This window comes from Nelumbo nucifera, chromosome 5 (assembly GCF_055504915.1).
Source record: "Nelumbo nucifera cultivar China Antique chromosome 5, China Antique-T2T, whole genome shotgun sequence".
NCBI lineage: Eukaryota > Viridiplantae > Streptophyta > Magnoliopsida > Proteales > Nelumbonaceae > Nelumbo > Nelumbo nucifera.
Window position 1 is genome coordinate 63737491 of NC_142653.1, and position 144179 is coordinate 63881669.

The window sequence follows — 144179 nt, forward strand, 5'->3', positions numbered from 1 at the left end:
TGAAACACCGTTAAGTTGAGGTGTTGCAGGAGGAGCCAACTGTGAGATAATCCCATTGGCCTTCAAGTTGTCCCTGAATTCGTCAGAGAGATACTCGCCACCTCGATCTGATCGAAGGACCTTAATTTCTCTCCCTAACTGTTTCTCGATCTCGTGTCTGAACTCTTTGAACTTTTCAAAGGATTCAGATTTATGTCTCATTAGGTACACGTAACCATATCATTAAAAATCATCGGGAATTAAAACCATTTGGAAATATTTTGAAACCATACTTAGATATATATCATATATATATAAATTTTGCAAAACAAAATTCCAACGATTGAAATCAACTGCCGACAGTTTGGTTTCCATCAGAGAGAGTGCATCCCCGATCATTACCTTTGTCCGACAAAGGGGCTGATCCCATCACTATGATCACCCACTCAGATGAATTCTCAGACTGTTCCACCATACTCAGGTTTTGACCCCCGCTAAGGATCTCACTAATTGGCATATCAAAGACAACTCAATCCAACACCTTGTGCAGTACCATAATCGGGTCTAGGGGTCAGGTGTAACTTTCCAGTTTTGCCCATCAATCTCCAAGGTCCAGGGCAATACTGGAAATCTGGCCCTGTTCAAGGGTTCAAGCAATCCTACACTGCATGTGCCTTGGGTCTCACCCTAGCGGCTGAGACAAGCCACCCCAACAATTGGCAGCACACCAGTGTCAGCATTGGCAGGATAAATCTCCCCAGACTTATCCAATGACTGTGAACATTTAAAACCAACACAAGTCTCATTAAGTGTCCAATTTTAGGGTCTTACACAGAAGTATACCACACAACATGAATCAAACATATACTTTATTTATTTACATTAAATGTCAAAAGTACATTAGAATTGATTGAAGTTAAGGGCATACAAAAACTGTCCAATAGAAACATCAAATATTCGTGCTAATCTCCATTTCATCATATTTACTAGCAATATAAGTTATACTTAAATGCTTCATGGTATACAAGAGCAACACCATCAAGGGGAATTACATTCCATTGACACTTAGTTCATTTTAACTATTAATATGAGGATTTGGTTGAACCAACATAAGCAAGTTGTTTACGAATTGCACAAAAATGATCCCCTGAGAACATTACCTAATTACATTCCCACATGACATTACACCGTTTAAACAAATGATAATTTCATGCTTAGAATACATGAATGCGATTGCCCAATCAAATTCCATCACAAATAGAATGGAAGTGTGAATATAAAAATTTGATTACGTAGTGAAACTTTGTTACAAAATTTAAATTTATCACAAGAAGAAGAAAAGAAAACAACAAGAAGATAATTCCATTGCCATTCTTTGGGTATAGCTGTGATCTCTTGCAAAAATTCCCAACACTTGTTCAACATCTCCAATTGTGCATAGAAGCTTTCTCAATCTTGGGAGTTCTTTTTGATACAACCCTCAAACTTTGATATTTGCAGTTGTAGTGCAGAAATACTACTCTTGAGCTCAAAAACTTCAGTCTATGTCACTGATTGCAAGCTTGATCTTAGATCTATCTACACAGTCGGCAAGGGAACTCCCAAATATTTGATGCTTCCAAAGGCAATGCATAATTTGATAAATCTATCCTTAATAATCCCCACCTTGAAACCCATGTTGTCTAATACATCACATGTCTTCATCCAACATGCACACTCAATCTATCTAATATGCTAAATGGGTATAAACTCGATAAACTCCACCAACTGCCGTAGCGTATTTAGCACCAATGCCATCATACCTGTTGAGAGTTCTATCTTAGGAGTCCATTTTCGGTAACTCCTTGTGCACAAACACGACTGAGGCAAGTCCATGATCATCACACTAAATATCAGCGCACAAGCAATAGTGGCACCAAAGGAACCATTTTTTGTTGCCAGGTGGGAGCCTACACATAAGAAGCAAAAGAGTTAGTTAACCACTTAGAAATACAAAATACCACTCATACAATTTAACCTAAAACATACATTCACTCACCTCAGAAAAAGGGCACCAAAACTAGGCTCTATCTCCACCACGCCGATGTGCAAAACTAAAACACGATGAGTAGAGTGATGCAAAGATATAGAAATAGTTGATTAGTAGGGACATAGGGAATAAGACAACATAAATCAAATACTAAAGAAACAATCTCTCAATAGTGGGGGAGGAAGCATCAACATCCCGCTTTGCCGCAACCCCTTCATCTATGACATCACCATATGCTAACATTGCACTGTACAGAAAGAAGACACAATTAGTAAGCCATTAAGCATGATAATCATGCTTAGAAAACTTACAACATACCTTTGGGAGTTGCAGCCATGAAGCCATCATCTTCATCCTACTGCTCTAAACCACAAGGGCCTTGCAAGGGTTGGTTTGTTTCTGCATAGTCTCCCTAGGTGGGAGGATAACAATATCCACTTGTTAGACAGTTATTCCCTTTAGCTCCAATCAGATTGATGTACATTTCCGACATTTATTGTAAATGAATGAAAGTACATAAATGATTCATGTCATTGTTGTGTGTTTCTGTATAATACCCTTAAACTGGACATTTAATGATACTCGTGTTAGTTTAGAATCTTCACAGCCGTTGGATAGATCTGGGGAGATTTATTCTGCCAAGGCTGACACTGATGTGCTGCCAAGTTGGTTGGGGTGGCTTGTCTCAACTACCAGGGTGAGACTTGAGGTATATGCCATGTGGGTTTTCTTGAAACCCTGAACCAGACCAAAATTCCAGTATTGCCCTAGACCTTGGAGATAGATGGGCAAAACTGGAATGTTACAACCTGACCCCTAGACTCGATTATGATACTGCACTAGGTGTCGGATTGGGCTATCTTTGATGTGCCAATCAGTGAGATCCTTAGAGGGGGTCAAAACCTGGGTATGTTGGGACAGTCCGAGAATTCATCTGAGTGGGTGATCATAGTGACATGATCAGCCCCTTTGTCAGACAAAGTGAATGATCGAGGATGCACTCTCTCTGATGGAAACATAAACTGCCGGTAGTTGATTTCAACCGTTAAAATTTGTTTTCCAAAATATATTTATATAAAGATATGCATATATATTATGGTTTCAAAATGTTTGCAAAAGGTTTTAATTCTTGGGATCCATGTGAGTAGAGAGTGCAACACTGTACCTTGTAGCCGAGGGAGAGGTGCTCTCTTATCGGGCAGTGTTTGGTCATTATGGGTTGAGAGGTTAAGTGTAAGACCATTGAGGATAATACCTGATGGGCTAATCTTGCATCTGCCCACAGTCCTTGGGTTTTCATAAGGTGGTTGGACCCAAGGACCATTTAGTGTAAATGTTGGGCCTGTTAAGAGCCCATGGTGATGGACTCAGGGGTTCACTGTCTTCTGCAGTGAATTCGGCCAGGCCTTGTAACAAAGGATAGGCTGAACCCATGTGGCTGATGTGTAGATCAATGTTTGGGTCCCACGCCATACAAGGATAGCCAATTGGGCAGCAGGTTAAGAGGTTAAGTGAGCACATAGACTTAATGGGCCTAAAGCCCATTCGAACTGGCTTAATAAGATTAAATAAATAAGGGGTGATTCTGGGATTTGGATCAACTGATAGGACAAGGGATTATCCCTATCCACTCAAAGAGTCCAGATCCAAATAAATATTTGGATCAGGAAACTCCTAATTTGATTAGGAAGACTGATCTTTATCTGTAGATAAGATAAGGGATTATCCTTATTTCTTAAAGAGAGTCCAGATCTAAATATAAGATTTGGATTAGGAAATTCCTAGTGAGATTAGGAGAACATCTCTTTAAAGATAAATAGGAGAGCAGGGCGGACCTCCAAACATACTTACAGTTTGCTGAATTAAGAGAGAAGACAACACACAGTTTGGCTGCTCCTGTCTTCTGTTTTTTTCTTCCTGTTCTTTTTGCTCCTACCCAGTTCGATATCCACCAGTGGGAGTGATCAAGAACCGTTCTTGATATTGCTTCTTGCTAGAAGAGGCAATATGAAGTTGTGCTCACCAGCCCTTTACTACATTCTTACTGAAGAATTTGGTTCTTGTTGAAGAGCCGTCCTACTGATTCTGCTTCACATCACATTGTGTCCATCTTTAGTGGGAGCAGATTTTGGTTTTCTCTTTAGGTGTGAACACCTTCGTTGGGAGTTACTGTTACTCCGTATCAGGTATATCCCTCTCTTCCCTTTTGGCTTTAGATCTGGTCTGGTTTGTTTTCAAGATTGATCCTTGAAAATGCAGTTTTCTAAAATAGAGAATGTGATTCTCAGATGAGAGAGAAATTTTTGAAATTTCGCCCAACCTTCCTGCAGGGTTCGGCCATCCATATGATGGATCTCTCATCTCTTCAGTGGTATCAGAGCCAGGATCAAATCTTGAACCAAATTAAGCCAGATCTGGATCTGCGCAAATGGGCAGAAGGCGTTCTACCCGATTTGCGCACTTAATGTTTTTCTAGGAAATTGGTTCCCAGTTTTTGGGCGATTGATATGAAATTAAATCTTTATAAATCTGATTTATATTTAGAATTGTTCTATATATTTTTCTTGATTATTGGGCTGTTCGTATGGTGGAGATCAAATTCTTTAATGGCGCAAGAAATCTGCGCACCTGCTGTTCTATTCATTCTTGGTCTGTAATTATTATTTTTTTTTATTTTTAGACAGAATGTATAGAAATTTAAATCTGATGAAATATTAATAGAAAAATAGGTTTTCTATTTTATTTCATTCGATGATGAAGCAGATTGTGCAGAGGAGAAATTTTCGCCGATTTGGGTTCAGCCATCTGCGATTTGCAGTTTTAGAAACTGCATACTGCGGTCTAATCTTTATTTTGCAGGATAGCAGTCTTACGAACAACCCTCCTTCTGATTCTTGATTGTCTTGTATCAATTATTTAATTTTAGATCATCATTCTTGAATTTAATATTGAATTAGACATCAAACCCTAGACCCATTCGAAACATATTGGACCAAACTGGTTGGACCGAATCTATGGTTCGATTGGGGCTGTTCTCAGCCCTAAAATTTCATATATGGGTCAAGGAGTTGATGATTAATTGTAAGATGCAATTCAACCCACATCTGTAAAACCCAGTTTTAATTTGTTAAAACTGCTTTAGCCCAATTCAGCATAAATGCTATATGGGCCGAACTGCTCTTTGTAGTTCAGCCCATATACCTAGATAATATTATTTGATAGTGTTATATGGGCTTTATATATGAGTTTTACAGTTATTTAATTGATTGGATCAATTATGGTTTTCATGCATGTGATGTATGGATGTGTGATGTGCTACGTTCGTGGGCCATAAGTACTTGGCCCATGCTGATTCGGTAGTGGCTCTTACACACACCATGGATGAATGCACATCATTGCCATGGTATCCTTAAGATCATTGGATGATCTCCTTTCATGGTGGGCCCCACACCAGCTTCCTCCCCAAGAGGAACCATATAACCCTATCCGTTTAGGGCCCATCTAAATCTGGCTTTATGAAAGCCAATGGGAGCCACTTTGGTTTGACCTAAATTAAACTAGGGCGTAATTATTCGTTCCCTCTTGAAAATATAAGTGCATGTGATAGGGAGATTCATATGATAAACTCTCTAAAGGCCTTGCATCATTAGTATGAAGGCTGACTACATTGGTGGATGGGGAGGCACCATAAAATTGGGCTATCCATCTGCTAATGCAGTTGGCTGGATTGCTTGATGAGATGATAGGGGCGTCATAGACCGATGTGGGAGGGGCCTATCCTAAAATGGAAGACTCTGTCATTGTACCTTGGTGTTCACGAACATGATGGGTGAGCACTTACTGGATATAAAGGTTTAACCTAAAATGGCTATGAACCTTGTCTGACAAAGGCGAAAGGGAAAACTCATAAGATGAGTGGATAAGATCCTTCACAGAAGGTGGTGGGGTTATGCAGCTGAAACAGTTGGCTCCATGCACCCTATGTGATTTCCCACATTTCCAGAGACACAACTGTCTCCGTCACTGAGATTAGAGGGAATCTTGGAGATGCCCAAAATGGAAATTGAACATAGATCAAAAGCCATATCTATGTGATGACATGAATCAATTAGGTTGTGGACTTACAAATATGCCTTGCCTTTTATCAGAAATGGAAAATGGACAATTTGCCAAACTATTGGATGATAACAAACTCAAGGGCCCAAATTATGCTGACTAGTTCCGAAACCTTATGCTGGTCTTTACATCCGAGAAATTAGACAAAATTGCTAAAAACCCTGCTTCGAATCGTCCAGGTGACAAGGCTTCTGAGACCAGACGAAGAGTGTATCAAGAATGGGAGGAGAAAAGTTCTCTTGCCCAATGTTATATTATAGCCTCTTTGGATAATCCGATACATCGACAATTCGATAAGATCGAAGTGTCCAAGGATATATTGGATAGTCTAAATACTATGTATGAGGAGCAGAACTGTTCTACTCGTCAGAAGGTCTTAAAATTGTTTATGACCGCACAGATGACCGGGAACCAACAGGTTCATGACCATTGTCTAAAGATGATGGGTTATATTAATGAACCGGAGGCTCTCGGGTCAGGACTAAACCATGACACCAAAATTGATGCTGTCCTCAATTCCCTGCCTCCCTCCTTCAATCAGTTTATCATGAACTATAACATGAATAAGCTAAACGTTAGCCTTTAGGGACTCAACAATATGTTGTAGAGGGCTGAAGAATTGATCAAGAAGGATAAGCCGATAACAATGCTTGTTGAAGGTGGCAAATCAGGCAAAAGAAAGCGAAAGGCTAAGGGGAAGGCTCAAAAGAAATGTAGCAAAGCTAAGAAGCAGAAGAAGGATAAGGCATCAGGTGCCTGTCACTTCTGCAAACAAGCTAACCACTAGAAGAGGAACTGTCCTCAATTTATAGAGACTACAAGGAGAGCCAACTGGGTAGCAGGTTAGGAGGTTAAGTGAGCACATAAATTTAATGGGCCTAAAGCCCAATTCGAACTGGGTTAATTAGATTAATTAAATAGGGGCGGATCGGGGTTTGGATCAGCAGATAAGGATAAGAGGTTAAGTCTTATCCACTTAAAGAGTCCATATCCAAATAAAGATTTGGATCAGGAAACTTCTAATTTGATTAGGATTAAGCTAATCTTAAACTATAGATAAGATAAGGGATTATCCTTATCACTTAAAGAGTTCATATCCAAATAATGATTTGAATCAGGAAACTCCTAATCAGATTAGGAGGTTGTCTCTTTAAGGCTACAAATAAGAGAGCAGGGCGGATATGCAAAACATACCAGACAAGACACAACAAACTACAGAGTTCTTCCCTGTTCTTGCCGCCCCTACCAGTTTGATCTCCACTTGTGGGAGTGATCAAGAATTGTTCTTGATATTGCTTCTTAGTAGAAGTAGCAATATGAAATTGTGCTAAACTGCCCTCTACTTCACAATTCGGTTCTTGCTGAAGAGTCGTCCTGCTAATCCTGCTTCACCACACATTATGTCATCTTCAGTGGAAAAAGGTTTTGGTTATCTCCTTGATCATGAACACCTTCATTAGAAGTTATTGCTACTTCATATCAGGTATATCCCTCTCCTCCCTTTTGGTTTCAGATCTAGTGCGATTTGGTTCAAGATTGATCCTTGAAAATGCATTTTTCTAAAATAGGGAATGCGATTCCTAGATGGGAGAGAGAGAAATTTTTGAAATTTTGCCCAACCTTCCTGCAGGGTTTGGCCATCCATATGATGGATCTCTCATCCCTTCAGTGGTATCAGAGCCAGGTTCAAATCTTGAACCGAATTAAACCAGATCTGGATTTGCGCAAATGGGCAGAAGGCGTTCTACCCGATTTGCGCAGTTAATGTTTTCCTAGGAAATCGGTTCCCAGTTTTTGGGCGAATGATCTGAAATTAAATCTTTATTAATATGTTTTATATTTAAAACTGTTCTATATATTTTTCTTCGATTTTGGGTTGTCCGTATGGTGGAGATCGAATTCTTTAAATGGCGCAAGAAATCTGCGCACCTGCTGATTTGTTCTATTCATTCTTGGTCTGTAATTAATTTTATTTTTTAATTTTTGGACGGAATGTATAGGGATTTGAATCTAATGTAATAATAATAGAAAATTAGGTTTTCTATTTTATTTCATTCGAAGTCGAAGTAGAAAGCGCAAAGGAGAGAATTTCGCAGATTCGGGTTCAATGATCTACGATTTGCAGTTTTGGAAACTACATACTGCGAACTGATCTTTGTTTTGCTGGGTGGCAATCATACGAACAACCCTCTATCTGATTCTTGATTTTCATGCATTAGTTATTTAATTTCAGATCATCTTCTTGAAATGAATCTTGAATTAAACATCAAAACCTAGACCTATTCGAACCAGATTGGACCAAACTAGTTGAACCGAATCTGTGGTTTGATAGGGGGCTGTTCTCAGCCCTAAAATTTTCTATATGGGCCGAGGGATTGATGCTTAATTGCAAGATGCAATTTGGCTCACATCTGTAAAACCCGGTTTTAATCTGTTAAAACTTCTTTAGCCCAATTCAGCATAAATGCTATAGGGATGATCTGCTCTTTGCAGTTTGGCCCATATACCTAGATAATATTAGTTGGTAATATTATAAAATTAAATGGGCTTTATATATGGGTTTTACAGTTATTTAATTGATTGAATCAATTATGGATGTGTGATGTGCTATGTTCATGGGCCATAAGCACTTGGCCCATGCTGATTCGATAGTGGCTCTTATGCACACCATGACTGAATGCACATAATTGCCATGGTGTCCTTAAGATCATTGGATGGTCTCCCTACGTGGTGGGCCCCACACTAGCTTCCTCCCCAAGAGGTACCGTGTGGAACCCTAGCCGTTTAGGGCCCATCTAAATCTGGCTTTATGAAAGCTAGTGGGAGCCACTTTGGTTTGATCTAAATCAGATCTAGGGAGTTTTTCGATCCCTTCATTAAACATAAGTGTATGTGATAGGGAATTTCATATGATGAATTCTCTAAAGGCTTTCCATCATTAGTATAAAGGTTTACTGTATTGGTGGGTGGGGATGCACCATAAAATTGGGCTATCCATCTGCTAATGCTATTGGCTGGATTGCTTCATGAGATGATAGGGGCGTCATAGACCAACGTTGGAGGGCCTATCCTAAAATGGAAGACTCTCTCACGGTACCTTGGTATTCACGAACATGATGGGTGAGCACTTACTGGACAGAAATGTTTAACCTAAAATGGCTATGAACCTTGTTTGACAGAGGCCAAAGGGAAAACTCATAAGATGATTGGATGAGATCCTTCACAGAAGGTGGTGGGGTTTTGCAGCTGAAACAGTTGGCTCCATGCACCCTATGTGGTTTTCCACATTTCCAGAGACACAACTGTCTCTGTTACTGAGATTGGAGGGAATCTCAGAGATGCCCAAAATGGAAATGAAACATAGATTAAAAGACTTTCTATGTGATGACATGAATCAATAAGGTTGTGGACTTACAAATCTGCCTTGCCTTTACCAGAAATGGCAAACGAAAACTTCACCAAATTGTTGGATGATAACAAACTCAAAGGCCCTAATTATGCTGACTGGTTCCGAAACCTTATGCTGGTTCTGACATCCGGGAAATTGGACAAAATTGTTAAGAACCCTACGGATCGTCCGGGTGACAGGGCTTCTGAGGCTCGAAGAAGATAGTATCAAGAATGGGAAGAGAAAAACTCTTTTGCTCGGCGTTATACTATACCCTCTTTAGACAATTTGATACAACGACAATTCGCTAAGATCGAAGTGTCCAAGGATATATTGGATAGTCTAAAGACTATGTATGAAGAGCAGAACCGTTCTACTCGACAAAGGGTCTTAAAATTTTTTATGACCGCACAGATGACCGAGAACCAACAAGTTCATGACCATTGTCTAAAGATGATGGATTACATCAATGAACTGAAGGCTCTCGGGTCAGGGCTAGATCATGACACTAAAATCGATGTTGTCCTCAATTCCTTACCTCCGTCCTTCAATCAGTTTAACATGAATTACAATATGAATAAACTAAACGTTAGCCTTCAGGAACTCAACAATATGTTGTAGAGGGCTGAAGAACTAATTAAGAAGGATAAGCCGATAGCCATGCTTGTTGAAGGTGGCAAATCGAGCAAGAAAAAGCGAAAGGATAAAAGGAGGGCTCAGAAGAAGTGTAGCAAAACTAAAAAGCAGAAGAAAGATAAGGCATCAGATGCCTGTCACTTCTGTAAACAGACTGGCCACTGGAAGAGGAACTGTCCTCAATTTCTGGAGACTAAGAAGCAAGGTAATTTCAAATCTTTTATCATAGAGACCAATTTGTTGGTCACTTCTGCTTCCTAGTGTATTGACTCTGGGGTTCAACTCATGCATGTAACTCACTGCAGGGGTTCAAGATAAGTAGAAGACTGAGTGACGGAGAAGTGACGCTCTACTTGGGGACTTCTGGAACAGTTGCAGCTATAACCATAGGAATTGTAGAACTAGTTTTCAGAGAATGAACAATTGTACTCAGAATATGGTTACGCGTACGTAATGAGACACAAGTTTGAATCATTTGAAAAGTTCAAAGAGTTCAAGCAAGAGGTCGAGAAACAGTTGGGGAGACACATTAAAGCCCTTCGATTAGATCGAGGAGGCGAATATCTCTTCGGTGAATTCAGGGACTACTTAAAAGAAAATGGGATAGTATCACAACTAGCTCCTCCTACTACACCACAGTTAAACGGTGTGTCAGAAAGGAGGAACCAGACTTTATTGGATATGGTCCAATCACTTCTCGTACACTCGGAACTACCCACATCCTTTAGGCGTTACACATTAGAGACTACGATATACGTGCTGAATCGGGTTCCAACCAAATCTATTCCGAAAACTCCCTATGAGCTTTGGACTGGTAAGAAACCAAGTATGAGACACTTGAAAATTTGGGGTTGTCCGACACATGTTATAAGAACTAGTGCTGACAAATTGGAATTCAAGACCAACCGCTGCCTATTTATAGGCTAACCCAAAGGCTTTGTGAGTTACTTATTCTATGACCCAAAAGAGCAAAAGGTGTTTTGCAGCCGAAATGTCCACTTCTTATTCTTGGTAGAAGTAGCAATCTGAAGTCGTGCTCACCAACCCTCTACTCCATTCTTGCTGAAGTCTTACTGATCCTGCTTCACCACACACTGTCATCTTCAGTGGAAGCGGGTTTTGGTTATCTCCTTGGGTGTGAACACCTTCATTAGGAGTTACTACTACTTCGTATCAGGTATATCCCTCTCCTCCCTTTTGGTTTTAGATCTGGCCCAGTTTGGTTCAAGATTGATCATTAAAAATGCAGTTTTCTAAAATAGGGAATGTGATTCCCTGATGGGAGAGAAAAAAATTTTTGAAATTTCGCCCAACCATCCTACAGGGTTCCGCCATCCATATGATGGATATCTCATCCCTTCATGAATTAGTGCCTAGGGTTGCCAAAGATTTTATAGTAACGATTGGGGTTGCCAGAGACTTGTGAAGTAGCACTTGGGGTTGCTAGGTATTTGTACTAATTTTTGAGATTGCCAGGGACTTATGAAGTAGTGCCTGGGGTTTCTAGGGCTTTGTAGTAATGCCTAAGGTTTGCAAGGACTTATGAAGTAGTGCCTGGGCTTGCTAGGTCTTTGTAGTAACACTTGGGGTTGCCAGGGATTTATGAAGTAGTGCCTGGGGTTGTTAGGGCTTTGCAGTAATGCCTGGGGTTGCCAGGGCATTATAGTAATGCCTAGAGTTGCCAGAAACTTATGAAGTAGCGCCTAGGGTTGCTAGGGATCCATGTAGATTACATCTGGGGTTGCTAGGGCTTTGTAGCAACACCCGGGGCTGCCAGGACATTATGCGATGAATGTAATACTCACGAACAACATGCAAATTAGAACAAACTTATATGAGCAACAGATGATAGAGATAATAGTGTAGAGGAAAGGATCTATTTATTGAATAGTGTACTCATGCGATGCATTCATGCAAAAAATATGTAAACAATAGACAAAAGAATGTTCAAAGAAAAGAGACACATGACAATACATGTAAAAGTTTTTTTTTTTCAATTGTCATTCATTGTACAAATTTAACCAATGCCCATTCATTGTTTCATCCCTTTCATTCACTTGGGGTCCCATAATACATAATATCCAATTGAGTGGGATTCCTTCACAATGTAGGGTCCAACCCAAATGGGTGCAAACTTCCTGGCAGATTTCCCTTGTTTGACATACATAGGATGTGAATAAAAATTATCATATTCTTATCTATGAATATTCAGTCTTTCTACACTTAATTAACGTTTAATTGGACTCATTACTCTAATATTTCGATTCAGGGCAAGCAAGAAGGTCGCAAGAAGGAAAACATGGCTAATCGGATGGTTTTTTCACAGTTTCGGCACCATTCAGTAATCTGGGCCTAACTCTCATATCCGGGCTCCAATTGGGCTGATTCAAGATGCACTGAAAAGATAAGAGCGAGATCTACAACTTTTATGTTTTGGGTTTTGACAAATTCGGCCTGCACCGAAGTTATAATCGGGCCCAAAGTCGAAGCGGATCCATAGTAAAGCCCAACTCACAGCTGAAGCCCAATTCGCAGAAAAGCTTTGTAGCAGCCCAACTTATTAAAGCAGCCCACTCGAATTCAAGAATCCAAAGTCCTCTTAGATTTGAATTCTAAATGTAATTCTAGAAAGTTAAAGAAGATTGAGATCATTAGATAAGAGATAAGATATGATTAGGGTAAAACTAACCTGGATTATCCATTCTTGAGATAACTCCAAGTAGTAGTAACAGCCCCTCCCCAAAAACTATGTAAAGGGTGAGCGTACCAGCACCTGCAAATCAATCAATTACTGAAGTTCCCTCTGAAGTAATCAAGAAGACCATCAAGAAAGCTTCAAGGAAGAGATGGCAGCAAGAAGAAGAGAGGATCTCAGCTCCAAGGGCGACATCATGAGTTTTTTCTTTCCTCTTGTTTATTTTATTTCCTTTATCATGAATTGATTTCTTCATAGCTAGGGCTGTGGAAAGCCTAACCATGACAATGAATATATTTTTATTCTAATTTATCCAAGATTGTGATTTCCATATAGTTTGAGTTATTATGCTTAATGCGATTAGGAGTGGCCATCTCTTAATTGATCGGGTTTATGTGAATGAATCGGGAGAGGAATTCATATAATGGACCGAATAATTCATGGTGTGAATTGAATGGTATATGGGGATATATACACATGATTCATTTGAATGTATAAGTTTTTCTTTGAACTTAATGAATTTCTATCTTGAGAATTCTAGTCAAGGGATCGAAGGGTTACTTGATAGAAGTAGCATTTGATAGATCTTGGGAAAGAATATTAAATAAAATTGGAAAAACTTCAGCTTATGGAAATGACAATTTATCTTAGTTAATCTCATCTACTAATATTCATTGGAATGGTTAGGCGGACCAATGGTCCTAGCGATTTCAATCAATCATTGCATATTCAGTTATTGATTACCCTTGCTTTTATTTCCTTTTCCTATTTTGAATTTTCAGTAATTCTTATTGTTGGATCTGAATTTCGGTTTTCCAAATAACAAAGGAAGGTTGTAGTTCTAATACTTATTTTGTTAAATCTTCCTGGGAACGATATTTTTAATACTACTTGATAACTAGTGCACTTGCTAGGGTTATATAATTATAGCTATCACATAGCTGTCTTGATCACCTTATCACCCTCTTTGAACTTCCTTGGCTTTACCATTTTATTGAAATTGGAGGACATGAGCCGCTTGTACTTGACCTATTTTTCCAAACACTTTTCTCGTACCCCATCTATTACCTCCAACCTATCATAAATCATTTGATCCATTTCATCCACTTGAACTATTTTCCCATCACATAGGCTACCCTGGCAAACACTGTTTTTATTTTCACTGGTAGAACGACTTCTTGTCCATATACTAATGAGTAAGGGGTCGCTTGAGTTCCTTTTCTAATTGACGTTCAGTACGCCTAGAGTGTACTAGACATTTTCGGCCCAATCCTTTTGGTTTTTGGTTACCATTTTGCTCAACATCTTTAGTAAAGTCTTGGTTGTTGACTTTACCTGCTTGTTTCCTTGTGGGTAGTAGGTTGTGGAGGTTCCTAGTCATTCTCCATATTGGCCTAACAAATCGCGGACCTCCTGGTTCTTAATGGATAGTCCATTATCTATTAGGATCCTCATAGGGATGCTGAAGCGGTGAACGATGTGCTGCTTGAGGAAGTTTGCCACATTCTCATCGACTACCCTCTGAAGGGGGATCATCTCAACCCACTTGGTGAAATAGTCTGTGGCTACTATGATGAAGTAGTATCCCCTGGATGGGGGATTTATTTTCTCAATGAAATCTACCTCCCATGTGTGGAATGGCCAAGGTGCTATCACTAGGTGGAGTTCATTAGTTGGTTGGTGACTTTGGTGACCATGTATTTGGCAAGTGTGGCACCTACATACATGTTTTTGTGTATCTTCTAGCATGGTCAACTAGTAAAAGCCTAGGTGCAGGATATGATTGTATTGGGCCATCTACCCCTGGTGAATGGTGGGTTCCGAACTATGAGATGCACCTAGGACTTCCTCTATTTCATCCCCTGCGATGCATCGCAGAGGTATGTGACATATGCTTCTTTCTCAATATGGATTTTGTGGACACTATGCCATCTCTTAGGCATGTGACATATGTTTCCCTCCAATCTGCCTCACCTACTACGAGACGCTCTTTCTTGTCCAACTCTGGGGTGTATCTCTCGCAGTCATGTTGTAACTTAGCTGCATCACTTTTCATCTTGAGCCAGTTGTAACCTATGCGCTCCAACCTTCTATAAAGAGAGGTGGTGATGTCTCCATAGTAAGTCTCGTGGGTTTCTCTTAACACTATCACCACTTAGGCCCTAAACATAATGCCCTTACTCCGTCTGCCATCTTCGGTTAGTCCATAATTCGGAGCCCATGAGAACCATGCCCATCGTGGTCAGAAACAGGAAGCAGCCCATGAAACCACTTGTTCAGTTTGTTTACACCAGGAAGAATATTTCCTTTCTTCCCAATCCCCTTATCTTTCTCTTCTTAGGAGGATAAGCTCCCTCAGCTCCACCTTAATGAACTGAAGCTTGTCAACTGGTATTAGAGCATTGGTCCAGGATGCTTAGCACAAGAGCTAGTTCAATGGAAGATTGAGTGGATCAAATGGAAACTCAAAGGTAGAACGTAGAAGTTCAATGGTGACATGAAGGAAATCAAGGAAGCACTCTCCATGCTGGCTTCTCAGAGGGATCGAACGTCGGCAGTAACAGGTGGTGATGGATATTTAGAGGGATCCAGTGGCAGGAACGAGGGAACCACAAGGTTCATTGCAGGATGGATGATGAAGATCAACTTCCCAATGTGTTTATGTAAGGATCCGATTCCTTGGGTAAATTGAACAAAACAATACTTCGAGTTCCATGGGGTACCAACTTCCCAACACTTCCCATCGCTTCCATTCATTTGGATGGGGAGATGAATCCTTGGTATCAATGGTTCCAAAGAACACACCCTCAACTTACATGGTTAGACTTCACTGAGGCACTGAACATCAGCTTTGTTCCCTTGGGGTATGAGAATTTCAACAAAACCTTGACTCAACTTAAATAGACCTCTACTGTGCGAGAGTACCAAAGATTGTTTCAAGTCTTGGCCTCTAAAGTCAAAGGATGGCCAGAATTAGCCTTAGCAGTATGTTTCATGGGAGGACTCTATGAGGACATTCAGTTCGAAGTAAAGGCTATGCAGCCTACTATGGTTATGGTTGCAGTGGGGTTAGCCCGATTGTATGAGGAGAAAATTGAATAGACCAGGAGACTACCCCAACCTCTGGGACCTATTTTGAAAGCACCTTGAGTCCTGTTCCTCGACCCAAATCACACTTGGCCTCAAGGCCACTCCCCACTAAGACCGAGCTGGTTAGCCTTAAGGGAATCGGTCAAACCACCCCTTCAATAAGGAAGTTGTCTTGGAAGGAGATGCAAGCCTGTAGAGACAAGGGTCTTTGTTGCAATTGTAGACCAAGGAAGATGATGGGGAAGTTGGGTCTAAGGAAGTTGATGCAACGACTTCTGGTCATGTATCAATTTTTTTTTTGGATAAGTACCTCGTCATTTGGTCTGCTTCCAAGTGGCCTGTGACTCAGAAGTTGAAGTGGAGCTCTCTGGTGGCGAGCTACCTAGTGGTGAACTGCCTGGTGGTGAACTACCTTGATGAGCTGCTTGGTGGTGAGCTACCTGGTGGCGAACTGCCTGGTGGTGAGCTACCTTGATGAGCTGCCTGGTGGTGAGCTACCTTGATGAGCTGCTTGGTGGTGAGCTACCTTGATGAGCTTCGTTGCTCTTTAGAGGCCTGCAAGGAACTAAATGTCAGAGGACCTGGGGTGGCTAACCCGGCGAGGTCACTCTGATGCTTAAGTCAGTACTCTCATAGTAGGCTGCGAGCTAAAAATCACAAAGTATGAGAGCTAGAATTTTCTTACTTGCTTGCCTCCCCCTCTACTTCTGGGGTTGCTGCCTTTATATACGCATTGTTTGGCGTGGGCTTCACGCACCATATCCAAGATTTCTGCGAGGTCGTCTAAGTGGTTCGAGATTCCTGGAGGTAACTGCCATGCACGTTGACCACCCTCCAGATCATTCGGCACGTGGGCCAACTTCCAAGGATCGTGGGAGTGTTTGGATATGCATGCCGAATTCGTTGGCGAGCACATCTTGTAAGTCGCCAGGCCGCACCTAGGCCAGGCTGCCAGGTCGGTGCCTGTGCTAGGCCGCCAGGCCGCGCCTGTGCCAGGCTGCCAGGTCGCGCCTGGGCCAGGCCGCTCCTGTGCTAGGCCGCACCTGTACTAGGTCACGCCTGGGCTGCCAGGTGGGATACCATCAACTTGGCTAAGGCAATTTGTTGCCAAAGTGGTTCTGGGTGTCACCTATTTGTTCCGAGGTGCCATGTGTCACAATATCATTGGAGGGCCAAATCCGCCCTCATCATTTGCCCCCCACTCTCGAGCTGAAAGTAACTCGGCGAAGGGAGTAGATTTCTCCTTTTGGCCCAGAATGAATAATTTGTTGAGCTCGTAAGTGTTGATTCAATTCCTTAGGCTTTGGGAGTGACTCGTAGTCCGCTCCTTGATTTTGCCCATGCCAAAGAGGCGACTGGGTCTTATATGGTGAGGAGGTCTTCGCTAGTTCGGTATTTTGGCCCTTAGGCTCTAGGAGCGACTCGTAGTCCCTCTCCTTGATCTTGCCCATGCCGAAGAGGTGACTGGGTCTTATGTGGTATTTTAGCCCTTAGGGTGTGGGAGCGACTTGTAGTGCACTCTCCTTGATCTTTGATTTTGCCCATGTCGAAGAGGCGACTGGGTCTTATGTGGAGCCGAAGTCTTTTATCAGCTCGTCAGCTCGCGCCTAGGCCAGGCCGCCAAGTTGTTGCCTGGGCCAGGCCGCCAGGTCGTCGCCTCAGCCCGGCCGTCAGGTCGCGCCAGGGCCAGGCCGCCAAGTCGCGCCAGGGCTAGGGCCAGGGCCAGGCCGCCAAGACGCGCCTGTGCCAGGGCCAAGGCCAGGCCGCCAGGTCACGCCTGGGCCACGGCTGCGTTGCATCAACCTCGTTAGTGACGTTAGTTACCCACTCCTACAAGAAGCTACTAGGAGCTCGACCTACGAGGGCAACATTACTGACTTTTGGTCACCAGCTCGCACGGGAGCACTGGAAGGCTCGACCGACAGGGGCGTCCATGCAGTCTATTGGCCGCTAACTCCCGTAGAAGCCACGGAGAGCTCATCTTTGTAGAGTGGACCTCGCGAAGAGAACTGATGAGGTTTTATCTGAATTGAAAGTAAAATTGGTAGAGTTGCTTAGTATGTTAGTTATCAACTTCCTACATAGTCTTTGAGTTCATAAAAAATGGAAACTATAAAGCGAGAGCTTTAGTTTCTAAAAAGTGAGGACTAAGAAAAGGACTTAGCCTTTTAGAGGATGAGAACTTAGCTTTTTGTAGCATTTCCCACGACGGCGCCAAATGATGCAACGACTTCTAGTCATGTATCAATTTTTTTTTGCTAAGTACCTCATCATTTGGTCTGCTCCCAAGTGGCCTGTGACTCAGCGGTTGAAGTGGAGATCCCTGGTGGCGAGCTACCTGGTGGCGAGCTACCTAGTGGTAAATTGCCTAGTGGTGAACTACCTTGATGAGCTGCTTGGTGGTGAGCTACCTGGTGGCAAACTGCCTGGTGGTGAGCTACCTTGATGAGCTGCTTGGTGGTGAGCTACCTTGATGAGCTTCATTTCTCTTTAGAGGCCTGCAAGGAACTAAATGTCAGAGGACCCGGGGTGGCTAACCCGGCGAGGTCACTTCGATGCTTAAGTCAGTACTCTCATAGTAGGCTACGAGATAAAAATCACAAAGTATGAGAGCTAGAATTTGCTTACTTGCTTGCCTCCCCTTTGCTTCTGGGGTTGGTGCCTTTATATACGCATTGTTTGGCGTGGGCTTCACGCACCATATCCGAGATTTCTATGAGGTCGTCTAAGTGGTTCGAGATTCCTAGAGGTAACCACCATGCACATTGACCACCCTTCAGATCGTTTGGCACGTGGGCCAACTTCCAAGGATCGTGGGAGTGTTTGGATATGCATGCCGAATTCATCGGCGATCACGTCTTGTAAGTCACCAGGCCGTGCCTGGGCCAGGCTTCCAGGTCGGTGCCTGTGCCAGGCCGCCAGGCCACGCCTGTGCCAAGCTACGCTAGGGCCAGGCCGCGCCAGGGCCAGGTGGCCAGGCCGCACCTGTGCCAGGCTGTGCCTGTACCAGGCCACGCCTAGGCCGCCAGGTGGGACACCATCAACTTGGCTAAGGCAAGTTGTTGCCAAAGTGGTTCTGGGTGTCACCTATTTGTTTTGAGGTTCCATGTGTCACAATATCATTGGAGGGCCAAATCCGCCCTCATCAAAAGTTATCGTAGATGAGTCGAAAGAATCCCCGCCCCAAGAATATTGTGAAATTTCGTTGCAAGCTCTGACCGGGGTGAGGTCGAACCACACCATGCAGGTAGATGGGCTTCTAGCCGGACGACCAGTATTAGTGTTGGTGGACAGTGGAAGTTCCTTCAATTTTGTTACCCAAGATCTATCCAAGAAGTTGGGCTTACCGATTCGACCCGTCTATATGTTCTCTATACATGTGGCGAATGGGAGCCAACTTTGTTGTGATGGGATTTGCAAATCTGCAAGCCTGAGGCTACAAGGCCATTCCTTCACCGTAGATTTGTACGTGTTTGAACAACTTGGTTGGTGATGTGTGATTCGGATGCTTGAACCATGGATTTCACTGTGAATGGACAACCATGTAGGTTATAGGGAAGAGGGTTCCAAACCCCTTCCCTAGGGCCCACCAAATCTATCCTCAAATTATTTCAGCACACCAGAACTCCAGTGCTCATGAACATGGACCCTCTCTATTGGGCCAACCCTGTCAGGCCCGAAGGGACTGGATGGCTTAGGCTCACATGCTGATAGCCTCCAACAGTTGTTAGTCGAGTTCAGAGATGTTTTCTTCGAGCCCATTGAACTATCCCCAGCTTGTTCTCAAGACCATCATATTCCCATCAGACCCGAGGCCCTTCCAATAGCATAGGACTATCTCATCCTTATACAACAACATAAGTAGCCCAATCCTATGTTCAGAAGGTGGCCAAGCTCCATGACACACTAGTCTTGATTATCACTGACCGGGATCCTACATTCATGAGCCTCTTTTGGGAAGAGTATTTTAAGGCACAAGGGGTGAACGTGTGTCCACTAGCTACCACCCACAGTCGGATGGCCAGACGGAGGTTGTTAATCGATGCCTTGAAACCTTTCTCTGATATTATGTCAGTGACAAGCCAACACAATGGATGAAGTGGCTAGCGTGGGGTGAGTACTTGTACAACACCTCTTATCACATGTCAATAGGAAGGACCCCTTTCAAAGTGTTGTACAGGCGCGACCCTTCACCCCTTATTCCCTATGAAAAAGGTTCCACTTTAGTAGCCGAGGTAGAAGCCCAATTCACAGAGAGATATGAGATCCTCAGGGCTCTAAAAGTTTGCCTACAAAAAGTTCAACAACAAATGAAGTAAAACAATGATAAGTACCATAGGGAGACAATCTATTAGGTTGGAGATTGGGTGTTCTTAAAGCTGCAGCCCTATCGATAAACCTCCATTGAAGAAAGGGGCTGGCCTAAGCTCTCCCCATGGTATTTTGGACCCTTCTAGAGGTGGGAGCAGTTGCATACAAATTGGGCTTGCCCTTGTGGGAAACTAAATCACAGCAGATACCAGATTTTAGATGGGTCAGAAAAGGCTGCAAGGTGGTGAAGCAAGCTCTTGTTTAGTAGAAGGGTCTCCCGACTGAAGATGCCACTTGGGAAAACTACTCCAAGTTACAACTGCAATATAAACACTTGAACCTTGAGAACAAGGTTCATCTTCAAAGGGGAGGAGCTGATAGGACTTCGGTTAGCCCACAATCCGGAGCCCATGAAAACCAGGCCCATGGTGGTCATAGACAGGAAGCATTTTAGGAGAATGGTATCAAGGAGCAGCCCACAAAATACCTTGTTTGGTTTTTCTACACCATGAAGCCACACGAGTGTTGTTAGAGATAGTGAGGTTTCTACGTGAAGGAGAATTGTCATGTGTCATGGGGCAAATTTGGGTTTGGATATGGGTATGGAGCACCTAATCTTATAAGAAGATAAAGTATATCTTTAATTATTAGAGTCCAAATTTTATTTAGATCTGGATTATCTCATAATTATATTAGGATATAGCTCCATAAGAGATTATAAAAGAGGAGGGGGCAGACCAGTCCAAGACAGCTTCATATTTTGCAACTTCTGGTTCTCTCTACACCCTTTTGTCTCCTAATTTTTTCTCAGTTCGACATCAACTATCTGGGACTGAATTAGATCAGTTTTCCTCTGATTTTTGCAAGAAAAATTCAGGGAATATCAGGCTCATCATCCTTATTTCGATCCAAATAGTTGGATCTCAGTTTTGTTGAAAATTATGTTATTGAATCAACTTCACCTATACACTATGCCATCTTCAATGGAGGCTGGTTTTAGGACTGATTTGGATATGAACCTCCACATTTGGATATGCATTTTTGGTATCTGTATCAAGTACAAATCTCCTTCTTTGTTTGATTTTAAACCTGATCCGGTTCAATGCAAGACCGATCATGAAAATTGCAATTTTTCAAAACATAGGGAATTTGATTCCTAAAAGGATTAGGAAATTTTTGAAATTTTGCCCAGCCATCTAACATAGTTCGGCCATTCATATGATGGATCCTAAACCTTACAACATAGACCATCCTCATCCCATTGGTTTACAACATAATTATGCATTACCTTGGCTATTAGTTGCTTTTATTACTTTTATTATAACATGCCATATAGAATTACATTTAGGCATGTAGCTTGGGACTTGGTCTTTTTTAGGAACCAATGAGGAACCCTTTTTAGTGGGTTTTGAGCAAAGGCTAAGGCATCCCTACTTTATTTCATAAGTTTATAGTTTATTTGCATAATGACTATTTGAAAGCATGGGAAAATGAAATAGTGGTTGGGTTTGGCGGCGCCAGCTTTCTATTATATAGTATGGCAACACACTAAACAAATAACAAAATGTAAAAAAACCACAATACCCTTATGGCCCATAACACATTAAATATTAACAATTTTAACATTCCCCCCTCAAGTTGGGACATAGATGTCAATCATGCCCAATTTGTCATATAAGTCATTGTGTCGCAGATGAATTTCTCCCTGATGAAATGCTTGTCTAATTCAATATGTTTAGTTTTGTCATAAAGAACCAGGTTGGCTGCAATGTTGATAGCAGCCTTGTTGTTACAATAAAGTGATATGGGACTATCAACAACAAATCCCAATTCACCTAACAAGCTCTTTATCCACATAATCTCAACAACTCCATGGGACATAGCTCTATACTCTGCTTCTGCATTGGACCTAGCCACCACACTTTGTATTTTGCTTTTCCATGTGATTGAGTTTCCTCCTATAAAACTATAGTATCCACTAGTAGACTTTCTGTCATCTATTACCCCTGCCAAGTTAGCATCTGTGTACATTTTAACTTTCAAATGCCCATGTTTCTGGAACAACAAACTAGCACCCAGGAACTTTTATTAGGTATTTAAGAATTCTCTCAGTAGCCTCAAGATGTATAGTCTTGGGATTATGCCTAAATTGATTGATGACACTCATTGCATAAACAATGTCGGCTTTGGTCATGGACAAATATAAGTGCCTGCCTACAAGTCTCAAAAATTGTTTCGAATTTTCTATAGGTTCTCCTCACTATCACCCAACCTAGCCATAATTGTCTTAATATTGAATTGTCATTGGAAAAATCCCAAGTGATTGGACCTAGAGTTCGGAGGCATTAAGTACCAAGCACAACATCAATAATAATAATGCTCAGCATCTTAATTTGAACTCTTAAACACTTACTATAATTAGAAAGCCTTTAACCATTAGCCACCATCACATTGAAGTAAGCTTCATGATTAGGTGAGGGGCCACATCTTTTAGTAGTCCTTAGGTCTAGAAAATTTTGAGTGGACCCCAAGTGTATTAACATTAGTATAGGTTGGCCAGCAATTGCAACTCAAAATCTCAAGTGAGCAATCTTCTATTCATGCTACAGTTCAAGTTGAGATAATGATCATCTTCATCATCATTTGACCCATCATTCCAAAACATCTTCTGGTTTTTACATGTATATCTTGAGACATACTATTCATCGCAAACTCGCAGTTCTTCTTCTTCTTCTTCTTAAGACTACCCAACAAAACACTTGAGCAAGAATTGTAGGCTCAAACTTTTCAGCTCCCACTCAGACTCTGGTTTGAGGCCAAAAACAAAACAACCAACAAGATAAGGTTTAGATAGACTTACCGCTTGGCTCGAAAGTCGTTGAAACTCCTCCTAGTAGTCGATGACAATGGTGGTATATGTTAACTTAAAGAGGCATTCAGCATGGTTCATGCTCAACAGCCCATTGAACCTTTCATCCATCACAATAATTAGCATCTCCCAAGAAGGTTGCGGGTGATACTCACAACGCCACTAGTACCATTCAACGACCCATCCTTCAAACTCCATGGAGGAAATTGTAAGCCATGTTAGGAATTGGGTTCACGGAAACTTGGAGGAGAATCTCTCTAAGGCATGTCTAAAGACATTGTATTTAGAACGTTATTTTCCCCCACTCAGTTTTATTGAGTTTGTTGTTGGATTACAGGTAAATTCATTCCGAAGATACAACAGAGCCTTAGATGAGAATCTGCAACCAACAAAGTTGAAGAATCTCCGAAAAAACCTTCTATAAAATAGTAGCAGATCGAACTGAGAGCGACAAGAGTGATTTTTGAAAACATGTGTTCAATTGCTTGATTTACATTCCTTAGGTAGTTTCTGAAGAGTCATGGAGAAGAGGAAGGCGTTGGTTAAAAATATGCTCTCTAAATAGTCACAATTTCAAACATTGTGACTGTTAAAAGGTGGTTAACAGTTAATGACTGTTAACTTTGAATAGTGCCTCTTGATCACACCTGATCGGATCATGCCTTGTACCAAAAGTCAAAGTTGACTTATGCGAACAAAGTACGTCTCATTGTGACAATAGCAAGCCTCTATACTCTACTCTTATATTTCTAATGAGTGTAAATAACTTCCTATTTAAAAACTTAAAACAAGTTTAGTAATTTTCCAATATGGGACATGTTGAAAACTGGTTTTAGTAAGAGAAAAAACTATTTTTCAAGACATGTGTGTAGGTGTGCTTTTCATATAATTGATCAATCAAACCCATTGGTTTTAATCTCTAATGATATTAAAATCCAACAAGCCACTGTTTTTCTACAATGTTGTGAAGCTAAAAATACTGACACATGAGAAGTAGCCAACCATCAAAGTGAGTTCCTGTTGAACCTTAACAGATCAATCTTAATAGTCCGCCAAAAGGTCCCCTATCCTGAGCTCTCTGTAGCCCTTGGTCCAACACCTAGAAGAGAATTTTGCCTGCTTCCTTCATCTGCACAAGTATTGGCTGGAAAACCCTGGCTCAAGGTTTGAAATTTTGATACGTATTGGACGATATCGGCCGATACATATCGTATTGGGGGCTTCTTGATACACCCTTCCAGGGGATGTTTCAGGATTTTAACCAATTCAGGGGATGGACAGACCTAAACCGACCCCTCTGAACTGAATTTGAAAAAAAAAAACTAAAAAACGAATTAAAAAAAAAAAACCTATCAATACACCTTTACCAACCTATCGGACGTATCGATATTTTGAAACTTGCCCTGACTCATATATATGGTCGAGTATCTCTATCAACTTGGCATTAAGTTCCTCTATATTCTTCTTGTTGCTGCTCAAACATTCCTCTAACGCTGATGTCACGAACCACACCCCCGTTGCCAGGCTGAGAGTGGTGCTTCACCCTGAGCTATAGTGACTTAATTACTGCTCAAAAGGGAAGGAAGAATAACAGGGAGAAACTGATGGTCATTACCAAATATTAAGTTAGTCATTTGACCGTTACAGGTAATAATTGATAATGATTGGCTGTATTATTGCGAAAAGGACAAAAAACATTATAACAGTAATTTGGGGAACTAGGTGCGTGTTTGACATGGTATAACTGTCATCGACAGTAAGGCTATTCTGGTCATGGTCATGTGATAGGGGCTTTGTTGATAGTTTGTGTATGGGGACCCAAAACGTCTCTAGAGAGATTTAGGGTCTGTTTGGTCTGTAGTCAGAATTGAAATCAGAATCGAAATCTTTCATAATCGGAATTGAAATGGTCTATTCCCATAATCTATTTGATTTTGATGGGAATTGGAATGGGATTGAAACCAGTTGAAATAAGATTTTATTCACATGGAAATGGGAGGGAATGGCCATCCCTTCAAATAGGGGAATGCCATTCCACTAGGAATGGAAATGAGAGGGAATGGCCATCCCTTCAAATAGGGGAATGCCATTCCACTAAGAATGGAAATGGGATTCCCATTCTGTCCAACCAAACTGATTCCGGTTCAATTCCAGACCCCTATTCCTGCAAACCAAACAAGACCTTAGCGTGACAACAACTCATTGATTTACATTCCACCTCAATTCTAGAAAAGGTAGGTTGTCCTCAAGTCCTTATCCTCGTTTTGAAACATGTTCAATATAACAAGTTTAATGGACCTTGGTCCAATCGTAGGTTTTGTCAATGTTTGATTCGAGAAAGATTGGATAGAATACTAGCTCTCCCAACTTGGTGGCTTATGTTTCCTAAGGCTATGTTTGGTTTGAAGGAAAAGGTAGTGAAACCTTTACAAGCCTTGTATAGGTTTTCCTGTCTTTCCCTACTTTTTCCTTCAAATCAAACATAGCCTAAAGGTCATGTTAATCATCTTCCCTCCATTGAGAGTAACCATTATCCAATATTTCTAACTCACACTAAGAGAAGTAGACACGGGTACATTGATAAGGTTGCTCGCTCTTGTAACAACTCTACTAAGGGTCCGTTTGGTTTATAGCCAGAATCGAAATTGGAATCAAAATCCTTCGGAATCAGAATTGGAATGGTCTATTTCTATAATCGGTTTGGTTCAGACAGGAATAGGAATAGAAATTGGAATAATCAGGAATGGGATTGAGAATAACCATTCCCTTAAATGGGGGAATGCTATTCCAGCAAGAATGAGAATGGAATTCCAATTACGCTCTAGCAAACAGTTAGAATCGGAATAGCCCATTCTGATTTCGATTCCAAACCCCTATTTCAACAAGCCAAACGAGGCCTAAGAGTTACTTCTGGGCAAAATGTAACGAATGCAAGTTCAATTTTTGAGATTCGAGTAAATCCATATGACAACTTTAAGGCCAAGCTCGATGAGGTGTGAAAGAAAATTCTTGGGGTCCAAGCCTAACCTATGTCTCATGACAATTTCTTGTTGGGACAACAACTCCTCAAAAGATTATGAAGCTTTATCAGAAAAAAAAGGAAGAATTGTTCTGGCGCCAAAGAGAAAAAATGGAATTGCTTAAGAGTGGTGACAGAAACAGAAATTTCATCTTTCAATGCCTAAGCAAAGAAAGAGAAATGACATGACATTGAGGCTCTAAGCAATGAGAATGGTGATTGGACATCCGAGGCATGTGAAACCCAAAATATAATTATGCAATACTTCAAGAAGATCTTTATAAATGAACCCATTTCTGATTTTGATGAGGATTTATTTGCTAATACTAAAATTTCTATTGAGGGAAATGGAGAGCTTTGCAGGATTCCCATTTCAGAAGAAATTAAGGATTTGAATAGGGGTGGCAATTTTTAATTCAACCCGCTGAATCCACTCAACCCACCTAATATCTAATTCACCTAATCCACCTATTTATTTGGTGGGTTGTGTAATCAAACCATCACCCAATCCATCCATCATTTAAATGGGTTGGGTTGTGGATAACCGTTGGGTTAGTCATTATAGACATAACTATTAATTTCTTAGCCTCTTTTTTATTTTCTTCACTTGAATTAAATAATTTATAATTAATGTATTAATTTTCTATTAATAATTGACTAAATTTAGTTTTGTCTTGAATCAATACACTTCACCCAACATAAATCCAAATCAATTTAATCCGAGTCTGGACCATTTCAACGCGATCTGACCCGATCCAGCATATACTGGTCCGGCTCGACCCAAATCCGAAATAAACCTCGGGCGGGATGGTTCGATGCTGCTTGCTCTGTCCGATTTGGGCCGTCCGATCCAACCAATATTCACACACTCCAACCCGACTCGGTACAAGTCGATTCGGGTCGACCCGAATCCGAAATAGACCTCGGGTAGGATGGTTTGGTGCCGCTTGCTCTGTTCGATTTGAGCCATCCGGCCCAACCAATATTTACACACTCCGACCCGACCCAACACAAGTCGATCCGGGTCGACCTGAATACGAAACGGTTTTTAGGCAGGATGATTCGGCCTTCGCGTGCTTTGCCTGATCTGGACCGTCCATCCGACAAATATCCACACGACCCGACTCGAATCCGAACTGACCCGATTTAGCTACATTGACCCAGTTCGGGTCAACCGGTCTGGTCCCATACTCGTGCACAAACCTGATATGGTCCGATCCAAGTCAATCCACCATTGACTGAACCAGTCCAGTCCGGTCTGGTTCAACTGGATTGATCTAGATCTAAACAGTTCGATCACCCTTGAGCCTAAGTTGTTTAAGTTGGTCTGACCGGTTTAAACCTAAGTTGCTCGGTCAAACCCAAAATCCAAACATAGCCAAATGACTTTGCCACTTGTGTGAAAATAACATGCATATAATGTGATTTGAACCTTCACCACTTATGTAAACAATAACTACAATAACCACCAAGTTACAACCAACTTGTTTGTTAAGAGAGAGAGAGTTTGTTTTTTAAGTCCATAAATATAAGATTAATGGGTTTGGGCGGGTTGGATTGGGTTAAAGCGGGTTTGGATTAAACCCAACCCATTTAATTTTATGTAACTGGATCATTAATGGGTTAGCGGGTTAGATGAATTAGGTTGAAACTCAACCCAAACCAAACCCAACTCAACCCGCCCAATTGCCACCCCTAGATTTGAAATGGACCCACTTAAAGCTCCTAGGCCCAATAGACTCCCTCCCTTTATTCTTTCAACCTATCTAGAGTGTCACTTGCCCAAAACTGATTGCATTCATTCAAAATATCTTCTTAGAGACCTCGTTTCACTACTTTACAATATTATATCCCCAAATCATAATGCCTTTGTTTATAATTCTATCATCAAATAGGAGATTTTGCACTACATGAAGCAAGATAAAGGCAAAGTATTACCTCATCTATCTCCTGTTTTTCTTTTTCTCCATCACATCTTCCTTTTGCAAACAGTATTAATATTTGATAAGGCCGGCACCATAGAGCTACTTGAGAGTAAAATAATTTTGGCACACCTATAATTGGACTAGACAAGGAGTTAATTTCTCCAAGTCAGCTATCTACTTCAACCCAAATATTCATCGTTGTTGGTTGATTTAGATTGTATTTGGTACCATTGTCACTTCTACTTTGGTATTGGCATTTATAATAGAAACATCAATTTTGGTGTTTCGTGAAGAAACAACAATGGTACCCAATGTTGTATTGTAACTCAAAGCATTTGTGGTAGAAAAAAAATATATATTCTCATAAAATTTGTATTGATCAACCTAAAATGTCACAAGTAGAAATGACAATAATACCAAACACAACCTTAATTAGAGTAAATGTCAAATTAGGAATCTTATCTTGGATCCCCTTAAAAAGAAGGCAGAGACTTTATTTATCAAGGAGGTCCATACTCATCAAGTCTATGCTGGCCTCCATACATTTGTACTTCATGTCCACTACTCTCTTCCCTGTGGATACGTCTAAAGAGCTAAACTCATTCATTAGAGATTTTTGGTACGGTTTCTTTGATGGCAAAAAAGCATCTTTGGTTGTGCTTGGTTGCAGTGCAACTTTATTTACACTAGTACAAATGCATGGGAGTGCAAATGAAAAAAATGCAAATTCTCATTTAATTTTGCTTGGGATTTTATTCTATTCTGCTTCATGTCTTAATTTACTTCATTTATAATGCAATCAAACAAAATAAGCTAAAATTTGAAACAAAAATAGGTCAGAATTTACACTCAAATCATTTGCATTGCCATAGTTTTGCATCAGTACAAATTTATTTGCATTGCAACAAAACACAACCTTTATGTCAAAGAAATGAGAGTTCTTAAAAGTAAAATATTTGGGAGGCCTACGCATCTGAGAAATGAGAAAAACTAACTAGTGCTGATAACAAAACTCGGGTAGTGGCTTCTTGAAAATCCAGACACCTTGTGGGTGACCTTTGGAACAAATATCTCAATGGGTGCTCCTTGGACAAAGCCATCTGACTCACCCTGCTAGACAGCTATCCTTAAGAGCCCTATTCATTTTGAGGATTTTGGGAGGAGGGAAAGTCAGTCAATTGTGATTTTGATTCTAATTGATCAATGTACCAATGTTCTTTTTTCAGATTTATGTAGCATCTACAGAAAATTCATTTTCCCTAGCTATCACTTACCTAGGTAACCTATACCAACCTCCCAAGTGGATAAGTAACTTTCCCGCTTGAAGGAAAGTTGTTAACACTTAGACAGGTCAAAATTGTCTTTTTTAATAATGGTTTTTTATAACTAAAACGATTATTGTCTCATTTACCTGAGAAATAAAAGAACATGGATAAATGCAATTACCGGGGTAAGTGTGTCCAGTATTTTCAGGAAACACTTACCCAAATAAGTGCATTTACTCAGTTAAGTGGCTTTCCAAAAAACGAACGGAGACTAAATGTCAAGAATTGATAGATCATGGTTCTTGTTGGCTAATTGGTAATGGATCTCTTTGGATGCCTGGCATGTTCTTTGGATTCTAGGGGCATTCCTAACTTCCGACCTGACCCTACTTTCGTACTAGTCCAACCACTTCCCATCTCATGTTCGGTTGATAGCAATCTCAACCAATGGAACAATGACCTGCTACAGATATACTTCGATCCCTTTACTGTGGATAGAGTTATTATGGGACTAAATTCTAGCCTAGAATTTATCGAAGAAGAGTGCATTAACCACAAAATCAACCTAATGGAAACGGATTCCCCCCACCCCCTCCCCCAGGATTTCCGTGTTTCTTTGGGGGTGCTATATCTACAAAAGTGACCCTATCTAAATATTGTTACATATCAGTCCGTATTGGCCGATATATATCGTATCAGGGCCTTTCCGATACACCGTCAGGCTATGGTTCAGAGAGTAACCAGCACTTAAATCAATCTTTCTGAACCGGTTTAAAAAAATAAATAAAACATAAAAAAGCACTGATATAGGACGATACACCCTACCGGCGTATCGGCCTGTATTGATAGAACCTTGGTCCTTTGAACTTTTGATCATTCTTTTTTCTGAAGTGCAAAGTGACTCAATTAATTTGGTTTGGATCCCCACTATACTCAAGATAGATGATGAAATCCTAACCTTCAACTCATAGCTCAGTTATTGGCTGTTGAGTGAAGACAGCCCCCACAATGTTGATGGATTTCTCAAAGATTCTATTGCCATCCATGTATAGCAAATTTGGAAGATGCAGAACGAGACTTTTCTTAACAACGGTGGACTCATTGAAACCTATAGTGAGAACCCAACACCTTGTTTCAGTTTACTGCTCATGGGACCCCTCGTAATCAACAATCACTCCTTCCCTGCCTAGAGCCCATTAGTTGGCTTGGACACCTCCCGAGGCAAATGTCTTTAAAGTTAATGTCAATGGGGCCTATTCTCTTTCATCTGCAAAGGACTGTGATCATAACCGGAGACTGCAAGGATGCCCACATAGAAAGTCAGACCACCCCTTTTCCTGCCTGTTCTGCAGTTGAAGCGAAAACTCGAGCATTCCTCGAAGGTCTCTCACTGACGGCCCAACTCAACCTCACGGAAGTTATCATCGAGGCCCTTTTGCTTTTCGGTAAGTTATTTACTCAGGTAAATACAATTATCTGGGTAACTTTTTCCTAGGAAACACTTACCCCGGAAAAGTTCATTTACCCATGTTCTTTTATTTCCTAAGTAAATAAAGTAATGACCATTTTAGCCATAAAAATCCATTATTAAAAGGGGCATTTTTGTCCCATTCAAGTGTTGGCAACTTTCCCTCTAGGTGGAAAAGTTATTTACCCACATAGGATATGGGTATCACTTATCCAGGTAAGTGATATCCAACAAAATAAACTTTCCTTGCTCCCCACAAATCCGAAAAATGAACATGGGATTCTTGGTCAATGGAAACCAAAACCCCATTGACCAACTTTCCCCCCTCTCAAAATCCAAAAAAAGAATACCCCCTAAAAGTAATGTAATGGACATCATCCATACCCTATCTGATGAGGATACCACCACTCACTAGCTCATACTCTCCTTTGTTGCTAGTTACAGGGACCAGATAGCCACCTTCGACTGAATATTGCTGTTCAATACTCTCTCATGTACTTGTATCATATGGGTCAATTCTACTTTGGACCAAATATTGCTTACCATCTAGAGGGAATCTCCTTGTAACTGAGTTTTATTGTTCAATGAACCTTGGCTTATGCCTTTCAACATTACAAATTGATACTTAATCAAGCACAGAATCGATTATTGCAAGCCAATGCTAAACTGTTAAAAATCCCATATCAAGTGATGCGTATTGGTTTTTCAACACACTAAAACACCATTTAAAGATACCACGATTTGTACAAATCCCATATCATTTATTATTGTTTAAATTTATATGGCCGTGCCACTGCAAATGTAGTTGTTAATACTTGAAAACAAGTCGCCCGATGAAAGAGAGATTCCTCCACTAAGCTATACAATACCACAATTGTCAAAATGTAATGTACCTTAACTTTTTAAGACTTTAAACTATTTTATAAACTTTTTCTTATTGATTTTATTAATTAAAAAAAATGAAAAAAATAAATAAATAACTAATCTAATTCTTCTACTGTTCTACCCATGGTTTTCAAAACCGGACCAAACTGGACAGTCAGAACGGAAAAACCAGGAACCAGTCACTTGACCAGTTCCATTTTTCCCCCAAACTGTTGATTTTGGTCAGCAAACCACTGAACCGGCCAGTTAACCGTTCAAACGGTTTTGACCGTTTTTCAATTTTTTTATTTTTTTATCTTTTTTATCAGAACGGGCCGACCATTCAGGTCAAATGGTCTGACTGTTTGACCCAGTAACCGGATCCCTGACCGGTTCGGTCACCAGGTCGATTTTAAAAACCATGGTTCTACCATTTCCCAATTATCTCCTTATCATATCCCAATAGTTCACAATCCACATAAACAATTATGGCATGTCATGTATACATGTGCATAAACATTATTTGTCATATGATACTTATGTTCAATTTTATTCATATATTTCAAAAAAAGAAAAAAATATATATATTTGAGATTCCCTATCCATCATATATGGATTTTTCAATCATACCTATATGTATCCAGATACAGTTTCTTAAAATTGCATATTTGATACTTTTTGCATTTTTAATAATATAAACGTTGTCTCTAATAATATGTAATGTCGCTTAAGTCATCATTTCTTCCTCTACTTGTTTAAATGTTCAGCTATTGCTCAAATGTAGATAATGGTTACACTTTACCCTATCAACAAATTGATGAATCAACCATATCCTTGTGATGTATTACCAAGTCTTCAACAGTTTAATGACATCAAACAAGAAGTCAACACTAAACAACTGCTTGCGATTAAACATCAGCAGCTCTTAACCACTACATTGCTTGACAAGAATATAATTTGTAGCCTTCTATCATGACAAATTAATCTATTTATATTGTTTCCCTTTTCTTTGAAATTGCTTCTTTCTTTGTCATCGTCCAAAATGCTGCATAGTACCGATTCTGCAATTTATGAATAATTACTTAGTGGCCACGGATCAATTTATAGATGAAATTCATCCCATAATGTAAAAGATTTCTGGAGTCTTGCATTAGGCAACATCTGTAGTGCGTTTTATCTATTGAGCCTACAATTCAAGACCTAAAAGGTCTCATAGTTTTTGATCATCCTCCCTCCAATACAAAATATTTATTTGGGACAAAAGAAAGAAGGAAATGAAGCACAGCCAAAGAAGCATGCAAATTTGTACATCGAATGGAATACTTACTTGCATCATGGATCGAGAGTTTGCAGTGTACGTAGTTTCAATAGTCTTTTCTCTCTGATGATAGCAAGAATTGATCAGGCACACATAATCATTAGCCTCACTGATGATTTACAAGAATAAAAGTAAACATGCATCTTACCTCTAATTGAAATCCATAATGGAATGCAACCCTCTTCACATCTTCCAAACTAATTTCAATGGACATCTCCTAGAAAGAATACAAAAGGAAAAGAACAAGGACATTTAGTGAGTAATGAGTTATTGCCTGGAGAGGCAGGGGGAAGGGGATGGAGGGTATAGCAAGTTACATCATCTGGTCCATATGCATCTGCGAAGTGATAGAGTAGGGGGCCCAAGTTTATCCATACCTAGGAATATAAAAATTAGCATAAAATATGTTTCAATTATGAAAAAAAGGGACAAGAAAAAGGTTAGCTATGTAGGATGAAAGAGAACTAATTAGCAATAGTAATATAGATCGTGAGAGATCTTATAGATTGAACAGAGCAGGCAGCGACCAAATGATAAATTAAGTCCCAAGGAATTAGAGTATAAGATACTGAAGGGCAGCCCCCAGTTATTACTTCTTTACAGCTTAAACTTACTCCACCATCTTTTAGGATCCTTGATATGATCTCGATGTATTCAACAATGTTGTGTGCCGTATCAAGGAAGAAGCAAGTCACTACAGCATCCCAAACTCCTGCAAGCATACCAGAAGGGCCACCATAACAATATAAGTATTAATTAAAATATCAGAAGCTGACATGAGAAAAAACATCCTGCAACCGACAAATTCCCCATTTTCCTATGACATGAGAAAAAAAAAATCCTAGGATAGAAATGTTGGGAGGGGGGGTATTTGATAGCCTCACGTAATCTGTAATACATGCTTCAAATACCCAGTTCTTCATGTGAAAAACTTTTCTCCAACAATAATAATAGTAAATCAAAGAGATGGTATGATTACAAGCAAATAGAAAATAGAGAAATAAAAAAGCAAATGCAAGAAACAACATTTATGTGGTTCGGCAAATTGCCTACGTCTATGGATGAAAGAAGCAAGAGAGAAAACCCTAAGAGCCAAAATACCTTGCTCAACAAAATATCCCAACACTGGTTTTCAAAATACCTCTTCATCTCACCCCCAAATCTCTGTCACTCTTGCAAAAAGAAAACCCTCACCAAAAATCAATATACATACCTAATAGGTTACCCAAAAGATACCCAATAAGAGTTGGTTCCCAAAAAGGACACCACTCCCCAAAAAGGAAGGTATTGACTACATCCAATTGATGTAGATCCCAAGAAAAGTTTGGAATCCAGAGCAAAAGTATCCTTGTAGTCAATACCTTCCTTTTGGGTGAGCCACTTTGCAACCAACCTAACTTTGTATGTTTCAATCAAACCATCAACCTTGTGTTTGATTGTGTACACCTACTTGCACCCCACAATGTTCTTCCCATCTAGTAGATCCAATAGCTCCCAAGCTTTTGCTCTCAATAATGCTCTCGTTTCTTCATCCATAGTTTTCTTCTATTTGGTATCAATAACAACCTCTAAAAACCTAGGAGTAGAGACAGAGGACAGGGCACAAACAAAAAAGTGATAGACAGGAGATAAATGAGAGTATGAGAAAAATCTATTTATAGGATAAAGAGTGCAGGATCAAACTGGTTTCCACAAAGCAAATAGGAAGATCTGAATCAGAGCTAGTGGATGCAGGATGAGAAACCATACCTTGGTTGGTTAGGATGAGAACACCCAATTTATTGCAGTTAGGAACTAACAAATCTCTCTTTCTTTTGCTTCCTAAAACACTTACATCACAACACTTAGGAGCAGTGCCTTCTGTGCAAGGAGTATTACCAACACGGGTCCTATCAATTGGAGGCCCAACTGGACAAGTAGACTCAGTGAGCTCGTTAGGAACCGAATTAGTTGCAGTTGAAAGAGGAGCAGCAATAAGGACAAAAGGATTAGCCCCTAAGGAAGTCTCTTCCACTCCACTAGTCTCTCCCTAAAGTCCCTAAAGAGGATTTTGATAAGGGTGCCACCTTTTGTAATGAACTTCCTACTAGTAATTGGATCAAAAGCACTAATCCCTTTTGAGTAGGAGAATAGTCCAAAAACACCCTACAAATTGCCTTACATAGTTTTCAAGGCGCCAAGGCGACCATGGGGCGCCCAGGCGCCTAGGCGGGCACCTAGCCCTCTCCTAGGCTATGGAACTTAAAAATAAGAAGCCGATGGATTTCTACCCCTTCTGTACTAGTTTTTTTGGTTTTATGTATTCTGCACTTACTTTTGTGCTTGTGTTTCATGCAGTGTTGCTTGATGAGAACAATTACTAAAATAAAAGAAGAAAATGAAGAAGAAAAGTAAGGGGCGGAGCTGCTGTTCTAGACCCAGAAAAAGAAGGTGAAAAAATATTAAAATAAAAGAAAAAATATGAAGAAAAGAAGGGGCTCTGCCCCTGTTTCAGATATCAATGATGAGAACAAAAGAAGGGCTGAAAAATGCAAGAAGCTAAGAACAAAAGAAGGGGGCGGAGCCCCTGTTCTAGGCCCAGAAAAGCTGGTGAAAAAAATACTAAAATAAAAGAAGACTATGAAGAATTTCAGACACAAATAATGAGGGAAAAAGAGCTGAAAAGAAACAAGAAATTTCAGAACAAAAAAAGGGGGCGGAGCCCCTGTTTTAGTCCAATAATATGATTCAAACCAGGAAAGAAGAATGGTTTTAGTCCAACAAGGAAGAGAACAATAGGGCGTAACCACTGTTTTAAACCAGTGGAAAAAGAGAACAAAACGAAGGAGAAAACTGATTAACTGACCTTGACTTAGAGGATTGTGTCGGAACGATGGAGGGCTGTTGTTCTCTCTTCTTCCTCATTTGATTCTTTTGTCAAAGTGAAACCCTTGAGATATTTTGTTTTTACTTTCCTCGTAACAAAAACATGATAACATGCAACATGTCCTATACATGTGTTTCAGTCCCCTCAACATGTGCCTAATACATTTTCTCTTGGCGTTTGGGCGAGGCGCTCCTTGAAAAGCACCTAGTTGCCTAGGTGTCGCCTTGACAACTATGTTGCCTTAGGATCCAGCATCATGGTTCACTTAAGATCCTCAACATGAATGAAACACACACAACGAAAAACCTTTGGTGGTAAAGAAAAACAGTTTGACCTAGACATGGAACATAGAAGGTGGTCTTCATACCGAATAGTCGAGATAATATCCTGTTGGTCAAATAAGATATAGTGAGAGCAACATGAGACCAGAACTTCTTTGGAACCTTGCTTTGAAACAAGAGGAGCACATGCAATTTCTAATATGTCTATTTTTTCCTCTCTGCAACTCCATTATACTATGGAGTGTAACTACAAGAAGATTGATGTAATGTTCCCTCATCTTCAAATAACACATTCAGAGGGTTCTTGAAATAATCGCCAGCATTGTCAAAATAGAATTGTTTAATCTTCTTCCCAAATCGATTCTCAATCATCTTGCAAAAGACTATGGAGATCCTAGGTACCTCCTCTCTTTCTTTCTTCAAGTAAATCGAAGTACACCTCATAAAGTGATCAATAAAACTAATAAAGTAACGATAGTCATCCATTGAAATAATTGGTGAAGGACCCCACACGTCAAAATGAACCAAATCAAAAGGAGCACTAACTTCATTACTATAGCTTGGATAGTTTATTCTACAATGCTTAGAAAATTCACATACTTTACAAAAATAAATTCTCAATTGGCACTCTTTCAAATAACTTTGGAAACAGAACTCTTAACAACATAAAAGACAAATGAACCAATCTGGCATGCCATAGATAGTCCACTAGACTCCTTGCATTCACCGTTATGACTTGTTGAAGCTTTAAGAGCTGAATTGATATCTTCATTAGTTAGTAGGGACAACCAACCCCCAAAACCACTCCCAACCATTTGATTTGTCAACTGGTCCTAGAAGACAATTTGTAGGAAAAGAGTCACAATACAATCCATGGTCTTGGTGATTTGAGAGACTAAAAGCAAATTAGTAGTAAAGTTGGGAACATGCAAAGCAGACTTAAAAGAAAGATCCTTTCAAATTGAATATCCCCTTTTCCATGAATAACGAAAAGATAGCCATCAACAACTCTCACTTTATCTTGTCCAAAACCAAGATGGTAAATTGAGAAATAGGAAGAATTATTTGTCATGTGTTCAGAGGTCACTGAGCCAATGGCCCCTGAGCCATAGGATTAAGGCTGAATGGCACTAAGGCCAAAAGCAATACTTGTCTTGGCAAAGGATGAAGAGGATAGTGGATTGTCTCAATCGAGCCATAGCATGATTGAGGATGTCTACCTCTTTGGCTGTGAATTCAGGGAGGCTATTAGGAGTAGTGGTTTGTCCCAGACAAGAAAAAGCACTAGGGTTGCAGACTTTTGCAGTCCATCCATCATATTCTAACTTGCTATATCACCATATGTTCCTTGATCCCGAAAATTGAAGGAGCTACAAACTTGAAAGATTTCAGACCGATTAGCCTCCTGAACATACTCGGGATTGAGTCCAGTGAGGAACTCAAAGGCCTGATTTCTCTCCACTAACTTCCTATGAGTCTCAGCATCTTTAGTACACCCCCACACAACAGTTTCCATCAAGTCGATCTCCTGGCAAAGAGATTTCAGCACAAAAAAAAAATCAGCCAATGGTTTCTCCCCCTATCTTAAATTATTGGCATCATTAGGCCCTAGCAACATTCAACTTCTGAGAATAGGTCTTTATAAATGTTTCCAATTGCTATCAGAACTGAAGATTAATCTCAACAAGAGTGACAATTGGTGTAGGGGAGGTCCAGCAATCAGTTTTTGAAATGTGTGCCAGCTCGTTGGGTTGTTTGATTGGGGAGTTCCCCCTTTCTTATCTTGATTTGCCTATCGGAGCTAGGGCAGTTGCCTCCTCTATTTGGCAACCTGTATTGAATCGAGTTGAGCAAAGTCTTTCTGGGTGGAAGGGGCAAGTATCTTTCTTTTGGTGGGAAGATCACCAGCTTGGTGATAGAAGAAATAGAAAACCTTTAAATGGAGTTTCTGTAGAATGTTAAGGTGGAGAATAAATATCATTTGGTTAAATGGGAATAGCCAAGTATAGCTAAAACAGATGGGGGGTTGAGCATTAGGAGGGTGGGGATGTTCAACAAAGCATTGTTGGGGAAATGGGTTTGGAGGTTTGGGAGGGAGAGGGAGCAGCTTTGGATAAGGGATGTAGTGGGCAAATATGGGGCGGTAAATTTTGTGTGAGATGTAAGGGAAGTGAGATCTTCTTATGGGTTGAGTGTGGAAGGGGATCATGAGATTTAATTCATTACTTCTTCCGCTTATGTCTTGGAAGGTGGGGTGTGGTCCTAGTGTGAGGTTTTGGGAAGATGATTGGCTGGGGGTGGGCAGACGTTGTGAGTTGTGCCCAAGGTGTTACAGTTTTTGTAGTAAAGGGGTGTGAGTCTCTCAAATGTTATGAGGTTAGAAATAGTAAGGTGGTATGGTGCCCCACCTTTAGGAGACCATTGCTGGATGGGGAAATGGAGGAATGCATAGGGTTGCTGTCAATGCTGCCAAAGGCCATAACTGATCCAGAGGTAGTGGAAGGTTTACCGTTAAATCTCTATACGATGCATTGAATAGAAATCAGGTGGAAGCTACTTCAATCAGAGGATTTTGGGGGAAGACAGTTCCTTCAAGAGTGGAGGCTTTTGCATGACTGGTGTCAATGGCCAGGGTCCTTACGCAAGACAAATTGAAGAAGAGAGATTTAATTTTGCCAAGCAGATGTGCCTCATGTTTTTCAGAGGAAGAAGACTTATTTCATCTAATGGTTAGCTGCTGTTTTGTGAAAAGGAATATGGGTTTTTTTCTTCAAGCTTTTCAGAGCAGTTGGCTGGTCTCCTGTTAGGCCTGCAAAATATTTTTGAAGCAAGGCCAAGACTTTCTGGGAACATCAAAGTCAAAATTCTCTGGAGCCGCATATCTTTTGCTGTTTGTTGGGAGTTGTGGAAGGAAAGAAATAGAATAATTTTTATGAAGATGAAGAGTAAAAAAACTCAGTGGCAATTAGATCAAATCTTGTAGATTGGGTTTTAATTATTCCAGAATTTGAACAGATCAAAAAAGAAGATTTTGGTTCGAATTTTTGGTCTACATTGTCAAATTAATTATTGTATGGGGTTTTAGCTTGGTCTGTTTTGGAGTTCTCTTTTGTATAGCTGGGTGGTGTCATCTTGTCACCTATAGACTTCTTTACCTTTTTTATCATTAATAAATTTTCTTTTTTATTTATCTTTAAAAAAATTCACTCCCACATTTTGTATTCTACAGAATCTTCTTCTTGTTCTTTGGTTTTCCCATTAATACACCCTTGCTGCTTACATCCTCCAATAAACATCCTTGTTGATTCTGACCACTCCAATTAATTTTAATTTAGTGATCTGTAAAGGAAATTGCTCTGAAACAAGATCTAAACCTGAAGTAGAACTTGTAGCAAATTAGCAATAAGTGTCACCTCACTATTTGTACATAGTTTAACTTCATTAATGAAAGTTATAGTTGGTGGAAACACTTCAAAACATGCACTAGTACCCAGCACAATAAAAGTAACAAATATTCACCATAGGAACAAGTTTGATGGTCCAAGAGAAGAACTCAAATGCACCAAAGCAATTAATCAATTTCCTTGAACTATCAGAAAGTTCCAGCCATCTTGAAGAAGCTCAAAGGTTTCTTTTGAGCCAAGTAATAAAATAGATGATAAATTATCTTTCAAAGTATTTAATATTGATCCAAATGACATATGATCAACTTTTGCATCCAACAAAGTATCGTCAATCAACCAACACCAGTCAGTCCACTTAGCAAAGTCCCTCTTGCATGTGTAACAACCCAGAATCATGAGACTGGAAACATTCTGATTTTTCAAAAAAAAAAAAAAGAAAAAATCTTTAAAGATGCAGACTGCTTAAATGATCTTAAAAGAATCATTTTAAGGCTTATAAATCCACCTCTTCAAGCAGTTTGATTTCCTGTCTTCAAAGGAAGTTCAGTTATCTAGCATCTGACATCACCTGCATGGTGAAGGGACTAGAGGTGGGTACAAGAGGCAGACAAAGGGCTTGAATCATCTAGGAGGGTCTTGCGGTATTGTAAGTAGGCATCAGTTGGGTTGGGGAATTAGAGGGTAATTCACCAGAGGCAGCCAATGGTCATTAAGGTTTCATGCTGTGGTTAGCAGGGGCTAAAGGCATGGTTGAATCAGAGGGAGTTTCAGGGATCATTACACCTTGATTTTGTGTGGGCATTTCAAAGTCTACCAAGTTGTGGTTGGAAGGGAGTGAAGGTTGGCTTAGATCAGGAGTGTCATAATTTTTCCTCGTATTAGTTTGTGCATTTTATGATTTCTTTGAGGGAATGTGCTCTTGCATTGGCTAATAGGATTGGCAAGGTTAGGGGTGTTGTTAGTTGATGCATAGAGTTTAATGTACAGGACTTGTGGTTCGCTTCATACCTTTTGTTGTTTTCCTTTGCTTCATTTTACAATGAATGCCATGGACTTCTTGTATACCTTCTCTATTTTTATTTCAATACATTTTCTTTTACCATAAAAAACAATACCATTAGGGAAAATACAAACCACAAACACAATTGACCAATACAAGAATGTGGTTGACAGCCGTAATCGCCAAGGCAATGCCTAGCCAACAAGGCACCCTTTAAGGGTCACCCAGCACCTACATGTTTTTGTATAAGAAACCACAATATTTTTATATTTTTTATTATATGATACTTATATTATTATAATATATTATTATACTAAACTATTCATCTTGTTGAGTTATAATATTTTTATAATTCTTCTACTAGTTTCTTTTTATTATTTTCTTCAATCAACACACAAGTTGGTGTAGTCTTTAACCCTTCAAGACTTCAAAACCTGAACCACTAAGTAATGAAGAGCTTGAAGATTTTATCCAATCAACACATAAAAGCAACCGAGGAATGTAATCTACTTGTTGCTCAGCCCCTATGTTTTCTATTTTTTCTTTTCTTTCTTCTTTATCTGATCATAATTATATTGATTTTCTATGTTTCAGTAACAAGTTCATACATATGGCATGAGGAATATGGTAACTATTAGTTAAAGATTATTGTTTATTACTGTGAAACCTAGGGAACTACCCTAGTATTATTTTTTTTATTAAAAACAAACAAACAAACCCATTGCCTAGGTGACTAAGTGACGAGGCACCCCCCCAGTTGCCTTAGCTTTGCCATGGCACCTCAAAAACTATGTCTACTGCCTAAATTTCAGCTGTAGTTCTGTTTTAATAATGAACAAATCTATTTTATATATTAAGGTATAATAATGACTAAATATTTATCTTAAAACAATTATAAAAAGATCAGAACCATAGAACATCTACCTTCTTGGCTAGAATCACTATAAACTTCGACAAAATCACCACCACACATAGAAAATCCTTCAGTTATTCCTGCACTGTTTGCAAAACAAACTTGACAATTATTATTTGGCTAAAAGGGAAACATAGTGTAGTACATACTTATTGAACACTTACACTAGAATTAAGATAAGCAATGGGTAATTAGCATAATTCAAATATTATAAAGTTACTTTTCATTTATAAATAGAAAAAACAAAAGTGTCAAAGTGAAACATTAGAAAAACAATATACATCATCATCACACTGTTATCATCCAATTTATCTCAATTTTGTGGGATCATTCCACAGATTCTGTTATTTGACTCCACTTTGTAAGACCATAATTTCTTTTAAGAATGATTGTATTTTATCTTTACCCCCCCCCCCCTCCACTCTGTCTAGAGTCAATCATTCTGTTAGTTGATTCCATTTTGTAGGACCACAATTTCTTTTAAGAATGATTGTGTTTTATCTTTATCCCACCTACATGCATTCAGTTCAATAAATCCCCACCCCCCTCTTCCACTCTGTCTAGAGACAATATTTGTTAAATGAAGTTGGGTTCCCAGGAATTCAGCACTAAGTAACTTAGATGGGGCCCTGCAGGGCCTCCACATGATTCAGCATACCACTGTGTTTTCACAACTCAAAATTTTATCCTGGCTGAAAGAATTTTCTTCTAAAGAGTGAATCTACCTTAGGGGTGTTTTCTCTAGAACAAGAGTGTTTCTAGCAGCAGAAGCCCCGATAAGGCAATAACTTCAACCAATTTGGCCAAGTACCTTTCACAAACTAATAATGCAGTAGCTCTCAATGGTGTTGACGCCCAATCTAGCCTCAGATAATTGGCCACAGACCTTAGTTGTTGATCTACACAGCTCACAAGGTCACCGTATGTCCTCTCTTACTTCCCCAAGCTTGAGAAGAAGATATAAACGCATTGAATGTTTCTCCTTTTACTCTTCCTCTCTGCTCAATAGAAAAATGCAAATTTTGCCTCAAATTATTCTCAACTATGATATTGCAATATCAACAAGATTTAGGGAAATCTCCCTGTTTTTTTCTCTCATAGAGCCAACATATTGCGGATATATCAGCAATATTTCACTTTTCATTCATAAATTATCCTTCTATGATTCAAAATTTTAGAATATCAATGAAACTTTTTGATATTTCATTAAAATTATTGAAATTGTTTTAAATGTCTTATTGAAAAAACAAATGGGGATTTTGTAATTTGATGATTGAGAGAAGGCATGAATCAATCTGTGGAATCATACCAATTTAATCAGAATTAAAAATAGTACAAAATACAATAAAGCCCTTAGTTGCATGAATTTTGCAATGACATAAATACCACTCTTATATAAACAGTCCTCAAGTTGAGCATGGATAATAAACATGCCCAGCTTGCATAGATTCTTTTCAAGCTTGCCCTTTCGGAAGCCCTTTCGTCAAGCAATCAACTAATTGATTAGCTGAGAGTATAAATGGTATGCACACCTCCCTACTATCTATTAATGCTTGAACAAAATGTTTGTGCATATCTATACATTTGGCCCCATCATGTCAAACTGGATTTTGAGCGATGTTTATGGAAGCTTGATTGCAACAAGAGTTTCATTGGTTTCTCATATGGAATACCTATCTTTACTGTCAGATTCCTTGGCCATTCCTTGAATATTAAGTTTCTGCACTAGAACAAGCTACCAAGAACTACTTTATGAAATAAAATTACCTCTTACAGAAGTACAATAACCAGAACATACCAAGTCACTAAAATTCAAAAAGAAAGAGAAAATTCCATATAATAACAAAAGAGTATTTTCAATCTAACCAAAACATATAGTAACAAACAAGACAAAAGTCAAGATGACAAGTGACATTTAATGAAGAGAAGATACCTATTAAAGTCTCTGAATTTTCTCCTATTTGATTTATACAGTTCTTTGCCATGGTTTTTGGAGCCTTAAGGCTATCTTTGGTTTGAAAGAAAAGAAAGGAAATTTTGAAATATTCCAAAAGATTCCAAATCTTCCTTTGTTTGGTTCGACCTCAGGTGAAGAAAAGAAAACAAAATAAGAATATTTAAAATCACAAAAATAAGGAAATGGTATCCCCCCATTTTGGTGGGAAACCTTTTTCCCTCGAGAAAGAGGAAGCTCCAAGGAAAAAAAAAAAATCAGGTCATCTCTTCTCTTTCACTTCAGCTTACCGCTAAATGGCCCCCTACGACCATCTTCAGTCAAGTTTGATAGAAAAAATTGCAAAGCAGTCACCTGTGCTCTAGCAACTAGAGAGTCGACAAAGATTCTCAAGTGAAACCCTCATTGCAAGGTTCTTTCTTCGTCAAGTTAATTATCTTCTCTGCTACAAATATTCTTCCTTCGTCTAAGGCTGTAGATCAGGCATCTTCTCAAGTAGGAAGATCACTGTCTGATCTCTACTTCTCTCTCTTCTCTCTCCTCACCCTCTTTTTCTCTATTCTCTCCTCTTCTCTGCAAGTCGGGCTGATCTCCATGTGTTGATAAATATCTTTATTAAAGAAAAAAAAGTTTGACAGTACTCTGCGAGAAACAGAAAAAGAGACACATGTTGCATTGTACAAGACTTAACTCTCTCGTGTCACTGTTAATAAACAAATGGAACTTACCATTTCTGAATGCAAGTTTACATAAGGTTTTTCTTGTTTCGAATTGCATGTTCTTTTTTATCGTGGCCATTTTTTAGGTCAGTAGATCTAGAGTCATTTATAAGAAGTTTTATGCTTTTGATTGCAAATGAACTGCCATATTCTTCTTTACTTCTGATTTTGCAACCCAACTGTTCATTTATTTGTTTGTGTGAATTTTATTGTCTCAGAATTGCAAACTATATGAATTAGAATTGGGTATCCGTGACTATTTATGATAGACTGCTTTTTTTAACTTGTTTAGACACAAGGCATTTTTAGTTGTATTTGGTTTTTCTAATATGAAATTGCAACTCTTCCAGTCACTGGAAACCAGTCAAGCAAACTTGGATAATTTAGTTTTGGATGTCTGACCCATGCAAAACACTAGAAACTTGCACATTGTAAAACAGTTTAAGTTGGAGAATGTAAATTCTAATTAACACTCATGCAAGAAGGATGTTTAGGGGTTAAAACAAATTTGACTTTTGTTTATGGGCAATTTGAGCAGGGGAGGTTTCACCAATCACAGTGGAGAAGATGCAGGAGTTGATTTCCCTGATACAGATGAAAGCCTAGAAATACAGCATCTTCTCAACTGCAAAGATAAGCTGCCAAGACTGTCAGTTGATGTAAAACCTTGCTGTCAACTTCATTGCCCAATTATCCAATTGAAATCATGATGATAATCCACCAACCACAGGCCTCAAGCATCTTAACAATATAAAAAAAAGAGAGATCAGGCAAGAAGTGCATATCACATTCCAAAGGCAATAGGTCACCTTTTGTTTTATACCCTCTTCCCATATTGTTAGAAAACTTGTCTTTCCCATTAAATAAATAAAAATAAAAGAATCTCAATACAGCAAATAGAGGGGAAGAAAGAATCAATTTATATCTCCTTCATCTCCCCTCAAAATCACCATTACTATCCAACCTAATTAATATGGTGTTAATAGTACCCATGTGTGTAAGCTGAAACTTGAGATGTATCCTACAAATGGTAGAATGGAAAGCCATTCTTCATCTAATGGAATTAATATTTTACAGATTCTTTTAACATTCAGTGGATCTAAATTTTTTTATTCTTAACAAAAGAAAATTTATTGAGAAAATATAAAAAGGTACAAAGATTAAGCATGGTAATGATTTGTCACCTGGACACATAGTATTGAAACGCATTCAAAGGTACATCATTTTAACAATCAATAGTCTCTAAAACCTTGCCCCAAAATCTGATCCATTGGCTTATGAACATTCAAGCAGTAAAATCAGCACCCAATCTCATGGACCATTTCCCCATTCTCAGATTCTGTCTACTTGCATTTACCAAATCAATGGCTAGTCAGGAAATACAAAGTTGCTTCCCCATGGAGGTTCCAATGAGTACACTCAGCTCAGTTTCTATGGAATCATTATCATATATGAGGCTCAAAGAAAGATCCCCCGAAGCCTTGATAAAACTCCACCTATCCATATTGGACCAGGATTCCCAATTTACCTACTATAAAAAATAGAGTTTTGTGACTCATTCAATAGGAGGTGTATCCATTACTTGTTTCTGACTCAGTTTTATGCATCTATGTAAACATTTAGGCATCTACATGTTTTAGTGCGCTGAACGAAAAAAAAAAAATACTACAAGCTTTAAGGAAGTTTATGGCATCAGAAAAATATTAACAAATGATAACCACAACAAGAGAGGTTGGTGCTGGACAATTCTGTGTATTATGGTCAGCACACCCACAAACAGTTGATCATTTATTTCTACACTGTTATGGAGCTAGAAATCTGTGGGCAAGATATCTTGGCTTTTTTGGGCAGAAAATTTGTTTCCCAAGTTGTGGAAGAATTACAGATCGGAAAAAAAGTTATATGGAAGATTCTTCGGTAGATAGTATCTGTGGTATTTGTGCAAAAGTTCTATGGAAGATGCATGACTAGAGAAGATGTATTTTGGTGCTTGAATGACGTTGGCATCAATTTTTTATTCCTTAGAACCAGTGTTACAGCCCCTTATTTTGGTGCATAAATGTCACTAATGCATTTTCAGTTTCAGCATATCCTGATTTTAGATTTAAATAGATAACCCAAGAGTTTAGTTTGCACTTACATTGTTAATTTAGGGGTTTGAACTTGACGGTCTTTAAACCCTAGCTTGGAGTGTTTCAATTTCAGCATATCATGTTTGTGCTTTAATCCAAACAATGGTAACAGGTTTAAGAGAAACAGGTTTGCTCTGTTACTCTGTGATATTTTACCTGAATTCCTACTGGTTATCAGGAAAAAAATTCATTTCCATTGTTTTATATGAATGGAAATGAAACTATTGTATCAATTTTCCATTTCTATAAACAGAGTTAGGTTCAATTGATGGACTGCAACTCTAGTTGGAACTTAAATGAAAAAACAACCCACCCCCACCCCCCAATTGGCCAAGGGAATGATAACTGAGGTTGATTTTGTTGATGTGGTAGTTGTTTCAACTTTCATAAGTTATTGTTGTGGGGCCGATATTATTAATTTTGGCTTTGTTGGTATACCCAACATGTTTTTATCATGTATATACATGTCGTATTATTTATCACCAAAGTTTTATTAGTAAATGTTGTGGGCCCCACATTGAAAATTTGAATGCAGAGCCCACATGCAAGAGTTCGAAATATGCTATAGATGCCTCTCTCGCAAGAATGTAGCTCCCATGTAACAATATGCTTTCATTAGTGTTCTTGGGGTTAGGGTTTTGCATCTGGTTTGTTTCTACTTTCTAGAGTATTAGGGTTTTGGGTTTTTGTTGAAGTTTCCGCCCGTACGTCAATAGATTGATCGATCCATGGCTCATGGCTCAGGGGAGTGCGAGAATGACTGGAGTTGTGAAATGGTTCAGCATGACCAAGGGCTTTGGATTCATTACCCCGGACGATGGTGGCAAAGATCTCTTTGTCCACCAGTCATCTATTAAGTCTGAGGGTTATAGGAGCCTTCCTGAGGGAGAAAGGGTTGAATTCGTGATTGATACTGCCGAAGATGGGAGGACAAAAACTGTGGATGTGACCAGCCCTGGTGGATCTTACGTTCAAGGAAGTAGGAGAGATTGCTACGGTGGTGGTGGTGGTGGTAGAGGTGGATGTGGTGATGGGTACGGCTTTGGAAGTGGTTACAGTGGTGCAAGCAGCAGTGGTTATGGTGGTGGAGGGTACGGTCTTAACAGGGGTGATGGTAGAGGCGGAAGAAGTGGTAGTGGAAGGGATAGTGGTGGTGGCAGTGGTGGTGGAGCTTGTTACAATTGTGGTGAGACTGGGCACTTTTTGAGGGAGTGTTATCAGGCAAGTGGAGGCGGATTTGGTGGTGGGAACTGCTAAAATTGTGGGGAGGAAGGCCATTTCACCAGAGAATGCCCTAGTGGTTCGAGAAACTGACTGAATTAAGTAGTGAATATGCTCTGCCTTTTTTGTGGCTTTTCGTTCCTTCTGTTCTACATATTGGTGGTATTTTTTTAGTTTTTCTTTCTTTTTTTTGGTCCTTCAAAGGGTTCTCTCAGGTTTCATCTAAAATGATGATACTACAGTAATTGGATGGGGTTTCCTGGTATCTTTTCATTCTTTTGTTTCGCGTACTTGAAACCTTTTGATGAGAGCTAAAGGTTTGGATTATATCATGTAGCGTTTGTTTGGATTAATAGAATAGGCTTATTTTCTTGTTATTAAAAAAAAAAAAAAAAACAAGAACAAGAACAAAAGAAATAGAAGAAACAAATATTTAATAGGATGGAAAGAACAAATCATAAGAAACATAATAAGATATAGGACAAGTTACACATGCAAAAGAAGGCTTAGTGCATTGCCTTTCCCGTTGGCTATGTTTGGTTTGAAGGAAAAGGTAGGGAAAGACAAGGAAACCAACTGATTACACTCATAGCATATGAGTGCTTTTGGGAGAATGCATAAAACTAACTGATTACACTACAGCACAAAACCCTCTCTACAGCTTCCATATGTGTGCTTTTGGGAGAATGCATAAACTAATTGATTACACTCATAGCATATGAGTCTAGCCAAGTCATACAAAGATAAATAGCAGCTTCTGTACAAGTCTCTAAAACACTCCCTTGTCGGCCAAGGGCTCACCATCATTAACAAAGAGCCTATGATTTGCATCAATAGGAGTAGAATCCGGCTTGGCACCAAGTTTCCCTATCTTCGTAAGAAAATCCAACACATACTTCCTCTAGGAGATGAAGATGCCCTATTTAGATCAAGCAACTTCAATCCCCAAGAAATATCTCTTTCCCAAACCCTTAATCTCAAACTCAAAGTTAAGGAACCTCTTAAGGGCATGAACTTCTTGTGTGTCACTTCCAGTCACAACAATATCATCAACATACACAATGAGGAAGGGAACCCAAACTCTCCTCTTCAGAAAGAGGTTATGATCTAACCATGTCTAAATATAACCAAACTGTACAAGGGCAGCCCGAAATCTATCAAACCATGATCGTGAAGACTGTTTAAGGTCATAGAGTGATTTTTTCAATTTAGTGATTTACACACCTTGTCTTTCATCTCCTCCCCATACGTGCCTAGAGGAAGTGACATATACACCTCTTCAATCAAATCACCACCATCCAAGATGGCATTCTTTACATCAAACCGATAAGGCCCAATCATAATCCCCTACCAAAGAAAATAGAACCTGCACAAGAGTCATCTTTGCCATTGGAGAGAAAGTCTCCATATAATGTATCCCATATATCTTTGTATATCCCTTGGCAACCAGGTGAACCTTATACCTCTCAATTATCCCATCAACATGATACTCAATGGTATATATCAACTTACACCCTACAAACTCCTTCCGAATAAGTAAATCTACAATATCCCAAGTATTGTTCTTTTGAGTGCCTCTATCTCAGCCCTCATAGCATCCTTGCAATCTGGTTTAGATAAGGCTTTAATTACAGACTTGGTTATGGTTTGAGATGAAACAAAGGCTAGGAAGGAATAATAGCAAGGGGACAATAGGCTGTAAGAAAGGTATTTAGATATGTAATGAGATATACATTTCCTCTTACCCAGTGTTTTAAAAGCGTAGGAGCCAATTTGCGCCTGAGGTACAAGGCGAGGCGCGCACCTTCTTAAACAAGGCGCAAAATTACAAAAACAGAAAACTAAAACATCAAAAAAAAAAGTCAGAGAATTCAAAAAAAAATGCCAAAAAATTTTAAAAAATGCAAAAAATTCAAAAAATATTAAACATAGTTAATAAAAAATATAAACTTAAAATTTAAGATAAATTTTTTAAAAAACCTATTATCTAAAATTAAAATACATAAACATAGCAATGTAAAGTGTATTCAAATGAAAATTTTAAAAATAAAAGCAAGCATATAAAGCATTTTCAAGCATGTAAAACCCACAATCTCTTTCTTCTCCTTAATTGCATTGCATCAAGTAGCTAATGTGATGTAAAACATATTGTATTCTTGATTCTACGAGTCACCTTTGTACCACGCCCCTCGAGGCAAGCTCCGAGAACCCCCTATTTACTAATGTTGTTCATTCATTCATTGCAATAAAATATCTTCTTAAAAGGCAATGAAAGTTATAAAATCATTATTTTTATGTGAGAAATAAGAATTTCAGACCGTAATATAGACTTGTTCGGGCTTGCCTCGAGGGGTGTGGTTGGGGGTCCAGGGGTGGGGCCCTCGGCCCAGCCATTAGACTCAGAAAAAAAAAAAAAAAAGAAAAAGCAAAAAGCGCAAAATTTTAAAAAGGTGCATGCCTGGGCTGAGGTGCAAGGCGCATCAGGCGCACGCCTAGGGTGCGCCTAGGACCTGGGCAAGGCACATACCCCACAATGCGCCTCGCCTGTGCGCCTAGCCGCGCCTTTTAAATCACTACTCTTACCCTTTCTTACAGCAATAGGTAGTCAAACTCTCTTCTGGAGTTGGAAGTGCCTAAGACTCAACTAAGGATGAAAGTGCCTTTGTTTTGGGTACTACCTCTGGACAACAAGGTGAGTAGTAAAAACTAGGGAATGTATGAACTATGGTACATGGAAGCTTCATTTCAATTTCTTTGTTTAAGGAAAAGACCTTGAAGGTTATTGAATGGTACTGTTACTAAACCTGCTGAAATTGGGGCTAAAGCATTTCAGCAATGGAAGCTTGATAATGGTAGGTGAGTCTCTTGGGTTCTTAGTACAATTGAGTCTCATATTGTTGTACCTATGAGAAGAACTCAAACAGCTTATGCGATGTATTCTTATCTGGAGAAGGAGAAGGAGAAGGTTTACCATCAATCCAACATGTCTAAACAATATCAAATTGAATCAGAAATTTTTGCTTGTTGCTAAGGAGATTGGAAGATACAATAGTATTATGCTGGCTTTCTTGACTTGTGGGCAGAATATAAATTAGTTCATATTGATCGCTCTGATTCTTCAAAGCCATTAAATACCTTCAGAAACACTTAGAAAAGAGGAAGGTGAATCAATTTCTAATTAGGCTTAGACCTGAACAAAGGAACTCTTCTAGATTTGGATTCAATGTTAAGAGGTAAATCTTACATCTTTGGATGAAGAAAGAATTTGTCAACCGGTATCATCTTCTGCTATTGGCTTATCTGCTAAGTTTTATGCTTATCGTTCTTCCCCCTCTCATGTTTGGATTATTGATTTATAGAGTGACTTGTGTGGCCTGGAATATTGTTCATCAAGAAACACAATAACATTCTACTTACTAATGTAAATAAATGGAAAATGGAAAGAGAAACCCTACTAAAGTAGAGAAACAAGAAGTTATGGCCCAGACCCACATCAATCCAAGTCCCAAAAGTCTTCCCCATGCCAATCATAACCTGTTTGTTGGCCTTCTTATGAGAATAAGTCTTACAAGGCTTGAACTGATCCCCATCACTAAGGCATCTATGGATAGCCATTGAACCTGATTGATTTTGACCTTTAGATGCAAGAAGGTGGTGACTTCTCATGTTCAAGTAACATACTACAATCATACATACAACTATAGGGTACAACTGTATGACAAATCGCACTAGTGTATGATAGTGTTAAGAATCCTTGAACAGGGAATTGATCGGTTCACTTGGATTTGATCCTAGTTTAAACAATTGAAAAGTAAGTGCGTAATAAGCTTAGGAAATATAGTACAGAGGACAAGGTTAAAACATCATTAATTTTAACATTATCCTATAAGAGCAAGGGACCCACTGTCTATGGAAACCTAATTCCTACCCAAGAACAGAAGATAAGAATGAAACAATGAAAAGATGCTGGTCAAATGGTCCAATGTCTCAGAATCAATAAGGAATGGACTTACTTGGGGCAGTGAACCAACTACCTGTATGGGCAAACACAATAGATGGAGCAAATATGGATGTAAAAGATGTAGTACCAGGAGAGCCAGCAATTACATTCTCTAACTAGGAAAAATACCAACTATACCTCCCCATTTTGGCCTGGGCAGCCACTATAGTCTCCATTGATGGGAGAGACCAAGAGCAAAATGAATATTAAGCATCACTGAAAAAATGCCCACATTTGCACTATTTTATTTGGTTTGGTATTATTCTCGTACAACCAGGAAAGGGACAATATGTGGAAGTAGCTTCCAAGCAGTGTTGCATAGACTCAGACACAGGAATCAGAATTCAATACATGTATGAGAATCTCACTCAGCAAGACTAAAACAGGACTCGTTGACTCACTTCATATAAATAATATATTGCCATAACCCATAACCCATAACCCATAACCCATGTGAAGACTATATATTCCATATTCCCCTCTATACATGCTTTGTTAAAAATTAGAATAAAACCAATTTTGCATAAACATAGCCTTGTTTAGAATACAGGCGATCATCTCATCCATGGGATGGTATGACTAAACATGTCTCTTTCATTGTTTCATTTCTTAATAACAGGCTGTGTGACTTAGATGCTAGACATCAAAAGTAGACGTCATCATTGCTACCCTTTTTGTTGAAAACTGTAGATATACTTTATTTTACTTAAGAGGCTATCAGACTGTTATAATTTCCATCAGCCAACTCTCTTGTTTACTTATTCCATTTTATTTAAGAGGATGTCAGTGTATTGTTTACCCTAAAGATCTTAATGGAATACCTATTAAATAACTCTCCTCACTGTGAACAAGAGAGTATACCTATGATTGAGATACATCATCCTGAGTAAGGATGTCTGATATGCAATATCATACTCAGGATTCAACCCTCCCAAGAATTCTAATGCCCAGTCTCTTTCTACAAGCACCTTCCCTACATCTTTGGAGCAATTCCACTAAACTGTCTCTAAGTAATTAGTTTATTGCCACAATGATTTTAACATGGAGTAGTAATACACAGACTTATCTCTCTATTCAATGTTATTCATCTTAATCCAGTAATGACTTAGCAACCATAAGGGTCTGGGAGTAAGTTCCAAAAATTTGAGGCATCCACATCTCAATGGAGATGTAGGCCCATTTGAACAAACAAAGGAATTATCCATTACTTCCAAGGTTAACTCATTACATGGGCCACCTACGTATTAATTTCAGGAAGAAGAATCCCTAAGTGAATTATCATCTTAATCTCCGAAAATTTTGATTGTCTTCAAATGAAGACAATGAATCCAATTCTATTAGTCATGGTAACCCGTGCAGCAAGCATGAAAAAACAGTCTTATTAGGAATATTGCTACCAACACATCTCCAATAACGATGTATTTTGGAGATTGTTCTGAAGGCTGGATATCACTTAAAATCATCAATAAATAACCCAAGGTTTCTAGCTTAAACAAAGAGAGACCAAGAACAATTTATGGCTTGTCATATCATATTTTGAGGAATAATAGGAGCTTCCTCTTTAACCAGAAACCAGTAACCAAACCAAGATCATCACCTTCTCATTATTCCTGATAAATACATCCACACAAGGACCAAAGTATCGATATCGGGTATTGATGAAGGAAGATTTGGCCCGACCTCGTAATCACTCAACACGTGGCAAAGGCAAACAGCTCGGCACAACAGCGCGCCCAGGGCGTGAGCACCAAAGGGAGGAAACCAGCAGTCCGAACTCCCTACAAGGAGCCCGAACTCCCTACGAGGAGCCCGAACTCCCTACGAGGAGCTTGAACTCCCTACGAGGAGCCTGATCTCCCTACTAAGAGCCCGAACTCCCTACGAGGAGCCCGAACTCTCCCTTAGGCCCCGAGCCACACAAGGCAATGACTCGAACTGGCCCGCCTCATGGCAGTTCGGGACACTCCCCTATCCGAACTCAAGACTTCACCTCGCTCGCCACTCCAGCACTTCGCCTCTGGGACGCCGAACTGAACAGACGTACCATACCTGACACTGAGGAGGTCCGTATCCAAGGGCGGTGCACCTGACTGACTTGGGATCTGACGCTTGACAGCCGCACTTCAACGGTCACTTGCCACCGCCACCTGCCACCGTCATCGCCAGTCGTAGAGACAGCTCCGACAAAAGGGAGCAGTGGCGGTTCTGTCTAGCAGAGGGGATGACACCCGAACTGGCAGGAGCCCAGAGGTAATCATACCCGACCTGACAGAAGCTTAGGAGTGAGTGCACGAGGTGGTTATAAAAGGCTCCCTACCCCCCAAGAACAAGGTATGTGAACTTTGCGCCATCTGGTTTTATCTTGCCTCTGAAAGAATTCTAACTTGAGCTTCGGAGTATTCATACCGGGTTCCCCCCGGAGCTTCCTCATCTCTGTTTCAGGCTCCCTGTAGCTCCGTTCAGAGGCAAGGTCGTTGACAGCTAGGACCAGCCGGATTGCGCACCATCAGGTATCATACCGGACAACTCGGATACGGATATAGATATGGATACACTTTGGAAATGCATGGATAAAGACAACAAATATGGAAACACTGGGAAACATCATACAATAATATCGCCTAATGCATAGACGTCATACAATTTTATTGATAATGCATCAATCAAGAGTCCAAGAGACAAAACATATGTAGCCACTATATTTTAATTATTATATCAACTATTTTCTATTTTAATATTTTTACTATTTATATTAACAAAAAATGTCTACCAAATATTAAATTCTCAAATGTAAATTAAAATATCAATTAATAATTTATAAAAATTTATAATCTCACCTTAAAATATATCAAATTTGTTAAAATTTTTAAGATACATATCATATATAAATTCGTAACTTTTAATTACTAAAGTAATTATTCCATTATTAATATTTTGATTTTTTTTAAATTTTCTGAAATTAAAATGCATTTTTATATAAATCTAGATTAGTAGATTTGATAGATTCAATTTAATATTATATTCTCAAATCTTTTTAAACAATATTACTATTTTCATAAATAAAAAATATGCTGTTATTTAATGTAATTAAAAATATTAATTAATACTTCAAATATATATACATATATACATTTATTTTAAGATACATACTCATGTGCAAATTTGTAAGTTTTAACTATGAAAATAATTATTCCATTATTATTTATTAATATTTTATTTGTATAAATTTCTTGAGATTAAAGTCATTTTTTATTTTAATGTGGATTTGATAGTTACTTACTCCATTAGTTTATAAAATACTAATTTAGAATAATATACTTTCTATTTTTAGTTGGAGTTGTTAAACATAAATATATATTAATTATTTGGATTGCATGTAGATACAAAAAGTTTATAAAAGTTATTTTATTTCACTTAATCAAAACAACTAAGATCGCTTAGTGGTTTAAGGGTTAGGACTTAGGTGTGCTGCATGTTAAGTGACATGGATTCGAATCACACTATCATCATTTTTTAGTAGAATGGTGAGGCATATCACAATGTATCAGTCTGTATAGGTGGCCTGATACCATAGTTTTCAAGGCGCCAACGGCGAAGCTAGGTGACAAGGGGGTATTTAGGACTTAGGTGTGCTGCGTGTTAAGCGACATGGGTTCGAATCACACTATCATTTTTTAGTAGAATGGTGAGGCATATCACAATGTACAGGTCTGTATAGGTGGCCTGATACCATAATTTTCAAGGCGCCAAGTCGAGGCTAGGTGACAAGGGGGTGCCTTGTCACCTAGGTGGGTGCCTAGGCATCACCTAGGCGATGGATCTTTTAAAGTAAAAGCATGTATCCTAGGGTAGTTCCCTAGGTTCCAAAATCACATTTTCTTAATAGATATCCATAATTTTCTTAAGAGAAGTATAAACTTCATGTTAAAGTATAGAAAATCAACATATTCCAACATATTCATGAGAAAAAAAGAAGAAAGAAAAGAAAATTAAAAAAATATAGAACCCCAATTTCTATTATAGGAAAAGAAGAAAAGAAAAGGTGGAAGAAGAAGAAGAAAAAGAAATTAGTATACACACACAAAATTAGTAAAGAAAAAGAAGAAAATGTGTTGATTGGACAACATTTTATGTTCTTCCTTATCAGTTCAGGTTTTGAAGTCTTTGAGGGTTCAATACAGCATTTAGCAATGTTTGTGTTGATTAAACCCTAGCAAGTAAGAAAATAATAAAAAGAAATTAGTATATAAACACACAAAATGAATATTTTAGTTTAAAAATGTCTATTTTATAATTATAACATCAAAAAATTAAGAATTTAAAGGGTTTTTATAACACACTATAGAAAACTGCTTGGTGATAAGGCGAGGCGAGCCTCCAAGGGCGCCTTGTCACCTCGGCGTCACCTTGACAACTGAAGCATAGAAGGACAAGGCTTAGTTGAGTATGTAGAGATCACAAAAGAATAGAAACAGAAAATGATTTACAGGCAATCAGGTCATTTCTCATTCAGTAACACTGTCAAAGGGTATGACAATACATAGAAGTATAGAGGGCTGTCACACCCCCAAAGTACAGAGGGGTATGACAACAATAATAATATAATAGAATAGCAACAATACCTAGCCGGATGTATATCAGGGAATGAAACAGGACGAAGTTGATCATTATCCGAAAGAGAATTGCAGTTGCTGTGTATCCAAGGATAAATTGTCCATTCCCCAGCATTTTGTGTGCTATCAGAAACATAAAGAACCCAGAAAGAAAAAGTAGCAACAATTATCATCATAAAAGAAGGTGAATAAATATTCATAAAGAGAACAAATTCTGAAAGAGATCATCAAAGGTCCATACTGGTTAAGCATAAAACTTGAGCAGATCATCATGTAGTATGAAAACTCATTTCCCTGGCTTATGAAACCTGTTGCATGGCAACCTCAGGCGCTGCAATGTCTAGAAGTAAATCGCAATATAAGGCACAACACAATCAACTTCGAATACATACCCATACATGAAATCTCCAAAGCTAGCCTTCCAAGTCCAGCACCAGGAACTAAACAGCTAGGAGGCCTGTCAAGATGTTTTACATGTTTCAGACAATCTAAGGGTAATTGAGGAAAGCAAAATAATGCACACATGATAGGGAAAGAAACAATTTCACTTTCACTTTTCGTTTCATAGGGCAAGCCTTCAAGGAACAGAATAAGCACTAAAGACGCCTTTCTTTTGGAGTTCTGAGTAATGACAACAATGAAAATAACAAACCTGTCCTTAAACCGAGAAGGGAATAGTCTATCAAGTTCTTCAAGAATAGGCTTATAGCACTGATCACGCTCTCTCCGTCCCTATATAATAAACATAATGAAAAGAAAATGCAAGGGCATTTCCCAACATGGTCAGAGGTAATAAGAAGAAAGAACTTAGAAGACCCAGTTGAATCAATACCTCTGGTGCCCAATCTCTAACAATATTCCTTACAATACATCGGACCTGACACAAGCAATAGAAAAGATATAAAGGTTTCATTTCTGCTTGCACAGGAATTTTACTTAGTAGCAATTGCCATTTATTGCCAAAGTGGCACCCAGAACTCAACTAGGGATAAGAAAATTGACCACATAGGCAACTTCATATACAACATTAAGTCAATAATTTGAGTATAAACATAAATAATAGAACAACTTTGTTTTGTTAATAAAAAGCATGCTTTCCAATATCATATCATTCCCCAAATAATACACAACTCAACCATGTCCCAACTACATGGGATTGGATGCACAAATCCTTCTCAATCATTCTGCATTATTCATTAGATACATGCATAAACATTAGAAACTTGTAAAATAAATAATATAATCCATATGCACATAGCAACAAAAGGACCAGGTAGTCCCTTAGTCTGTTGCCAAGGTACCTAGGCTTGCATTGGCAATATGACAATGCTATATCATAGCATATCCATCTTTCAATAAGATAAGCAGCAAAGTGCAGTCATTCTTCAAAAGCGAAGACAAATAATGGTACCCATTTCATACCATGCATGATGTTCATACCCTAATTGCATTTAGTCTTTTCACATTTTCCAACATGATAACTTCAGATAACTTTGGCAAAGGCTCTAAAAATTAGATTTTATTCCATTGATAAAAGAAACAAACTTTTATTAAGAAACACCATTATAACTAAACATAGATAAGAAAAACACGATCTCCTAGAACCGGATAAGAAAATAAAATAAAACCATGTCAATGAGTATACATCAAAATACAAATACTCCCTATCCCTGTTACCCTGCATCCCATAAGAAGCCAATGGAACCAGATGTTCAAATTGGATGCCATGTTTAAGATCTAGAAAAGTCCCCATTCACCATGGGCTAGAGAGGAATAAAATTAACCCATAAAAAGAAATAAAGATTAATATTGCCACCAGAATCTCTCAAAGAACACAACATACTAAGTGATTTAGATTCTGATCAAACAAACAAAAACAATTTAGCCTTACACAATATGCAATCCATTTCCTGGGAAGGGAACAGGATGTACAGATCTCAAAAAACAAGGTGTAAAGGTGATCACACCTAAACCTTATCAATAATAAATAAAATGACTTGGCTCTAAGAATACCCCATAGCCTAGTCAACACAGACAGCATTATCACAACTGTTCACCATTTTCTACATGGAAGCATGATGTCAACCCCACGTATTATCTTTTTGCACAAATTAGTTTTGTTATTTTTTTTTTTTGGCCCTATTTTTGGGTGGGTGGAGGAGAGGAGCCAAATGCAATATACAGAAAAGCAAGGAAGAAGAATGCACACCAGATTCAAGGACCAAGACTATTCAATATGCAGAAAAGTATCTAGGTAAACCAAAATTTAACTTCTAAGAGATGGTGGATTACAAATCAAGCAAATATTTGACATGAGAATATTTTGAAGTACACAGCAAAGAAAAGGAGATTCCACATATGAAACTTCCACCCCATTGAGGATCTCTCCCTCCACATTATACCCAATATGAGAAACCATGGTTCAAAGCATCAATACTCTAGATATATATAAATTGCATAACTTGAGTTTTAATAGATTTATTAGGATGGGTATTGTTGACTGCCATTTACTTGATCAACAGGATGCCTTCTCAGGCTTTAGGATCTGAAACTCCTTTTAGAACCAAGTATTTGGGTGTACCTGCCATGCTCATATACTTGGACCCTATAGAACCAAGTTTGGTCCAAAGTCAATATAGTGTATTTTTCTTGGGTATGCACAAATTCAAAAGGCATATTGCTGTTATGATCTTAGCATCGTACTACTAGAGATTGGTTTGTCTCCATTGATGTGACCCTTTTGAAGCCTACTTATTTTTAATGTACTTCTAGTCACGAGGAGTCTGATATTCCTTTACAACTTCCTATTCATGTTCCTGACAGTGAAACTCAGAAATTACAACTCTACAGGAATCAAAGATGGATTCTGATATACAACATCAATCTCAATTCTCAACCACTTCCAACTGACTCTGGAGCCCCAAACACTGAAATAGAATGGAATAAAGAGAATAACAGGAGAAGAACTAGGGCTGAACAGTAGAGATCATGAATCTGTTCACCTCTAACTGCTGCCAAACCTTTTATTCACTTAAAAACTAAATAAAAAATTACAACTTTTACCCTACTTAAGCAATAAAAGAAATAAATAGAAGAAAAGGACAGATATAACCCTGCCAACCATAAACAAAAAATAAAAAGAATTCTAACAGGCCTCATATCTTAATGGCCCTGGCTTACATTTTATTTGCAAGTTATTCTTGACGTTTTTTGGGACCCACACTCTGTTAAGGCAGCAGGGGTATTTTGATTTCATTGTAATATTAATCATTATATAAGAGATCTATTAAGGTGGCTGGAGAATTTTTTTGGCCTCCCAAACAATCTTTCTCTTCTTTCTCACGTTATTCTCTTCTTCCTTCTTTCTACTGGTTCTAGACACTTTTTCTTGCTGTTTCAATGATTCTGAATGAAGTTTACAGCTCATAAGTGGTATTAATGTTTAAACCTATTAAAGGGCCCTGAGTCTCAGTATTTTACAATGCAGTGACCCTGAAAACAAATATGTATTGTACAATGGTATTGATACTGTGAACTATAGGTGAAGCTAATATTTTCCACTTATTAGTTCACCTGAACCAATATCAGTAATACAGCCCTCACAAAATTGTAGAATAAGCACATGCAACTTTCTTTATGTGCCAGGTATCCTTGACAGCAGTACACAAAATCTCAATCTAGAGTTCGCACAAGATGATCCTAGTTTGAAGGTTAATTATTGTGAAACTAAGAGGCATGAACTTAGTGGACTTACAGTTGAATAAGAAAAGAATAAGATACCTTGTCAACATCCACCAATGGAACATTTAATTGTAATGATGGATCCAGCCAATCACGTGGGGGTGCACTTGCCTGGATACAGAGAGAAGGTAACAAAATTTAATTGCAGTTTGAATGTACTTCTTTGAAAGAAAAGAGTTAAAGATAAGACATGGAACTTTGATGAAAATAAAATAAACTTCACTTCAAAATCCATGTACAAAAACTTAAGCCTGTGATATTACAGTCATATTTCATGAATCTGTCTCCTTGATCATGATTCATGGTTAAGTAAACAAGAAAAGTAACTGCACAAAATATTAATCCTTGTCAACAAAAACGCTTTTCCTGATATCTCTGAAATGTTGGTAACAGATGTTCTTCTAGCCAACCAGTTAAGATTCATTCCCATCCTCCAATCTCCTCAAGTTAATTTCTTATAAAAGGAAAACAAAACATTAAAGGCTACATATCAAGTTTAGATCCTGAGTAAGTGCTAAATATAGAAGGGTTCTTATGTGTCATTAGCACTTGAACCTTTTATAGGGAGAAAATAATTACAAAATAAGCATGCCAATCAATTGCAACCATCTGTATTATAAAAAAAATGAAAATGAGATTCTTCAAAAAGCAAAAAAGAAAAAAAAAAATCTAGAAACCATAAAGAAACCAGCAGGAGACCAGTAATCAGATCACAGATAATGTACTATGAAGAGTAGAAAAGCATCTAAGGAATGACTGACGAACAACAAAAGCAAAGAGAGAAACACATATCCTAATACCAAAATAATCCAAACCCACATTATCAAGAAACAAGAAACAAAAGCCTATCAACTGCACCACAATAACAAACAACCCCATAATTGTTACTTGTCTACACATGTTTATTTTCTAAATTCAAGTAGAGAAACTACTAAGCATCTACTAATCTTCTACGTGTTTATCTCTAGTATTTGGGCTTGGTTCCTTTTTATTTCTAGTTGCAAGTGGATTCCTTTAGTAGATTATGTGGAGATGAAAAAGGGAAGCAATCCTTTCACTAATATGGAAAGAAAGAAATGCAATTACTTTTAATGAAAAAACACAGTCAAAGGAGGCTATAGTTGAAAACAAATTAGTGAAAGCGGTGCATTGTGTCAAAAGACAAAATATTTGTGCACCCTTCCTAAAAAATGATGTTCTCAACATTTGGCAGTATGTGGCATCCTGAACAACAGCCAAATCTCTATCTAGAGGAATAGCATCCACCAGCTCACAACCAAATCAATCTGAACTGTGATGGTTGCAGCTTGGGCAATCTTGGATCATTAGGCATTGGTAGGGTTACCATGGTACCATATTAGCCATCTAGATCTATAGGAAAGGGATTCCACAAGAGCTAATGTCTTGCCAACAGTTCTATAGTGATTGGAGACCAGGCAGATCTCTTTAATAATACAATGGTGGTAGTGGGGGGACTGCAAGGAATTTAGCAACATCAACACACTAAGGGAAATGAGATACCTGACTAATGGAGTGGTATCCTCCTTTTCCCGAGAATGAAGATCAGCAAAGAAACTGGCTGACACGATGGAAAATCAAGGGATGAATAATGTTCAAACTTTTGGGCAGAAATTATAAACATACACTACTTCTAATGAGGTGGGATGGATCATGGACTATCCTTATGTGAAGAGCACAATTGTACTTTCACTCATTTATTTTGATTAATATAATAATCCTTTCAGGGTGTGTGAACAGTACCCACCCAATTCGAACCTAGGTCTCTCAAACTGCTTGGCAATGTACAAGAGCAGATTTGATTCCTCTTCCTATGAACATAGCTCTTGTTCTTGTTCAATAGGACTGTGAATAGGGATTTCAGGTCGAGCATTTGGACCTGCTACAAGTTCCTCTTTATGGCAGTCTCAATCAGGACACTGTTTTTTCTGAGAAAGACACCATTCAGATTGGTTTTCTTTCTCTTTCTCTCAATTGACTATCTTGTTAGGGCTGAAACTTAACTTGTGTTGCCCTAACCTGTTTGACATAACTACAAATTTTGTGGCATTTGAACTAGTTTTCATAGGGTTTAGATCCCTTTCTTTGGTGCAGCAGACTTGTTTCCTATATTTTCTTGGCTCTAGAACTGCCAGGAGTCATACATATCGGTGGTTTTTGATCTTCTGCAACTCTTATTCATTCTTCCTTCAACATTTGAGATGGAGAAGTCTGATATTTTGTCTGTCAAGTTCAATGAAACTAACTATGCACTATGGAAGTTCAATTTCCAGCTCTATGTTGAAGAAAAAGGTTTGGGACATCAATGGTACAACTGAAAAGCCAGACAGGACTGATACTTAGAAACTACAGAAATGGAGGATTAGCAATGCAAAGGTCATCTCTTGGATTCTCAGTTCCATCACTATAGATATTGCAATCCCGATGTGTAGCTTCCGAACGGCCAAGGAGATGTTTTAATTTTTTTTTAACAGTAACATAAAAATGATTTATTATTATTAAAAGGAATACAACAAGGAGTTGTGGGCAAGGAGCAAGCCCAAAATCACTTCCAATATTTACAAAACAGCCCAAAATATGGATTGTCTCCAAACTCCTTGTTTAGCTAACCCATCCGCCATGCTATTTGCAGATCTCCAAATCTACTTTATTTCGATAATCATGTCTTCAGAAACCTGCTTGAAGAGCCTGAATTCATTCTTTAACTGCCAAACTACCCCTTCCCCCATTTTCAGCCAGCCCAGAACAATTTTGGAATCACCTTCAACAATCAATCTGTCAATCCCCAATTCTTTAGCCTTCTCCACCCCATACACAGCTGCCATCAGTTCTGATCTCACCACATCTCCATGCTGAATAGGACCCGAAAACATGGCCAGAATATTTCCATTTTCCTCCCTAATTACCCCACCAATACCCAAACGTCCAGGATTCCCCAGGCAGCAGATATCAAAATTTAATTTCTTCCATCCAACACATGGAGGTGACACACCTCAATTATTTTTTGTCTTCTAGAGGATGAGCAAGCTATTGATCCCCATGAGCTGAAAAACCATCTCTTGGATTCTCAGTTCCCCAGGCTCTAAAGTTTTCACCCAGTGTGCCACCCTTAAGGTTATAATATCTAACACAGCTTCCTTACTCCTTTCTTTGTTTTCAAAGATTCATAAGTTCCTTTCTTCCCAAATCCATATCACTGCTGCTCTAGTGCATCTCCCCAAAATCCTTCCTCTTCTTTTAGACCAACTAAAAAGGTGAGAGTTGAATAATCTTTCCAAGTTAATAGGAGAGAGCCACCTGCAACCAAAAGGAGACGAAAAAACTCCCAAATAGATTAAGCAAAAGGACATGAAATTAGAAGATGAAAAGCAGTCTCACCATGCAACTTACGTAAAGAGCACTAGTTTGGGGACAAGCACCAATGTGGTCTTTTTCTCTGGAGCTGATAACAGGTGTTAATAGAACCATGATACACTTTCCAACAGAGAGCATTGACTTTTGGAGGAATAGGCCAAGACCAAATTTCCTTAACAGGGAAAGAATGAGAAGGGGAGGTGGCTACAAGAGAATTTAAGAAGGATTTGCATGAATAAACCCCTGAGTGATTAAGTAGAGCCCACACTCTGGAAACTGAACCACCATCCCCCAATACCACCGAGTTCAACATGCTAAGCAAAGAAGAAACACTGGGAATTTCCGACTCTCTAAGATTTCTAGTAAAGCCTAGATTCCAATTCAAGCCTGACTAGGAAGAGGACAAGTTGATAAAATGACACACTGGCTTTCCTTTAAAACTAGAGATAGAGAGCCCAAAAAGAGAGGGAAAAACCTCAAACAAGGGGGATTCCCAACCCAGATATCCTCCCAGAACCTTATTCTCTGACCCAAAGCTAAATCATACCTTATATGAATGAGGAACACATGAAGAATGTCATGGATACTTGAGATAACTATATTCCACAACCTCTCATTTTTAGGGAATCTCCAAAGCCATTTACTCAACAAAACCAAATTTTTTAACCTAACATTTCCAATGCCCAATCCCCCTTCCTGCTTCAACTTTAACCTTATCCCAGCTAATCAAGTGATCATTCTTCCCCTCCCCAGGCTCTCAAAGGAAATCTCTCATAATCTTTTCAATCCTTTTCACCACTACTTGGAGCACCCTAAAAGCTGACATGAAGTACACTGGAAGATTTGCTGAAGTGGATTTGATCAATGTTATTCTCCCTCCCAACAAAATATAATTCCTTTTCCAGCTTGCTAGCCTTTTCTCAAACCTCTCCACTACCGAGGTCCAAAATCTAACTGATCTAGGGTTGCCACCAAAGGGTAATCCTAAGTAACACAGAGGCCAATTCCCTTTCTCACAACCCAACGAGTCTGCCATTTCTCTCAAATCATCATCCCCCAAGTTGATTCCAGCCAATACACTTTTAGAGCAATTGATTTTCAAATTGGAAATCCTTTCAAAGAGCTTTACTACCAGCTTCAAATTTTCTATCCCTTCTCTACCTCCCCCATCACAAAAAACCAAGATATCATCTGCAAATTGCAAATGATATCTTGATATTCGTACAAAGAGAAGGTATATCAGCAGTCCAATCTTTCTCATTAGTACCAAATTGAGAACAAAATATTTTCATATAGTTAGGGAGAGGAGAATTTAGGAATATTATGCTGGTTTTGTGAACTAGAAAAAATATGAGTTAGTTAACCTTGGGGCCTCTGCCTATTGTATTAAGGCTTTGAAAAAGCAACTTGGCAATCAGAGGCTATGCATTTATTAATGCATCTAAAGCCTGAGTATGAGATTATAAGGGCCAATATTCTGAGTAAAGGCAGTACTCTTTCACTTGATACAATGTTGGGAAAATTACTGAGAGAAGAAACGCATTTGGTTACTCAATCTACTATCATTGGAAAATCTGTTTCGGGGATAGAGATAGTATTTCTTGCAAACAAGCCCAAATAGAAGAGATATTTATCCAAAGTGAAGTGATATGAATGTACGGAGTATGGACATGTTGCATCTCATTGCAAGTAGAGGAACTTGTGCACCTATTGCAAACAACAAGGACATATAATCAGTGAAAGTCCAACAAGACCACCTAAGGGCCAGAATCAGGGGACTGAAAAGACCCAGATGAAAGCTTATCAGACTATTGTTGAGGGACCAGATGATGTCTCTGTAACTTCTTCCTTTGGATTGAAAGGTGATATGTATGGTGCCTTTACTGAAGAAAAAATGCAACAGCTTGTGTCTTCGGCCATCTCCTCTGCATTCTTAGCCATTGGCTTGTCTAATATGTCTTCATCTTACTGTTCCTCACCTAGTCATGTCTAGATTATCGACTCCGGTGCCTCCAATTCCAATCACATAACTGGAGCATACTCCGGTTACAGTCAGTCTCTTAAAACACCTTACTTGATTCATGCTTTCTATATCTGCTACTGCCCAGATTCTTCTGCATAAAACCCTTTTTGTTCCAAAACTCACTACCAATCTGATTTCTATTGGTTAGTTAGTCAATGATGGTAATGTTGTCTCTTTTCCCTGTGATGGTTGTTTGATACAGGCCCAACACACTGAAGTGGTGAAGGGGAAGGGGCATAGGCTAAGAAAATTGTTTGCCTTGGAATTTGTACAGCCACATGATTCTTCTTCTTCTCCTTTGTTATCTTATCTAGTTATCTACTACTCTGAATTCAAAAGTTGTTTGCAGAAACAATTTGTGACACTTTAGCATAGACATTTGGGCCACCCTTTTGCTAATAAACTAGAGTTCTTATTTCAGTCTGGATGTTTGTCACTGATAGACACTTTGTTCCGGAAAGAATAGTTTTTGTGAACCTCTATATTCCTTATATGCCATCTACAATGCAACCGGCTGATGTTTTTACCAAGGGGCTCACCAAGGCAAGATTTATGGAGCTGTTATGCAAGGTACGAATGAAAGATATCTATGCTCAGCTTGAGGGGGAGTGTGTGAGGCCTAGCATTGTGAACTTGGGCCTTCTTTTCTTTTGTTTTGTTTTTTTTTTTTTGATAGGTAAATAGAAAAAAAAAATCATTAAAAAAGAAAAAGAATAAAATCAAGACAAGTGTTAAGGCAACACCTAACCACAACAAAGCATTAATATCACCATATCAAAACAAAATAAAAGAAAACCACAACAAATCATATCATCCAAGTTACAAATTTGTAACCCCAAAACCAAGGTTCAAAGTATCCATATGTATGTATCGCATTGTATTGTATCTATCGTATAAGCATCGAGGGTCACTGAAATGATTAATACCGAGTGTTGGGACTTTAATATACCTATTTGTGAAGTATTAAACCAAAACATAGAAAAAAAGAAAGAAAAAAAAAACGAAAGAGTTTCACTTTTTGAAAACTTATGATATGCAATTTTTGGGAATTGTATCAATATTTGAACCTTGCCCAGAACTTTCCCATGACTATCCCCCAGGTCTTCTCTGTTGACTTGATCAAGTTCTAGCAAAACCAGGACCCAATCTGATACAGATTTTCCAGTAGCCACCACAAGCCTATCCAACTTCCAAGCTTTATCCTCGAACAAACTTCTGTCTTTCTTTCCACAGTGAAAAAAACCTCTGAAGGACACCTTGGCTGAAAGTTTCTCATCCCAACCATAGCTGTGAACAAGCTCCAAATGAAGCCAATAGTGATCTGCTGTCAATTCACCATCCTTCCTCTACCCTAGGAAGGACCAGATTGCCCTAAACACCTTCAATCTGATTTGAGGCCAATTGGTCCCTAACAAATGCAAGGTAAAATGATTTCATAGTAAATTTTCAGTTCGAACATTCCTTCCACCATGGCTCATCAGTCTCATCTCTTGAATGGACTACAATTTTCACACTTTCCAACTACTCTAACAGTGCAATGCATTCATCTATCTCCCTTTCAAGCAATGGCCTCCTGAACCTTCGACACCAAAACAGCTGTTCCCCTCACCTTTCGAAGGAAGAATGGTTTATGGATGTGGATGATAACTAGGTTTGAAAAGGTAAGAAGGTTTCAGTGGTTGGAGGAGGGAAGGAGAAGGTCTATGAGAACGAATTCCATCAAAGAGAAGATGTGTGGCTAGTGGGAGATATAGCAATAGAAAAGGGTCTGGAATCGCAGGTGATTTGCAAGGAGAACCAGAATCAGGGAATGAACACACCACATCAAGGTTGCTCACTGGTGGAAGTCCAATTGGTAAGTAATTAATTTGATGCTGAGAGGAGGAGAAGTTGGAACCATACAGGGTTGTAAGACAAGTACATAGATGAAACTGGCCTAATGATATGGGCAACAACACTGGCTTAATGACATCAGTCAAAATTTAGTTGTCACATTTCTCCATGAAGGATCTGGATGAAACATCCTACATCTTAGGAATCAAGGTATAGAGATGGATCTGGGAGATTGTGTGGGCTGTCCCAATCAATGTACATAGAAAAGATTTTGAAATTGTTCAATATGGAGAATTTCAAAAGAGGTTTACTGCCCTTTAGACACAGAACTCACCTCTCCAAGGAGATGTGAGTAGAATCCCATATGCTTCTGCAGTGAGAGCCTCATGTATGCGATGCCATGTACAAGGCCCAATACCGCACATGTTACAAGTGTTACCAACAAATATCAATCAAATCCAGGTTTAGAACACTGGATTGAAATTAATAACATCCTTAAGTACTTGAGAAGGACAAAGGATATGTTATTGGTTTATGGAGGAGAAGATTTGAAGCTTGAGGGCTTCACAGATTTTGACTTCCAATCAAATGTTGGCTATAGAAAGTCTACATCAAGATTTATTTTCACCTGTAATGGTGGAGTCGTCAACTAAAAGTTTTAAGCAGAGTACTACAACCAATTCAACCACTGAAGTCAAGTACATAGCTGCATCAGGTGTAGCAAAGAAAGCTATTTGGATAAAGAATAGTAGTCTCTGAGTCATAGTTGTCAAGGCAATGCCTAGGCGACAAGGCACCCTTTGAGGCTCGCCTCGCCTAATCGCCAAGCAGTTTTCTACTTCCTACTATAAAGTACTTTTTTATTCATTCTTTTTTGATATTATAATTATAAAATAGACAATATTAAACTAAAATAATCATTTTGTGTGTTTATATACTAATTTGTTTTTATTATTCTTATTTATTAGGGTTTAATCAACACAAACACTGCTAAATGCTGTATTGAACCATCAAAGACTTAAAAAGCTGAACCAATCAGTAAGGAAGAACTTAAAATTTTATCTAATCAGCACATTTTCCTCTTCCATATATTCTTCTTCTTCTACTACTACTACTACCACCAATACTTTTTCTTTTCTTCTTTTCCTATAACAAAAATAAGGGTTCAGCCCCTATATTTTTTGAGTTTTATTTTCCTTCTTTTTCTTCTCATGAATATGTTGATTTTCTATACTTTAATATGAACTTTATACTTTTCTTATGAAAATTATGAATAATTATTAAGGAAATATGGGTATGGTACCTAGGGAACCACCCTAGGATCTATGTTTTTAACATAAAAAAATCCATTGCCTAGCCTCGCCTTGGCGCCTTGAAAACTATGTCTCTGACATTGGCAGAGGCAATGTGGCTGTGCAGAAAATAGCATATGCAAATAAAGTAATAACCTTGCAAATCCACTAAGGCCTTAACTCGGCAAATCCAATTGGAGAATCATCTTGAGAAGATGGGTATGAGATACATGGCAGATTGGCTTTAGTGCAAATGGGTGATTGTTAGTCGTATGCCTTAAAACGAATTTAGTGATAATGTAAAAGGGCAATCTTGTACTATTCATATTTTACTTTAATAGAAATTAGGCAAATTTCATTCATTTCTTTTTGCTTATAATTATATGAGTAGTCCATAGTATCGCCGTCAAGTTGGTATATTCTTAAGTGCTCAGAAATTTGAGATATATTTGTCCTTGGTACAAGATCCTAAAATAGCTCCCAATCATAGGATTATCAAGAGGGTTTTGGTAATCCAGATAATGGCACATATTATTCTTGCCTTACGTGGGTGCTTGTTAGAGAACAATTTCTCTAAAATTGACCCATTAATAGAACAGTTACATGGAATCCATTGTCAATAACCAATTCTATCATCGCAATCATGTAAATGATCCTTAGACCTGAGGCATCATGGATATCTTGTGTATGAGGTGCTACAGTTTGATGATGCACACACTTTTGCCCTAATCAAGGGATTTAAGCATGCACACATTGGCTATAGTGTCTTATGCATGGAGGTATGAGAAAGCACAAAATGAAACCTATCACTCTCCAAGAAGAGGAGAATGTCCTATGCAACTGAGATCAATGTGACTCAAGAAGTCTTTGGCCAAGGCATTATAATTCATGGAAAGAGTTCCAAGTGTCAGCATATGAGTCATCATGAATTGAGTAGGACATATGATTGAGTCAATAGGGTTGGACATATTCACCATGGCCCTTTGCACTTTGGGGACATTGTATGATAGAAGGATCCAATTGCATGGTGACTGTAGAGTGTAGATGGAAAGGTTCAATCTGTCGAGTTCAAACTATTAGGATGGTCATGACATGCTACTAGGTGTCACTCATGATCTATGGAACCCTATTAATAATGATCAATTATTCACATTCAAGGGAGAATTAAAGGAGTCTTAATTCAATTCAAAAGGAAGGAGTTCCATGTAGGATGTTGAAGGGGTTTGGCATCATTTACCACTACCTAATGATATTGAACCTAAGAGGTCACACACACTAAGGGACAAAACGCAGATAATCACTAAGAGGGGTCTTAGTGAAGGGACCTAATTACAATTATGGGAAACTTATGAGATAAGCTCTCCTAACTGCAATAGGAGCCAACCTCTATAAAAGGAGTGCATGGGATGGCCCTAGGTTTTTTGAGACACTTTTTCTGCCTAACTAAAACCCTAATCACTAATAGGATCATTAGCATAATTCCAAGAGCTGCCCAACCACTTCTCCCCAAGGTTCAAAATTTCACAACTTATTGGACCATATCGGTCAATACGTATCGTTCCAGCACAAGTCTGATACACAGAACATATAGAAATCATCTATAGCATTCCTTTTTGTATGTATCAAACAGATACAGGCCTGCATCGGACTGTTTTGGGTCTGTATCGGCCGATACAAGCCCGAAACAGTCCAATACAGGTTGATACAATTAAGTCCCCTCCTCTCTCATTAATTTCATTAAACTATATTTAAGGGTGAATTATCTCTCATTAATTTCGTATTTACTCTTATATTTAAGTATAATTTCTCTCTCTCTCTCTCATTAACTAGTTAATTACTCCTATAATTAATGCATAATTTTAAATTTGAATTCTCCCATTAATTTCGTTAATTAATAATCATCTCTCTCATTAAATTCGTTTTGTTGGTACAAAACTATAAACCTTAGCAATAGCAAGATTTGAACCTTGGCCATTAGGTTCTAACGACCAGAGGTTCACCACTAAGCCACGTTCATTTGCTTGCTATAGGTTTATGCATTTTTCTTTTTAAGTAAATTTTCTCTTTTTCATAGTGTATGCTTCTCAATAAATGTTAGAATTAATTATTAAAATTCATATATCAATAAATATTAAGATAAGTTGTGTTGATCATTTTAAAACTAATGTATAACCATATACATTTTAGTTTTTTTTTTGTTTTTCACATTTTAGTTATTCCATCATTTGTCAATAATTGCTAAGTGTGTCTCGATATCTCAAACTTTATATAAACCATCAAAATTATAGTTTATTTTTTACTTTTAAATAACTTATTTACAATCATATAAAACTAGTAACTATTGCTATTAATATATTTTTTAGGATTTATTTGATTTTTCTAGCGACTAGCATATTTATGCATATCTTGATTTTTCATCCGTATCCATGCGTATCCAAAGTGTATCCCGATACGTCTCTTAAAATTGTCTTTCTGATAGACCTTGCATTTCCAATACTTTAAACCTTGCTTCTCCCTCTTCCTTTTCACTTTGATTGAATTCTACTAGGAGAATTGGAGCTTTGATTTGCTATTGCTTTGTGTGGACTATCTTGGAAGCCAAACATTTGCAAGATTGAAAAAGAGAACCAAAGTAGTTTTCTTGACAGCGTATTGTGCAAATCAATCTTCACAAGGTATATAGTTTAAATTAATTTTTAAACTAGGGTTTTGTACACCACCACGGGTGTGATCTTGGTTTATCATGATTCTACATATTTTTTATTTTCTGCTGCAAAATAATTAAAAAACCACTAGAATATCTCAATAAATACAGAATGCATATTATACAAGGGTAAATATATTATAGGTCAACCCATCTCAAGTTGGTTTTTAATTCTATCTCAGGCTACTTGAGGCCTCAACCCAAGCCCAAACTAATTGAGGTTAAATCTGAATTTTCTAGCCAAGGCCCAGCCAACAGTGAAAATTCAAGGCCAACCCATGCAAAAGTTGCAATTTCAGTTGGGTCACGGCCTGAGTGCAAACCTACATAAAAGGCAATTGATCAATGTTGATCCCAGCTATATGGGATCTTGGGAGGGTTGAACCGGATTTTTTTTTTTTGATAAATGATAAAATTTTATTAATAAAGAAAGATTACATCAAGATTTACAAGACAAGCCATCCCAATAGGGATGCGAGGTACGACCCCCCATTCTACAACAACCCAAATTACAACTGAGCCAAAAATGGTTCAGACTTAAACACCCCCATCTTCGTAAAATAATCAGCCATCCCATTTGCAGACTGCCTTTCCCATTTCGCAAGAACTGTCATGTCTCTAACTAGCCATTTGAACTTTTTCATAGATTCATTGTACTTCCAACTCACTGTTTCTGGTTCCTTCAGCCACCCTATTATCAATTTAGAGTCACCTTCAATGAACAGTCTGTCAAAATTTAGCTGTCTACCAATCTGTACTGCTTGCAAGACTTCTTGGAACTCTGGAAAAACTGAGTCCCCTATTCCAACCGGGCCTGAGAATACAGCAACAATAAGTCCTTCATTATTCCTAAAAACCCCTCCTATACCAGCTGGACCTGGGTTCCCTAGGCTGCCGCCATCAAAGTTCAACTTGATAGAGCCTTTGTCAGGAGGTTCCCAAGCTACCACTGGTCTGTTCCTTGTGGTAGAACTTCTAGCTACAGCTCCCCAGTTTCTCCACAAGTCATCAACAGAGAAATCTGAGAACAAGTTTGAGGCTTTAACCGAATGTATAGCTCTATTAAGAATACACTCCCACATGCTTTCACACTCCTTTCTCTGTCACTGAAGAAGACTCTAACATTTCTCTCCTCCCACACCATCCATATCATAGCAGCCCTAAGGCATCTCCACATGACTTTACCCCTCTTCTTTGGCCAACTGAAGGTTGTGGAGTCAAAGAGATTTCCAATCTGCAGAGACACAATCCACCTATGACCAAAAAGATCAAAGACCTATTGGCATTTTTTTTGCACAAAGTGGCCTCTCTCAGACTTCAAACCACATTCTTATGCTTAATAGCCTGAGATCTTACCATTACTCCCAGTAATGGCCCTGAATGCAAACCTACATAATCCCATCAAATATGCAGTCTGACCTAACTTCTGCCAAAAACCAGCCGCAATATGTTGTAGCTATAACTGACTTTAGTTCTTACTGTTACCTTTTGGTTATGCAAACCATGCCTCTGATCATCTTGATAACAACAATAATGCCTTTTTGTTCAGTAAACAACAATGGTTTAACGAGTAATGACACAACAACAATAACAAAAGATTCTTACATTTCCATTGGAATCAGAAGTTGGATAAAGTTCCATTTGATTGTTTACAATTCTGGCATCATCATGAACTCTACTTGATACTTTGCTATCTTCTGAGTTCACAGGCTGGCTTTCATTCACAGGTTCAGAGACACTTTCCATCCGTACCTCCTGTTGTTATCTACATAAGTCAAATTTCTAAATGAAAAAAGCCAATATATTTTACATTCTAAATATAAATATAAATAAATGGTCACTTGATCTTGTTACTGATCAAAACAAAATAAATATTTGTTCAGAAGTTGTGATAGGCACCTCATTGTTACTCTTCCCTTTTAGTGAGATGCAAGTCAGATCTCTGCCACAATCAGGACTAGTGAGATCAGTTTTGGAAGAAGACATTCTTCCACTAGTAGAGACTGATTGACAAGAACAAAAATTTCTCTCCCCAGAGTGGAGTTGATATTCAGGGGCACTTTCTGGATCTTCATGTTCACAAATGTCTATGTCCTGGCTCATGTCAAGTGGAGGCTCAAATGCCTGCCAAGTGCAAATAAAAACAAAGATAGAATAATTAACAATACTTTCCAAACAGATGCTTATAGATTTTAGAGTAAGCCATTTCCCAATACAAAGCCATGTCATCAGAGAATACACCAGACGAATAAAAACATGAAAAAGCAAAATCATCTGAGCATCAAAGAGGGAAGAAAGTACAATAAAAAAAAATATAATATCAAAAAAAAAGAAAAGATAGAGATTCAGATCACCTGAAGCATGTTCAAGATGAAAAATGAATTTATAGATATACACCTGCAATGTAAAGATCCAACTGGTCATAATCCTCCAAGTTATATATTGTAAATCATATGATCAATTCTTTTTGATTGTCAGAAATCATAAAATCAGTTAGGTATGATTAAATTAGATAATTTTATAAAACGGGAAAACTACGAGGGGCTTCTTAGTTCAGAAAATTTTCCCCTCTTGTCAATCAGTTTAAAAATGACCACAAGCTCCCTCCTTTCTGAATTTATACATGAATATGCTAATCAAGAGAAAAAAATTAGTTTACCTTAGACAATATCATGTTTCAAATTGCAACATTAACATCAATTATATTATTCCCCAGAAACCATAGTTGTCAAGGCCACACCTAGGTGATAAGGCGCTCTTGGAGGGTCGCCTCGCCCAAACACCTAAAGATTTATATGCAAGACACCATATAATGATTTTTATATTTTTATTTTATGTTATTAATAGTAGTACAATAAATATTATTAGACTAAATTATTAATGCTGTAGTTTTATAGTACTAATATTATTAATCTTGTACTAGATTCTTTTTATTATTTTCTTATTTAGGTTCAATTGACACACATAGGGAACGTTTGATAATGACTGAAGTTGCTGAACTAAAAGAATTACTGCTTTGTCTTTTAATTGACAAAATAAATAAATAAATAATAAAACTTGCAAGGGTACAGTGATCAATACAATTCCGGTTTCAGCCACTAATCAACCCACAACCTCCTTAAAAACTTGTTCACTAAAAGACAAAGCAATAAGGATTTCAGTTCAGCATCTTCAGCTGTTTTTTTTTCTGATCAGTAGAAAGTAATTTTATTAATGCAAACTTAAAGGTTACAAGAAGGTGGATGTAAGGTCCACCCCAAACAACAAAAGTGCACAGATTTGCCCAAAATAAATGCCGTCTTAAAGCCCCTTGTTTGGCTAGAGTGTTTGTCATTCCCTTTGCTGTTCTTCTCACCCATTTAAAAGAAACATTTAGCTCCTTCATTAAGTTCTCAATCCCTAAATGTGTCAGAAAATCCAATGGATTTGGGTAGTGCATCTTGTCCAAGAGATGACCATCTAAGAGTCCACTTCCACCTCTAGATTATGGAAACCGAATTGTTTAGCAAACTTTAACCCCTGCAATAAGCTGACCATTTCTGCTGTCAGTGCATCACCATGCTCCAAGGATCCTGAATACAAAGCCACAACTCTTCCTTCTGAATTTCTGAAGACCCAACCAGTCCCATTATTGCCTATACCCCAGCCAGCACTATATTGCCTATAAAACTTCCATCAAAGTGGAGCTTTAGGAAGTTAGAAGCCAGGGGTTTCCATACCATAACTTGCCTTCCTTTTATTGAGCCAAGAGTGCTACCTCTTTCCAAGATCTCAAAATATCATTCAGTGAGAAGCCTCCAATGTTTTCACCCAGTGTGCAGCTTTTACTTTAATTGAATCAATAACTTCCACCTCAGTGCAGCTCTTATCATTGAAAATTCTTCAATTCCTTTCTTCCCAAATAGTCCAAACCGCAGCTGTCCTCATTGCTTTCCAAAGTAATCTTCCTCTTTTCTTTGGTTGTCTCAAGAAATTTGGATCAAAGAGGCCCAGCACATCCTGAGGAGTCCACCTACACCCGGATGGAGAACAAAGATGCTTCCAACCAAACAAGCTTCAAGCATGGCTAATGTACTTTTGATCTTTCCCACATCCTTCACAAACACCCCAGAAATCACCATCAACTCCTGTCACAAACAAGCTTTGCCATCAGTGCTGGAATGTTGGATGCCATCAACTCCTTCAACTATGGCCTTTGATCAAATAGGTAGGAGATGATGAAACACGTGTGATACCTCCAGGACTCTAACCGCAGCAGCCTTTCATTGTGCAGAAAGAAGTTTATTCTGTTAATGCTATTGTTACAAAAGACAGAATGCTAAAACTGCATTGAATAACAAATTTATCAGCTTAGCAAAAAGTATATTAATGGGGGCACTTGAGGTAGCACATTCTTTTTCTTGTTTCACCTATTGAAAAGAAGATTTAAGAGTTTGCCCATATTTCAATTCTTTTTTCTTTTATCACCTCGATGTATGTATTTTTTCTTTAATAAACTTTTTTATTTATTATCAGAAAAATATTTCCATATTACTAGATATCTCCTCAAAAAGTTCCATGTTCAATTCACATAAGTTTCAGCTCTCCTTTTTCTGACCAAAAAAAATGCTTTGATAACATCTACTCCATTAAATGCATGAAAAAAATTATGTTTAGAGAACATACCGTCTGAGTCTTTGAAATTTTAGAGGAAGATGGGACAAAAGAGCCTGCACAGGCATAAGAAATAATCCAACAATTTTAATAAATTATGGCAAATAAGTGCAAGCAATCTTCATGTTAATAAAGTAGTGGTTCATCCATCCAATATACCCCATAATTAGAAAGCATTAATATATGTAATGCCAACATTTTCCATATTCAGCAAGAAAGGATTATAATTTAAGAAATACTGCATTCTTTCAAAATAAATAAAAATAATATTACACACACCAATGAGAAAATAATCCTAATCAGATAAAAGAAAGCATCCTTTCAATCTGTAGTTTCCAAATCTGTTGTTAGTTCTATTGCTTTGAACTGATGGTAATGCCTTTTGGTGGATTTAATATTAACAGAAAGAAAAGGGTATGATCCGCCCTATCTCACACATTGTGTCTTCTTCTTAGTTTTTGCTCTTTCTGTTGGGCAATGCATGCCCTCAGAGTCCAATACTGTTGCATATGACTTTTATTACGAATAAAAAGATTTCTTGTTATAATCACGTTTGTCATGGAAATTGATTTCTAAATACATCCTTGATCTATATTTTAGGATTAATCCCAACCTTGAAAGGAACAAAGTCCAGAAATGCTTACTGAAAACTCATAATTCCCTCCCAAACACACACCCCATAGGATGATTTCACCTCCTTCGAATCCCACTCGAAATCCAACACTCCATACAAGCCACAACCTTCCTCCACAAAGAATTCCTTTCCACCCCAAACCTCCAAAAACATTTTCCTAATATTGCACTGTTACTCTCCTTATCCCAAAACTACCATCCTCTCTTTGCATCTTCTCAATTGCCTCTGCTACTAATGCTGGAATTTTGAGCAACAAAGATAAAACACCGAAAGATTTAGAAAGAGACGCTCTTTTATCAAAATGATTCTCCCACACAAGGATAAATATTTCCCCTTCCACCCCACAAGTCTTTGGTCCATTCTATCCAACACAGGCTGCCATGTTGCAAGGAGAGAAACTTTGGCCCCAATCAGTAAACCCAAATTGTTAAAGAAAACTCTCCCACCAAACATCCCAATGCAGCTGCACAATCTTCCAACAATGATTGAGAAATCCCTCCAACTCCAATCATAACACTGTTTTTTAAGTTGATTTTCTGACCAACCAGCACCTCAAAGTATTTAAGAATAGCCCTCAAATGAAGAACCTGATCAATTGAAACATCCAAGAAAATTAATGGGTCGTCTGCAAACTAAGGGTGAATAATGGGAAGTCCTTCCCTACCCACTTTAAACCTTCAATGATACTTGAATCCACTCCCTTAACCACCAATCCACTCAACACCTCTGCCACAATCACAAATGGAAAAGGAGAGAGGAATCTCCTTGTCTCAAGCCCCTCGAGGCCTGAAATAATTTTGTTGAGATGCCATTTACTAGAATGGAAAAAGATGCTGAAGCAATACACGCAAACCATAGTTTTCAAGGCGTATAGGCAATAGGCAAAACTAGAGTGCCTAGTCGCTAGGCGACAATAATTTTATAATATAGAAGACTAACTTTTGGCTAGTTCCCTAGTTTTATATACCATTTAGCATGTATATTAATTGAAAAAAAATAGCAATTCTCTTTATTAAGAACATTAAATTTCTTCTAAAAATGTGGCAAATCATCACATCTAAAAGATAAAAATCTTTTACATATATTAATTTCATTATTTTCAAAAATAATACCACTATAATAAGTATTTAATAGAGCAATTTCATATCAATTAGCTGCTAAAGAAGGTCATTAACTTTATATGATAAATATTCAAGATGGAAAGTAAAATAGAAAAAACATGAATGGAATTTTTGTTTCATTAAATGAACCTCTTTATATTTCTATTCTTTCTTTCTTTCTTTTTGTCTCCATAAAACCCTTTGATCTTTTAAATTTCAATAGTAAAACATTAAAACAAAGTAAATGATATATATATAGCACATAATAAAATGCATAACACATATATTAATAAGATACAGCAATACAAATGATATCATATAAGGTGCCCATTTTTGCCGCCTAGGCAGGCACCTAGTTAAATATAAGATACAGCAATATAAATGATAAATGGGTTGGTGGTTGATTTTTTCAAGCCATTAGAGGTCTAAGACAAGGTGACCTCCTTTCCCCTTTCTTTTTCACTTTGGTGGCAGAGGTTCTTAGTAGACTGATATCTAAATCTAGTCAATTGTACTTGTTTAAAGGATGGGTGGCGGGGAGAGAAAGAGTGTTGGTCACTCATCTTCAGTTTGTGGATGACATATTGATTTTTTGTGATGGGGAGAGCAGAGATGGGGTTGAAAACTTGAAATTGGTGGTGTATCTCTTTGAAAGAATGTCTAATCTAAAGGTCAACTAGAGCAAGAGTTTGGTGGTTGGTATAAATGTTGAAGAGGAACTAGGCTCCTTGGCTGAGACTCTAAGGTGTGAGAGAAGGGAGTGGCCATTAAAATATTTAGGATTACCTCAAGCGGCAACCCAAGGTCTATTAGCTTTTGGAATGGTGTGGAGAGGATAGAGAAAAAGATTAGCTAGTGGAAAAGGACCTATATTTCATTAGCTGGGAAAATCCCTTTGATAAAATCATTCTTCATTTTTACCACTTTTTCCCATCTAACCAAGTTATCTTTCTTCCCTTCCCCCCCAATTCCTAGAGAAAATCTCTCATAATCTTTTTAAATTTTTTTCACAATTACCTGAGGCATCCTAAAGACAGACAAATGGTATGCTAGAAGATTAGCCAAAGTAGATTTGATCATAGTAATTCTCCCTCCCAAAGAAATACAATTTCTTTTCCACACAGTAAGTCTTTCTCAAACCTTTCCACCACTAGATTCTAGAAGCTTCAAAGTAAATCTCCCTCCCAGAGAAATATAATTTCTTTTCCACGCAACAAGTCTTTTCTCAAACCTTTCCACCACTGGATTCTAGAAGCTAGCTGATATAGGGTTATCACCTAAAGGTAATCCTTAAGTATCTCAAAGGCCATTCCCCTCTCTCAAACCCTAAAGATTCTACCATAGTCCTTAACTCCTCTTCCTCAACGTTGACACCAACCACTAAGCTTTTATTCCAATCATAGTTGTCAAGGCAACGCCTAGGCGACAAGGTGCCCTTGGAGGCTCGCCTCGCCCAGTTGTTAGGATCTAATCAACACAAACATTGCTAACTGCTGATTGAATCCTCAATGACTTCAAAATCTGAACCAATAAGGGAAGAACTTAAAATTTTGTCTAATCAGCACATTTCTTCTTCTTCTTATTCCACATTTTCTTTTCTTCTTTTCCTATAACAAAAATAGGGGTCCAACCCCTATATTTTTTTAATTTTCTTTCCTTTCTTCTTTTACTTCTCATAAATATGTTGACTTTCTAGACTTAAACATTTAGTTTATAATTTTCTTGTGAAAATTATGGATAGTTATTAAAGAAAGTTGGTTATGGAACCTAGGGAACTACCCTAGGATATGTGATTTTTACTTAAAAAAATCCATCGCCTAGGCGACTAGGCGACAAGGTGCCCCCCTGTCACCTAGCCTCGCCTTGACGCCTTGAAAACTATGATTCCAATTTATCCTTACATTGGACACTCTCTCAAAAAGATCCACTACCAGTTTCAACTCAAGTTTTCAACCCCACTTCTATGCTCCCCATCACAAAAATTTAAGATATCATCAGCAAACTGAAGAAGAGTCACTAAGATTCTATCTTCCCCCACTAACCAATCATTTAATAGTAATTAGCTCTAGAAATCAACTCTTAGGACCTCAACCACCAAGATAAAGACAAAGGAGACAGAAGATCACCTTGTCTCAGGCCTCTAATCCTCTCAAAAAAATCAACCACCAAGCCATTAACAATTATTGAGAAATGACTTGTTTGCAAACAACTTCTGTTCCACTTACACCACAATTCCCCAAATCCATAGCTCTTCATAATATTGTGAACAGTCACATTGATATATTATATCACTGTAGTTCATGTTGTATTGTATCACTTATTTTTTTCTTGTTATTTTCTTCTTTAGCCCTGGGGTGGGGTCGATTAATTCAGTTTTCAGCCCAGAATTCTGTCTTCTCTTCTCTTCTGTGGTACGAACAGCTTGTTTGACATGGTATCAGAGCAGGCTGTTCTATAATCTGTACATGCTCCATGCTCACTCATTAGTCTCTCAAGGGCTGCTGATTCCTGGGTGCTTAAACTGAAGATAGGGCTGTACTGATCAACCCTAACCCTAGCTCTCTGTTCTGCAATTTCAGCAAGAAAAGTCTTCCTAGAACTCTCTTGGAAAGCATCTGTTTGGAGAGAAGCTTGACTGGTTGTGTCGCCCAGCCCAGTTTTACTCAGAAAATCTCTTTGAGATTGGACAAGTTTTGGAGGCGTTTTGATCTTCTCTCCAGGGCAGCAGCAGCAGCTTTCTTCTTCTTTTTGTGGACTAGTTCATTCCCAAATAGCCATACAAACTTCGAACATTAAACTTTTGGTTGTTTTTGCTTCAGACTGAGTTTCAATAGATTTACTACATTCGTCTTCAAGCTGCTCATCTGAAATCTCTTGGTGGCCGACTTGAACTGCACAAAGTAATTCCCTCTCTGGAAAGCTTCTCATATCAGGTTGGTGAATCTCTCTGTTTTCTCGACCGACTATTATTTATCCTTGGAACCCTAGTTTTTGTGCTGCCCCAGGGTATCTTCACCATTCAGTTACTGGATAGGAGTTTGTAATCTGTTCTGGAGGGTATTTAATCCTCTCCCCAGTTCAGCAGTCCTGAAACACTCGGGTGTGAACCCTCAACACAGCACACAATCTAGTTGGTGTTGTTCCGGGTTGTTTCTTGGAAGATTTTGATTCCTATATAGAGTGGCATATCTCTGCAGAAGTTGTTCGACCATATATTTCTCCTGGACCAGATTTCATTGCTGTTTGTCTGCATTACTTACTTCAGCCTTGATATTAAAACCTTTTTTTCTGAGAAAGTTCTGTGTTTGGTTGTTGTGATACTACTTTCAATACTTAAATTATTGCTGATTTAAGTGAAGTGGTTAACAACCTTGAAATACAAATATCAGTGCTGCTACTTTACTCCGTGGGTTGCTTTTATTTATTTATGATGGCTGAAAAAATAGATACTGTTCCTGTGAAATTTGATGGAACTAACTACAATAGATACTGTTGAGGCTTTACTGAAGTAGACAGTAAAGCCTTCACACAATGGAAGCTGGACAATGGAAAATTAGTCTCCTGGATTCTAAGCTCCATTGTGCCTCACATTGGTGTTCCCATGAAGAGACTAGGAATCAGAAATCTTTAACTACTGCCAGGGGGATAAAAAGATACAAGAATACTATGCAGGTTTTATTGATCTTTGGGCTGAATATGAATTGGTTCACATTGATTCATCGGATCCCACAGTGTGTCAAGTATCCGCAGAAGCATTTTGAGAATAGAAATGTGAACCAGCTCCTCATGAGGTTGAGACCTGAATATGAAATAATCCGATCAAATATTTTGATAGAGGCACTCCACCAGATTTAGACTCTGTGATGGGAGACTTGTTGAGGGAAGAGACTAGACTCATAACTACTACAAACATAGAGGGGAAGCAACTTGATTCAGGAACTGATATTGTTTCCATTGCACGTGGGAGTGAGAAATCTGATGGAAAGGATCCCTCTAAAATTTAATGTCATGAATGTAAGGGGTTTGGACATATAGCTTCATATTGCAAGAAAAAGAATGCCTACACCTATTGCAAACAACATGGTCATATCATTCTAGACTGCCCAATTTGTCCATCCAAGGGTCCCATGAAGAAGAATCGCCCACGAGCTTATCAAGTGTCTGAGGGACAAATGTCCAATGCCTCTAATGCCAAAGGTGAATCTTCTGCTTCCATGAATAAGGAAGAAATACGACAACTGGTATCCTCTTCTTTCTGTTATTCATCAATCTGGTGAGTTCTCTGGTTACTGTACGTCTCCCTCTTAAGTTTGGAGAATTTATTCTGGTGCTACGAATCATATGACTAGAGCCTACCATGAACCATCAAACAAACTTTCTAAGACCCACCATAAACATATTGTCACTACCAATCTTGAAAAACTTGACATCATTGGAAGTGATGATTTGTGTCTCAAGCTCTCACCCTCAAACTCCTTTTCCCTTACCATGACCTTCTTTGTTCCTAAACATACTACTAACCTTATTTCAATTGACCAGCTGGTTGATGAAGGCCACACTCTAACCTTTTTCATCTAATGGTTGTTTGATTCAAGACCGATACACTCGGAAGATGAAAGGGAAGGGGCGTAGGACGGGCCGCTTGTTTGCATTGGAGTTTGAGAAATCACATTCAGCACCATCCTCTGCTTATTTGAACTCTTCGACATTGAGTGCTGTTTTGGGTCAAAGAAACTATGTCTAGGATTTGTGGCATAAACGTTTGGGTGACCCAAACTCTGAAAAACTTAAATATTTGTTTGAGTCTAGTTTAATTAGAACTAAAACTCCCTCTATGAAAACTTTTGATACATCTTGTGTTTCTTGTTGTTTGAGTAAGAGTCGTATTTTGCCATTCACTCACAAAGCTGAACATGCTACTTCACCTTTTGAAATTATACATAGTGATGTTTAGACTTCATTTGTTGTTTCTCAGTTAAGATACAAATATTTTGTATTGTTCATTGATGATTGTACCAGGTACACTTGGATCTACTTTCTCAAATACAAGTCAAAAGTTTTTCCAACCTTTTGGTTGTTTCATACTATGGTTCGAGTATGGTTTCAATCAAGTGTGCAGATCTTATGTTCCAACTCAGGGGGAGAATACAGTGAAGAACTTCTAGTTTATTTAAACATCAGGGCGTACAAGTCCAATGGTGTTGTCCAGACACTCCTCAACAAAATGGTGTGGTAGAGACCAAAGAATGGCCACGTTCTTAGTGTTGTGAGGACTCTTATAGAAGAGTCACATGCGCCTCCCACATTATGGGTAGAGGCAGCTTGTATGGCTGTGTATTTGATTAATTGTATCCCTTCATCGGTTCTGGCTAACATGTCTCCTCATCAGAAGATGTTTGGCTCCCCCCGATCTTTACCATCTTCACGTTTTTGGATGTCTATGTTTTGTACATCTCCCCCCTCGTGAACATTCAAAGTTTTCATCTCAATCTATCACATGTGCTTTTGTGGGATATAGCCCTAACCCACAAGGGATTTTTTTGTTATGATCCCTCTGCACGCCGTATTCATATTTCTCAGAATATGGATTTTCTTGAGCATATCTCTTTCTTCTTAGGAGTTGCCAAGTTATTTGCACCCTCTGTTTCTGTTTTGTACGATTTTGACTCACAGGATACTCCATCATCCAATGCTATGAAAAATCTTCTCATCTTCTCTCGCAAGCAAGTTCATGGTCCAATGCCTACGTCTATGACCCCCCTTCCTCCTAGTCTAGATCCTTCAACCATCTCAAACAACCCTATAAGCATGGTTCAAAGTATCGATACGATACGCCCGATACGTATCGTATCTTTTGAAAAAGATACGGTCCAGGGTTTCGGACCCCCAATTTTTTTTAATAATAAAAAGCATGCTAAAAGCTTCCCAAAAAACCAAAATTTGAAAAAAAAACTAAAAAAAAAAATAGAGTTTCAGCCGTTTCTAAGTACCGATATGATACGACCGAAACTCATATCGTATTGATACTTTGAACCTTGCCTATAAGTGACACTCTAGTTTCAGATTTGTTGAAGATTAATCAATTTTATGATGTTTTTCTAAGTAGATGTTTTATGTTAATTGTTATATAGGAGGTGGGGACCACAGTAGTTATGTGAGTCCAAATTTTATTATGTTTTTGAGTGTTATATATGTTGTTTTATGTTTTTCCGCCCTATAAGGGCATAGTTGTCTTTGTGTTGTTCTATTATTTTTAGTATAAATAATAAGTGAAGGGGGAGGCCAGATTATCACTCTCTTTTTTTTTTTCAACTTCTCTTCTTCTCCTTCTCTCTTCCTTCTCTCTTCAAGAAACTACTTTTCTTCCATACTTTTTTAATTCAACAGATTTCTACTTGGTATCAGAGCATCGGCTAGGGTTTCTTGAAGCATTCTCATGCAGCCCTACATCAGCCAACTGCATGAAGTAGTAAAGAACTGATCGATCTGCTATAGATTGCCCAATTCTTGGATTTTTTGGTGGGATCTAGTCATCAGGATGGTGACCTACTGTTCAGCATCAAAATCAGGAAGAACCGGAGTACAAAGAAGAGTCCCAGAAAAGTTGGACTCTTTGTTTTTTATCTGATCTTGGGCGCACAGGTATTGTTAGTTATCTTTTGATTTTCTGAAGAGGGCGGTTTGGTTTCTGGAATTTTCTGAGCCTCCCGAAGTGATCGATTCACTTTTCTCTGTTGGGAGGCGTGGGGAGGAGAGAGATTTCTCTCCAGTTAGGGTTTTCTTCTTCCGAAAGGGTTGGTTTCTGTGTGTGTGATATTAAATTATTTTTTGAAGGTCTCCAAACTATTTTTTTCTTCCTATTGAACTATTTGAAGTAAGATGGAGAGTTGGAATACCGAGATGAAATCTACCGGTACTGTGGGACTAGGTGTTGGAGATAATAGTGATATTTTTGGGTATGGGATCATTACTACAATAAAACTTGATGGTACAAATTATTTGGAGTGGGCACAATCAGCTAAGATGGCTATTGGTGCCTGTGAAAATTAGGGTATCTCACTGAGGAGGAGAAGAAACCTGATATAGACTTTTCCCGATGGGTGCAGGAGAATTACATGGTAATGTCCTGGCTGTGTAATTTTATGTTACCTCATATTGCAAAAAATTTCCTATGGGCTATACTGCTAAGGAGATTTGGGATGAAGTGACTGAAACTTACTCTCATAAGCAAAATGAAGCCAGAGCCTATCAGTTAAGAAATTAGGTGATAAGTATGAAACAGGGAGAAAAACCTCTTGCTATGTATTTCTCCATGCTGAAAACCTTATGGCAGGAAATAGATCACTTAGAAACTGTGGTATGGGAAAGTGTAAATGATGCAGCAACTTATCACAAACTAGTAGAGACAAATAGGGTTTTTGAGTTCTTGGCAAGGTTGAACCCTGAATTTGACATTGCTAGGCAGCATACTCTTTCTAGGGAGGGTGTGACACTCTCTCACGCCTATGCCTTTGTCTCTAGAGAGGAGAGAGACTAGAAGGGAAGATAAGGACTTGGTGTGTGATTATTGCAAGAAGCCTAAGCATACTAGGGACACTTGTTGGAAGCTTCATCCAAATCTTATGCCTATTCGGATAAGAAACAAGAAGGGAAATGCAAATGTAGCCACTACAAGAGACTCTCCAGCCCCTCTTTCCCAAACTGATTGGGAATCCATTGCAATAGCAGCAGTGAGAACAGAATTGGAGAGGTTTGGACAGCTTATGAGCAAGAAAGATTCACCTAGCTCTAGCCTTCCAAATGGATAGCAGAACACCACTTCCTTTGCACATACAGGTAGTTCATATGCAACTGCAAATCATGCATCCACTTCAGGTAAGGAGGGACCTCCCTGGATTATAAACTCAAGAGCATCTGAGCATATATGACTAATGCCCCTACCCTTTTCAGTTCTTATTAGTTTTGCTCTAGTAAAGACAAAGTCTCTATAGCAGATGGTTCACATATGCCCATTGCTGGGAAGGGGGCAGTTAGAGTGATCAATATAACTGTCTTCTGTTTTACATGTCCCTAGACTTCATACCAACCTACTGTCTGCTAGTTTGACAAAAAATTTGAATTGTTCTGTGGCCTTTCTTCTTGGTAATTGTGTTTTGCAGGATTTGGAGTCAAAGAAAATGATTGGGAGTTGTCGTGAGGTGAATGGAGTCTACCTTCTGGATGAGATTCCGAGACATCAGAGCCATCATGTTACTAGCAGCAATAGTAGTGGATCAGAGTTAGTGAACCAGATTATGCTTTGGCACAATCGCTTAGGACATATTTCTTTTAGTTCTTTGAAATGTCTTTTCCCAAAGTTGTTTAAGTCTGTTCAGTTATCTACTTTGGAGTGTGAGAGTTGTCAGTTAGGAAAGCATTGTAGACAGTCTTTTAAACCAAGTAATAAAAGAAGTACTTCTGCTTTTAATATTGTTCACACTGATGTACATGGGCCATATCATATACCTACAATGGGAGGATTCTGTTACTTTCTCTTGTTTGTGGATGATTATACACGATATTCTTAGATATATTTGATGAGATCACGTGATGAGGTTCCTAACTTGGTACGACAGTTCCACTAGATGGCTCTCACACAATTTGGAGTGGGAATTAAGGCTTTTAGATCAGATAATGCCAGGGAGTACTTTGAAAAGGACCTGACCATGCATCTCTTAGAACATGGTGTAATTCATCAGAGTAGTTGTGCATATACACCGCAACAGAATGGAGTTGCTTAGAGGAAAAACAGACACATTGTGGAGGTGACAAGGACTCTTATGGTGTGTGCTTCAATTCCTGTGCAGTTCTAGGGAGATGTAGTTCTTCGTGCATTTGATTAATCATGTTCCTTCACGGACTTTGGGGTTTAAGGTGTCATTTAGCCTTTTTTTCCATATGGAGGGATATTTCATATACCTCTGAAGGTTTTTGGTTGTGTTTCTTTTGTTCTTGGCCCTCATCGCAAGAAATTGGATCCTAAGGACAAGAAATGTGTTTTTCTTGGGTATGCTCAGAACCAAAAGCGGTATTGCTGTTATGACCCAGTGTCGAGGAGCATATTTGTCACTATGGATGTTACCTTCTTTGAATCCACATTCTTCTTCTCAAGTGGTTCTCCTCAGGGGAAGAGTTTTGGGGAGGAGAACTCACAATCGGTTCCTCTTCCTGTTTCTATGATGCCTCCATCAGTTCAGCCAACATCTGCATCAGTTCAACCAACACCTGCTCCTCCAGTTTCATTACCTGAGCCATAACGGGCAACCTCACAGAAATATCAGCATCGGCAGATGATGGTTGACTCTACACCACTCTCCGTCAGTCCTTCTGAAACTTTAGATTCGACAGATACAGTTCCAGGTATTCCTCTTGAGCCTGAGCCTGTTATGTTTTCTGATGATAATGTTTCTACCCCTAACACCATTGTTGCAGCTGATTCCACTGACCTTGATCTTCCCATTGCACTTCGTAAGGGGAACAGTACAGCCCACTGAATTTCACACCATCTTTCCTACAATGCCTTATCACCCTCTTACCGTGCTTTTCTTTCTTCCTTGGATTTTGTGTCTATACCCAGGAGTGTCACTGAGGCTCTCTCCAAACCTGAGTGGAAAACAGCCATGCAAGATGAGATGGATGCTTTGGTCAAAAACCAAACTTGGGAAATAGTTGATCTACCCCCAAACAAGGAGACACTCGGATGTGGATGGGTATTCACAGTGAAATATAAGGTCGATGGCAAGATAGAGAGGTACAAGGCAAGGTAGCAAAAGGGTATACTCAGACCTATGGTGTTGATTATCTGGAAACCTTTGCACCAGTAGCTAAGATGAGTTCAGTTCGTATCCTTTTATCTCTAGCAGCCACCTATACATGGCCCTTGTTCCAGCTTGATGTAAAAAATGCCTTCCTCAATGGTGATTTACAGGAGGTATATATGGACATTCCAGCAGGCTTTTATGAAAATGTTGGTAAAGGAAAGGGGTGCAGACTCAGAAAATCTCTGTGTGGACTGAAACAGTCACTTAAGGCTTGGTTTGACAAGTTTAGAGGGGCACTCATCCGTTTTGGATACACATAGACACAGTCTGATCACACCCTCTTTGTGAAGAGGAGAGATGCTCTGGTGTCAATTCTGATTGTGTATGTGGATGATATAGTGGTGACAGGAAATGATCTCAAAAAATCATTGCAACAAGAATTTGAGATCAAAGATCTTGGTGAACTCAAATACTTCTTGGGGATTGAAGTTGCAAGGTCCAAGCATGAGATCTTCATTTCACAGAGAAAGTATGTACTTGACCTACTGCGGGAGACTGGGAAGCTGGGGACCAAACCAGCGGACACTCCTATTTATCCAAATCACAGAATTAATGGTGTGGATGGTGAGTTGGTAAAGGATGTGGGGAGATATCAAAGAATGGTGAGCCGACTGCTGTATTTGTGTATGACACGACCAGATATTTCTTATGCTGTCAGTGTTGTGAGTCAGTACATGCATGCACCTCGGGTTCAACACTAGGAAGCTATTGAGAGAATACTTGCATATCTGAAAAAGCACCCTGGCAGAGGCATTCTTTTCTCAAATCATGAGAATCTGAAGCTAGAATCCTATACAGATGCAGACTAGGCAGGATGCTTAGATGACAGGAGGTCTACATTACGAGTGTGTACCTTTGTAGGTGGAAACTTGATCTCCTAGAAGAGTAAGAAGCAAGCGGTTGTGGGAAGGTCAAGTGCAGAGGCTGAGTATAGATCCATGGCTCATGGTGTCTCAGAACTTCTTTGGATTAGATCTCTTTTGAGTGAGATTGGCGTGAAAGTAGAGGAACCTATGATGTTATACTGTGACAATCAGGTTGCAATCAATATTGCCCACAATCTAATTCAACATGATAGGGCAAAACACATTGAAGTTGATAGACACTTTATAAGAGAAAGGGTAACAACCAGAGAAGTTTGTTTGCCTTATGTCTCTTCAGAGTTGCAACTGGCTGATGTTGTCACTAAAGGGGTGGCAAATAACAAGCTTGAACATGACCTACGCAAGTTGGGAATGTGTGACATTTACTCTCAACTTGAGGGGGAGTGTTGAAGATTAATCAGTTTTATGATGTTTTTCTGAATAGATGTTTTATGTTAGTTGTTAGATAGGAGGTGGGGACCACAGTAGTTATGTGAGTCCAAATTTTATTATGTTTTTGAGTGTTACATATGCTGTTTTATGTTTTGCCGCCCTGTAAGGGCATAGTTGTCTTTGTACTGTTCTATTATTTTTAGTATAAATAATAAGTGAAGGGGGCGACCAGATTATCGCTCTCTTTTCTTTTCAACTTCTCTTCTTCTCTTCTTCTCTTCTTCTCTTCTTCTCCTTCTCACTTCCTTCTCTCTTCAAGAAACTACTTTTCTTTCATATTTTTTTAATTCAGCAGATTTCTACTAGATTCCTCAATTGTTCCTCATGTTCCTTTGTGTCATTCTACTCGCATCTCTAGACCACCTGACCTTGCTACGGTTTTCCTTCATACCATAGCTCCTTTTCTATTGTTTTGTCCTCTATAGATATCCCCTGCTCTTACCAACAAGCCAGTAGTAAACCTTAGTAGAGAGATACCATGGATGCAAAGATTCAAGCACAAGAACGACACCTAGGGCCTAGTTCTAGCTCCTTCAAATGGCTCTATAATTGGGAGCAAATGGGTCTACTCCATCAAGTTGAAATCTGATGGGTCTCTAGACTAATACAAAGCTCGGCTTGTGGTTCAAAGTAGGGGTGGCAACGAGCCGAGCTTTTCACGAGTTGCTCGAGCTCGGCTCGTGAAAAGCTCGGCTCGGCTCGGCGAGCTCGAGCCCAATTCAGTGGCTCGATTATCAAACGAGCCGAGCTCGAGCCTACTAGAACGGCTCATGAGGCTCACGAGCCGGCTCGAATATATATATAATATTTATAAATATTAATTATTATAATTCTTAATTTTTAAACATAAATAAAAAAATTATATATAATTTTTATTCTTATAAAATATTTTTTCTAAATATTTTTATAATAAAATATTTACAAAATATATAATAAAATATTTTTATAACATATAAAACGAGCCGAGCTTAGCCGAGCTCGAGCTTATGAACTCTTATCTCAAGCCAAGCTCGAGCTCAAGGTTCTGATTCGAACTAAGCTCGAGCTCAAGCTCGAGCCTTGTAGAATAGTCTCGAGCCGAGCTCGAGCCTAGTATTATTCGGCTCGGCTCGGCTCGAATCCACCCCTAGTTCAAGGCTATACGCAAGAGTATAGCATTGATTATGAGGAGACATTTGCTGAAGAAATCTCTCTATGGGGTGAAGCAAGCTCCTCAAGCTTGGTTTGAAAAATTCAAAGATGTTGTGCAAGTCTAGTATAGCCAGAGTGCTTCTAATTATTCTCTCTTTATTAGGAAAAGAGCCTAGGGTCTTGCGATTCTCCTCCTGCATAAAGATGACATGTTGACTAGAGATGATATGGAAGGATTTCATGACCTCAAGTCTCTTCTCCACAGTTCCTTTCACATGAAGGATTTGGGCCCTCTTAACTATTTCTTGGGACTTGAAGTTCAACGAAGTTTTCGGGGATATTTCATTTGCCAACACAAGTATGCCTCTAATCTTGTCAAGTTGGTTGGCCTTACTGATGATAAACGGATTGATACTCCCTTGGAGCTGAATGTTAAATTGTCCAAGTCAAAAGGTTCCTTGCTTATTGATGCCTCCCTCTATCAGCAGCTTGTGGGATCTCTCATCTATCTCACCTGACTCGTTCTGACATCTCACTTGCAATACAGGTTGTAAGTCAGTTTGTCTCTGCTCCTCGTCAACCCCATTTGATTGTTGTACATCGGATCATCCGCTATATTCAGGGCACTTTATCGCAGGGTCTATTCTTCTCATCATCCTCTCCTATCCAACTGAGGGCCTATGCTGATGCAGATTGGGTTGGCTGCCCCCGACACACGTCATTCCAATACTGGATGGTGTGCCTTCATGGGTGACTCTCTCATCTCATGGAAATGCAAGAAACAATAATTTGTCTCCAAATCCTCTACAAAAGTAGAATACAGGACAATGTCTAGGGGTGAGCACTATTTTATTCAAACTGAAAAATTGAACCGAAAATTTCGGTTTCGGTTTTTGGTTAAATCAGTTCAGTTAATTCGGTTTTCAGTTTTGGTTTTTAGAATTTGAAATTCGGTTAACCGAACTTTCTATTATTATATGTAATATATAATATATAATATGTAAGATATAATATATAATATGTAACATATAGTATATAATATATAATATATTTATATATTAATATATAATAAAATCAAATTTGATTTCATAATATATATTTTATAATATATAATATATAATAGAATATATATTATTAAAATTTAGTTTTAACTGAAAATTTCGGTTTCGGTTATTTCGGTTTTTCTATAATTTGGTTTTGGTTCAGTTTTTAACTGAATAAACCGAATGCTTACCCCTAGCAATGTCCTCTGTTTGTAGTGAAGTTGTTTGGCTTCAATCTCTATTTAAGGAATTGGATCATTCCTCTCCTACACCTATCCCTCTGTATGCAAACAACACTAGTGCTATAAAGATTGCCTCTAACCTAGTCTTTCATGAAAAGACGAAGCATATTGAGGTGGATTGCCACTTTATCTACGACTTGTTTCTTGCAAGCTCTCTCTCTCTCCCTCATGTCACCTCCGATGTGTAAGTTTCTTGCATTCTCATGCCTTTGCACCAGTTTGAGGGGGAGTGTGAAGAGTCACATTGATGTATTATATTGCTGTAGTTCATGTTGTATTGTATCACTTATTTTATTTCTTGTTATTTTCTTCTTTAGCCCTACAAGGGCTTTTTTGTAAATACCCTTATTTCATTTATATATATTATGGCTCTTGGGGTGGGATCGATTCATTCAGTTTTCACCCCCAGAATTCTTTCTTCTCTTCTCTGGTATGAACAGCTTGTTTGACAAATATGAATTAAGAGCTCCCAATCCACAAGATGATAGGCTTTCTCCAAGTCCAGCTTGATAGCAACTCTCTTTTTCTTAGACCTTTTCTCAGCCTCCATACACTCATTTGTAATTAAAATCTGGCCAATCCTTTCTCTCCTGAATGAAGGCCCCTTGAAATCGTGAGATAAGTTAGGGAAGCACCTTTTTAATCCTAAGTGAGAACACCTTTGCAATTATCTTGTAGATATTTGGTAGTAGACTGAATGGTCTAAAATCTTTCAGATGACAGACCATTATTATGCCTCCCGAAGTACCCCAAGATGGGGTGTAACTCCAATTAATGTGTCTCTCTCCCCAAAAGCTCCTACACCTGAATTTTTTACACCTGAATTTTGTAACTCCAATTAATGTGTCTCTCTCCCCAAAAGCTCCTACACCTGAATTTTTTACTCCTGAATTAGCACCATATCAGGCCTTTCCTTTTTCAAAACTTCCTAGATTGCTCTTACTTTTGTGGCACTCCCTAAACCCCTAACATTTCAGCTGATAATCTTCATGTTCGGCACTAGACTATAGCCTAACCCTCTACCACACTAGAGCCCCCCTTCTTCTCCCTCCCTAGATCTGATCATCTGAATTCTTTATCCCCTCCTCATCATTAATGAGCTTCTCAACGCTGTTCAATGTTTTCCTCCTCTTGTCTTCCCCCTCTGCCTTTCTTAGTGATTGACCCTAGATCCTTAGAATTTTCAACCTTGAGACCCATTCTGACAGATAGATCCACCACTGAGTCCTTGCCAGAAGAATCATCCTTTTTCTCCTTTGGGATCATGTTGCACATCTTCACTCTTTCCACTATTTCCATTTTTAACTTCCTTTCCCTTTTCCTTTTCTTTCTTCTGTTTTAACAGAGAGCTTGCTTACTCTCTACTCTCTTCCATTTCACCACCTAACAATTCAACACACCCTCTCCCTCCCTCGAATTCCTCTAGCTGTTCCTTGGTGTGCTCTAGTACATTAATCCCTTCTCCTTCTGTTTTCTCTCCTATGATACCCTTCCGAACTTCAGACACTAACATGGGCAAAGCAGAACCAAGGATGGGATCTGGTGAATCTGTAGAGACACTAGAAGAAGAGTTTGTCCCAAAAACTAAACCAGCAGGGTTACAGGGGTTACCAGAAGGGGATGAAGAAGATAGCACAGCTGTGGGGGAAGACAATGTTTCTTTGTTTCCCTGTTCCAGATTGTGGTTGTTCCCCACTCCTCTAAGAACAGTTTGGATGTTTTGAGAAGGATCTACATTTGCATTGGATCCAAAACTATAAACTTTCAAACAATGATCTTCACAAACAGCATCCAGCTTTTAAGTTGTAGACAATGATAAAATGGGCTTTCAAAGCCATGAGCCCATGATGACTTCACAGCACTCTCTTAAACTATTACTAACTGTTGGTGTGAAAATTTTAATAAATTCTCATGCAACATAATTCACTCAATCAAGTGACTGAGTTTTTATTATTTTGGGTAAGGCCCATTCAGGGAATCATCCAGATTGTTCCCCTTAACTACATCTCCACAAGAAAGTAGAGAACACCTTTTGATTCTGACTTGGAGAAATGAATGCATAGAACAAAAGAAAAGAACAATAGGGTACTTAAGAAGAACTTTTCATTTGCTTTCCTTTTACATCAAGTGTACAAAAATGAGAAGAAAGAAAAAGAAAACACAATTGAAAAACTATACAGCAATACATCTCTCTTTTCTTTTTGACACAAAGAAAACTTCCTTCTCACCCCTTTCTTCACAATAAGCTGTAGTCAATCAGATGAAATTCTGATTGTAGACGGCCTTAAACTTTGGAATTTTGCATACAAAAAGGGAACCGTAGTCAATCAAACTGAATATTTGATTAGACGATTTTCATCCCTCTACTCTTCATTTTTAATTGAAGGGGCCATAATCAACCAAGTAGAGGCACCTGGTTGTAGATGGTTTACTCCCCTTTACTCTTCATTTTTCCTTTGAAGGGAACCATAATCAGTCTTCAAGAATTAAACTGTAGATGGTTTAATCCCTAACTTTGTCTTGGAAGAGGGACCATAATCAACCAAGTAAAGGCACCTGGTTGTAGATGATTTATTTCCCTCTTTTTCCTTTCTCAAAAGTAGTAACAAAAGAGAGAGAAAGAAGGATACATAGCAAAAGACATAAATAGGAAGTATTCATAGAGAGGACTTTCCTTTTCTCTACCTATATTAGTGAGACTTTTCCTTCCTTGCCTTCCCTTGAGCACTTCTCCTTTCTTCTCTCCTTATCTTTGCTTTTCTTAAGAATCTCTTGTGAAAATTTTCTCCGAAGAGTCTCTCTGTCTGTCTTTCTAGCTTCCCCTTAAGGAGCTTAAATAGGGAGTGGGGTAGTTATGTAACTACTTCCTCCTCCTAGGTGAAGGACACCTGTCCCTCCCACTTAAAGAGAGGGAACTCCCCACTTAAAGAGAGGGGACTCCCATACGGGATACTTTTTTATAGTTTTAATGATTTGGCTAGCAGACTAGCCAACCCACTTATTTAAGTTCTAATTTATTTAAATATTATTTGGATTAAAAAAATGCCTTCAACACTAACATTATGTCATTATTTGCAAACAAAAACTGAAGTTAGACAACAAAATCCAGCATAGAGTAGTATATATTCAAATTTATAATAATTCAAACGGTTTACAAGTCCAAATCTAACAAAATATTGTAATCCGGTATAGAAGAAGTGTACCTTGTGGGCAGGTGGAAGCTTCTTAAAGGATCTTTCATACCTTTTAACATCCTCTTCTGCAGCATCCGAATAGCTGCATAATTGGTCGATAACCAAAACAAGAAAACAGAAAAGAAATCAGTTATAATATATAGAGTGAAAATTCTAAATTAAGTCAAGTAGTGAGCTTCCCTACAAGAACTTTCTGCCACATTTAGGGACCCTGTGCCCAAATACAAACCTTCCATCAGATAGGGGACCCACAGCATTGACCTCATGTTCAATCCCATAGTCCATATAAACCATATAGCTCACCTTGTATTGGTGGTTTTCACAATTATAGTCTCCGTTGAAAGTTTTAACTTTTCAATATAAAACTTAACCTAGAAAACAGGTTTATTTTGCATGCCTGGCAAGGTCTTTGAACTAGAAGAAAAGACCAATTGTGTTAGCAAAGGTTTCAGGGAGGGCTTAGCTGCAAGATTTGCAAATTTTTTCCAAGAAGGAAAACTTTGGAATGAGGAAAATATATTGATGGAAATGTCAATTAAATTTCACAGTTTGGGTTAGAATGGATAGTTGTAGAGGGAAAGAATATTTTGTTAGGTGCAAAGTATGTCTTGCGCAATCATCATCCAAGCCTTATCCCAACTATATGGGGTCGGCTACATGAATCCTCTTTTGCCGTTCTGTTCAGTTTAATTCCATATCCATTGTTAAATCATTTCCTACTACTTCTACCCATGTCCTTTTCGGTCTACCCCTAGACCTTCTAGCCCTTCAACTTGCAATGAATCACCTCTTCTTATGGGTACTGTTGGTGGTCTTCTATGCACGTGACCAAACCATCCTAGTCTAGTTTCCCTCATTTTATCACCTATTGCACAAAAGGACAAAAAAATTGTTTTTGAAGAAAACCCAAAATCTATGATATCTAGGGTTCTAGTTCTAGCTGGAATTTTGAGATGATATTCAAAGGGGTTAAACAAAGTTCAAAATTTTGCAATTCCTTTATTGAGCTTGGGGATATTCCATTGTGGGAGGAGTTTGGGGATATTAGGGGACCCTGGGGAGGACCTTGGTGTTTAGGGGGAGATTTCAATGTAGTAAGGTTTGTGAGTGAGACAACCGAGAGTAGGCAAAGAACTACATCGAGTATGAGAAAGGTCAATTCATTTATTGAAGCTTTTGAGCTAAGAGATATTCCTCTAGGGCAATCTTGCTATACTTGGTCAAACCTTCAAACATCCCCTATCATATCCAAGCTTGATAGGTTTTTAGTTTCACCCAATTGGGAAGAGCATTGGCCAGGGTTAGTTGGGAGAAATCTACCTAGAATCACCTCAGACCATTGGCCCATCTATTTGTTTGAGAGAATCAATGATAGTGGCCCAACTCCATTCAAATTTGAAAATACGTGGCTCACTCACCCGGATTTTAAAAAGAAAGTCAAGGTTTGGTAGAATAGTTTGGTCGCGCCCACGACGTGGGAAGGCCAAAAGTTCCTAAACAATCTCCAATTGTTGAAAAATGAGATCAAGGAGTGGACTAGGTAGAAGTTTGGGAGATTGGAGGAGAAGAAAGCTGATTTGATTTCTCATATTGAGGCAATAGATAGCAAAGAGGTAGAAGGAACTTTAGGTGAAGGTGAAAAGGAATTGAGATTGAATTTGAAGAAAGAGCTAGGGGAGACATTATTGAGAGAGGAAATATGTTGTAAGAAAAAGTCAAGAGAGAGATGGATCAAAGAAGGTGAAGGAAATACAAAATTTTTCCATGCCATTGCAAATGGAAGGAGAAGGAAGTGCATGATTACTTCTTTAGTGGTGGGGGAAGTGAGATCACGGACCAAGGTGAGATTGCTAAAGCATGCTTAGAGCATTTTAGGTCAATTTATAGAAGACCCCTAATTGAGAGGTGGAGGATTAAAGGCATTGATTGGGAGACATTGGGAGGGACTCAAGTCCAATTTATAGAAAAAAGGTTTGACGAAGGAGAGATTAAGGAAGCAGTCTTTTCTATGAATAGATCAAAATCACTAAGACCCGATGGTTTCACAATGGCATTCTATCAAGATTGTTGGGACATAATTAAAGGAGATCTGATCAAAGAGTTTAATGAATTCTATAGAAGAGGGGTGATAAGTCCAGGAATGAACTCTACTTTTTTTAGCACTAATCCCAAAGAAGAACAATGCCAACCAACCAGGGGATTTCAGGCCAATAAGTCTAATCACCAGTATTTACAAGGTGATAGCAAAGGTGTTGTCTCTTAGGATTAAGAAGGTGATCCCCCCCACTTGTCTCTCAAGCTCAAGGGGCTTTCGTGCAAGATAGACAAATTATTGATCAAATCTTAATTGTCAATGAATGTGTGGAGGCTCAAAAGAGATTAAAGAGGAAGGGAGTGGCTATCAAACTGGATTTGGAACAAGCCTATGACTTAGTGGATTGGAACTTCTTGATTGATATTATGAGGGGGTGTGGCTTTGGAAATTTGTGGTGTAAATGGATCATGGGATGCCTACAAACTAGTCACTTTTCAGTAATAGTTAATGGAACAGTGTATGATTTCTTTCAGGGGGATCAGGCAGGGTGACCCCCTTTCTCCCTTTCTATTTACTTTGATTGTTTAAGCCCTAAGTAAATTGATTTCAAGAACAAATTGTGTGCAACTATTCAGGGGTTAGCCAGTTGGGAGGGATAATGTTTTAGTCACTCATTTACAGTTCGCAGATGATATTCTTATTTTTTGTGATGGAAAAAGTAGGGAGGGAGTGGAAAATCTGAGGCTGGTTGTGAAACTCTTTGAGATGATGTCTAATTTGAGGATTAATTGGTCAATGATCTTATTGGTTGGAACCAACATTGAAGAGGATGAAGTGAGATTTCTGACAAATTCACTAGGTTGTGAGAAAAGTGAGTGGCCAATGAAATACTTGGGTTTACCCCTTGGAGACAACCCTAGATCTGCTAGTTTTTGGTCTCCGGTGGTGGAAAGGATCGAGAAATGCTTGGCGGCGTGGAAAAGGAACTATATCTCACTGGGGGGGAGAATAACCCTAATTAAGTCTACTTTAGCAAATCTTCCAGTGTACTTACTACATGACAGTGTTTAGGATGCCACAAGGGATAGTGAGGAAAATTGAAAAAATAATGAGGGATTTTCTCTGGGAACCAGGGGAAAAAAAAGAATGATCATTTGGTTAGATGGGAAAAGGTGAGGAAATTGAAGGTGGAAGGGAGTTCGGAAATAGGTAATGTTAGACTAAAGAATCAGACTTTGCTTTGCAAATGGCTTTGGAGGCTTCCAAATGAAAATGAGAAATTATGGCACAAAGTGGTTGCAAGCATTCATGGCATGTCGAGCAATGGATGGGATGTTGGATGTCTCTGTAGGGCTACCTTGGCTGCTCCCTAGAAGGCCATCCATGATGTTCTCCCTACATTCCTAAATCATATCAGGTATGACTTGTCTTCTGGTAGCAAAATCAGATTTTGGGAGGATGTGTGGATTGGGGATACTCCTTTGGGTGAGAAATTTCCTTCTCTTTGTGATCTGTCCGAGTTCAAGTGTAAGCCTATTTTAGATTTCCTAAGCCAACCATCTCACCTTCCAGGGTTGAATTGGAACTTTGGATTTAACAGAAACCTTAGAGAGTCTGAACTTCTTGCAGTGTCTAAGCTGTTAGGATTGCTGAATTCAGTATTTCTGGGGGAAGGTGGGTCAGATTCTAGGATTTGGGGTCCTAAATCTGACGGGTCGTTTTCTTGTAAATCCCTTCTACATTCGTTGGTTGCCACACAATCTTCTCTTCCTTTCCCAATCAAAGAAATTTGGTGCCCTCCTACTCCCCTTAAAATCAGTGCTTTTTGTGAAGTATTTCATGGTTGTATTAATACCTATGATGTAAGCCAAAGGAAAAGACCAAATTGGTGCTTGTCCCCTAACTGGTGTGTCCTGTGTAAGCTAAGTGGTGAGACTGCTTTCCACCTTCTAATATCTTGCCCTTTTGTCAGTTTTATTTGGAATTGGTTTACTTCCCTTTTTGGGTGTAGGTGGTCCTCTCCTGACAGGGTGGAAGGTTTATTCAACCCTAATGGTATCAGTGGTAATGACAATGAGGACTAGGATTCTATGGAGGTGTACTAGAGCAGCAATACTTTAGACCATTTGGGAGGAAAGAAATGATAGAATATTTGAAGGTAAAGAAAAATGCAAGGAAGCTTTAGTTGAAACAGTAACATTGAGGGTGGCACATTGGGTAAAAAGCTTGAAGTTGCTTTCAGCTTTTAAGGTCGAAGACTTTTTCAGGGTTTGGGTCTAATTGCTGCCTCATCATCTACGAGACAACAGTTTTTTGAGGCTTGGTCTCCTCCAACAGATGGTTGGAAGAAGCTGAACTTTGATGGGAATTGTGTGGGTAACCCAAGCCCTTCAGGCATTGGGGGGCCATTAGAGATGAAAATGAACTCATTATTGCTCTATACTCCAGTCCTATGGAGGAGGGTGATGTGGCAAGGGCAGAGTTTCTAGATGCAGCATATGGGGTTGAGAAGGCTAAAGAGTTGGGTATTAATAGACTGATCATCGAGGGAGACTCAAAAACTATGATAAAATGGCTGCAAAAAGGGGAAGGGGTGACATGGCAGTTGAAGAATGATTTTCAAAGATTTAAATGGATGTCAAGGACCATGTCAATCCAGGTGGGATGGGTTAGGAGATCTGCCAACAGTTTGGCAGATAGTTTAGCAAAGCAAGGAGTTCAAAGAACACATGTTTTGGGCACATTTGTAATTCTGTCCTGGGTCAGCTTACTAAGCTGATTTCTTTCACAACTTCTTGTTGTATCCTAAAGTTTTCTAATTAATGAAATTCTTTCAAAGTTATTGATCAAAAAAATATATATCAGTCTACCATCAGCACAACACAACCAACTCCTTCCAACCCAACCTCAAGGTCTACCACCAAGTTAGCTTACCCAGGTATCCTCATAGATGATGTGTTCATTCTGGACATAAAATCATAGCCCTCCCTTATGAGATCCAAGGACCATCAGATTGTGCAGTAACCACCTGATGACACTGAGAATCATCATCTACCTAAATATGATCAGAATCCAAAGAGAACAAATCTCAAATTTATGAGTCCCAAAACCAACCTCACTGGAAAGAACCATGATGGTTTCATTCCATGGCCTTTAAAAACTCCTCCATGCATGTATTATGTGGCATATAACATATTGAATGGGGAGCCAGGGCAGGATTGTATTTTGTAACAGATCTGTAGCTATGTCTTTGTGTTCCATGTCTTTTGGAGCTTGCTTTGTACTCTTTTGGCCTGCTCCTGCTGCCACGGGGAGGCAGAGAGACAATTAATCATGCATGCAATTGTGCAAATTGTTATATATTCGTAGTTTAACAAGGCACTTGACCATGACAAAGATCTCGTTAGCAAACTCATTGCTTAGACCTTTCTAAACATTGTTTTTTTGGGAAATGGTCTGCATGAGTTCTGTCATTCAGTCTTCAGAGAATCTAGAATTGAAACCTATCGAGATTTATCAAAACAGAGAAGAATCCAGATGCCCAGACCCTATCCAAGCCACAGTAACAACTGAGGGAAAACCATGAAAAAGATCTCGTTAGCAAACTCATTGCTTAGACCTTTCTAAACATTGTTGTGGGAAGTGGTCTGCATGAGTTCTGTCATTCAGTCTTCAGAGAATCTAGAATTGAATCCTATCGAGATTTATCAAAACAGAGAAGAATCCAGATGCCCAGACCCTATCCAAGCCAAAGTAACAACTGAGGGAAAACCAGTCCTGTACGTGAACAAGAGGAAAAAAACAAAAAACAAAAGATGTGGGTACATCAAAGGGATCTAAAGAGGCTGGAGTTTGACTTAAGCAGAATAAAGTAGCTTTTTTTTTTTTGATAAGTAATAGTGATTTCTAAGAGAATGATAAAAAATAGAGGCTTCCCAAATCGAGGCACAATATGCAGCCTCAAAGTAATAATAAAATTACAACTGAGCCCAAAATAAGTGATCCAAACACCCCTACTTAGCTAAGAAATCTGCCATCCCATTAGCCGATCTTCTTTACCAATGACTTTTAACTGTCATGTCTGGAGTCTGCCATTTAAATCTTCTCATAGCTTCCCTATAAGACAATTTTACCATCTCCAGATTCTGCAGCCACCCAATTAACACTTTGGAGTCGGCTTTAATTAGCAATCTTTCAAAGTTAAGCTCTCTAGAAATCTGTACCCCTTGTAAAGGTGCTCAGAATTCTTTACAAAATTTCCAACTCCAATAGGGCCAAAGAAAAAGAGAAGAATATGATTATGACCTTCTGTGTTCCTAAATACACCACCCCCCCAACTCCAGATAGCCCAGGATTTCCTAAACTGCTGTCATCAAAATTTAATTTTATAAAGCCTTCCTCGGGGGCCCTCCACACAGCATAGGGCTTCTCCTTCAGAGTAGAGCTTTTTGCTACCATTTCCTAACTTCTCCAACATTAAAGGAGAATTTCGAAAATAAGTCCAAGCTTGTGTTTATTATTATGTTCTCCTTTCTATTTTACATTTTCATTGTCCATTATCTGCTTTACATACTTTCCATAAATTACTTCAGGCTTTGGTGACCCTGGATTACTAGAACTTTCAAGATTTGTTCCTACGACTCAGTTTGGAAAGAGTACAAATGCAAATATGCATAGTACAAATACATACAAAATAATACAACAAACAAGGTTTTGCACTCTACATATTTGTATTTGTACTCCTTCCAAACTGAGCTCAATAGAGTTCTCTTAGTTACATAAGACAAGCAGAGATTATTTATTTATTCTTTTACATAACATGATAAAAGAAGGCTAATTATTTCAACAGCAAAACCATCTTACTAATAACAAAAATGACAAACAACGGTAATGGAATTACTTAACAAGAGAAAGGAATGCCATTTCGAAAATCAACGAAGAAGAAAAAGAAACAACACAGGCCTAATTCAATATAAAGTAAGACAAACAAATAAGGATAAAATCTAAAGTATCCTTGCTTAATTAAAGCAATAAATAATTATAATTAATTAACCAGATGAAATGGGAACTTGAAAAAAAAAATCTCAAAAACTTTGCTCTCTCCTAAGGTAAATAAATAAATAAATAGACTTAACCATAGAAATGGGGAAATATGATATTTACACAACAACAGCCAAAAGAAAACAAGGTAACCAAGTTCATCAATTAAATAAAAAGGAAAGATGGGAATGTAAACGAAAGAATAGTACTGTCAACCTCATAACCAAAATAAAACAGACTGAGAATAAAATCAAAATTCAATCACCCAAGTTCACCTATCAATGCTAAAGCAGTAATGGACAAACAAGAAAAGCCCAACTGAAAATTCCAGTCAGAAGCAAAAGAATAAGAAACCCTATTCGGAAAACGAGAATATGGAAGGAAAGGTTAAGCTTACTTGAGATAGGCGCTGATGATTCGCCTCAACGACTTCACTTCGAGTGCCTCTTCAAGCTTGCTGTTACGTCTTTCTTCGTTCGACATTTTCATTTTGGACATCCACCTAGAACAGATGAAGCTTGCCGCAACTTGAGTATCGAGATTTTTATTTGCACGTTGATTTCACCTCTTGCGCCGGTGGGAGGGGTGTGATTTATTCTTCCTCTCAGAACTTGATAGAAACACCAGACTGTGGGTCCTGTATGAATGTTTTAGGAGGTGTTTGGACTGCGGTGTTGTGGTCCTATAAGCGCCATGTAGGTATACTATCAATCCATTAATAAACTATCAATTCTTTGTTGGATTCATTTATCAAATATTCTATATCAGCCCAACTAAGAAAAACAGTTTGGCCCATATAGCCGTCAATAACCAAATGAGCTAATTTTGCTTTAATCAGAACAAAATAGGTTTTTCAAATGTGGGCTGAATTGGTCCATGTAATGGCCCATCAATCCCTTGACTTATTTTTGTAAATGATCACTTAATCAATGATCTTAACCAGTGATCTAAGGAGTTGTTGTTAGTCCCCAAAAAACCCTAAGTTTGACTAATATAGGCCAGACCAAAACTATGTCAAATCAACATGGGGTTTGATGTCCACAACATGTACTAAATTCAAAGTTTATCATCTGAATATTTTCAGCCATGATTCACAATCAAATAAGCAAATATGATCAGCAATAAAACTACTTGAGTTGAGAGTGTGATGGTTCGAATTCGATCCGAACTAAAACCGTATAACTACATTGATCTCTTCTTTGCACATCGAACTTATTCTCTTCATGCATTGTGATCTGCCGTTGTTTCTCCAATATAAATCAGTTGAGAAAATCCTAATTTTCTATTAGAAAAATCCTAGTACAATATGTCTAAGAAAAATAAAAAAAAATTAATTACAAATTGTATATGAATATTGAAATCACATGGTGTGCATCAACCTTGCAACCATTAAAGAATTCAATCTCTACCCCACTCCAACCCATAAATTCAACATTCTATCACAAAATTAGTCTAAATAATGGCAAAAAAAAATATAAAGAATGAATATCCAGATCATTAGCCCAAACTAAGAACCGAATTCTTAGTTTACATATACAAATCTGATCAAGTTTTGTGTAAGAACTGAACATATTACTCTGATACCATTATCGGAAGAGTTGGAAACTTGATTAATCATGGTTGAACCTCTTACAGTTGTTGTCTGAATTTAAAAAAAAAAAATCCAACCCAAGTCAAGAATCAGTTTCTCGGTATTTTGAAATCTGAATTTCTGAATCAATCTTGCACTGAACCAAACCAAATTTAAACCAAAAATTTAGAACTGAACATACCCGATAACAAGTCCACAGAATGTAGCTCTTAGAGTGGTAGTTCACACCCAATATCAAATCCAAATCGACTTCCAACTAAAAATGGCATAGTTGTGTATGTGTGAAGCTAATTCAACAACACAATTTCTACAAAACGGAGCCCCAACCTTTTTGAAATTGATGTAGCTATGTGAACCTTAACTTCTTTGATGTTTTTTTTCCCAAAAACACAACAGAGGACTGATCAGAATCAACCCTTACTATGGCTGGTTCAAACTAGGGTTTTAGGATGTGAAGGGAGGAGAAAAGGAGCAAAAAAGTGAGGAGAATAGGATAGTTTGCCCCCTCCATCTTACTCCCTTATATAGAGCACTTTCATAATCCTATTAAGAGTTAATCCAAATCAAATATAGATCAAGACTTATCCATATTAGTTGCATTTGGCATTCCTTATTTTACGGACTTATCTCCTTTTTTAAATTAAAATGCTCTTATGAACATCGATTTTTTAACTGCAGAAAGGAAATAAGTCCTTAAAATAAGGAATGCCAAATGTAGCCTAAGCACATTATCTTTTTAAGATAATGGATGCTCCATACTCATATCCTACCCATATTCGATGCATGTGACTACTTAAACTAATCATATTAATAATGGGCCTAAGACCCATATTCTTTAATGATTCACATATCTAGACATTGCTTGGCCACTTAGGCATGAATATTCTATGGCATTGGACCCATAAAGTCTTACATAAGTCCACATGGGTTCGACCCTACCCTTGGAAAGGGGCAAACCAAATTCACTTCCCAAGGGCAGTGAACCCTTGACCCAACAACTTGGTCTCAGTTGGGCCCAACACTAAAAACACAAGAAATCATTGGATTTAGTTACCCTGTGAAAACCTAAGGATAATGAACTTACACAAGATGAATTCCATCAAGTTATCAGCCCTCTAATGGTCTTTTGCCCTTAACCTCTCATCCCATAATAATTAAAACATTATTCACAAGGAAGGACCTCTTCCCTAACTGCAAAAAGCATTGTCACACTCTCTACTCAAATGGATCCCAAGATTAAAACCTTTTGCAAATCATTTTCAAAAAATAATAAAAAATATGTATAAATACATTTTGAAAATCTAATTTCAAGTATAGCTAAAATCCATTGATAGTGGTTTAGGTTTCCATTGAAGAGAAAATAAAGCGCTTATATTCATTTTGTCTAACAAGGGGTCAATCCTATAAATATGATCACCACTCAGGTAATTTTCTAAATTGTCCTAACATGTCCAAGTATTTGACCCCTTATGAATCTCACTAGTTGGCATATCAAAAATAGGTCAATCCAATACCTAGTATAGTATCATAATCAAGTTTGGAGTTGAGTGCAACTTTTCAATTTTGCTCATTTGTTTCTAAGGTCCAAGGTATAATTGGAAATTGGTCCAGGTTTAGTTTTTTTTTTTTTTCCAAACCTCCACTAATTGTGCTTAGGGTTTAACCCTAATAGCTGAGACAAGTTGCTCTACCAATTTGGCAACATATCATTGTCAGCCTTGTAAAGATAAATCCCACAAGTCTATCCAATGGCTGAGAACAATTTAAATTTATATTAACACAATCTCATAAATGTCAAGTTTAAGGAGTAATTCACAGAAACAACCCAATTTGAACATAGAACAATTATGTACTTATATTATTTATACCAAAATGTCTATGTACATCAATTTGCATCACTACTTGGATTCAATCTCTATTAAGCCTCTCTAATATCCATGATACCAGGTTTAAAGCTTATTCCACTTAAGTAGATGAGAGATTGATAGCTCTAGAAGGTTATATGGAATATCTGTTCACATTGTTGATAATTTCATGGATCAATACTACTCAACTTCCTCTTAGGATGGTCTTTGCATTTCTTGATTCTTCTGTCCATCATCCATGAACTTTAATATGATTTTAAACTTATGTTTGTTTGATCTACGTTCTTTAAGGATAATATGTGTTTTGGTGATTTATGCACTCTAGCTCTTAATTGATACTCTTGATATAATGCTTAGATCTATGAGACTTGGTGCTTTTGATGCCTATATGTATGTGTAATTGATTTGATTTTTCCTTGCTTTCTTTCCTTTTTGCTAATGCCAAAAGGAGGAGAAATGTGTAATTGATGTTAAAAATGAAAATGTATGAGATGATATTATCAAGTCAAAAGGGGGGAAAATATGTGAACTGATAATGTTACCATGCTTAAACACGGTATCTATCTAGCATATTCTATTTTGGCATGCAGGATAATCTTGACAAATGATGGAAGTGTTTGAGAATGCTTACTTATGGGAAATGCATAATTAAGCAACTTTTGTCTTTTCCAATACAGGCAAGGTAAGATAACTTCCTTAAGAAGTAAATGTATAAAGGAGGAGATTTAAGAAACATTGTTGAGGATGCTGAGCAAGATGGTGGTAGATAACCAGAAAGACTAGTCGGAAAAGTTGTTTGACACTCTCTAGGCTTATCACATGACGATTAGAAAAAGCACACAACCAACACCTTAATCCTTGGTGTATGGATAGGAAGCTGTGTTACTAATAGAAATATAGACGGTCTCTGCCCGCGTAGCCTTTGCGATGGGAAAATGGTTCCGAACGGAGGACACAGATCAGATGCTCAATGACAGGTTAGAGTTCATCGATGAAGAAAGGGAGAAGTCACTATAGAAACCGATTAAATACAAACAAACCATGGCTTCTAACTTTAACAAATTGGTAAATCCTAGGAAATTTAAAGGAGACAAAGTCCTCAAAATAGCACTCCATGTTAGACAGGGAAAATCTACTGGAAAGTTCACACCTAATTGGGTTGGACCATATGTAATCTAGGAAGCTCACTCGTCTGGGAACTATGTACTAAAAACTGTAGACATAGGAGAGGAAGACAAAACTTTGAATGGTCACTGGTTGAAAGAGTAATTGTCATATGTTTTGTATATGAAAGATGTGTTGTATTTAATACATAGTGCATTTTGATTCTTCCTGAAACAAGAATGCGATTAATTTCGAATGCATATTACTGACTTTGGATTTTTGCGATGATCTTATGATACATCATGATATATTCCAAGTTTAACATATAATTATGAGAAAAAAAATATGATACCTTATGATGCATTTTGAATTTTGCAATGAAAATATGATGTACTGTTATATATTTTGAACTGTGCAATGTACGTATGATCTATTATGAGTAAATATATCATTGACTCCAATTTGTGTGATGAATACTGACCGATTCTAGGTTGCCATGATCAGTTCTGCGATGCCATGGTTAGTTACACAATGCCGCATGTTCCATGCGAAGGCCCTGGCAACCCCAGCCGCACTCATACATATCCTAGCCAGTTCCGCGATACCGTGGCTGGTTCCACAATGCTGCATGCTCCATGCGAAGGCCTTGGCAACCCCAGGCGCACTCACATATACCCTAGCTGGTTCCGTAATGCCGTGGCTGGTTCCATGATGCCGCATGTTCCATGCGAAGGCCCTGGCTGTTGTATGCTCCATGCGAAGGCCCTAGAAACCCTAAGCACACACCTATGTACTCTAGCAGCCCAAGAAACAATGGCAAATCAAGACAAGTACATTGCAGCTTGCAATGGGTCAACCTGGAAATTACAGGAAAAGCGCATCGGGCCCAAGTATGATGACGAACGTTGAATATTTTGCCTTTGCGAGTAAGTACAATAATTACTCTAAAAGCGGGGAAAACCAAATTGCATCGAACATGACAAGGCATCTTGACTGCAAGACTTATGTGCAACAGAATACCCTGGGAAATCCAAGAAAGACTTGATCTATTCCATACACATGTGGTTAAACCTTTTCTATTCTCATTGTTATGCGCAATTGTGCTCTCCTTGAGAGTGTGATAGAACACAGTGGTTAACTCTCGCATGTGAGATAATATTTTGGTTGCCTCAAATGCAACAGTATTCGACTTGTGCTGATGCATAAAGACCTAACTTTCTAAATCATGATGGAACCCAATTGCCTTAGTGGCGATGAGACTTTGTTTTGTAAGAATATGATGTTAGTCAGGTCTCGTATACACGACAAGGCTTCGTTTCCTTAAAATGCAGGGAGGCTCCACCTTTCTCTTTAACCAATGCAATGGCTCTTCCACACATGGTGATGCTTGACGCTTACATAATGACACTTAATCCCTTTGGTATAACAAACTGTACCTCTCACACACACTTATATAAGGGTACTTGCCCTTCTTATATGATTGAATTGTCTTTTGTTTGCCTAAGAGCCCGACCTTGGCATTTGCGATAACATTTGTTGTACTTCGTAAAAGTTACTCAACTTTAGCATTTCCGTTGAACCTTACCATTTACTTAACTTTGACACATACGATGGTACTTACACAATTCTCTTTATTTTTATATATCGGAGCTTATATTCATCGCAACCCATGCATAGGGTAATTTTTAACTTCACCTTCGAAGATGCGATAAGATTTGACCTTTCTCACGCACAATCCCTTTTGTCACATAGACATTTAATGATGACAATTGTGTTGCCATCTCAACCATAATAAGGGACTTTGTACGCAACGGTGCCAAAGTAAAAGCTCTGTAAATTGCAACTAAGGAGCACACTGGGCCCGAATAGCCTACTAACAACACGATCAGCCCACTAGGGCATATTAGCAATGCACACAATCAAGTAGGCCAACCAAACACTCCTATGTTGTTTGAATTACACAACAACATAATCCATAACACAATTTGAGATAAACTACGGTCTCTCATTACAAAATTTGAGTGATTTACAGAACATCAAGTACACATGCATTTCACATGGCATACCACTAATCCTCATATTTTCTATCCTTTCCAAACCTTGCTTTTGCGCCTCAAAATCTAGCAGTTCCTTCTATTCTACCTCATACTGCAACATTATCTTCCGCTAACGACCACACTCGTCAAGAAGGACATTTAACTTCTTAGTTGCTTTCGAAAGATTCACTTCTACCACCTTGAGGCAGAGGCATACATCCTTTAGAGATTGACCAGAGAGAGATTGTGACTCCTGGAGACCAGCCTTCCAAAATGCGTGGGCCAACAAAATAACCCGCTCCTCAATCCAGTCCATTTGAAAGTCGAGAGCAGAAAAAGACTCGCAAGTCCTCAGTCATTGGGGAGACACAAACCACAAAAGCTCATCATTAGATTGATCCATGATGCAATTCATCATCGTCACGATTGTGTTTAGAGACGTCCCTATGACCATTGGAGGAATGTCAGTGATTGACAACCAGCCCTTCTGAATAATGATTGAAGTAGGCTTCACTACAGAGCTTGATATGCAGTACTTGTCGTTTCTACAAGGACCTTGGATAGAGATAGGGTCCACGACCACATAGCCTAGGGGAGCGATATCATGGTTCTCACATTACTCCTTAAGCTCTTGTTGTACTGGCGTAAGTTCCTCATAATATGACAGCCTCGAGTGGTGATGCCATCTATGAACCCACGACTTCACTTTTGAGCTGGGCCTGCAAACCCACAGCTGCTGCACCCCCGAGAACATCAGGCTCAACTGGACCAGTAGATGCAGCCTCTTCTTCATGATGCACGCTTGCTGTCGTTGTCTTGTACGCTGGTTCAGACAACACTTTAGCTGTGATTGGTTCTTGACCTTTGACATCAGGCTGCCCCAACCCAAATACCGATCCTTTAGGAGTCTCGATGGCTAGCAGGCCTTCCTAGGCAACCTTAGTTTGTCCCATCGGATCACCAGGGGTTTCTCCCTGCAAACCCGTGAGGCTTTTTCTCTTTGTGCAATGGACGCTTGGGTAATGTCATCGACAACGACATCCTCAATTACTCTAGGACTCACAGGGTCACTAGGGGGTCTTTAGTCGCTTCCTAACCCTGAGTGGGGGCTGCGATGATTGCAACTCGTGCACCAACTGCCAAATGATTGGAAAAACTGGTATGGTGGAAGGACCTACATTGAAAGGCACCTGCGATGAGGTAAACCATAAATGATTAGCACAATAAGTTAATTGCAATACATAAACCATACAAACGTCTAAGTTATACATACATTCTCACCCACAATGCCTTCGAAAGGGACTTGTGGGGCCTTTACATTAGGTTGAGTGTCTTTAGCCTCCATCTGCTTCAAAATAAAAGATTGTAGATAGATTAGTAACAACAACAACATGGTAATTGCGACAATAGTAAGACAAATACATCAAAGTATAAATCATTACCAGATCAATTTTCTCAAGCTCCCTCTTACGGGCACGAGGAGCCATCTTCTTCACACGTCCACTTGAGACACGGGTGAAAGTAACTTTCTTAAGAGGAATTGACACTACAGATTACACTGATTCTGTATCGGCTAAGTCCCTTACTTCAGGTATCAGGGTTGAAGGCTCTTACTTGACCACCTCAGGGTCTCCTTGTGGCGAGCACCTGTCTTGAACATCCCTAGCCCAGGATGACGTCAAGTCTGATTTTGGACGGCGCTGAACAGTAGTAGCAGGTGGAATAATGGTGCGAGGTTCCCTCGCCGACCTAGCCTTCTTCGTTGTAGGAGGGCAACTGCCCTCACCTCTCTCCATGATGGGGCATTTACCTTTTCGAACGGCACCCAAGAATCCCCGCTCTTTTGAAATTAGAGGACTCGGTTGAGGTGGATGCTCCTGGTTTGCTGCATGACCCTGAGGGGGAGCCATAACATGACATGGGCGAGGGCTCGTCTGCATGAACATTTGTAAGCCTTTGAACAATAAGCACATATAAGCGAAATGGAAGGACGTATAAGCCTGTACCCTTCTGTACCCTTCTGTACCCTCCAATGGGGAACCACAAGCTTCTCAGGAATGCTAGGTCATGCCACCGGGTCCAAAAGACGTCTTCCCCTTAAGGCTGCAAAAACTGGGCACCAAGGTCATCGAACCCAAACTGGCGTAGGACCCTATCGGGGCGATAAGATGTGACTTGGGCTTCACCAGTGCGGTCCAAATACGCGAGTACACCAGGACATAAAACGAGACACGCTACACCCACAAGATGACTCGACACTTCCGCAGCGCACTGTTGGTCTCCATCCTCAAGAACAACAATGCCAATGCAGAATGACATCAAATGCCTACACACGAAGCCTTCAAGAGATGCCAACTTCAACTCAATATCTTCACCCCAAATTGCTTTTGCCTACTGGCGTGAAGCCAGCGCTTTCCCCAACAGACTTCCACTAATTGATCCTCTGTCTTGTCCCCTTCCAAGGTCGCTATTGTGATGCACATAAGAGAGAGGGAACGGGGTGTGACACTAAGGTCAAAACGTTCGCACATGTACATGTATAAAAAGGGGGCAAAAACGTAACTGATCCATCTCTTACAACTCGAATCCATCATTTGCTGGACGGTGTCATCCATTTGTTCATATAAATATCCTAGAAATATTGATGCTAATGGGAGTTAATGACCTGTAGCGGCAAGAACGACAAGTGGAACCAGTACCATGCGCATACCATAATCTGGAAGCCTAGGGAAGAGGTAATAGGATGCGATGTATAGAATAAACATGGCAAGAGGCCACTGGCTCTCTGTACCCTGTACCATCACATCTCCCCTACCTTTGGTTTCGAACCAATACACAATCCATGCCTCAAGCAGCATTTTGCCCCAGGCGATTGATTAATCCATCTAAGACTTGAACACAACAAACTTACCCAAAAGGTCCTCACAGAGCTTTGCAAGTTTGTAGGGGCAGACTCGGGGAACTGCATATGGTGGGTAGACACTGACCCACCGATGGGTAATGCTAACAAGGTAGCCACATCTTCTATAGTGATAGCAAATTCATTGAATGCCCCCATGAATGTGTGGGTGCGGTAGCACCAATGTTCCAAAAGGGCCTTCACATACTTTACACCCTCTTTACCGAGAAGATCCATGGAGCAATCCACAAAACGGAGAAGCCCGACATCCTGCAGCAGATGGCAGTACATTGGATTTTCTAGGACGTATTGTGCCTAGCCCGAATAACTAACTAAGGACTTTGAGGTATCGGTCCTTGGTTCCTAACACTTGAATGGCATCGACCAATCCAAGTGCCCATAAGACACATTAGTTCACTACCATCTAGGCATCAAAACCCCCACCCTCACCCCTTGCTACTAGCATAGGGGACCAAAAACCTTTCCCACTGTCAGCCACCTTGGCCGCTTCTCATTCAGACAACATTTCTTTTACAATGATTCTAACGAACTCAACAAATGGGCAATAAGTTTTCTTCTACTGAGGAGCCATGGTCGGTAGACAGAGATCAAGTAAGAGGACAAGGAAGAAATAGACTGGGAACAGTTGTAGGAAAGGAAAAGATGGAACATAGAGAGTAAACCAACTGAGAATAGCAGGAGAACGCAGAAGAGAATGAAAGCAGGCGTACCACCCTTTTATAGAGCCCTCACACATGTTGGGAATGCTAAATGACGCCGGGGAAGACAATTGACATGATTACAATCCCCCTGCTGACACTTAATGGAAAAGTAAAGCGTTTAAAATTATGATTGTATCCCCAGACAGGCGGGACAAACCAGCTCATTAATTCAAAAGTCACACCACATTGGCAACCACCACTTTAAATGTTACACCCCTCATCCAAGCCATATGCGTGAACAGATTGCATTTATGAAGATATGACGGTTAGGAAAAGTTCTTATGATGATTGTTACGTCATCGACGCATAACATCTTTCCCATCCCTCCAACGGTAACTGAATTCGAAAAGTCACCAAGTGAAAAACTACCAGTCCACACTGTGTATTCGCGATGGACACCATTTCGACATACACAGGGGGCTGAATGCCTATACTTTGCTGTTCTTCACTTGTCTTTTGACAACTTTCTTCCTGCCATTAGGCAAGGGTGCTGAGAACTTCGCTAAGAAACCGAGCATAAAAATGCCTACTAACATAATGCAAATTGTCAAAAGACAGGGGGCTGAATCATAGAGTGGATGAAAAGCTAACCCCAAACGAACACTCGATTCCCATCCAAAGTTACCAATAAGCCAAATGTATGATTTCCTGTTGACTGTTTCGTAGCTTGTCAACAAGCAAGGGGGCTGAAAACAGATCCAAACAAAATTTCCCTCGTCTGTAAAGGATCCAATCAAAGCAGGAACGATCACTGGACCCAACGCATAAAAATCAGTACACTAATGACTCCTCTCCACATCAATCCATCACAAATCCTCAAGGCAATTCTAAGGGTAAAATGCTTATCAGTAAGATTCCACTTACTGATTAGTAGGGGGCTAATGTAGGTACTTAGCGATCACTCAAACCATCAAAGTATAGAGGATACCAAATTGATACCACATGGACACTTGCAATGAGTTCATAACTCATCATTTGCTTGCGATGAGTTTATAACTCATCAATCGTCTGCAATGAGTATATGACTCATCGCATGATTGCGATAAACTCGTACCTGAGATGGGTCGTGATGAACTTCGGCTAGCACAAATCCACGATAAAGCTTAGACACATACAAACATGTGATAAAGCTTAGATACACACAAATCTATGATGAACTTTAGACACACGGATTTGCGATGCACATCAGGTGCACACAGAGTTGCAACAAATTCAAAACCATTACAAAACCATGAAATCATTGTAGACCGGGAATAAATATCAGTTACATGTGTATCTTTAAATTATGTGCATGACAGGGCATCCCGTGGACCTAGTAAAGGCGTGCCCAGCAAATGATGACGTCACCCATGCCACATCAGTTAAATGGGTCATGAAAGGGAGTAGCATACGTAGATTATGAAATTCCTTGGACGAAAGGAAAGTTCATCCTTAAGAGATCTCATAAGACACGTGGAAAAACCCTACTAGTGCTTCTTAATAATCAACAACTAATCCAATATTCCCTTTCCTAATGGGAATCAAATACTTTTGGCTCATTCCTTTCAAGACCTCGGGATCTCTCCCTATAAATGAGGGTCCATCTCATAACGGAATCAACACCTGGTCTTCCTTTGTCTTTAAAGGAGACCACCCATACATAGCCTAACCACCACACTCATACAGAGAAATTTTGAAGTCATTCACCAGCCCGACCTACTCTTGGTTCATCAACCTAACGGCTTGAAGCCTGGACTCTTAGGGAGAACTCACTAAGAAATTCTTTTCCAAATGGTTGACCTCGAGTGAAGGATAACAATGGCTGATCTCCGGAATATAAAACAATGCATTGGGGAAGGCCTCTTAACCTATGTCATACGGTTCTAGAAGCTAACCCACTCAATCTTTGAAGAACATGCGACAGATAAAAGCTATATTGAATAGTGTATATAGGGGATGCATTTGACCTACAGGATTGGCATTGCAAATGTCAAAGTTGAGACCTTTAGCCAACTCTAGAAGTGTACCAAGAGGATGACGTGAACTATCACTGCTCCCAGAGCGCAGTCTACTACACCAAGGCTAACATATACTAGGACAGAAGCGTACACTATTGACTACCAGCCTCGTGACACGAGGGGACTCGACTAGGGACCATATGATCGTGGCTGCAACCTGGGTTCACGAAATGTTACCTCATTACAGCTGCCCCCACCAACGTTCACCTGTAGCAAGAGTGACATAATTATGTTCATGAAAAAGTTATTAGAAGATCATATTATCAATCTACCACCACTGCCTGCTGGGATTAACCCTAAAAAGAATAGACATAGGTCGTGATGGTGCAATTACCACCATTCTCCGCACCATGACCTAATGGATTGTTTCACTTTGTGACGCCTATTCACCTAGAAAGTCAAATTGGATGGCTTCATCAAAAGGAAGCCCGCCCAATTTGACACCAATCCCCTCTCAGTGCATCAACAAGGAGGAAGCATTATTGTGGTAGGTGTGACAACTCGCGACAGCACTATTGTAGACATGTTGGCTTAGTGCTTTGAGCAAAGTGCCAATCTCCAATAGTTCTATAGCAAGCAAGGGGCTAGTAGCACCCTTAGAAGGATCACCGTACGAGCACTGGTAGAGGCATTTAGAAGGCCACTAGAACCACATCGCATGCACAAACCAAATGTTGAGTTCATAGTGGAGGATAAGGGTCACCACCAACCCACACCATAATCGACCATTGTACGTAACGACCAAGATAAGGGGGTACGTGATGAGACGACCACTAATTGATCAGGGCATCTCCATGAACCTCATATTAGTTCCTACTTTAAAACTATTGAATGTGGAGGATAATAGGATAAGGGGCCTACCTATGGAAGTCATAGACTTCAACAACAACGCATCTATCACCAAAGGCTCACTTATGCTCCCGGTCGCCATTGGTCCTTTCTCAACTGAACGAGAATTTCAAGTGATCTCTAGTTGGACTACTCATCATGCCCTTTTCGGATGACCGCTGATACAAACTTTAGCTCTAGTCCCATGCACCTACCACCAATTCATCAAAGCTAAACACAGATGTGGGATGATCTGAATCCCGATGACTAAAGTCTCATCCAAGAAGTCAAAGGCACATTTGCAAGATGTGATTTTCTAGAGAGAGCTTGCTGGGGAAGACTGTTAGACAGTTTTGTATGCCCTTAGCTTCAATCAGAATGATGTACTTTATGAGTTTATTGTAAATAAATAAAGATACATATTTGATTCATGTTCCCATGGTATGTTTCTGTGTAATACCCTTAAACTGGACACTTAATGAGACTCGTGTTAGTTTAGAATGTTCACAGCTGATGGGTCGGTCTGGGGAGACCTATCCTGACAAGGCTGACACTGTGGTGCCACCAAGACGGTTGGGGTGGCCTGTCTCAGCTGCCAGGGTGAGACCCTAGGCACATACAGTGTAGGATTAATTGAATCTTTGAACTGGACCAGATTTCCAGTATTGCCCTGGACCTTGGAGATTGATGGGCAAAATTGGAAAGTTACACCCGACCCCAAGACTCGATTATGATACTGCACTAGGTGTCGGATTGGGCTATCTTTGATGTACCAATCAGTGAGATCCTTAGCGGGGGTCAAAACCTGGGTATGTTGGGACAGTCCGAGAATTCATCTGAGTGGGTGATCATAGTGACAGGATCAGCCCCTTTGTCGGACAAAGGTAATGATCGGGGATGCACTCTCACTGATGGAAACCAAGACTGCCGGCAGCCGATTTCAACCATTGAGATTTGTTTTGCAAAATATATTTTATATAAGATATAAAAGTATATATATGGTTTCTAAAATGTTTGCAAGAAGGTTTTAATTCCCGGGATCCATATGAGTGGAGAGTGCAACACTGTTCCTTGCAGCCGAGGGAGAGGTCCTCTCTTGTCGGGCAGTGTATGATCATTAAGGGCTGAGAGGTTAAGTGTAAGACCATTAAGGATAATACCTGATGGGCTAATCTTGCATCTGCCCACAGTCCCTGGGTGTTACAAGGTGGCTTGGCCCAGGGACCTCTTAGGGTAAGTGTTGGGCCTGTAGAGCCCATTTGATGGGTTTCAGGGGGTGCACTATCTTTAACAGTGTATTCGGCCAGGCCTTGTAACAAAGGCTGGGCCGAACCCATGTGGCTGATGTGTAGATCAATGCTTGGGTCCCACGCCATACAAGGAAACCCAACTGGGCAGCAGTTAAGAGGGTTAAGTGAGCACATAAGCTTAATGGGCCTAAAGCCCATTTTGAACTGGGCTGCTTATTTAGTTAATAAAGGGGTGAAATCTGAAGTGGATCAGCTAATAGGATTGGGCTTAGACCCTATCCACTTAGAGAGTCCAAGATCTAAATAAGATTTAGATCTGGAAACCTCCTAATCAGATTAGGAGATGGCTGATCTGATCTCCAGATAAGATAAGGATTATCCCTTTTCACTTAAAGGGACTTCTAAACCAAATATGATTTGGATTAGCAACTCCTAATCTAATTAGGAGCTGATCCCTTTAAGACTATAAAAGAAGAAGGGGGCGGCAGCCTTTACAGACACAATACACACAGATCATCAGGTTTCTTTGGTGCTGAAATCTAGAAGAGAGAATTCTGCTCCCTGCAAATACTCTCTTGCTGCCTCCCTGTTCTTGCCGCCCTGCTTTCCAGTTCGATCTCCACTTGTGGGAGAAGTCAAGATTGGATCTTGACATCAGTCCTTTGAGAAAGGATTGAAAGGAAGCTATGCTCACGTGCCATCTTGCTGATTCTTGCGAAGGACAGAGTTCTTGGAGAAGAACACTGCTGATTCTGCTCCACCTGCACTGCGCCATCTTCAGTGGGAGCAGTCTTTGGATCCTTCCTTGGGCGTGAACACCTTCGTTGGGAGATATTACTTCTCCGTATCAGGTATAATCCTTCCCACTTCTTTTTGGTTCAGATCTGGTTCAGTTTATGGTTCAGAATTGATCCTTGAAAATATGATTTTCTAAATGGGGAATACGATTCCCAATTGAAGGGAGAGAAAAATTTTTGAAATTCGCCCCTTATTCCGCAATCTTTTGGGCGTCCATAGGATGGATCTCTCATCCCTTCAGTGGTATCAGAGCCATGGTTCAAATCTTGAACCAATTTGTTTCAGATCTGAACCTGCGCAATTGGGCAGAAGGTGTTCTACCTAATTTGCGCAGATATGGGTTTTGGGAAATTTGTTCCCAAAATTAATGGGCGAATAATCTGAAATTAATTTTATATAAATCTGATTATTATTTAGAATTGTTCTTTATGATTTTCTTGATTTATGGGCTGTTCGTACAAGAGGAGATCGAAATCTTGGTTTCCGCAGGGAACCTGCAAGATTTGCAGTTTCTTGATTTATTTATTACATTTGGTCTGTAAATAATTTTTTTTATTTTCTAGACTCAATGTATAGGTATTCGATCTGTTGTAATTATTAATAGAAATAGGATTTCTATTTATTTTAATTTTGGATCGAAGATGGCGGCGCAGAAAGGGAGATTTCGCAGAGAAGAAGATTTCGCAGATGGGAGAATCGCTATCTGCGATTTGCAGTTTGTGAAACTGCATTCTGTGATCTAACCTCTGTTTTGCAGGATGGATTGTGCGAACAGCCCTGATTTACTGATTGTTGTTTTTCTTTTATCAGTAATTAATTTCAGATTATTTTCTTGAATTAAAGATTTAATTAAAGATCAAACCCTAGACCCATTCGAACCAAGATTGGTTCAAACTGTTTGGACCGAATCTAGGGTTTAATCAAGGCTGAAAGTCTGTCCTAATTTCCCACTAATGGGCCTAAGGATTGATATTTAATTAAATGGTTAATTCGGTCCAACCTGTAAAGGCCCAGTTTTAAACAGTTAAAACTGCTAAAAGCTCACCTAACCCTTAAAAGCTATATGGGTTGAACCATTCGGCCCATATACCTAGATAATATTAATGGTTAATATTATGGATTTAAAATGGGCTTCAAATGGGCTTTACAGATAATTAATTGATTGGATCAATTTATCCCTGCATGTGATGTGTGGATGTGTGATGTGCTACGTACATGGGCCATAAGTACTTGGCCCATGCTCAATCGACAGTGGCTCTTTCGCACACCATGGCTGAATGCACATCATTTCCATGGTGTCCCTTTTGGTCATTGGATGACCTCCCTCAGTGGTGGGCCCCACACCTCATCATGAGGTCTCGTGCGGAACCCTAGCCGATTTCGGCCCACCAAAATCTGGCTTTATGAAAGTCAGTGGGAGCCATTTTGGTTTGACCTAAAGATAGAACTAGGGCGTAATTATCTGTTCCCTCCAGATAATATGAGTGCATGTGATAGGGAGATTCATGTGATAGGGAGATTCAGAAAGATAGCTATTACAATTGATACGATAAATAATCAATAATTGTTGAATTCAACAAACATGTTGTGAGTTCTTTTTTTTTTCATTGGCCTACCACCCATCGATTAGAAATAATTCACTAGGACAATGATCTTGTTGCCACCATACAATGACATTGCGATGCTAGCATAGCCACAAGAAAAGACACCATTACAAGTGCAACTGGTAGTACATAAGGTACACAACTCATTACATAAAAAAATAATGATGCACTAAGAAAAAATTCAATTAATAACCAGGACAAAAAAAAAAAAAAACGTTCGGTCAGAGGGACCCTAAGAGACCATTGAATATTATAATGAGATCCATGCAGCACCGAAACACTTGCTAGATTCCAATAGTGCAGTAGAAGGGCCATTAAAGGAAATCAACCTAGCCACCAAGAAGGCGGACAAGATACCGCTGTACGTATCCACTAAGTTGCAATAAGTGGACATAGCCAAACTCATTCAACTACTGAAAGAGTTTTAGGACAATTTTGCCTGGTTGTACGATTAGATGTCGGGGTTAAACTTAGCATTGGTCAAGCATTTGTTACACATCAACCCCATGTATAGGCCCATGAAGTAGCCTTAGTGTGTCTTTTAGCTAGAAGTAGAATTGAAAACCAAGGAGGAAGTAGAGCGACTTCTAAAAGTGGGATTTATCAAGCCCATTGCACACCCCCAGTGGTTGGGAAATGTAGTACCAGTCAAAAGGAAAAATGATCAGCTAAGGTGCTGTATCGATTTCCATGATTTGAACAAAGCATGCCCAAAGAACGAATTCCGTCTACCCAATATGGAAATCCTAATAGATGCTACAACAGGAAATAAGCTCTTTTCTTTCTTGGATGCGTATAGCTACTACAACCAAATTTACATGGACCTTGTGGATGCCCTGCACATGGAATTTAGAACATCTATAAGAAACATTTATTGCAAGGTGATGCCTTTCAGCTTGAAAAACTCCGGAGCTACATATCAAAGGACCATGATGAGTGTATTCCATGATACAAGGAAATTGAGTGTTATGTGGGTGACATTGTGGTAAAGGTGGGGAAGAGAGATCATACAAATTTTATGAAAAGAGGGTAGAGGAAGGTGCTCCTCGGATACCCTAGTGGCCTTGGGCTCTAGCGAGGTCCTTTATGGTTGATCTCCCTCGACTAGGTTGATGACAGGCATGACCTCTGCAGTTCACGCTGTAGTCTCAGGAGCTGCTATCGAAGGTGCCTCTTGGTGAGCCACCTTCCTCTTCTTCTTCCTCATAGCCTCAAATAGCCCGAGAGTTGGCACACCTTACATGTTTCTAACATAGAAAATTCAAGGATGAGTCAAACTGTAAGAAAGAGAGAAAGGAAAAAGAAAATACCCAAGCCTAAGGTGACGACCTACCCAAAGGACTTAGCCCAGCTTGGATTAGCTTCTCCTCGGCTAAGTACTCAGTTACTCACTCAACATAGACTTCTGGTCCACTAGGACCTGCACCCTTGCCTGTAGCTGCTCACTCAAAATGTTCTCCCTAGAGTTCCTCGGTCCCTCTCTCCAAGTCTCCAAGAATGGTCAACTACCTTTCAGGTCAAGAAAGAAATACTTCCTCTTCCAGGCCAGTACCTTGGAAGGGAAGCCTTTCAATAGTTTGCACCCATGTCGGTAGGACAAGTAATACCTATAAATCTCAAGAGTGCTCAAAGGATTCTTCTTTATTTGGCATAGGACGACAAAGGTCTTTACATATAAAGGGAAGCCGACATGGTGATAGAAATGATGCCAACCATAGTTCTGATAGAGTTAGGGTGAAGCTAATCTAAATTACTGTTATAGTAAATCAGCACCTCGGGAATCAATGGATGAAGGGGGAAGTGAAGACTTGCCTCTATGGTCTACTCGAAGATAGTTATCTCATCGTCCCAGTGCTCCCACAGGTCCCCCTCAAGAGGAAGAGAGTAGCTGAACTCATTTGGGATTCTATACCAAGTAGTGAGTTCATAGACATTATCAGTGGAAAGCTCAGATGGACTGAAATGATCCAGGGCTCTAGCCCTACGAGAAGACAGGGCCCTCTTATGAGAACCACACCAGTCTTGGGCTAAGGACCCTTCCTCTACCTGATGATCTGGACCCCCTCTTCCCCGGACTCACTACTAGACATTATGAAAGAAAATGGAGCAATAGGAAAATGACTCACCTAAGAAGAACAAGACCGACCTTGCCGACAACACCAAGCTCTCCAATAAGCCAAGGTCCACAATATCACCAGAAGCTCCAAAGATAGGGACGAGGGAAAGGGGCCCCTAAGGGCCCTATTTAAAGAAGGGTGACTGAACTATGGATGGTTGAGATTGGTCGGATCCAATGGTTCGGAAGAGTGCGATAGTTCATATTCCGAGGTGAAATCAATTTAGAGCATTTTTTACGTCCACGCGACCTAATAGTTGGATGACATCCGCGCATCCCCAGTACATTACTTCGTGCCTAGGCTGGACTGGCTAAACTAACCCGATCCTGAGTATTTAATCGAGCCGCAAGCAAGGATGGAGGACAGACCAAATTGCCTCAAGTCATAACTACTCCCTCGTCGGACTGACCACCTTGTATTCGAGAGTGGGGGACAATTGATGAGGGTTAATTTGGTCCTCCAATGATATCATGACATATGGCATCTCAGAACAGCTGGCTGACACCTTGGCACCAAGTAAGCAGATCACCTCAGACACTTTTTATTTGCATCAGTAATCTCGGGGCCACCCCGATAGACCAAACAACGAACATATCTAGATAGGATCTCGGGTTGGTGTATGATGTAACTTGCTTCCATCGAACTACCCCAATTCCATCAAGACATCAGGTTGGCATGAGAGGCGACCTACTTCTACCGACCTGACCTGAGTTCAGCTAGCAACTTCCCGGATCTCCCCCTTATGTGAGTTATTGTCTCTAACTTCTTTGGGATCATAACGCTCGAATGTTAGACCCGTCTATCCGCATCGTTCACATCAGAGTTGATCTTATCCCTCTAAATGGATAATGTATTCGACTGAGAGATCTCCTCTAGACTTGGTGGGCACAGTTTCCCAAGAATCTCGACCATGTTACATGAAGCTCCCGGTTCCTTACACCTATAAAAAGGCATCCCCTCCCTCAGAGAAGGTAAGTGTGATTTAGCTCTCTAATACCCTAGCTATATTGCTCTCTAGCTCTTTCATAAATTTCTAGCTTGCTGACTTAAACATCGGAGTTGCCACCTCGCGTAAAGCAACCTGGGCACTCTCATATTCTCTCTTTGCAGGTTGACCCTATGAATTAGCCAACTTGGCATTTGAGTCACCTTCCAGCGGGGCGCAGCCAAATCATGCATCATTAGTAGCAAATTAGGGAAAATACTAGAGAGATACCAATAGAAAAAGGAACCTACTGAAAGCTTAATCCAAGTGAAAAGACTGAAAGAAACATGGTTAGGAGCTCTTATAAGAGAGAAACACTGAGAGGAAATAAAAACAAACAAACTCTAGAGAAAGGCAAAAGCATTTTCGTCTTAAAAAACAAAGAAAAGCAAATGTCCAATCCAAACAAACAATCATTTTAAAGAAGAAGAATTAGAGAAAAAGAAGTCAAACCAGTAGAGATAGAAGATATTGGGAAAGAAAGACTTAGACGCATCCCGAGCCAAGGAGCATTTTTCCATCATCCGCCGATCGATCACAAAATGTTTGACAATCCTTCACAATTTGAATATTTTGTTATAGAATCTCTAAGGACATTAAGAGCACCGACTCAACATCTTGTTCCCTTCAAGATTCATCACTCTCAATCTCACCTGGCTTCTCCAAGTTAGCTCCACCCATCATTCCACCTTCCTGGCCACTAGGTAGCAGCTCTCTCCAACTTAGTGGCTACAGGTAGAACACTAGATCTCAACTTCAATTTCTGTTGACTATTTGATGTATTCGAAGTAATGAGTATGAGTCTTTGAAGGAGAAGACAATGGAGCTACACTTTTTACCTATTCAGAGGGCATCAAAATAGAATCACATCTCTCCCTCACCAGATGGCCATCACCAAAGGGTAAGAAAGGGCCTTACTGAGCTCAAACATGTAAAATGGATAGAGAGAGAGAGAGTAAAAAAACTGGTGGTGGAGCACTGTTCCGCTACAATCAAGCATTGGGCATCGCTGAAATGCGATAGACAAGGTAACAACCAAGGATTCAGAACTTTGGTGCAATGTAGAAGTGGAGAAAAGATGCAAGGGGAGATTGACGAGTGAATGACTAAGAACAGATAGGAAGAACCTAAAGTCACAAAGGAACGATGAGCATTGGGAAGAAGAAAGTAGTGGGACTTTCACGATAGAAACTGATGCCCTAAAAAATTGTCATGGTCCTTAGAGTAGATTGGAGTTTGCCTACAAAGAAGAAAGGTTAGAGAGCCCGAGGTGATATCCCAAGCTTGTAACTCCAACGATCAAGTCAGTGCACCGAGCTATCCAAGGGCGGTAGGTGAGAATTCAATGAAACATAAAGTATGAATTGAATTCTATTCTGACCATTATATAGGTTTCAGATGCACATCAGGATCATACGTGTTTGACAAGTGTGGGATACTTGTCATACCTTGAAACACTTAGTATTTGGCCTTGAACACTAAAGGCTTGGTCAGGACACCTGGAGCTGGGCTCCAAGACACATGGAGCCCTGTTAGGCCACCTAGAGTTTGGCTAATACCACCTGGAGATTAGTTAAGCAACTTGGGGCTCAACCCGGGCCACATGTTTGGCGATCTGGCCACCTGGTGCTCGGGTGTAGCATGCTTAGCTGATTTGTGTGCCACGTTATAAATGCTTGATGTGGGCCCAAGACCCACTGATTGATGGAGTATCTTACATATCGACTATTTTGTTGTATGGGCTGCCAAATGGTCTCTCTCTAGAAACATGGTGGAGTTCTATGCTTTCCTTTGAAAACAATTTGTCTCGGTGGGAATTGCTTCCTCGGACCTTGGCTCAATAATTGTCTGTGGTTGTTCTTTTGTCGGGACTCCGCGGGAGCTTGGGGCATGTCGTTCCTCAAGTCGCATTATCTCCCAACGAGATGGGCTCACAACCCCTAAGGTGATTCTCGACCCGAGGCCGCACTAGGTTTACGATGTCTAGCTCGCGAGTCGATTGATAGCTCTCCTATGTATCCCACATGTCTAGTTCTCTAGAGGTTGGTTTTACCCCCGTCACTTGCCCCCACTTCCGCGAGGTGGTTCAGCTTGAGTGAAGGAAGTCTTTCTTCTAGTAGTGGCTACCTTTGGGTGTTTGGTCGCCTGTCTACATTTAATTCCATTTGGTCCATTTGGTAACATCGCTTGGGAGGACTCTAATAGATGTCTAGCTCGCGAGTCGATTGATAGCTTTCCTATGTATCCCACATGTCTAGTTCTCTAGAGGTTGGTTTTACCCCCATCACTTGCCCCCACTTCCGCGAGGTGGTTCAGCTTGAGTGAAGGAAGTCTTTCTTCTAGTAGTGGCTACCTTTGGGTGTTTGGTCGCCCGTCTACATTTAATTCCATTTGGTCCATTTGGTAACATCGCTTGGGAGGACTCTAATAGATGCGCCTGTCGTTGTGTGGATTTGACACTGTTCATTAACCTAATTTGGACTTCAAAAATGTGCTTAATTGATTTGGTTCCTTAGGAAGTCCAACCATTGCGAATCTTCAACCGTTGGTTTTTTCTGATCTCATATGTTCGTCATCCGCTTCCTTTGCCTATAAACAGGGACCCCACAAGGTGCCCATTTTCATATTTGCCTTTAATGTGGTCCTCGTTTGAGGTTGGAGAGATCACTCCCAAGGCCTGTTCTATTTCTCATCCCACCCATCTTTGTTCTTTGATCCATCTTGAGTGAGCCCTTTCCTCTTGACTTCCAATTCCTTTTTGTTTCTTTTAGTAGTTTCATGTTGATCTCCACGACTAATGATTTTGTTGAGATGGAGAGAACAGAAAGGGAGGTCATGGAGTCAGCCTCTCGAGATCTTAGGTACTTTGGGAAGCTTGCCTCTGTCCCTAGCAAGATCTTGATTAGCCCTAACAGGCCTTTTACTCCAACTCAATGAATTTTGGCTGATCTATAAAGGATCTGCCTTCACTACAGGGTCCCCGACGAGTTTCATTTTAGTCTCCCTACCCCAAACGAGGCCCCTTGGAATCATAATGCCAATGAAGTTTGTATATTTGAGCCGTACTTCGTTGCAGGGTTGAGATTTCCCCTTACCTGTCTGGTCACTATTCTCTTGAACATCTTCTTGATCACTTAGGGCAGCTCACCCCTAGTGCCATTCGAATCATAGTCAGTGTCGCTTTGGCGCCTGGTGATTTGAAGTTCTACTATTTTGCCTTAAGACATGAAAGAAGTTCCTTGATGGTTTCCTAAGAAAGGTCTCTGATTGGAAGTTGAAGTACTTCTTCATTGTCCATGACGGTCTCTGGAAGTTCATTAATAGGTGGGGCATGACTGTTAGCGACCCCGGGGGACATTACTTGACCTCAGAGGAAAAAAGTCAATTGTAGGAGATTGCACATCTCGGGATGAAGATAGATGATTGTTTGACCAAGGACACCTTCCTGTGAGCAGGATGAACCAAGTATGCCGAGGTAGTCTTTCTCTTAGTTCGTGAGAATCTTGTCCTTGGTGCTTGACTCATGCACTCCATTTTCCAAGCTAATGTGGAATTAAATCATTTTCTTTCTTTCTTTTTTAGAGAAAAATATGAATCAGATAGTGGATAGGATCGCAGATGCCAAGAAGCCAAGGCCAAAGAAGAGGAAGGTGGCCGAGGGCGAATCTTCCCACACTGTAACCCTATGGGCTGTTTCCACTTCCACAAAGATTATCACCGTAGAGGACGAGGCACTATAGGCCCTAACGACCGAGCAACTGATAAAATCAGTGGCATGAGTTCAGTGTGAGGTGATTTTGGCTTTATCACCCTTAGAATGCCGTCAAGCTCCAAGCTCCCCTACTTTGACCCCAACTCCAGCTTCATTGAGAGATAGACTATCTACTCTGTCCCCCGAGCACACACTGATCTGGACCCCAAACTGGTCTGTCCGCCAAGGTGACATTGTGGAGATCATGTTGTGGCCTGTGAGCTGAGTAAGGGCACAGTGTTGCCTATGTCTTGGGTAGAGAGGGAGAACCTTCCCTTTCATGTGATGGAGACCCGCGTTTTCAAGTATATCATGAAGGTAAACTAACTATTTTCCCTCCTTTTGCTTTTATTCTATTTTGGCAGAGCCTTTAACGTTATCTTGGCATTTCAGGCCAATGCTATGCCTTAAGGGGTTTATGCAAGGGCGCGTAGCTAGAAGGACTGAGTTGATAACTTGGCTCGGATTGAGGAAGGGTACTTGGGCAAGATTAACAAAATAGCAACAAAGAAGGCCTAGGTGGAGTTTGACCTTACGTTTTTCAAGGCCGAGCATAAGGTGATCATTTCCAATCACGGAATAGTTGTTGCCAAGCTGACTTAAAAACTTGAGGTCTTTGAGTCTAGGCATCAGGCCTCTGAGATAAAATACCACATGTTGCTCACCAAGCTCAAGGTTATCTAGGAGAAGGATGATGTCGTGAAGGCGTAGCTTGAAAAGGTTATGGAGAAGTCGAAGGCTGAGCTGGAGAAGGCACGTGAGGAAGTGATTGCCGCCTTCAAGGTGTCCTTAGAGTTCAAGGTTGAGAAGCTTGGTTTTGCAATTCCCTTTGTAAGGAAGGGCTTTTATGCAAGCTTCTTTAGGCTACCCTCCTAGATCATCCAGGAAAGCTGAAAGTCCCAGACATGCCCAAAGATCTCACTTTAGTAGCTGATGTGGTCAGTGACGCTGAGGGGGAAGAAGTTGAAGTTGTTGCTATCGAGTCTGAGTCTAAGACCTCCATGAGCGACCAGGTCTCTAGTAACCAGACCACCCAATGATTCTTTAGTTTTTCAATCTTCTAGTTGTACTTTCCAATCTAGTGTGTGATAACCCTGCATTTTGATGCCTTAAGGGCATCAATTCAGGGGTATTTTCGGCCTTATAGTAGTCAAATTGTGTCCTTTTCCCAGTTAATTTCAATGTTGTGGCCTCTGAGGGTCTCTATGCAAATTCTGTGCAAAACCGATAAGTTTTCATGGGTGAAATGCAGATTTTGGGAAGCTAGTGTAAAGTCTAATCGAGAGAGGGGGTGTTTTTGTGAAAAACTGAAAGCAGGAGGGCGCCTCCTACCTGCTAAACCCAGTTTGGCACCCCTCCTACTGTATTAGCATGCTCCCCACGCCTTAGCAAACCCTAGGGCGCCTTTTAACCCATTCTTTTCACTCTTAACAAACCCTAGCCGGCCCTAACTGCTAAATCCTCACCTTCCATCCCTTTTAATCTCCACCATCCATTCTAGGGCACTCTCTTTTTAGCATTCTAACCCTAGAATTCACCTAACTTCTAATCTTCACCATTCAACCTTTAGCCATTAAATCTCCGTCTTACATAATATTGGGTGCCTTTTCCTTCTCTTCTCAACCTTAGAATCCCCATAGAACCATCCTAACCCTTCATTCTAAACCCTAGGGCACCCATATTTTTGCTAAAACTCAGTTGTATCCACCCTTCTCTATAAAAAAGACTTATGGGCTTCTGAGGAAGGGTTGGATTCTGCTCACAGGTAAGACGGAAGGCTGATCTTGAGAAGTTCAATGGTAGAGGAAGAGGAGGACACCCAGGCAAGAGGAGGGGTTCCTGCTTGCAGTTTGCCAACACCACTACTGCCACCTCTGGAATCAGATCCCAACCACTTTTACTTTATTTTAGTTTTAATTTCTGTCCTTTCAATTCCAGTTTCGTTATTTACTTTCTACAATTTATTTTCATTTTGTTTGATCTTCGTTTTACTTTCTGCAGATCTACAATTTGGCCAGGTAAGACGGAAGGCCTAGCTCGAGAAGTTCAAGGGTCAAAGGAGAGATCCGGAGACTACTGCCTTTGATCGGATTATAGATTTTTATTTTGTTTCTTTTGTTTATTTATTTATGTTTCTACACATTTAACTTTTCGTACTGTTCGAATTCTATATTTTCCTCAGTTTAATTAATTAATTTTTATATTTCTACACTTCCCTCTTGAAATTATTTTCCATAACCGGCGGTTGGTGTGTAAGGAAAGAGGTTAAACGGCTATGCCTAAGCGGGTTTTGTGGTTACTTAATTAGGTCATTGCGAGAGCAAGGGGAGCCTCCCACATCCCCACCTCTTACCTAGCTAACTAAAGGAAGTGATGTACTTCCAAGTGAACCTAAAATGATTCACATTAGTTGAACCACTAGTTTAGGAAACCCTAGGTCGTGTGGTTGATTTGTTTGCCTTTAAAAAAATAATAAAAAAGGAAAAAAAAGAAGGGTGTAATTCCAAGTGAACCTAAAAGGATTCACATTGGTTGAACCATTGGTTTAGGAAACCCTAGGTCAGTCCCTAGGTCGTGTGGTTGATTTGTTTGCCTTTAAAAAAATAATAAAAAAGAAAAAAAGAGAAAAAGAGAAAAAGAGAAAATAAAAAATTTAAAAATTCAAATTTGAATTTAAACTTTAGGAATTTAAATTTCAAAAATTTAAATTTCGAATTTAAAAAATTTTAAAAATCGAATTTGAATTTTAATTTCAGAATTTAAATTTCAAGATCTAAATTTGAAATTAAAATTCAAAAATTTAAATTTCAAATTTCAAAAAAAAGGGGAGGGGGTTAAAACAAGATGAATTCAATGGCTGGAGTTTGTGGAATGAGAAACTACTTCCAACCCGAGCCACAGATAGATTGGAACCATGTGTCTCGATAACTGGACAAAATTAATGGGATGGCCCACAGAATTGACCAAGTCCTTGCATATCATCAACAAAGTGGCCCATACCGAACCTTATCATCCTATCCATCATGTTCCATCTATGCAAGCCCAGCCCATCATGTTAGCCAGTGCCCTGTGGCGGGCCCAAGTCAACCAGTCATTCCAAACCAAGTACATGCGGCCAATAGATCTTTCCAACCCAATGCTAACCCATTCTTTAGCCCATACAACCCTGGGTGGGAAAATCAGCCCTACTTCACTTATAGGGCCCAAAACCAAGAAACCCCCCTGCCAGAGGGGCACTCCCAATGGTCTGAAGCCCATACCCACTGAGAGTACAATGATTACCATGGGACTCAACTGGCTCAACCATGTCAAACCTATACGTAGTCCCAATACAACCTATCTAACTCCATAGCCCACCAATTTCAGAGGCCACAAATGCAAAGTCAATTCCAGCATATGCATCCAAGGAACCAACCAGCCCAACCTTATCAGGCTTACCCACAACTTCCTCGAGCACGTACAGTAGATGACCAATTCATGCAGCTTCAGCAGCTGATCCTAAATTAGTAGCAGTCCATTGATAGATTAGAGAGACAAATAGGATAGCTAGCCGAAGCCAAGGCGAGGAGATAAGTTGGGAAAATACCGAGTCAACCGATTAAAACTCCTTGAAATCAGCCACCGGGCTTTCCTCCATAACAAATTCAACTACCTCCTAAGAACCCTCAGTGTGAAAATACCAAGGCCATTACAACCTTAAGGAGTGAGAGGATTTTAGAGGACCCGTATGAGAAAAAGAGAGTTAATGAAAAGGAGCAGGAAGACCCTAAGTTGGGGGGAGAAGAAGAAGGAAAGGAAACTTTAGAAGAAGAGCCTATTGTAAACCAACCCATAGTTCCCTTTCCAATTGAACTCACAGTTGGGCTAGTGCTAAAGAACAAAGAAACTCACAATGAGGAGAGCCAAGAAGTCCATATTAACATATCTCCCCTCAATGCGATCCAACATGTCCTGACCTTTGCTAAGTTCTTGAAAGAGTTGTGTACTCATATGATGGAGCTACAATAGGCTCAACAAAAATTGATGCTCTCGGCAGATGTTAGTGCATCTCTCCTAAATCAACTCCCCCAGAATATGAAAGACCTTAGTGCTCCTTTCATAAGCTGTGTCATCACTGGAATCACCTTTGATCGGGCTCTATTGGATCTTGGGGTCAGTATAAATATGCTTCTGTTCATTCATGATAGGTTCAGGATCGGCGAGTTAGAACCTACCCAGTAATTCTGCAACTCGCTGATTGGTCAGTCAAGACTCATCGAAGTGTTATTGAGGACGTCATTGTCAAGGTAGAGGGTTGTCACTTCCCAGTGGATTTTATCGTCTCAAACATGACCTTAACCAAGGATCTGAACCACATCCCGATAATCTTATGATGTCCATTTCTAGCAACTGCTGATACAAACTCTAACTATAAATTAGGGGAATGGACATTTCATTTGGGGAGCAGGAGGTCCAGTTAAATGCTTTTAGTGGATGACTTTTTAGATGACTTGTCTACCCCTTGGTTAGCCCAGTCAGAGCCCTGTTTGTATGAAGATGAAAGTGAGTCGAAGAGTTTAGATGAAGAAAGCGCGTGAACGTGTCTGGCTGAAGACATTAAACTTAGTGCTGGTTCTAAGGCAACCCAACGTAATTTTTTCAGTTAATTTTAGGATTAGAGTTTTTTTATTTTATTTTCTTGATTCGAGACTAGGTGGTAGACCTTGAACCCCTCAAGAAAACCCTACTCGTTGTTCCCTTTGGCCCAAATCTTCTTTGCATCATTTTAGTCATGCCATTGGGGACAATGGCATTTAAGTTGGGGGTGAGGAAAGAGAGAGATAAATTGAAAAAAAATTTGTGAAGCTAAGCCTTTAAAGATGGAGAATTAAAATTTCACTGAAATTTTTAAAATTTTCCCTTAAAAGAGATTCCCAAACAGAAAAATTAAGGAAAATGATAAAAGAATATTGAATTCTGTAGAAATTGGTAGCAAGTGATAGGAATAAAAATTGGTCTTGTTTGAATATTGTCGAAACCGCTTGGAAATTGAAAAATACTCCCAAGTTTGCCCCTAACAAGATAGGAAGAGAAAGATTGAAAAGTTTGACAAAATTCTTCAAATTGTTAAGAGACAGTGGACTACCTTGAACAATGTTGCAAAAAAATAAAATAAAAATAAATATAAAAATAAAAGGGGGATAAAGTTCAATGGATACCCTAGACTTAGTAATTGGGTCTCTTCACCTAAGCCAAGTGTCGAGATTCGCGTCAAACGGAAAAGGGAATGCCAAAGACTCTAACATAACACTTAGTAATCGGGTCTATTCACCTAAGGCAAGTGTCAGGATTCGCGTAAAATGGTAAAAGGTAACAATAAAAATAAGTTTAGGGGTAGAAATCCGTTGTCAAAAATAATAAGAGGAATACCTATCTGATTTTAAATCAATCTCATCTTATCAAGACAGTTTGCAAATGAAAGGGTAAATAAGATTTTGTAAGCCAAGTTTCTATAATATTCAAAACAAGACAGTTTTTACCCCTAAAGCCCAATTCCAATCTATACAGAGTTTGAGAATGCTGGAATAAGGATGCCTGATTTATTCTGTTAGGGATGATCTTGAGATGGGAAGGATCCATGCTCAGTGTAATTTTAAGGCTGCATTGCTTGGGGACAATGGTTAAGTTGGGGGGTGTGATAACCCTGCATTTTGATGCCTTAAGGGCATCAATTTAGGGGTATTTTCAGCCTTAAGGGCATCAATGGTTAAGTTGGGGCATCAATGTTGTGGCTTCTGAGGGTCTTTGTGCAAATTCTATGCAAAACTGGGAAGTTTTTATGGCTGAAATGTTGATTTTGGGAAGCTGGTGTGAAGTCCAGCTGAGAAAGGGGTGTTTTGTTAAAAAGTAAAAGCAAGAGGGCGCCTCCAAGCTGCTAATCCCAGTTTAGCGCCCCTCTACTGTATTAGCATGCTCTCTATGCCTTAGCAAACCCTAGGGCGCCTTTTAACCCATTCTTTTCACTCTTAACAAACCCTTGCCTCCCCTAACTACTAAATCTTCACCTTCCATCCCTTCTAATCTCCACCATTTTTAGGGCACTCTCTTTTTAGCATTCTAACCCTAGGAGCCACGTAACTTCTAATCTTCACCATTCAGCCTTTAGCCATTAAATCTCAGCTTTACATAATATTGGGTGCCTTCTCTTTTTCTTCTCAGCCTTAGGATCACCTTAGAACCATCCTGACCCTTCATTCTAAACCCTAGGGCACCCATATTTTTGCTAAAACCCAACTGCCACCCCCCTCTTTCTCTCTAATCCCAGTTGTATCCTCCTTTCTCTATAAAAAGGACCCAAGGGCTCTTGAGTAGGGGTGTTCACGGGTCGGTTTCTTGGAATTTTCCCAACCAACCCGACCTGGTCGGGTTAGCTAAGGTGGGAACCGAAACCGACTCACTGACAGGCCAAACCGACCTGGCCGGTTTGAGTCAGGTTGGGTCGGTTTCGGTTTTTCTCCTGTACAAAGCCAAATAAAATCTAAATTAGTTGATAATTTGATATTCAAGAGTCCAAGATAAATCTAAATTTAATTCAGGTAAAGAATAAAATCAATAAATTCTTCATGTAAAAACGAGTGTCAATAATGGGCCTTCTTGAGTAAAAAGCTAGGTAAATCTAGGTAGGTAAATCAATAAAATAAAAATTTAGAAACCTTCTAAATTCTAATCTAGGTAAAAAACTAAAAAAAGGACTTCTAATTGAATTCTAATTGTAATTGCCTAATGGGCCTTCTAGAGTTCTAGTTCTAGTAGAAGTCTAAAAGTAGAAGACGAGTAGGAATTAGAAAACTACTCAAACTAGGAAGTAGGAACTACCAAACTAGTAGAATACTAGTTCGGTTCGGGTCGGGTTGGTTTCGGTTTTCACGCAAGAAAATCGAAACCAACCCGAGATTTCGGTTTATGTATGTGCCCAACCCGAAACAGACCGGTACGGATGAAAACCCGGCCGACTCGGGTTGGGTCGGTTTGGTCCAATTGGGCATTCTTATGAACAGCCCTACTCTTGAGAAAGGGTTGGATTCTATTCACAGGTAAGACGGAAGGCTGCTTTTGAGAAGTTCAAGGGTAGAGGAAGAGGAGGGGTTCCTGCTTGTAGTTCGCCAACACTACTACTGCCACCTCTAGAATAAGATCCCAACCACTTTTACATTATTTTTGTTTTAATTTTTTGTCCTTTCAATTTTAGTTTCATTATTTACTATCTACAATTTATTTTCATTCCGCTTGATCTTCGTTTTATTTTCTACAGATTTGCAATTCGGCCAGGAAAGGCGGAAGGCCTAGCTCGAGAATTTCGAGAGTCAAAGGAGAGATCCGGAGACTGCTACCTCTGATCGGATTACAGGTTTTTATTTCATTTCTTTCGTTTATTTATTTATGTATTTACTTATATTTATGCACATTTAACTTTCAGTACTATTCGAATTATATATTTTCCTTAATTTAATTAATTACTTTTTATATTTCTACACATTCCTCTTGTGTTTTCTAGTCCGGATTTGAGTATGTATTAATTTTTCCCTCACTTCCTTATGGGTATGACCCGTTCTCACCCCTTTACTGCGTTAGTAGTTGTTTGAGAAACAGAAAAATTTTATAAATATTAAACTGGTGTTTCGAAGTGGTTAATGGCACGCTCCAAATCACACCAGTGTGCTCGATTTTGTTGTTACAAACACTACTTTTTTTTTGGACACTTATGTACCGACCTCCTTTTGATCAGCAATAGGAATGTTTTTTTGTTATGTTTGTGGTTCTTATGGGGCTATTTGACTTAAGTCACTTGTTATAACCCGATTTTTTCTCGATCCACCGCCTAAACCTCTAATTTACCCCAAACACCTAATTAGACCCTCCCAATCTCTTCATAAAACACCTTAAAACCTAAAAATCCCAACTTTCAGCCCTTTAAACCCCTAAATCCATCGTTAAACCCATTTGATACCAATCCGATGGTCCCAATTAACCCCCATCTACAATTTTAACCTCAAATCAAACACTACCATTAGACTCAAGACCTCTCAAAATACCTACCCATAAAATTTCATCTCAAGATTCCTCCGTTTATTCCTTTATCAAGCAAAGATTCCATTCTGATGCTTTTCATTAGCCTAAACACTCGAAATCCAGATTCCCTTTATTTTAATGCATCTGAACTGATCAAACCATACCATTAAACTTTGAATACATCAAAACACTTATCCTTTAAGTTTTAACCCTAGATTCCCCCATTTTTCCTTCCATCAAACCAAGATTCCATTCTCGGATATCCCGTTGACGCAAATTCCTATGATCTTAACACTCCAATACTAATGAGACATCACCATTAGATCCATGAAACCTCCAAATACCTACTTGTAAAATTTCATCCCAAAACACCTTTGTTTACCCTTCCATCGCACCTAGATTTCGTTTCAAGATTATGAATTGATCGGATTCCAAATCTTTTTGATCTGAGACCAGATGACCCAATCTGACCTTACCAATCACCTCATACTTTCAAAAAACCCTACCCTATGAAATTTCATCCAAAACAGCCTTTATTTGCGCCTTTATCTCGCTAAGATTCTATTTTGAAGCCCTAATTTGACCAAACAATGCTTTTCCATGTTTGCTTGATTTGGGCCACTTACCCTAATCCGACCCCACCAATCAATTTAAAACATCAAAAAATACCCTAATTTAGCCCTCCATTTGAAAATATTTCATTTCGGCCAATTTCATGGGTCAACACATATAAACTCACTCTCTGTGGTCAAACCCATCTTAATTGTCAATTTTTTTGATTTAGAATCTCCCACCACTAAATTAGAAACCCGACTTAAACTCCCTTTGACCGGTTTTGACCTGAATTTACAAAATTACAAAATTTCCCCCTGAAGTCCCTAAAAATTACAAAAATGCCACTAGCTACCTATATAAATTTAAGCCAAACTTTTCAATTTACCCTACTCTACTGTTCATTTCCTTCCTTGTTCGAACAGATGAGGTGGAGACTCCCACTTCCAATCTCCCTCTCCCACTCTTCTTCTTCTTCTTCTTCTTCTTCTTCTTCTTCTTCTTCTTCTTCTTATTCTTCTTCTTCTTCTTCCTCTTCTTCTTCTTCTTCTTCTTCTTCTTCTTCTTCTTCTTCTTCTTCTTCTTCTTCTTCTTCTTCTTCTTCTTCTCCGTTTTTTTGTCTTGGCAACTCTATCACCACCGAGCTAGAAATGACCAGAGCGGCAACGATGTTCCCTTCTCCCCGATTTCTCCTTTCTTTCTCACATTCTCTTTCTCTTTCTCTCTTCTTCTTCTCCTTTGTTTTTGCTCCTCTATCACCACCGATTCTATTCAATCAACTATTCACCATCCTCTTCTAGGTGAGAAAACCCAAACCAACAATGATAACCAACAACGATTTTGAATCAACTAACGGTGAACTGCACGTGAAAGAGGTGGTTTTTGGGCCAAGCAAGGGTGATGAAATCCCCACCTTATCTTATTTAAATTGGATTGCCCTTAAATGGATTAATGGAAAAACACAATAAACAAAATAAATGCAACTAATTACAATGCATGAACCGTTATCTCTAATATGCAATTCAGCAATAAACTAATAAAACAAATTAATTAAGCAAATAGAGCAATAAAAAAATGAAAAACCTTAACACATTAACAATTAACAAGATGATTTCAGCAATTAAATAATCCTATATGATGCATGCTCTAGAACATATCAAACCCTAAATGTTGGAATGCAAATGCAAAAATTTTAAAATATTAATTTTTTTTTAAATTATAGCCAAATCTATTAAGAAATAAAAATAAAAATAAATAATCAAAGATTCAAAAACACTAATCTACCAAGATAAATTCGAAAATAAAAAGAAAAATCAGAAATAAGTTAGGACGACCATATCTGAATCGCTACCCAATATTTTTCTTTTTCTTTTTTTTTGTGCGCAGTTCGGTAGTGTTCTTGCACCCCGCCTTTGGCTGCTACATCCTACAAAAACAAAGAAGAATTATGAGAGTTTTATTTCCAAAGATCAAAAAACTAACGAAATAAAAAAAATAATGTAAACGGATCGAAAACAAAGAAATAAAAATTTTCAATCTGTTGCTTCCCCGACCACGATGCCAAAAACTTGGTGTGCCCGGTATGCATCGTCAAACACCCGGGACACCAGCTTAATAATTTATATTTTTCCAATCCTCAAAACTAAATAAAGAACGTAGTTTAGTGGTGAGGAAGGGGTCGAATCCTCAGGGAAGCAAGGTTAAAATTTATTATTTTGTTCCAGACAAATAAGAAAAAGAAAACAAATTTGGGATTTGTAGAAAATAAGAAAATGAAATTTATTAAAGTTGAAGTTAAATATTCAGAATTGAAAAAGACAAGAAATAATTCTCAGAAATTAAATAAAACTGAAATTAACAATAAAATAAATAAAAATATGCAGAAATTCGTATCTAGTGGCAATATCTTTCCGAGAAGACAAACTACAAGTCGTTCCTCCTCTGTTCCGGCCTCGAACCTCTCGAGACACCTTAGTCTTGAACTGGGCGAATTCAGATCTACAAAAGACAAATAAAAAAAGAAATTAATTCAATCCAAAATCAAAAATTGCAGAAATTAAATTGCTAGAAAAACTAAATTACAAAAATAAAGAAAAACACCTTTTTTTGGCACGAAACCCTAATTTTTTATATTAAAAAATTCAATTTAGAATAAAAGATATATGTTATTATAGACTTTGAATTTATGAATTTAATTTATTTTAAATGGAAAATAAATCAATAAAAAAGTATTTTCCACACAATCCACTCTTAAATTATATTAATTTATTCTATTATCCAAAAAGTATTTAATCAAATATTACATTAATTGGGAAATAACTAAACCGGCATAATCAATTTGGTTTGGTTCAGTTGGTCTGGCAAAACAACCCATTGTCAACCAACCCCAAATGAGAGGGGTTTTGTTCTATTCGAAACCCTCTCCCGCTTTTCGTCTTTATAGTTTTCTCTCCCTCTCCCACTCTTTGTCTTTCCTCTCTCTCTCTCCTACTCTTACTCTCAGTCTCACTACTCCGACCACTGAAGTCGCCATTAGCCACACCGGCCATTGTAGTGGCTTTGCCCTATTAATCGAGCCCTATTCCTAGCCTTTCTCATTCTCATTTCTCACTTAGCACTACCACCACTGTTCATTGATCTGGCCACCCTTTCATAGCCCTCAACCGCTCTAACCACCCATTCGGCATTGTTTAAGCAGTTGTCTTGTCGTCTACTCACTATTAAGGACCAGAATTCGACAGTTGATTGCGATTCTTTTTCTACCAACATTTGGTTTAGGACAGGAAGATCAATTCCAGGTCAGTAACCTTTCACATAGCGTGTGAAGAAACCCATCTGTGTTTCTTTTTTGTTTGTTTATGCAATTTTCCTATGTAATTTGTTGTATTTTTATAGATTATCTGTTTTTTCTTCAATTTCAATCATCTTCTCACAAAACCTGAAACTATCATTTTCTTTTCAATTTCATTTTCTAATACTATATTAGAACAATATGAGTATTTGAATTCCTATTAGAAACATATTCATCTTTAGTTGACCGTATGCTTAATCAATTATTCTATTCTATTCTATTTTTTTATTGAAAATGGTAACTTTCATTAAGAATATTCTATTATATTTTATTCTTGACATGCATTTAAATTGAAAGGGAAAAATATAAGATATGGTTCAGTGTTGAAAAGAGGATGGCAGAAAAACATACAAGGAGAAGAAGCTAATGTTAGACAGTGTATGCCCTTAGCTCCAATCAGAATGATGTACATTATGACATTTAATGTAAATGAATAAAGTACATATTCGATTCATGTTATTATGGTGTGTTTCTGTGTAATACCCTTAAACTGGACACTTATGAGGCTCGTGTTAGTTTAGAATCTTCATAGCCGTTGGATAGATCTGGGGAGATTTATCTTGCCAAGGCTAACACTGATGTTTTGCCAAGTTGGTTGGGGTGGCTTGTCTCAGCCGCCAGGGTGAGACCTGAGGTACATGCAGTGTGGGTTTTCTTGAAACCCTGAACCGGACTAGAATTCTAGTATTGCCCTGGACCTGAGGTTCATCTTGCACCGTGTCATCTTCGGTGGAAGCAGTCTTTGGATCTTTCCTTGGGTGTGAACACCTTCATTGGAGGTTATTACTACTTCGTATCAGGTATATCCCTCCACTCCCTTTTGGTTTCAGATTTGGTCCGGTTTGGGTTCAAGATTGATCATTGAAAATGCAATTTTCCTAAATGCGGTTCACACATTGGAGAGAGAGAAATTTTTGAAATTTCGCCCAACCTTCCTACAAGGTTCGGCCATCCATATGATGGATCTCTCATCCCTTTAGTGGTATCAAAGCCAGGTTCAAATCTTGAACCAAAATTAACCAGATCTGGAACTGTGCAAATGGGCAAAAGGCGTTCTACCCAATTTGCGCAGATTAGCGTTCTCTAGGAAATTTGTTCCCAGATTTTGGGAGATTGATATGAAATTAAATATTTATAAATCTGAATTATATTTAGAATTGTTTTACATATTTTTCTTGATTTTTGGGCTGTTCGTACGGTGGAGATCGAAATTTTTAATGGCGCAAGAAATCTGCGCACCTGCTGTTCTTTTCATTCTTGTCTGTAATTATTATTTTTTTATTTTTAGACGGAATGTGTAGGAATTCAATTTTGATGTAATATTAATAGAAAATTAGGGTTTTCTATTTTATTCCATTCGAAGTTGAAGCAGATTGCGCAAAGGAAAGGAATTTCGCAGATTAGGGTTCGACCATCTGCGATTTGCAGTTTGAGAAACTGCACACTATGAACTAACCTCTGTTTTGTAGGGTAGAAGATTTACAAACAACCCTCCTACTGATTCTTGAATGTCTTTTATCAGTAATTTAATTTCAGATCATGTTCTTGAATTAAATCTTGAATTAAAAATCAAAGGCTAGACCCATTCGAACCAGATTGGACCAAATTGGTTGGACTGAATTTGTGATTCGATGGGGCTTGTTCTCAGCCCTATTTTTTCTATTTATGGGTCAAGGAGTTGATGGTTAATTGCAAGATGCAATTCAGCCCATATATGTAAAACCCAATTTTAGTATGTTAAAGCTACTTTAGCCCATTTTAGCATAAAAACTATATAGGTGGAACTGCTCTTTGCTATTCAGCCCATATACCTAGGTAATATTAATCAGTAATATTATGGATAATTATGGGCTTTAATTATGGGTTTTACAGTTATTAATTGATTGGATGAATTATGTTTATCCTGCATGTGATGTATGGATGTGTGATGTGCAACGTTAATAGGTCATAAGAACTTGGCCCATGCTGATTCGATAGTGGCTCTTGCACACACCATGGCTGAATGCACATTATTGCCATGGTGTCCTTAAGATCAATAGATGATCTCCCTTTGTGGTGGGCCCCACACCATCTTCCTCTCCAAGAGGAACCGTGCGGAACCCTAGCCGTTTAGGGCCCATCTAAATCTAGCTTTATGAAAGCTAATGGAAGCCACTTTGGTTTGACCTAAATTAAATTAGGGCGTAATTTTTCGTTCCCTCCTCTAAAATATGAGTGCATGTGATAGGGAGATTCATATGATGAACTCTCTAAAGGCCTTCCATCATTAACATGAAGATGGGTCCTTCAGTAATAATGAAACACACCATAAAATTGGGCTATCCATTTGCTACTGGATCTATTGGATTATTTCATAGGATGATAGGGGCGTCATAGACCGATGTGGGAGGGGCCTATCTTAAAATGGAAGACTCTCTCATAGTACCTTGGCGTTCATGAATATGATGGGTGAGCACTCACTAGACAGAAAGGTTTAACCTAAAATGGCAATGAACCTTGTCTAGCAGAGGCCAAAGGGAAAGCTCATAAGATGAGTGCATATGATCATTCACAGAAAGGTGGTGGGGTTATGCAGTTGAAACAGTTGGCTTCATGCACACTATGTGATTTCCCACATTTCCAGAGACATAATTCACAATCTCCGTCACTGAGATAGGAGGGAAATCTCAGAGATGAATAAATGGGAATGGAATATAGATTAAAAGGCCATATCTATGTAGATAACATAAATCTAATAAGGTTGTGGATTAATATTTGCTTTGCCCTTTATTAGAAATGGCAAACAGACAATTCTCTAAACTGTTGGACGACAACAAACTTAAGGGCCCAAATTACGCTGACTGGTATTGTAAACTTATGCTGGTCCTGATGTCCGAGAAATTGGACAAGGTAGCTAAAACCCTGCTCCGAAATGTCCGGGTGATAGGGCTTCTAAGGCTCGTAGGAGGGACTATCTAGAATGGGAAAATAAAATTTCCGTTGCCTACTGTTACATCATAGCCTCCTTGGATAATCCGATATAGTGACAGTTCGATCAGATCAAATTGTCCAAGGGTATCTTGGACAGTCTGAGGATGATGTATGAGGAGCAGAATCATTCTACTCGTCAGAAGGTCTTGAAATAGTTCATGACCACGCAGATGTCCAAGAACCAACAAGTTCATGACCATTGTCTTAAGAAGATGTGATACATTAATGAACTTGAGGCTCTTGGATCCGAGCTTGATCATGTCACCAAGGTTGATGCCATCCTAAATTCTTTGCCTCCTTCCTTCAATCAATTCATCATGAACTACAACATGAGCAACCTAAATGTTTGCATCTAGGAACTCAGCAATATGTTGCAGAGGGTCGAAGAACTGATAAAGAAGGATGAGCCCATTGGCATGTTTGTTGAAGCTGACAAATCGGTCAAGAGGAAGTGGAAGGCAAAGAAGAAACCTCATAAGAAAGCTACCAAGTCCAAAAGACAGAGGAAGGATAAGGCATCAAATGCTTGTCACTTCTGCAAGTAGGCCGACCACTGGAAGAGGAACTATCCTCAGTACCTAGAGACCAAGAAACAAGGTAATTTCGAATCCGTTGTCATAGAAACCAATTTGTTGGTAACTTCTTGCTTCCTGGTGTATTGACTCTAGGGCTTCAACTCATGCTTGTAACTCACTGCAGGGGTTCAGGACAAGTAGAAGATTGAGTGACGGAGAAGTGACTCTTTACTTGGGAACTTTTGCAAGTATTTCTGCTACAGCCATAGGAACTGTAGAGTTAGTTTTTAGAGGAATTATTGTACTGAAAAATTGTCTTTATGTACCCACTTTGAGAAGAAATTTGATTTCTTTTTCAAAACTATGTGCGGATAGATATTCTGTTCTCTTTAGTAATATGATTACTATTAAAAGAAATAACAAATTCCTCGCATACGAAGAACTTGAGAATGGTCTCTATGTTCTCCATCTTTCTCTGGAAACAAACATAACCAAAACTACATTGGATAATATCCCCAAGTAAAGAACCCGTGATACAGTCAACCCCACGTGCCTGTGGCATTACCGACTTGGCCATATCAACATAGATCGTATCACAAGATTGGTAAAGGATGGTCCTTTGGATTTTCTAACTGTAGAAGATCTTCTAACCTATGAACCTTGCCTTCAGGGTAAGATGATGAAACAACCATTTAACGATAAGCATAAAAGATCGACAGGCACATTTGACCTTATACATACTGATGTATGTGATCCCATGAATGTTAGGACACGTAACCAGCACGTTTACTTCATAACATTTACCGATGATTTCTCATGGTATGGTTACGTGTACCTAATGAGACATAAGTCTGGATCTTTTGAAAAGTTCAAGGAATTTAGACAAGAGGTCGAGAAACAGTTAGGGAGAGAAATTAAGACCCTTCAGTCAGATCGAGGTGGTGAGTATCTCTCTGACGAATTTTGAGATGAGGAGGATCCAGTGACTTATACGAAAGATATGTTGGACATAGATTCCTTGAAGTGGGTAGATGTCGTGAGAGCTGAGATAGACTCAATGGAGACCAATGAAGTCTGCACTCTGGTAGATCCGCCCCCTGGGGTAAAAGCAATTGGTTGCAAATGGATCTATAAGAGAAAGAAGGGCCCAATGGTAAGGTTGAGACCTACAAGGCTCATCTTGTGGTGAAAGGGTACACTCAGAAAGAAGGAATCGATTATGAGGAAACATTTTCGCCCATGGCCATGCTTAAATCCATTAGGATCCTGGTAGTTGTAGTAGCGTACCATGATTACGAGATTTGGCAAATGGATGTCAAAACTGCATTCCTGAATGGAGATCTTACTGAAGCAACCACAAGGTTTCATAGCTGCAGGTCAGGAACACATGGTATGTAAACTAAACCGATCCATATATGGACTTAAGCAAGCTTCTAGGAGTTAGAACATCCAGTTTGACTTTGAGCAAAATCCGGATGAACCCTATGTCTACAAGAAAACCAGTGGGGATAAGGTTACATTCCTGGTTTTGTTTGTAGATGCCATTCTACTCATTGAGAATGATGTAGGAATGTTAACTACGGTGAAAGTATGGCTTTCACAGCATTTCTCCATGAAAGATCTTGGAGAAGCCTCCTACATACTGGGCCTTTGGCTCTATAGAGATAGATCAAAGATGATAATAGGATTATTCCAATTTGCTTACATTGACAAAATAGTCAAGAGATACAACATAAAGAACTCCAAGAAAGAAAATGTTCCTTTCAGGCATGGAGTCACTCTCTCCAAGGGTATGTCTCCCAAGACTCACAAAGAGATTGAGGGCATGAAGGACGTTCCCTATGCCTCAGCCGTAGGGAGCATCATGTATGCCATGTTGTGCACTCGTCCTGACATCTCTCAGGCAGTGACTGTGGTAAGCAGATTCCAGTCAAACCCAGGGCAGGAGCATTGGACTACTGTGAAATGTTGGGCAATTTTTATATGCCCTTAGCTTCAATCAATTGATATACTTTTGATATTTAATGTAAATAAATAAAGTACTTGTTTGATTCATGTTGTGTGGTATGCTTCTGTGTAAGACCCTAAAACTGGACACTTAATGAGACTTGTGTTGGTTTTAAATGTTCATAGACGTTGGATAAGTCTGGGAAGATTTTTCATGCCAAGGCTGACACTGGTGTGTTGCCAATTGTTGGGGTGGCTTGTCTCAGTCGCCAGGGTAAGACTCAAGGCACACGTAGTGTAGGATTATCTGAACCCTTGAACTGGACTAGATTTTCAGTATTGCCTTGGACCTTGGAGATTGATGGGAAAAACTGGAAAGTTACACCTGACCCCTAGACCCGATTATGATGCTACACTAGGTGTCGGATCAGGCTGTCTTTGATATGCCAATCAGTGAGATCCTTAGTGGGGGTCAAAACCTTGGTATGTTGGGACAGTCTGAGAATTCATTTGAGTGGGTGATCATAGTGATGGGATCAGCCCCTTTGTTGGACAAAGGTAGTGATTGGGGATGCACTCTCTCTAATGGAAACCAAATTGCCGGCAATTGATTTCAATCATTGGAATTTATTTTGCAAAAAATGTATAGATATGATATATAGATATATATGGTTTCAAAATGTTTGCAAATGATTTTAATTCCCAGGATCCATGTGAATAGAGAGTGCAGCACTGTACCTTGCAGCCGAGGGAGAGGTCCTCTCTTGTCGGGCAATGCTTGACCATTATGGGCTGAGAGGTTGAGTGTAAGGCCATTTAGGATAACACCTGATGGGCTAATCTTGCATCTGCCCACAGTCCTTGGGTTTTTATAAGATGGCTTGGCCCAGGGACCACTTAGTGTAAGTGTTGGGCCCATGGGGTCCATGTGATGGGCTCAAGGGGTTCACTGGGCTTTCTAGTGAATTTGGCTAGGCCTTGTAACAGAGGCTGGGCCGAACCCATGTGGCTGGTGTGTAGATCAATGTTTGGGTCACGCCATACAAAGAAGCCCAACTGGGCATCAGTTTGGAAGACTATTGAGCACTTAATACATATTGGGCCTATAGCCCATTTCGATATGGGATGATTTGATCAATCACTTAAGGGGGTGGATCTAAGATTAGGTTAAGCCCAAAAACTGATCTAATTTGCAGATAAGATTAAGTAGAGTCCTAATCCAAATACAGATTTGGATAAGGGCAACTCCTGGTATGATTAGGAGGTTTTCTTAATCATTAAGAAAGAGGAGGAAAACCCTAATTCGAATTACTTGAATTTGAACCCTATGAGTTTTTAGCAGAAAACTCTGCATTCTTGAGATAGGATCTCAGATAACCCTAGAGAAGAAAGTAGCAGTTCGCCATCTTCTTCTCTAGCATTCTCCTCCAGCAGCCGCCACCACCCTTTTCTGCCAGTTCGAGTTCTCAGTTAGAGAAGATCAAGAAAGGTTCTTGATTGTTCGTGTGGTGCTCACAGTCTTCCATCGAGTTCTTCAGAAGAGCTTGGTTCGCGGGACGAACACTGCTGGTTTGACTCCATCATTACTGTGTCATCTTGAGTGGGAGCTGATCTTGGGATATTCTTTGGGCATGAACACCAACTTTGGGAGATACTGCTTCTCTGGATCAGGTATAATCCCTCCATTGTCTTTTGGTTCAAATCTGGTATGGTTTCATTCAAGTAGGATCTTTGAATTTTGATTCTAGAATCAGGGAATGCGATTCCCAGTTGGAAGGAAGGTAGGAAATTTTTGAAATTCGCACACCAATTCCGCAACAGTTTTGGCGTCCATATGATGGATCCTACCATTCCTTTCATGAAAAATATACTAAAGTACCTTCGAAGGATGAAAGAGTTTTGTCTGGTATTCGATGGTAGCTCACTACAGATCCAGGGGTATACTGATGCCGAATTCCAGCCAGATCCAAATGATAGAAAGTCTACATCTGGTTATATCTTCATGATAGGATCGTGTGTTGTTTGTTGGAAAAACAGCTAACTGGGGTCCACGACGAATTCCACAACCGAAGCCAAATACATTGCCGCAAGTGAAGCTACCAAAGAAGCCGTATAGATGAAGAAGTTCATCTAGGAATTGGGAGTAGTTCCATCCAGCACATCACCCATTCCATTGTTGTGTGACAACACTGGAGCCATTGCTCAGGCTAAGGAGCCACAAGCCCACTCGAAGTCATAGCACATCGAGAGGAAGTACCATGTACTGCGGGAGATGGTCTGAAGAGGGGACATTCTAATTCCGAAGGTAGCATTAGCGGAAAATGTGGCAGTCCTATTGACTAAGCCACTGATGCGTATTGCTTACACTAACAAGTGCACTAGCCGATCAAGTAATAAAGTGAAGAGTAGAGTATCGTACCCACGAGGATTTGTACAACAACTACTAGTAATAAATCTATC

At 39.2% G+C, this 144179-nt stretch overlaps 1 protein-coding gene and 1 pseudogene across 2 annotated transcripts; one reads left to right on the plus strand and one right to left on the minus strand.

Annotated features, from left to right (window-relative positions):
- Positions 1 to 32405: 32405 nt before the first annotated feature.
- LOC104588623 (uncharacterized) lies at positions 32406 to 101917 on the minus strand. 2 transcript variants are annotated; one of them, XM_010246641.2, is made up of 18 exons: positions 101686 to 101917; positions 94223 to 94295; positions 75706 to 75749; positions 73395 to 73437; positions 72940 to 73164; positions 72646 to 72795; positions 59856 to 59927; positions 56908 to 56952; positions 56728 to 56807; positions 56468 to 56532; positions 56317 to 56383; positions 56085 to 56198; positions 41448 to 41521; positions 33587 to 33684; positions 33290 to 33349; positions 33121 to 33189; positions 32982 to 33035; positions 32406 to 32715 (listed from the first exon to the last, which is right to left on the minus strand). In XM_010246641.2, exons 1-18 carry the CDS (start codon positions 101784 to 101786, stop codon positions 32644 to 32646), a joined length of 1506 nt encoding a protein of 501 aa, XP_010244943.1. In that variant the 5' UTR covers positions 101787 to 101917; the 3' UTR covers positions 32406 to 32643. The 2 variants fall into 2 exon arrangements, with proteins under 2 accessions (XP_010244943.1, XP_010244942.1); XM_010246640.2 differs by having other exon boundaries at positions 32469 to 32715; positions 33566 to 33684.
- LOC148791693 (cold shock domain-containing protein 4 pseudogene) lies at positions 46839 to 47688 on the plus strand (annotated as a pseudogene).
- Positions 101918 to 144179: the final 42262 nt, after the last annotated feature.

Excerpts from the sequence above, each read along its gene's own strand:
- LOC104588623 (XM_010246640.2), bottom strand. The coding sequence starts at position 101,786 with ATGTCCAAAATGAAAATGTCGAACGAAGAAAGACGTAACAGCAAGCTT. Across the intron at positions 94,296-101,685 it reads ATCATCAGCGCCTATCTCAA|CTATTCGGATGCTGCAGAAG; the intron begins GTAAGCTTAACC and ends CCAATTATGCAG. Across the intron at positions 73,165-73,394 it reads TCATCTTGAACATGCTTCAG|GCATTTGAGCCTCCACTTGA; the intron begins GTGATCTGAATC and ends TGCACTTGGCAG.